Genomic DNA, 144179 nt, shown 5'->3' with positions numbered 1-144179 from the left:
TGAGAGGTACAAGTCAAGCACTCAACTTTCCTGCAAGGGACTAAAGAAATTCTCATTCCTAGTGACCCTGTTCACAAAGATGAAAGATGGAGGTGCAGAGGTGTGAGGACGAGGCAGCCTTCCTGGAAGCAGAGGTGGGAAAGGTGGGGAGTCTGAGGGAGAGTCAGCCTGTCTCCCCATGGGACACATGGAAAATTTTCAAGACTCCAGCCCACTGGGTGAAACTTCAAAGGCTTAAGCCACAATCTTCCCTCTCAAACTTCTAAAATGCCTCATAAAATACCTCCTTTATAGAGTTTTAAATACCTGCTTTATAGGGTTCTTTTTACAAACATGAAGCCGCTTATTCTCAAAACCCAACGATGAGATAGACTCCACAGATAGGAATTCTTCGCCTTTTCACGAAGACACTGAAGCCCTGGGAGGTTGCATGACTCGTCTCAGGCCCCTGGGGCATTTTGCGGGGAGGACTAGAGTCACCACCCGCCCATCTGTCCATCCGGATTGCTGCCCAGAGGTAGTGCCCACTGATTCCACAGAGTGAAATTGTTGGTTCTTCAGTCTATCTTCTAAATCTGTCGCTTCTAAAAGTGATTAAAAGGTACAAAAAGTCCAAGTTATTCCCTAGGCTACCAGGCAGGTGCCTAGTTTTGTTCTGGGGTGGTCGGACCCCTCTCACCTTTTTATTTTCCACTGAGAGACTGAATGTACAAACAGACAAACCATATATGACAGTAGAACTCTGACTCACAGCTCCTGCCGCAACCAGCTGGGGAAGCCAGACCACTCGGCTTCCAACTCAGGAGCCCCTTTCCAGCCAGGACCAACCTGAGAAAGCCAAATATGCCCCCCACACCAATCACAGAGGACGCCCCGATTCTTGGTAGCCCGCCTCCACCTTTCCCATGCCAACGACCCCCGACCCGGGCACACCCCAAGCCTTCCCTTCTTTTCATTATGAAGCTTCCTCACGCCCCTCTCGGGGCTGAGTCTCTGCCCGATGCAAGTGACGGTGGCTGATGCCCTCACTGCAGCAAGCTTCGAATAAATAGCCTCCGTGCTCGTTTGACTCCTCTGCGTTTGTTTCTACACCACCGAATGAATAATGAAGAATGTTACAAAGCCCCGTTATGAAAAAAGCATCAGTTATTAAACATTTGTAAAGTGCTTGACAATCCTGTTAGTGTGCCTTGGAAACCCCTTGTGAAGCCCTGCTATCCCCATTTTAGAGCTGAGAAAATTGAGAAGGAACCAGGAGATTAAGCCATTTGCCTGATCTGCCCCAAGCTGGGATGAGAACAGAAACCCCCATGTTGTTTGAGGTCTGTTGTTTATCCACGGAGCTCGGCCTTCACTTTGGAATCATTACCATTTTAAAGCATTTTACTCTGGGTTGAGTGAATATTAAGAAGTAGATCACATTTCAGCCTGGCAGGCGCTAAAGTATTGTTTTTAGTTTGTTTTTCTAAGTTTTAGTAGACGCCATATGGGCTCCATTAACTTTACTATGTAGCACAATTTTGAAGATCGTTTCTTTTCCAAAATATTTTTCACCGTCATTTAGCGTTTTAAAGTTCAGCACACACATCAACCCTTGATACTTGTTTTTCTCAAAACTGTGGCCTTTTTCTCTCCCCGGCAAGGGGGGAGGGAGGGAGGTCATAAATCCAGCCAGGGGTATGTTGTGTTACTGTGGCTGGGTGGGGTGACATGGTGGGGACAGTGTAACCTGCCCACGCTGGACAAAGTCCTCCTAAGGCAAGGGCTTTCCTTTTTTTTAAAGAGAGCAGATTTTGGTCTCCACCCTGCTTCAAGTCTGAAGATTGCTGATGATGCCGACTGAAGGGGATGAGAAGAAAGCCAAGATGCGCAGAACCTGACTTGAGTTACAAGAAGCCCTGTCTGGAAGGCAGAGGCAGGAGGGACTGGATGATTCTCTGTCGCTCCTCGCTGGCTGCAAAAACGCAGCTGCCCCTGTTGCTCTCCATCCCAGGGCATTCAAAAAGCAGGCTGTGTGGCAGCAGGGTTTGGCCCGTGTGCCACTGGACCTGGTCCGCCCAGCGAGGAACACCCTAGTGATCTGTTAGGGACACTGGCTGAGGGTGCACCAACACACCCTCACTCCCTCCCCCTCACTTCTAACCTTAATATGCTGGCTCCAAATTCGATTTCTTTTACATTATCCTTTCAGATTTCTTCAGTTTGGGTTTTTTTTTTTCCCCCCAGGTATTATGTATAAACATGCATAAAGGGACTTCCCTGGAGGTCCAGTGGCTAAGACTCTGCGCTTCCACTGCAGGGGGCAGGGGTTCCATCTCTGGTCGGGGAACTGAGATCCCACGTGCTGCGAGGTGTAGCCAAAAATAATAAACAAACAAACAAACAAACATGCATAAAAGGTCTGCACATGTGTGTGATCAGGTATGTCTTGTGATGTCCGGTAAGGGTTTTCCTTTTCCTCTGATGATGGGAGTGAGCTTTCAGTGATGTGAGAACAGGCCGAGTCTCTGAGGAGACAGGCAGCTTATCAGAGGCTGCCCGTTCTGTGTTTCTCCCCATTTCTCACTGGAGCCAAGGCTCCGAAGGCAGAGGGGAGGCTAGAGGGGAATGCAGGTGTCAGGGCCTGAGGGGCTGAGGGTGGTGTTGGAAAGAGAGGGGAGAGGAAGAACCGGAGGGATGCAGCATGGGCTGCACCCACACGAGGGCCCACCACTCCTATAGCTTTTATAATTCTTTCTTTCTTTTTTTTTTTTTTTTGCGGTACGCGGGCCTCTCACTGTTGTGGCCTCTCCCGTCGTGGAGCACAGGCTCCGGGTGCGCAGGCTCAGCGGCCATGACTCACGGGCCCAGCCGCTCTGGGGCATGTGGGATCTTCCCGGACTGGGGCAGGAACCTGTGTGCCCTGCATCGGCAGGCGGACTCTCAACCACTGCGCCACCAGGGAAGCCCTAGCTTTTATAATTCTTGCCTGGCTCGTTTGGTCTTCCTTTCATCCCATGAAACAATGGCCCCGAACCTTAGAGTTTAGAAGTCTAGAAAATGTTCCAACTAACATGCTTACTGATAACCTATTCAATGCAGGGCCAGCAGGAGTTGTCAGAGACACAAAGCAAGGATGGAGAGGCAGAGGTCGAGGCTGAGCCAGACCTTCCACGCTCTGAGCTGTACCTTTCACATCCTTCCTGCACTGTAATTAGGACTAGGTGAGAAAAAAATTAGGCATGAGTGCCAGCCACAGGTGGCAAACAATAAAAGGTGCTAGGGCTTCCCTGGTGGCGCAGCGGTTGAGAGTCCGCCTGCCGATTCAGGGAACACGGATTCGTGTTAAACACCTCCCACCCCATGTCTGGGTGTGTATGTTATTAGATGCGTTATTTACATAGAGACACAGCCCTGCTCACAGTAGGATGGCTTGGTGGAAAGAATATTGAATCCGAAGGTTTCAGTTTTGACGCTTTTGCTAACAAACATCGTAATTTTGGGACAGATAACTTAGATTCTGGGCCTGTTTTTGGCAATAAAAGTGCTCTAAAAGTTGCCTTAAAATTAACCAAGGGCTTCCCTGGTGGCGTAGTCGTTGAGGGTCCGCCTGCCGATGCAGGGGACACGGATTCGTGCCCCGGTCCGGGAAGATCCCACATGCCGCGGAGCGGCTGGGCCCGTGAGCCATGGCCGCTGAGCCTGCGCGTCCGGAGCCTGTGCTCCGTGACGGGAGAGGCCATAACAGTGAGAGGCCCGTGTATGGCAAAAAAAAAACCAAAAACAATTAACCAACAATGCAGTCACTATGGAAAACAGTATGGAGGTTGCTTAAAAAGCCAAAAATAGAGCTGCCATATGATCCAACAATCCCACCCCTGGGCATATATCTAGAGAAAACTATAATTCAAAAATATACATACACCCTTATGTTCAGAGCAGCATTAATCACAATAGCCAAGACATGGAAGCATCCTAAATGTCCATCAACAGATGAATGGATAAAGAAGATGTGGTACATGTACATATACTACTCAGCCATAAAAAAGAATGAAATGATGCCATTTGCAGCAACATGGATGGACCTGGAGATTACCATACTAAGTGAAGTAAGTCAGAGAGAGAAAGACAAATACCGTATGATATCACTTACATGTGAAATCTAAAACAGGACACAAATGAACTTATCTATGAGACAGAAACAGACTCACAGACACAGAGAACAGACTCGTGGTTTCCACAACATTGTAAATCAACTATACTGGAATAATTTTTAAAAATTAACCGAAAATATAAGAGCACCACCAAAAACCCATTCTGTCAGCTCATCTTCCCATAGGCTAAGTAAACTGTACTACTTTAACTCTAAGAAGAGAAATAAAAAAATCAAATTGCTTATCTACTGATTCCTCAGCGCATGGTCTTCATTAAAATAAGAGTATACACTTCATCATTGTGCACCTGGATTATATTCCATTTTCCTAAAAAAAAGTATGTAAGTGGGGTCTTGCCTGGATTTTCTCTTCATGATATAGAAGCTGTTACATATCCAGCTGATCACATTACTGCCTGTTGCTGAAAGGCATGAACTTCAACAAACAGGTTTTAAAATTCACTCGTGATCATTTATCGAGTGTACTGTGTGCCAGGCACACACTGAGTATGGGAGAATCAGAGGAGCATTGCTCTCAAACACAGTGGTGTGATATATAAACTGATACATGCAAAGAGACCATGGAAATGTCCTGCTGATGGTATAAATCAAGAGCCGTGCCAGAAGTCCAGGAGGAAGAATACCTCTCCTGGGAGACCCTGGGAAGACTGCAGTGGAGGTGATGTTTGAGCTGAGTCTTGAAAGATGAGTGGCAATTTGCCAGGTGAAGGAGGGCAATTTACAAGCAGAGGGAATAGGATGGCTCATGAAAGTGCCTGGCACGTTTGAGAAAGAGTGCAAAGGTGTGTTTAGCTGCCGCCCAGGTTTTGTGGGAGGGAAGGAAGCTGGGAGGACAGTTAGGTCAGGGCTAGAACACGGGAGCCTTGTTAGCCTACACTTGGGGTGATCACCCCTGTCGGTAATGGGGGGCACAGAGGTGTATTGCATGATGTATTGTGTGTGTTGTGCTTTTAAGGGGAGCGGAGGTCATATGGAGTGAATGTGTCACTTGGGGGTAGAGTAAGGAGAAACGGGTTAGGGAGACCAAAAGGGAGGTGGCAGTGGGAAGGGTTACCTTTGAGAAGCAGGGACTTCCCTGGTGGTCCAGTGGTAAAGAATCCGCCTTCCAACACAGGGGATGCAGGTTCGATCCCTGGTCAGGGAACTGAGATCCCACATGCCACAGGCTAACTAAGCCTGCACGCCACAACTACTGAGCTCATGAGCCTCAACTAGAGAGCCCACGTGCCACAAACTACAGAGCCTACAGGCCCTGGAGCCCGCGCATCACAACTAGAGAGAGAAAACCCACACGCCGCAACTAGAGAGAAGCCCACGCACCACAATGAAGAGCCCGCATGCCTCTACGAAGAGCCTGCACGCCACAAGACCTGACGTAGCCAAAAAATAATAATAATAAATAAAACTTTGAGAAGCATTACTGAAAGAGAAGAGATAACACACCGTGAACCCTGGCTGTGGAGGTGGAAGGAAAGGTAAAGCAGAGCATGACTTTGAAGTTGCTCAGTACAGGGGAGACTGGGTGGCTGGTGACACTATTAATCCAGATGCAAGAACACGATGGGTTCTCTAATCGGGTGTGCCCCAACTAAAGGATGACCATTAACTTTGGTACAGGTGGCCAGTGACCGAACAAGAAGGCGGGATGACAGAGGCTGAGAAGCCTGCCCCAGAATGAGACCTCTGATCTCTTCATTTCCATGCCTCTGGCTCATGGTATCCATCATTCAGTTCAATACCATTTGAAAGCTGTTATCTAGAAGATATCTGATCTACTGAAAACCTCTTTTTTGGGTTACTTCTTATCTGTCCTGTTATAAGAGTGTAAGTGTGGGAAGTCTGGAGCCAGATCATTCAGGCAAGTGACCTCCAGCAAGTCAGTTAAACCTTTCTGTGCCTCAGTTTCCTCATCTGCGAAGTAAGGATAAAAATTTTTCATGAGGTTGTTACAGGAATGAAATGAGTTAGTCTACGTAAAAGGGTGCCTGGCACACAGTGTAAGTACCTTGTGAGTGTTTGCTATCATTATTAATAAGTAATGGAATACTTGACTAAAAGTGGTACAAATATTAGAGATTTATTATCAAAGAACAAGATTGGAAGTGGGCAGTTCCAGGTTGGTGCGAGGACCAGACCCTTCCCATATCCCACTCTGCCATCTTCGGCTTGTTAGTGATTTCTCCCCTCATGGTGGCAGAAAGGCTGCAGTAGTCCCAAATATCAAGTCCTCACGTGACCGGCATTTCAAGCAGGAAATAAGGGCTTTCTTCCTTGTGTAGCCCTCACTTATCAAGGAGGAGAATCTTTCCTAGAAGCCCCAGTTGGTTTCCTTTCAGCTAGAACTGGGTCACAGGCCCATCCCTAACTGCAAGAGGAGCTGGGAAAGAATGTGGCACTTCCAATCTATAAACAAATGAAGCAAAAGTGGAGCCGGGCTGGCTGTTGCATGGAGAATCTGCAGTGCCCATCACAGTCTGGGAGCCAAAGATTTCAAGACTGCCTCACTCAGGCCAGGGATAATTGAGAAACAAGGACATCGCACTATTCTTCCAGAGTAAATGAGCCATAGACCTCATCCTTTGGGGGTCGTTAGCTTTTTTAAGGATAGCTTTTAACTCAGGTGAGTAACTTGTTGGTGAAAGACAGAGAGAGGCTATTTTTGAGCCCAGGGACCTTCCTAGTCTTCTCACCTGTTCTAGGCTGTCACCTTCCCTTCCCACAAACCAAAGGAGGAAGTTCATAATTCAGTTCACCTAGTCTAGAAGGTTGGCTAGGCCAGTCACTCTTAAAGGTACTTAAAAGGAAGTGGATGCAGGCTTCACCCCCTTTTACTGCCCCCATGCAGCATCTCACCCATGGTGATGGGGTAATAAGCAGAGAGCAGTGTGAGAAGAGCTACCCTTTCCCCCTGAGAAGGATGCCGCAAATCAGCAGTTCCCCTACAATCTACATTCCCACAGTCATGGCCAGAGTTTGGGCCCATAGCATCTCTCATCTGGGCTCCCAATCAAATTTCTCCATCGCAAGAAAGACTGCAGACAGCAAGGTGGATGGAGAGCTCCGGAAGAACGCCTTTATAAACATCCACAGAAAGCCCTATTTCCAATATCCAATTCCGTTAACAAAGAGAGGAGAAATTTTAAAATTCCAAGGTACTTAGTTACTAATCTGATTCTGGCCTACATGTGGATATTCAATAAATACTTGTTAAATTAAACTGAGTCAAGGTTTTATTTATTCAACCTACTTAAAGCTTATGTAAACCCCTTGGAGATTTGTGTCAAGCTGTTAAGTTGGAAAACATATGAAAAGTAGTATTTTCAATAGACCAGCTTTCCTCTTAATGAGCTTTATGAGCTTAGTGTAAACCGGGGGGGGGGGGGGGGGGGGAGGGGGGAGTGGTTCCAGGCGAGGGGACGGGAAGGAGGAGGGAAGGAGGAAAAAGGAGAAAAGCCTGTTTCTGTCTCCTCTACATTTGCCTTCGTTGCTCTACTTATTAACCAGTTACTGCCCTCTAGCGTTCACTGTATAAATTCTCACCTGAATCCCATTTTTGTCTTTAAAAACCCTGATGACACCAGGGAGCAAACCTCTTGCTTTGCAAATAAGCAAATTGAAGTCCAGAGAGATGAGATGTCGAACTGACCCAGGCGGTCTCCTGGATTCCCGGTTACCCCACTGTAACTTGTCCGGCAAACCCCCGTTATTCAAAACATTTCTCAGACACTGTAATAACTAATCAATAAAAATTACAGCATGCTAATCATTTAATAATACAGGCAGACCTCGGAGATATGGCGGGTTCGGCTCCAGACCACTGCAGTAAAGTGAATACGACAAGAAAGCGAGTCTCACGGATCTTTTTGTTTCCCAGTACATATAAAAGTCATGTTTACACTGTACTATAGTATTAAGTGCAATAGAATTGTCTAAAAAAAGCATATACCTTAATTTTAAAATATTGCTAAAAAATGCTCACCATCATCTGTGCCTTCAGCAATTCGTAGGAGTAACATCAAAGATCATTGATTACAGATCCCCTGAATATAATAATGAAAAAGTTTGAAATATTTCAAGAATTACCAAAATGTGACACAGAGACATGAAGTGAGAAAATGCTGTAGAAAAATGGCACCAATAGACCTGCTTGAGGCAGGGCTGCCATAAACCTTAAATCTGTAAAAAATGCAGCATCTGTGAAGCATGATAAAGCGAAGCACAATGAAATGAGGTATGCCTGTAATTTTAAGTGCTATCTATTATTTCCAATGTTATTCCAAATAAAGCCAAAATTGACTATTGGTCCAGGTTAGATAAGGACTTATAAATAATATTGTTACATGTTAAATTTACTTAGGTTTGGAAAACGCCTAGTTTACTTTTTCTTTGTTTTTTGAAAAAACAGTTAACTAGAACAGACCCAAAGTAGATCTGGCCATTTATCAGAACTTATCATCATCTCCATGCAGGCTAATATTCTGCTAGAATTCTCCCAAAGGAACCTCTTTTGCTCATTGATGGGATAAGGGGGGTTTTGTCATTTTAACTTAGAACACATATTTTCATCATTTAATCATTTTGCTGGTGGGAATAAATTTAAAGTTATCCAGCTGGACGTGTCACTTACAAGAACATTACTGAGTACCAGAAGATTTATTCAGATATTTAATTGGAAGGAAATACATCTGGAGTAAGTTTTATTGGAATTCATATAAAAAGGAAAGTAAATCCATTAGAATTAATACCATAAACAGTCGACTTTATCTGGAACCAGAAATATTAATGAATTGGAGCCTAGGAGTCCTAACCCTTTTTCCTTGTAAAAAGCCAGTCATTTTCCAACTGATGTGGCAATTATTCTTTATTGCTTTAGGTAGAGCTTTGTTTTCAGCTAATATTTTAGAGACAGATCCTTCAAATCACCCAGTTTGTTTCTTCCCCCCGCTTCTTTTCGAAGAACAAGCAAAAAGAAAGCGGTAGGAGGCATCTTTGCCTGTCTTCAAAATACTTGAAAAATCCTGCAAAGATGAGCAAATCAGCAGAACCTCGCTGCATAGGAGCTATTAGTAACTACATGAATAAAGAGACATCTAGGGACCTCCGTGGCAGCCCAGTGGTTAAGGCTCCCCACTTCCACTGCAGGGGGCACGGGTTCAATCCCCGGTCCTGGTCGGGGAACTAAGATCCCACATCCCACAGCCAAAAAAAAAAAAAAAAAAAGAGGCATCTAATGTCCTCCTTAGATGTCAGCATAGATGCCATTGATCAAATAATCAAGCCTCGAGTATCGTTTCCTGCGGAGGGATTCTAAGAGCGTTCTGCCCAAGAGACCCATGCCTATGGCGAGGAACAGAACCCCAAAGAGCACGGTCCCGACCAGGAGCCACTGTTCAAATGCGAGGCCCTGCTGCCCTTCTGGAGCACTGCTCAGGGAGGGCCCGCCAGAGCTGGCCTTCCCATCTTCCTGGGAAGCTGCTGTATTTGTAGTGGGAGAATTCACATTTGACAAAGGAAACGTAGCAGGGTTCCGGGCAGCCTCTGTGTTCAAAGTCAAGCTGGAAATGTCTCTAAAGGGCACCGTGTCTGGTGGGCCTTTCGAGTCCGTCGATGCCCTAAAGATGGAAGTCGGAACCTCAGTTGTGGTCGTGTTAGTGACCGTGGCTACAGGTGGGGCAGAGGTGGCCCCCTGAGGCTGCGAAGTCACAGAAGGTATCCCTGCAGCGTTGGTGGCAGGGAGAGATGCAGGCTTTGGAGTGGCCAGGATGGTGGGCAGAGCAGCATCTGCCACTGTACTGGGGAACGCTGTCACATTTTCAGGCAGCAGGTGAGCTACTGTTTGTTCTGAGGAAGATGGTGACTTCTCAGAGTGGCCTTTTTCTTTATAAACAGTCCACTGTGGACTCACCAGATCAATCTTGAGTAGTTTCTCCAAGTGATCTGAGGATCCGGACTTCTGAGAAAATGAATCTCTCCATAAGACCGTGGGCTCTGAATCACCTGTGGGAGGAGGGGGCGTGGGAGTGATGGTGTGTGAAGACCTGCTGCGGAAGAGAGACTCTTCTTGGGTTACCTCCTGGCTTGGCAAATCAGTTCCCGCCAAAGATGGAAAATCTGAAGACGGAAAGAAAATTTTAAAAAGACCTCCATATTTCCATGCGAAGGGAAGTTAACAAGGACAAACGTTATCAGCTTGTTCAGTAAGACCTCAAACTGTTGATTCTTGATATTTCATGGTGCAAAATGGAAAAATACGAATGGCTAAATCAGATCCCGAGGACCCTGCCTCTCCCCCCAGATGCTGTGGTTTATTTCTAGAGTGTTGGCCCAGAGAAGAGAAATGTGCGGAGGAGGATGGGGCAAATGAAGGAAGAGGTGGGAGGGGAACAGCAGAGATGCTAAGAGGAGCTCAGCATGGGCAGCAAGAGGTTTAGGAAGATGGGGACCCTTCAGGGGCCAAGGCCAGGGAAGGTAGCTGGGCTGGGATGATGCGGCAGGAAGAGGACTGGCAGAGAAAATGCTGGTGTGAGGCACGAGCTGTGCCAGCTGGGACTGCAGTGACAACAGGGAAGCAAGCAATCCCTAGGGGAGATATCATGGGGGGGGTGGGGGCATAGCCCACAGGACAATGAGGAGAGGAGACAAAATCCCAGTGACTTGCCTTCCACAAGGAGGAGGAGGAGGAAGCTGGAGGGTCCCTGAAGCCAAGGCAGCAGCACAAAGCTGATGACGTTTTTCAATGAAAAAAATGGGTTTCAGGGACTTCCCTGGTGGTCCGGCAGTTAAGACTGCGTGCTCCCAATGCAGGGGGCCCAGTTTTGACCCCTGGTCAGGGAACTAGATCCTGCACGCCGCAACTAAGAGCCTGCATTTTTATATTTTTAATATTTATTTATTTATTTGGTTGCATCAAGTCTTGGTTGCGGCACACGGGATCTTCCTTGCGGCATGTGGAATCTTTCGTTGTGGCACACAGGCTTCTTTCTAGCTGTGGCGCATGGGCTCCAGAGCGCATGGGCTCAGTAGCTGTGGCACACGGGCACAGTAGTTGTGGCAGGCGGGCTCAGTAGTTGTGGCACGTGGGCTCTAGAGCACGCGGGCTTAGTTGCCCCGCAGCATATGGGATCTTAGTTCCCTGACCAAGGATCGAACCCACATCCCCTGCATTGGAAGGTGGATTCTTTTTTTTTTTTTTTTTTTTTTGCGGTACGCGGGCCTCTCACTGTTGTGGCCTCTCCCGTTGTGGAGCACAGGCTCCGGACGCGCAGGCTCAGCGGCATGGCTCACAGGCCCAGCCGCTCCGCGGCATGTGGCATCTTCCCGGACCGGGGCACGAACCCGTGTCCCCTGCAATGGGCAGGGGGACTCTCAACCACTGCGCCACCAGGGGAGCCCATGGAAGGTGGATTCTTAACCACTGGACCACCAGGGAAGTCCCAATAAATAAATATTAAAAAAGAAAAGAAAAAAACAACCAGCTTTCAGCACTGTACTCAGGGGAGGAAGGCAATCTGAGAGATTTTCTTTTGACCCTTGAAGATTAAAATTTTAGAGCCAATATGTTAGGTTCTGAGGACCATGGACCAGTATTTGAAATCATTATGGCCACGTGGCTAGCATAAAGAGCAGAAAGTCACACAGTCTCAACTCCTGCTGAGGAGGAACCAGCCTCAGATCCTCCTGCTGTGTGAGAAAGTTTAGAGTTTTGCTCTTTGTCACACATGCTGTTTATCACAGCTCGAACTGAAAAGGCTGGTTAAAGCAATCCGGGGCAGAGAAAGACCACTTGAATTGCTCTGTATCACTCTGCTACTTGGCTAATCATTTCACTTAAATTAGAACGGCAGAAACACAAGGAAGGAAGCAAAGGTGATTCTCCCCTCTTCTTTTTTCCGTCTTCTATTTCAACTCCCCTGAATAACAGTTTCTAAACTAGACCTCACTCTCCGCTCTGCTAACAAATAGATCCAGAGGCAACTTCAGATTTGTGACATCTTTGACTACTCTCTAAGCTTCACACTACTCAGAGGTCCTTTAGAACTGTCACTTATTAATCCATCTAGGACAGGGGTCAGCATATTATGGCCACTTATCTTTATATGGCTTGCGAGCTAAGAATGGTTTCCACATTCTTAAATGATTGAAAAAAATCAAGAAGGATAATATTTTGTAACATGTGAAAGTTATATGAAATTCACATTTCAGTGTCCATAAATAAAGTTTTATTGGCATACAAGCATGCCCATTTGTTTACATATTGTCTATGGCTGCTTCTACTACAAGGAGAGAAGTGAGGAGGTCCGACAGATTGCATACGGCCCACTAAGCCTAACAGACTTGCCTGAAAAGCCTAAAATACTTATTATTTGGCCCTCGACAGAAAAAATTTGTGGACACCTGCTCTAGGACACTCTAAAATAGAATTTAGATGCCTGAAATTCCTCCAATAATGCTGAAGAAAAGAGATTCTGCTGCAGGTGATATCACATTCATAGCCATAGTGTCACCACGAGGTAAACAGCCCCTGTATTTTTAGGTCGTGTCAGATATTTTTAAAGAGAGCAGGACTCATCATATTTCATTTTAAAGTTTAAAAAGAAGGCTAAATAAATGCTCTGTGATATGTGTGAACTCAAAACTTAAAATAAGGCCATTGACAAGAATGACCAAAACAGCAGTTTTCTTTCTCAAGAATACAAGGTCATAAATAAAGCAAAGCTAGGGCTATTCCCACTGCTTGATAAGATTCATCTATTGGCAAAGATCCTAGAACCACACAGGGATCCTCCACACCTGCTCCATTCACCTCACCCACTGATGTTTGCCTTTGGGGTGTGGTGTTTTCTCTCAGTCACCTAGCCATGAGCTACAGAAGGAGCTGGGAAATGTGTCCTCAACCGCTCTTTTGAGTTTCATTTTCAAGTGACTTCACTAGATAAAAAAATTTAGGGACTATTAACTTGGCAACCAGCTGAGCAAATAGACTTTCAATTTATTCTATTTCTGAATTCCCCTATTCTAGTCCTTGGAGGAATGACAGACCACCAAGCTCCAAAAACAAACAAACAAACAAACATTAAATAACACCAAGCTGCAATGGTTTTACAGAATGAACAGAGCACACTGTTATCTTTCAAACTTTCAGTCTGTAAATATTAGTCAATTACAGGAAAGAGAGTTCATCTGGAAACAAACCACCAAACTTATATCTACTGAATTTCACTCTGACCAGGAAGCAGATATTTATTTTTATGGGGCAATCTCAATCCATCAACACGGGCAGATTCATAAATAGAATTACAAACACAATTTGTAAACATCTGTAGATACAGACAGCCTGCTGCACACCAGGTCCGGGGTTGGTGCCACTTTGCCCCTAGATAGCCACCGGCTCTGGGCTGATGGTGCCCCCTGGTGGCTGACACAGGAACTGTTCGATTCTAATTCCACTTCTTTCACTACCTTCACACTTGCCCTTAAAAGGTTTAGGCACAAGCCAAGTTCCCTTTTCTCCCACTTCCACTGGAGAAAATGGAATCTTTACCACAAACTACCTCTTTATACATGCATTATAAAATCAGTAACATGACAGAAGTATTATGAAAGTTATAAAACAAATTCAACAATAATTTCTATCATGTGCCAGCAACTATTAACATTTATGCATACCTTAAAATTAAAATTTTTTTCATGTAATTTAAAAACTGGGTGTTTTTCACCTGAAATTTAGGTGACATTTTATTTCTACATCTCAAACTTATTTTTTAACATCTGCATTGTATTCCCTCAGGTGGATCCATTATACTTTATACCCAACCATTCCCTAGCATTTGGACATTTAAGCTGTAGAAACTTTTAAACTAATTTCCTTTAAACTAATTCCAAAAGTGCTGTTTTCACTTTTTAAACTAATTACGCGATAAACAGTTTCACAACAACAGGTTTTTCTTTGGTATAGATTTTTATGGAAGTCGAATGACTAGATTCAATTACCTATAATTTCTTTAATATTCTGCTTTAATTGTGAAATAGCTGATAGACATAGGGAACACACACTGACAGTGGAAGAAAGGACACAATAAGAAGAGGCAGTGAGAAGGGATCAGATAGGCAGGTGTGATGGTCCAACTTCCACCTGATGGGAGCTCTTGAAGGAGAAAAATAAACATTCCAATTAGTGTCTTGAGCCCTGACCTCACTGGAAACTCAGCCTGTGATGTCCATTTTCTGCTGGATACCATCCCCGGGTGTCCAACAGGCTCTGTCACGTTCCAGGTGATGAAAAAAAAAAGAGGACAGGCTTCCCTGATGGCGCAGTGGTTGAGAGTCCGCCTGCCGATGCAGGGGACACGGGTTCGTGCCCCAGTCCGGGAAGATCCCACGTGCCGCGGAGCGGCTAGGCCCGTGAGCCATGGCCGCTGAGCCTGCACGTCCGGAGCCTGTGCTCCGCAACGGGAGAGGCCACAACAGTGAGAGGCCCGCGTACCGCAAAAAAAAAAAAAAAAAAAGGAGGCCAAGCAAGAAGCCATATCCGCACAACCCTGTAGGTCCCGGTGTTTTTAGCCAAGATTATATATAGATGTAAAGGAGGCGAACAGTCAGGGGCAACTGCCCTGGCCAGTGTGAAGCCCAGAAGGGGCAGGGAGACGACAAGATACTTTCCACCCAAGGAAAGATCCTGGCTGCTCTGAGAGGCCTAATTTGTTCTGTGCCGTAGTCTTTTTAAAAAATTATTCTTTTTAACAACTGTGGTAAAATATACTACATACAATGTACCACTTTAACCCGTTTTTATTTTGCAGTACGCGGGCCTCTCACTGTTGTGGCCTCTTCCATTGCGGAGCACAGGCTCCGGACACGCAGGCTCAGCAGCCATGGCTCACGGGCCCAGCCGCTCCGTGGCATGTGGGATCTTCCCGGACCGGGGCACGAACCCCTGTCCCCTGCATCAGCAGGCGGACTCTCAACCACTGCGCCACCAGGGAAGCCCCTTTAACCTGTTTTTAAGAGTATAGTTCCGTGGCATTGAGTTTGTGCAACCCTTACCATCAACCATCTCCAGAATTTTTCATCAGGCAAAAGTGAAACTTTGTACCTTATCTGCCAATCTTTTTAGACTTGGGCTTCTACCACTGTGTAGGAAGAATTTACACAAGCAATCTGTGCTTTACGCTCCTGTTTAAGGGAATGTTTGACACATCAGGTGTTCCTGCTTCATGAACGAAACTCAGACACAGCCTCACTCAGGGGACAAAGCAGAGTCAGTGTCCGGATGCCCCGGGCAGCATCATTCCCCAGAGAACCCTGATTGCACTCTCCCTCCCAACCGCAAATCCACTTCCCCGGCTCAGTAGACGGCACTGCCATCCATCCAGATGCTCAAGCCCAGGACTAGGACTCAGCTTCACTCTTCTCTTTTCCTCATTCCCCACATCCACACCACCAGCAAGCCCTGTCAACGCTATCACTGAAATGGCTCGTGTGTTTATTTCCCTCCATCTCTTCCACCGTCTCCCTGGTCCCCAAGGCCACAGCCTTTCACTCGGATCTCATCCCAGCCTCCTACCCAGTCTTCCCACATGCCCTCTTGCTGCTGCGTCATTGTCCATTCCCAATAGAGCAGTCACAGTGACCTTTGAGAAATCACCTTTAGAACAGCTCGTTATACATGCCTGCTGAAAACCTTCCAATGTCTTTCCATCATGCACCGAAAATAAAAACTCCCTACCCCTACAGAGCTTGATGGGATGGCCCCACTTTCCTTCCTTCTTGCATAGCACTCCTTTCATGGTTCACCTGTGAGTCAGCTGCTGAGATTGGAGTGTTTGAACAAACACTCCCAAACCATTCTGCCTTAGGATATTAGAATAGGCTGTTTCCTCTGCCTGGAAGGTCTTTCTACAATCTTCTCACATCCGGCTCCTCCGTCTTCAGATCTCAGCTTAGGGGTTACATCTTCACAGACACTTCCCCTGATCACCTAATACAGCCGGTCCACTCAGTGACTATCTTTTTTTTTTTTTTTTTTTTGGCTGTGCTGTGTGGCATGCGGGATTTTAGTTCCCCGAACAGGGATCGAACCTGCACCCCCTGCAATGGGAGCGAGGAGTCTTAACCACTGGACTGCCAGAGAAGTCCCTCTGTGATTATCTATTACGTTGTCTTAGCTCAATTATCTGCATAGCTCTTATGACTATTTTTTTAAATGGGAATTTTATGTTTTAATTTTCTCTGCTTTGAAAATATATTATTATATAAAGGCCATGTTTCATTTTATTATGATCACTGTTATTTATTTATTTAAAATTTTTTATTGAAGTATAGTTGATTTACAATGCTGTGTTAATTTCTGCTGTACAGCAAAGTGATTCAGTTTATATATATACTTTTTTTTTAAGGGTAACCACCTTTTTTAAAAAATAACTTTATTTTATTTATTTATTTATTTTTGGCTGTGTTGGGTCTTTGTTGCTGCCCACGGGCTTTCCCTAGTTGCGGTGGGGGGGGGGCTACTCTTCGCTGTGGTGCGCAGGCTTCTCCTTGCGGTGGCTTCTTGTTGCGGAGCACGGGCTCTATGCGCACGGGCTTCAGTAGCTGTGGCACGGAGGTTCAGTAGTTGTGGCTCACAGGATCTAGAGCGCAGGCTCAGCAGTTGTGGCGCACGGGCTTAGTTGCTCCGCGGCATGTGGGATCCTGCCCGACCAGGTCTCGAACCCGTGTCCCCTGCATTGGCAGGCGGATTCTTAACCCCTGCGCCACCAGGGAAGTCCTACATTCTTTCTTTTATATTCTTTTCCATTACGGTTTTTCATAGGATTTTGTTTTTTTTTGGCTGCAGTGGGTCTTCGTTGCTGCATGCCGACTTCCTCTAGTTGCGGTGAGTCGGGGCTACTCTCCGTTGCGGTGCGCGGGCTCCTCATTGCAGTGGCTTCTCTTGTTACGGAGCATGGGCGCTAGGCGTGTGGGCTCAGTAGTTGTGGCGCATGGGCTTAGTTGCTCTGCGGCATGTGGGATCTTCCCGGACCAGGGCTCGAATCCGTGTCCCCTGCATTGGCAGGCAGATTCTTAACCACTGTGCCACCAGGGAAGCCCTTTCATAGGATACTGAATATAGTTTCCTGTGCTATACACTAGGACCTTGCTGTTTATCCATTCTATATATAAAAGCTTACATCTGCTAACCCCAGCCTCCCACACTCCATTCCTCCTCAACCTCTTACCCCTGGGCAACCACAAGTCCGTTCTCTATGTCTGTTCTCTATGTCCATGGTGACTATTTTTCTTGATTATTTATTTATTAAGGTTATTGTCTCTCTCTCCTAAAATATTAGTTCTATAAATGAGAACCTTGTTTTTCATGTTTAGTGTCGTATCTTTCTATCCTTAAGGCATAAAAAGTGCTTGACACATAGGAGATGCTAAATAAAATTTGTTTCTTATTTAATAAATGCAGGGAATATTATTAATACCTAAGCGTGTAAGGACAAAAACTTTATAAAACTGAAATAAAAGTAAACTTCATACTTGAAAGCATTTCATCCTGAAAAATTAGCTAGCCAAAATCTCACCAAGGCATATCCAAATAATTATATTATTTTTACTTGTTTATTTTCTGTATTCTGAGCAAATATGTAATTTCCGAATGTGGAGACTCTATTTCCAATGCCTTGCACAGAATTTGGCATGTAGCTTTTTCTCAAAAACTTCTTAAATGAGCTTCCTTCCAGGTCTGGATAATAAAATCCAGTGAGTTTGATTTCAGAGAATGTGATTACAAAATAATTGGAACCTAATGACAAATGTACCGGAATTTTATATACTGTATTTACATCATCTTAACCCTTTCAAAGCAGTCACCCCTGGAGACCTGCAGACTTATTCCAGTGTTGCTGACATGGTTCTAAAGACGTGTTTCAAAATGTTTACATGAAAGATCTGTGTGCCTTTTACCTTAAGAAGGTAAAAACAAAAACAAAACAAAATACTATCATTCATATGTATAAAATACTTTAACTGGAAAAAAGAAAGATGTTTGGTTGAATCAACTGAATTTTAAATCATGAGATTTTTTCTGATGTGCCTCTACATTTGTGATCCCTTTTGGCAGTTCTTCTTAAACTCTTGCAGAAAACCTTTCTACATGAATCCTATCCTTAAAAGACAAAGAACAATGTTTTTCTTACCTCTAATTATCCTGTAACTCATAAGTCCCTTTGCTGGTTTCAGGGGACAGGCTTCCTCACTGGGACAGAAAAACAGGTAGCAGTTGGGTAGTTTAGTTGTTTTTCGAGTGTCGAAGATCATCAAGTTACATGCTTTGTTCCCTGCAATGAAAGGTTTCATAAGCATTATTCTGAAATAGGATCTTCCAAAGAATACCGCGAGCAGGAAAACATTTATTCTGGTGGCCAACACAAAAGCCTTTGTTCATTGCCCGCTGGCCGCTGAGTCATTTCCTTTTCCTTAGTTTAGGCACTGAAAGCAATTTTTAAAGACCTTGGGTTTAAAAATCAGAATGAAGGTAATTTTGGTGAAACATTTTTAATAGTACATTTCATTCTTTAGAAAGAAGCCTTCCATTTGCTAAAATATTTATCAAAACATACATAGAAATACTGAGTCTACAACTCACTACTGAGTCTGACCTCAGGAAATGGATCTAACCCTAATGACTGTACGTACCTCTTGCATCCTGAAGGCATCTTAGATGCCTACGAAGCCATTAGTCTGGTTTTCTTGGTGTGGGGCGAGGGGAGGGTGGTGGGCACGGAGGGTCAATAAATTCAGCCTTATACATATCATGCCTCCTTCCACAGTGGAGCTGCATAGCATATGGAATGCCAAGTCTATTTTTTACTTTTATCAGTACCATTCTTCTTTTGGTTCTTCAAATTTCTGCTCTTATCATTTTTGTTTGTCTCCCAATCAGGCAGTGGTCAGGGATCACCCTTGACTCTCCCAGTGGGAAATAAGACTGAGTTCGTTTCTGCAGGGGTTTTAACCTATCATGTCTTCATTATCCAGGTAACAAGAAAGGTACTCTGGTTACTTTGGCTTTTCCTTTTCCCACGATGTGATAATTCTACAAACCATTTTTGGGAGCACTTAGGTAGAGGGGAGGATCCATAGGGTCCAAGTTGTACACAAAATTTTGTGTCCTTTGTATTTGTGGGCATTTTTCTAGAGTCTGTGGCTATAGGCAAATTATCAAAGTGCTTTTTTGGAACCCTAAACGGTCAAAAACCAACGCTCAGTAAAAGAGGGAAAAGTCTGAGATCCATTAACTGAGACCCACGGGTACCTCTGCTTACAGTAAAGCAGTAACAGTACTTTTGCTTGTAGAATAAAGCCACAAACCCTCATTTCTTACTAAACACCTATCACGGAACTGAAGAGAAATGCAAGGTTTCCTATGTTGCCAGGATACGCCCACATGGCATTCAGTCCTATTTGCAGGTGATGTTTCTATTCCACATGTATGTTGATATCAACATTTAAAGAAAAACTAGAAATTTAAATGAGATCTCTATGACTTCCATAAATTACCTCTCTATGAAGTGTCCAAAAGCACACAGCTCAATTTGAGAAGATCATTGAAGTATTTGTTTCCTCCTGACAGCAAATACCTGGTGTCATTTCTACCCAAATTCTCTAGTTCTCTGATTCTCTAACACCAACGGGGTGTCTTACAATTCAATTTGATTCTAATACTAACTGCCTGGAGTGAGTGTCAGACCCCACCGGTCTAGGGCTCAGTCCCATCAGATTATCCCCACTCAAACGCCAGTCACAGTATCAGGTCCCCAGGTCACTCACACATACGGCAAACTTGGCTATCACCCCCCCACCCCAGGTTCAATAACTTGCTCGAACTACTCGCAGAACTCAGGAAAATGCAATACTTACCGTTATAATTTATTACAAAGGATGCAAATGAACAGCCACATGAAGAGGTACATAGGGTGAGGTCTGGAAGGGTCCCAAGTGCAAGAGTCTCTGTCCCTGTGGAGTTGGGGTGCCTCCTGGCACATGGATGTGTTCACCAACTTGGAAGCTCCCTGAACCCATTGTTTAGGGGTTTTCATGGAAGTTTTATTACGTAGGCATAATTGATTAAGTCATTGGCCATTGGCGACTGAATTCAATCTCCACCCCCTTTCCCCCTACCTGGAGGTGGGTGGAGGAGACTGAAAGTTCCAAGCTTCTAAGCAAAGCTTGGTCTTTCTGGCAACTAGCAGCTATCCTGGCGCGATCGAGGGTCCTACCGTAAGCTCAGGTATGACTGAATGGGGCTCATTATGAATAACAGAAGAAGCTCCTATGCTCAGAAAATTCCCAGGGTTTTAGGACCTCTGTGCCAGGAATCAGGGACAAAGACTATAAATAAATATAAATATGCAAAAGTCTGTGTCCTTCAATTTCATGTCCATGTGCATTTATCTTATTATACCACAATCATTATAGGATGAAACGGAAATAAAGATCTAAGAGAAAACATATGATTTAGTCAGCTGATAAATCAAGTAAGGATCACAAGTCCAGTGTTCACTTAGCTCTTCTAGGGTCCTTGATGACAAGGTCTTTTCCATCTTATTCATTGTTTTATCTCCAGCACCTACCGAGGCATTAGGTGCTCAATAAACTTATGTGTATTTTTTGTTTGTTTATTAGATATATACTTCTGTTTTCAGGTCATAGGTTTGGAGCCTGAAATATGCAAGGGCATGGTTCAAACCTGTGGAGCTCGGTTTCCTTCTGTGTCATGGAATGGGTCATCCTAAACCCCTTCCCATGCCTCTTAGATTCTTAGAAGCTGGAATTAGTGGCCAGTGGCTTCCTGACTCACCTGTGCCACCAGCTCCAGGGAAAGGAGATAAAATGGAAATTTTGTGCTTCTACTTAAAACTCAAATGATGATTCTCCTATGGGATGACTTTAGAATTTTACTTTTTGTCTCAACTCCCTTTCTGTTTAAACGTTCTTTCTAATATCACACTGTATTCCAATATTCCATGATGATGGAAGCCAAGCATTTAAATAGGACTTTTGTTTTCAACATCTCAGATGCCTGTTAGAACACAACACCAGTGGTTTTCAACCCTTTTTCTACACACATATCTGAGTGATATATATACACTCATGAGTAACTTTGGCTCAGCTTAGGGGAGGGGAGAGCACACCATGGAACATTCCCTAGTGATTTTGCCACCCACTTTTCTACCCCATTGAGAATCACTAGTACAAACCATTCAGTCTCATCAACCAGCTACTTACATCACAAAACACATAGAATAAAGAGTTGCCAAGGCATTATTACTTACCTGATATGTTTTTTGTTGAGCAGCAAGAATTAACGCAGTCTTCTTGAGTTAATGTGTGTATGGGCTCATTGCCTCTGATTCCCTTGGAAAGGGATGACTGGATGTCAATGACCATATCTTCTAGATTCTTGGTGGAGCAGTTCTGACTGGTGGACAGCCTTAGTGTCAGGAAACAAATTATTACACGAGTGTAAGTCAAGCTCCATCCCTCCCGGAAGAACATTTTAAATTTCAGTTTAGTCTTGGTCTCCAAAGGTCAGATAACTCTCCCTCTGGCCTGAGTTTGCTTCAAGAAGATTGGACAGATGATGGAATTTCTCTCTAGCACAAAAATAGAAAATCATCAATGAGTTTTGTTTCTTTGAACAAACCTAGAGAAGATACCTTTCATTACCTTCAAGTCAATGTAAACAACTCACAATTCATAGAAGGACAGGAATAAACAAGTATTTTTTATTTATTTCACTTTTAATAGATTTGAGACCTTTCATTAAAAACTTGGCAAAAAGCTAGTAAGCACACACACATACACTCTCCCATCAATGCTTAAAATCTGACAAGTATCTATGAAAGAAGAGGCAGTCTGCTTTACAGTTCTAGAATCCTTCCTCTTCTTGCCTCTCCTAAGCAGGAGGGGAAAGGACACAAAATCTGTGGTCATTGATGAAGCAGTGATCATCGCTTTGGACATATTTTCTTTCTCAGTAATAACAATTAGCATTTTTAAATCACCTACTGAGTGGTAGGCAATGCGCTAAGAAAATTACATACACTGTCCTTCTAGGAATTAGCCCATCAACAGGGGGAATATTCTGGCTCAGCTGAAGGAAACTGTAGGGGCAAGTGTTCTTTTTGACATCCCTAAAAACACAAAAGTCATAATACATATAATGCCATTGGTGAGCTGGTTCTTCCAGAAAAAAAAATGTGGAACTGGCGAGGCTATACCAGAAAATATCCTCATTTCCAGAATACAAATTGTTCACTAAATGACAGCCTAGATCAGAATTACCGCTTCTTTAATTTTTTTTTTTTTTTTTTTTTGGTTATGAACCCTTTGGTACTCTCGTGATGCTTAGGCTCTCTTCTGACATGTTTTAAAATACATAAAAGACATGTTGTTAAATGTATAAAATGAAATATATAGGATTACAAAGGAAGATAGTTATATTGAAATATAATTACTGAAATGTTTTTAAAATGTGCCTATAAGACTCTGATGAAAGATATCAAAGAGGATCTAAATAAATGGAGAGATATTCCATGTTCCTCAATAGGACTACTCAATATTGCTAAGATGTCAGTTCTTCCCAACTTGATCTACAGATTCAGTGCAATTCCAATCAAAATCTCAGCAAGTTCTTTTATAGACCTCAACAAACCAATTTTAAAGTTTACATGGAAATGCAACAAGGCCCAGAATAGTCAACACAATACTGAAGAAGAACAAAGCTGGAGGACTGACACTACCTGACTTCAATACTTACCAGAAAGCACTGCTAATCAAGACAATGTAGTACTGGCAAAAGAACAGACAAAGAGATCAATGGAACAGAATAAGGAGCCCAGAAGTAGACCCACACAAATACAGCCAACTTATCTTTGACAAAGGAGCAATGGCAATTCAATGGAGAAAGGATGTTCTTCTCAAAAATGGTGCTGGACAATTGGATATCCACATGCAAAAAAAAATCTAGACACTGACCTTACATCTTTCACAAAACCTAACTCATAATGGATCATAGACCTAAATGTAAAATGCAAAACTATAAAACTCCTATGTAACATAGAATAAAGTCTCTGTGACCTTAGATTAGGTGAGTTTCTAGATCACACCACCAAAAGCACAATCCATGAAAGAAAAGATTGATAGGTTGGATTCCATGAAAATTAAAACCTTCTGCTCTGTGCAAGACCCTGTTAAGAGAATGAAAAACTAAGCCACAGACTGGGAGAAGGTATTTGCAAAACACACATGTGATAAATAACTGGTAGCTAAAATATACAAAGAACTTTTAAAACTTACCAAAAAGAAAACAAACAACCCAATTTAAAGTGAGCAAAAGACCTGAACAGATACCTCACCAAAGAAACATATGAAAAGGTGCTCAATATCATTGTCATTAGGAAATTGCAAATCAAAACAACGAGATGCCACTACACACCTATCAGAATGGCTAAAATCCAAAAAACTGACAATGCTAAATCCTGACAAAAACCTGCATACAACTATTTATAGCAGTTTATTCATAATTGCCAAAAAACTGGAAGCAACTAAGATGTCCCTCAATAGGTGAAGGGATAAACAAACTGGTATACCCACACAATCGAATATTTTTCAGCAGTAAAAAGAAATGAGCTGGGCTTCCCTGGTGGCACAGTGGTTGAGAATCTGCCTGCCGATGCAGGGAACACGGGTTCGAGCCCTGGTCTGGGAAGATCCCACATGCCGCGGAGCAACTAGGCCCGTGAGCCACAATTACTGAGCCTGCGCGTCTGGAGCCTGTGCTCCGCAACAAGAGAGGCCATGACAGTGAGAGGCCTGCGCACCGCGATGAAGAGTGGCCCCCGCTTGCCACAACTAGAGAAAGCCCTCACACAGAAACGAAGACCCGACACAGCCAAAAATAAATAAATAAATAAATAAATTTATTAAGGAAAAAAAAAAAAAGAAATGAGCTATCAAGCCACAAAAAGAGTAACCTTAATTGCATATCGCTAAGTGAAAGAAGCCAGTGTGAAAGGTATGATTCCAACTCTATGACATTCTGGAAAAGGCAAAACCACATCGACAGTAAAACATCAGTGGTTGTCTGCAGGAAAGGGAAGGGCTGAATAGGTGGAGCACAGGGGATTTTTAGGACAGTGAAACTATTCTATATGATGCTGTAATGATGTATATGTCATTACATTTGTCAAAACCTATAGGGCTGTAGACATAAGAGTGCATCCTAATATAAATAGGTAGACTTTGGTCAGTAAAAAAAAAAAAAATCAAAACAGTTTTTTAAAAAAACAGTACATGGTAATACAGCACAAGTCTAATACCTTCCTTGCTATCTGTTATGTCCAACTTTCTAAAACAGTAAAATGAAAATAACATTTATGGTTCTCTATGCTAAGCACTTTACATATATTATGTCATTTAATCCTTACAAGAATCCTATAAGCGAGATCCCATTACCTCCATTTTCAGCTAAAATAAAAACAACTGTGTGATAAATAACAGATGGTAGGTCTAATCATTGCCATAATTTTGAAGTAGTGTTGAATGTAATGATTTTGAGATATATACAGTAAGTAACATGACATGGAAATATCTATGATTTCTACCGGTGGCAAATCAGAGCTACCCTACCACTAATACTACTGCGGCTTTTGCCTACATGCCTCTTAAAGGAAATACTACACTGCATTTAGAGGTTAGCAAAATAAACTTTTCCACCCAAGTTCACAGACTTTCTGAATACTGTCCATGGACTCCCCTGGTTAAGAATCCTGGCACAAGTTACTTTTTATGCTCCCACACTTTCCAAGTCACTGGAGAAAACAAAACAGGAACAAAAAAAGAAAAACCAGGCCAACACTTCACTTTGAATGGATTCTAAGAATCTCTCCTCAAGCCGCTGCAAAGAAACCTGAACTGTGCCAGGGGATGCACGGGAGGAGCTGTGCTTTCAGTACCAGCATCTTGATTGCTCCTGGATCACAAGCAATACTGAAGAGCTTATCTCATGAATGATACCAAACAATGATTAGGTAAATTAATTCTTCTAATACATTATTATTTAGGCCTTAAAGGTCCAAAGATGAATAGATTTTTAAAACGTGGCAAATATATTAAATGGAATATTATTCAGCTACAAAAAGGAATGAAATTCTCATACATGCTACAATCTTGAAATCATTATGCTAAGTGAAATAAACTGGATACAAGAGAACAAATATCGTATGATTGCACTTATCTAAAGTATCTAGAATAGGCAAATTCACAGAGATAAAAAGTAGAGTCGAAGTTACTAGAGGTTGGTGGAGAAGGGAATGGGGAGTTACTGTTGAATGGGTACAGAGTTTTCCTATCGGGGATGCCACAAATGTCCTGAAAATGGACAGTAGTGATGGTTACCCAATCATGTGAACGTACTTAATGCCACTAAATTGTACACTTAAAATGATCAAAGTAATACATTTTGTTACAGTATATCTATTTTACCACAATAAAGAGATCAAAACAAGCTTACAATTTAAAAAAAAAAGGTTCACAGTGAAGTTGAATCCTGTTGAGATAGAGTGGGAAAAGGATACAGGTGGGAAGGAGACGATGCACCTGAGCTTTCATGCCTGCTGACTAGAGTTACCGGCTCGTACCTGCAATCAGTCAAATAGTAGAAATCATTTTTCTCACAGCATAATCTAACTTAATTTATCGAGGGGTTTATAACTGTGTATAAACACACACTCTACCGAGTATTAGACAGTTAGCGGGTTCGATAAATACAGGATACAAATCATACAAGAAAAAATGGGAAATCTGCCCTTTCTTTGAGGAAAGGTACATGGCTCACTAAACCATGCTTCTGACCCTGCTGCTGGCTTGCCTAAAGACCCTCTCCGGGATACGGGGGCCACCAGCATCCGGCTCAGCCAGTTCTCCGAGCTCCCGGAGGGGCGGAGGACGCTCACCCCGGGAAAGGGCGGCGGGCGCCGCTGCCCCCGCAGGTGGCGATACTGCCCGCGGGGGCTGGAGGGGAGGATGGAGAGCCTTTACCTGGAGACCGGAGGACCGGGCCCTGCTGCCCTCCCGGTGCAGGGCAGCCCCGCGCTCTCGGGGAAGCAGCGGCGGATCCGCGAGGGGCTCGGCGAGGACGCCTGGGAGGCTCCGCAGCTCCCGCCCAGCCCTGGGTTTGTGCTTCACGAGTTCCTGCTTCCGTTGCGACGGCCGAAAGTTTGCCGGAGGTGGAAGGGCACGTTCCCGCCCTGCAACCCGGAGCTGCTTCCCAGCAACCTGGAGCAGGCCCCCTGGGCACCGGGGAGCCGGGTCCCCCGGCTCCCCACTCACCCACCCCCGCCCCCGCCCCGCGTAGCCACTGTGCGCGCTGCCAGGGCGGGGGCGCCACCCTCGTGGGTGCCTGAGGGTCTGCAGCTGCGCCTTCTCGCTTCCTGGAGACCAGAGAACAGGCAAATACCCACGATGAAAGTCAAACAGTACACAAATGTACACTGTACAGGCATACCTCCGTTTGCACTTAGCAGAGACTGCTTTTTCTTTCTTTCTTTTTAACAAATTTAAGGTTTGTGGCAATCCTGCCTGCAGCAAGTCTATTGGTACTCACTTGAGAGGCAGAAGTGAGTGGTGGCATGAAGCGAGATCTTAATTCCCTGCCCAGGAATTGAACCTGGGCAGCTTGGATGAAAACTAGGAAGCCTAGCCACCACACCCCCTGGCTCTTGCCCCCAGTAAAAAATGCATTTCTCATGGAGGCAAAAACTGTAAAAACAGGTACAAAGTTTATTATTGGAGACACAGCACAAGTGGGAGAGCAGACAGAAACATTTGTTTAGTTGAGGGAGAGGCAAGGCAGAGATGCACACCCGGAGAGGAAGGGTGGGGGCGCCCTCCCTAGTGAGGAGGAGCACGATAAAGAGGCCGTTAGGTCATTTATACAGGGCAGTTCTTCCAGGTCTTTGTTTACCTTTGGCCAATTATCTGGTTTCTTTTTCCACCTGCCCTGCCCTAAGACCCTCCCCAACACGCATGCGCAACTTTTCCCAAGCTAGATTACAGCCCAGAGGTCTATGGGACGGCCTTAGCATCACATATTATGGGGTGGCTCCCCCTCCTTTTTCACCCCCAAGGAGCCTTTCTGTGCACGTGCAATGTCTCCCTTGCCCCAAGGATGGGAGATGTACGACCTCTTGATCTTTTCACAGGGTTTAGTCCCCCTCTGTCCCTGCCATAGAAATGTCCAATGTCCGGTTATTTACTCTATTTCTGTTGCTGGTTTTTACATTGAGGTGCAGATCTCGAAATATAGACAGGAGTCCGGTCATAAATATGTAGTCCTGGAGCCCGTTTGTCTCTTGCTTCAGGAAACGTAAACAGGGGGTTGGTAATGAATGTCCGGCCTGGAGCCCATCTCCTTCTCACCCCAGGAAGTGTGAACAGGAGGCCAGTTGTAAATGTCTAGCCTAGAGCCCATCTACCTCCTACCTCGGTGCCATGTCTCCAACAGCATTTGCTCGTTTTTTCATTATTATTATATTTATTATGATGGTGATTTGTGATCAATGATCTTTGATGTTACTACTATGATTTGCTAAAGGTTAGGATGATAGCTAGCATTTTTTAGCAATATTTTAACGTTAAGGTATGTACTTCGTTTTTTAGACATAATGCTATTGCACACTTAATAGACTACAGAACAGTGTAAACATAACTTTTATATGCACTGGAAAACCAAAAAAATTGTGTGACTTTATTGCAATATTTGCTTTATCTGGAACTGAACTGTGGTATCTCCCAGATATGCCTGTACAATGAAAACCCTGCCTCTCACCCCTGTGTCCCAATCTAGTTCTCCTCCCCAGAGGCAACCACTGATCACAGTTTCTTCACGTTCAAGAGTTTATAGTGTCTGGGCTTCCCTGGTGGCGCAGTGGTTAAGAATCCACCTGCCAATGCAGGGGACATGGGTTTGAGCCCTGGTCCGGGAAGACCCCACATGCCTCGGAGCAACTAAGCCCATGAGCCACAACTACTGAGCCTGAGCTCTACAGCCCGCAAGCCACAACTATTGAAGCCTGCGCGCCTAGAACCTGTGCTCCACAACAGGAGAAGCCACTGCAATGAGCAGCCAGCGCACTGCAACAAAGAGTAGCCCCGGCTCGCCGCAACTAGAGAAAGCCTGCGTGCAGCAACAAAGACCCAACACAGCCAAAAATAAATTTAAAAAAAAGAGTTTACAGTGCCTTCTATCAGGGGCATAGTTAAGAGAATCCTATTTCAATCGTTCAAGGCATGGTGGGTCCTTAATTGGGTTGGCAATTCTTGAATTAAATGTGCAAGTCAAGACTCCAGGAAGGCATTGGGATTCTGCATGATTTATTTTTAATAGGTATGGGTAATAATGATGAAAACAATGGTGTCTATTATTAAAATTTTGTCCCTGATATTTAGCATAGTACCTGGTATGTAATCGGTATATAGTAAATATTTAACAAAAATATATTTGTTGATTGCGTGGGTTTTACAAGTGTGTTTCTAAATTAGTGCTTGCTCCCCCCAGCCTCGTATACAGGTGAACAAGTGCAACGTTACTAAACCACTGACACAGCTTGCCAAGTGTTCTAACCTTTCACCATATCTCTACCTTGGTCGGTGTGAAAGAGCTTTCAAAACTAAGGCACCATGCAGCTGTAGATTATTATTCTAGGCCTGAGAACCAACAGCTGTAGTTTTAGCCAGTAGCTACTGGAGGCATATGTTGCCAGAGATGCCTGTAAACAATGGTCCATTGTGTGAAACTAACTCTACTAGTTGTATCCAGAGGATGACCCGCTCTTGAATTACAATAATGTTGCGAATATTTGTTTTGAAGAGTGACCAAAGTAAACTCCACTGTGAATTCCCATGGGAGTAATTTTCCTGAGGCAACCAGAGACTGAGGTGCTCAGTACATTTTATCTGTAGATGATATACATGAAGGTCCAGGGTACAGAGAGGTCACAATCTTTGAATCTCCTTTCATAGGTGGTCCATGCTAGGAGCTAAGTAGACCTTTCTCCACTTAGGAACTTCAGATTCAAGGTTTTGTTTTTTGGGGTTGTTTTTTGTTTCTCTGTTTGTTTTTTACATTTCACTGAAAACTTTTTATTGGCCTTTTGGATTGAAACGGGAATTTATTTGCCAGGAAGGATGATCCCATCATACTTCTGCTGAAACCAGCACATGGCCGCCCCTTTGCTGATTAGGTGTTTGGCCCCAATGTAGCCTGTCCTGCGCTTCTTGTCTGTGATGCTGAAACCTGGCCTACCCAGCACCACGTAGAAGTTTAGGCCATAGATGCCAATGCTTGGGTCATATTTGATCCCCAGATCGATGTGTTCTCGGATCCCAAAACCAAAGTGCCCAGTACCTGAGAAGTTATTTTTTCTTAATTCGCACTCTCGCACCTTCAGACCTTCCTCCAGGATTTCTTCTGCGTTGGTCTCACGGACGGACTGTGCAGTGGACGGCAATCTTTTCATTTCTCCTGATGCCAAAGGATCTGACAGTGTATCTAGCTTTGGAGAACACAGGGGTCTGGCCTGTGAGCTGCTCCAGCACCTTGGCTGCCCCGTCAGTCTGTCTCCACTCTCCCCCCACACAGATGTTGAGGCAAAGCTTGCAGATGTGAAGTTCCTGCATGGGCTTCTCCTTTTCACCTTGATCCTGAACCATGATGGGAAACAGGAAGAGAGCCAGATGCAAGGGTTTGATACAATGAACCTGGTTATGGTTGAAGTAATACATTTTTCAGTTATGACAGTGAACAGAGGACACTGATGAAAATAATGATTAAAGAAAAATGTTCTATTTATATGAACTAGGAGTTTAAATTAGAAATTATATCCACTGTCACCTTGTTGCCAAAGAGATTCTAAATCCTCTTCTCCTAGTACTTAGAAGTACCATTTAGGTGGAGGCAGATTGTTTAAAGTATGTTATTCAGAAAATATGCATGAAGCATCTGCATGGGAAATTAAAGACCGCTAAGACACGAATCTGTTATTGAACCCAAGTTCATGTGCCCTACGCACAGTGAAGCCAAACTAAAATGTCAAGAGTTTGGAGTTTGGAGCAGAGAAAGGTTTATTGCAGGGCCACGCTAGGAGAACGGGTGGCTAGTGCCCAAAAAACTCCGGAACTCCCCAAAGCGTTTCAGCAAAGTCTTTTTAAAGGCCAGGTGATGGAGCGTCCCAGAATATGTGATCAGCTCATGTACGGTTCTCTGATTGGTTGATGGTGGGGTAACAAGGCAGGTAACATGATCAATCCTTAGGCACCAGAAGGTCTGGGGGCTACTTGCTCATTATCATCAAATAGTTAATTTCTTCCATGTGGTGGTGGTTTTTAGCCTCTGAAAAACTCATGAAAAATGCGTGAGATACTGAGACCAGCTGGGAGCAGGGAACCTTTGCGGCAGTGCTTGCACCTGGACAAACCTCTCCTCAAGCAACAAAATACAAAGAAACTATATGGGACTAAAAATAACTGCGTGCATGAGTTGGGGCAAATTACGGACAAAAAGATACAAAAGACCAAAAACTCAAAAGCCAGTTCTGAAGAGTCTGCCGCCAAAAGGAGAGTGTTGGGAGAAAAGCAGGGTACTGCGCATGCCCCCTGCACTCAACACCACCTAAGGGGTGGGCAAAACACCTAAGCCACCCCTCCGACCCTGTATAAGGAAACAGCTTGTTCTCGCTCCCTCCTGCTGCAGCAGGGGCCCCAGTAAAGCCTTGCCTGAATTTCTTGTCTGGCCTCTAGTCAATTTCTATTGATTGGGGAAGGCCAAGAACCCTGGTCAGTATCAATACTCTATCTGGGTACTCCAGAGAAGAGGACACAGCAGAGGATATGGGGGAGGGTCTGTCCTGGGAAGACCCCATAGGGTCCTGCTTGGTTATAAATCTATCTTCAAGATGCTTATTGTTCAGTGGGAAAGACACACAGGTAAATCAATGATTGTGCAAAGACTACATGTTATACTAGAAGATGCTAACTAAGGAAGCTCACAAAGGGGACATCTAATCTGCACTTCTGGGAGGAAGTGCATAAGTTCAAAATTTTTTTAAGACTTTATTTTTTTAGAGCACCTTTAGGTTCACAGCAAAATTGAGGAGGTACAGAGATTTCCCATATGTCCCTGCTCCCACTCATACACAGCTTCCTCATTATCAACGTCCCACATAAGAGAGGTATATTTGTTACAACTGATGAACCTATATTGACCCATCAAAGTCACCCAAAGTCCATAGTTGACCTTACACTCATTCTTAGTGTTGTACATTCCGTGGGCTTGGGCAAATGCATAACGATATGTATCCACCATTTTGGTATCATACAGAGTATTCTCACTGCCCTCCAAATCCTCTGTGTTCAGCCTATTCATCCCTCTCCCTTACCCCAAACCCTGGCAAACATGGGTGTTTTTACTATCTCCATAGTTTTGTCTTTTCCAGAATGTCATGTACTTGGAATCATACAGTATGCAGCCTTTTCAGATGGGCTTCTTTCACTTTGTAATATGGATTTGAGGTTCCTCCATGTCTTTTCATTTTCCATTGTCTGGTCCAGAGTTTGTTTATACATCCACCGAAGGATACTTTGGTGGCTTCCAAGTTTTGGCAGTTATGAATAAAGCTGCTATAAACACCTGTGTGCAGGGTTTTGCGTGGACATGTTTCCAACCATAAGATAAATCTTGAAGGATGAAGTTCAGTTAACTAGATGGAGAGAGAAAAGCTGAATATTCCGGACAGAGAAAACAGGACTTTTCAGGGAATTTCATCCTGACTGGCATGAACTTTGCCTGTATAAAAAGGGATAGGGGGGCTTCCCTGGTGGCGCAGTGCTTAAGAGTCCACCTGCCGACGCAGGGGACACGGGTTCGTGCCCCGGTCCAGGAAGATCCCACATACCGCGGAGCGGCTGGGCCCGTGAGCCATGGCCGCTGAGCCTGCGCGTCCGGAGCCTGTGCTCCGCAACGGGAGAGGCCACAACAGTGAGGGGCCCGCGTACCGCAAAGAAAAAAAAAAAAAAAAAAAGGGATAGGGACTTCCCTGGCAGTCAGTGATTAAGAACCCTGCTTCCACTGCAGGCTTGCGGGTTTAATCCTTGGTCTGGGAACTAAGATCCCGAATGCCATGCAGTGCAGCCAAAAAAAAAAGGGGTAGAGAGAGGCTGGGGTCAGAGCAAGAATGTTCTCATATGCTAAATTTTAAACTTTATCTTGAAGCCATGGGGAATTATTGAAGGTTTTTAGCAGGGCAGTGAAAGGTTCAGAGACCTGATTAATATTCTAGAAAATTCTCCGTGCCAGCCACATGAAGGATGCATTGAAGGAGGTGAGGCCAGAGGCTTCTGTTCTCCAAGGAATGAGAGAAGTGAGGAGGCCCTGAACTGTGCACGGAGACAAGAGAGAAATTAAGGCGAGAGGCTCTCCAGACGTGGTGGTGGGTTGGATACGGTTGGTGAGGCTAACCACGTTTCTGGCTTGGGAGACCAGGTGGATGGGGTGCCCGGTAAAATAAAGACACAGGAGGAGGAGCTAGTCCGGAGTAGACAGAGGCATAACGAGTTTTAGAAAACTTGAATCCTGGTTTTATCACTAACTAGCTGTGTGATCAGGAGTCAACCCCTTAACCTCTGTGTAAAATTAGGAAAGTGTTATCTACTTTGTAGGCAGGTCATACAGGGGCAGTGTATATGAAAGTGCTTTATAAACATGAAAAGGCTATTTAATTCTTACTTATTGTGTGTATATAAGCCACATAGGTTGCTATTCATGTGGAAGTGACTTTAGGGGTGCTACAGGCATCAATCTCAAATGTATCCTACCTCTAAAGCCCCTCCAGCGGTGCCCTGAAAGGCTGGGGAAGCTGGGTCCTCACCCCACTCCTTCTTTCTAGCAAGGGGAACGCTTTCTTTTTTTTTTTCTTTTTAATTAACTTTTATTGGAGTATAGTTGATTTACAATGTTGTGTTAGTTTCTGCTGTACAGCAAAGTGAATCAGTTATACATATTCATATATCCACTCTTTTTTAGATTCTTTTCCCCTATAGGCCATTAAAGAGTATTGAGTAGAGTTCCCTGTGCTATACAGTAGGTCCTTATTAGCTATCTTTTTTGTTTTTTTGTTTTTTTTTCTTTGCGGTACATGGGCCTCTCACTGTTGTGGCCTCTCCCGTTGCGGAGCACAGGCTGCAGACGTGCAGGCTCAGCGGCCATGGCTCAAGGGCCCAGCCGCTCCGCGGCATGTGGGATCTTCCTGGACTGGGAAGCATCCCCTGCATCGGCAGGCGGACTCTCAACCACTGCGCCACCAGGGAAGCCCTCTATTTTATATATAGTAGTGTGTATATGTCAATCCCAATCTCCCAATCTATCCCTCCCCCCTGTTTCCCCTTGGTAACCATAAGTTTGATTTCTACATCTGTAACTCTATTTCTGTTTTGTAAAGCAGTTCACTTGTACCATTGCAAGGGGAATTCTTTCTTGATGGCAAGTTCCCTCTTTGTGCTGAGTAGGGCTGGCTGGGGGTGGTGGGACAGTGCGGACAAAATGAAGCTACCTTCCTTCTCCAGAAGAATCCTTGTGTTATAAACGCCCATTTAGGGACTTCCCGGGCAGTCCAGTGGTTAAGGCTCTGAGCTTCCACTGCAGGGGGCACAGGTTTGATCCCTGGCTGGGGAACTAAGATCCCGCAATCTGCGGCCAGAAAAAAAAAATGTCCATTTAATTTTCTTGCCACCAGACTGTAAGCTTCCTCAGGATAGGGAGACTGAGTCTTGCTGGATCTTTCTTCCCTAGTGTCTAGCAAGTGCCTGGCAAATTATAGGCTCCCAATAAACTCTGAGTCAATGAATGAAGACATTTTATCTTCCAATATCCTTTTTCTGAGTAACAGCTTTATTGAGATATAGTTCACATACTATACAATTCGCCTAAAGTGTGCAATTCAGTGATTCTTAATATATTCACAGAGTTGTGCAACCATGATCACAATACATTTTAGCTTTCTTTTCTTTTCTTTTTCCTTTGGCTGCACCACGGGTCATGTGGGATCTTAGTTCCCCGACCAGGGATCGAACCCGTGCCTCCTTCAGTGGAAGAACGGAGTCCTAACTACTGGGCCACCAGGGAATTCCCACCACGATAAAGTTTAGAACATTTTCAACACTCCCAGAAAGAAATCCCCACACCCATTAACAGTCACTCCCCATATCCCCTCCGCACCCACCCCCCTTTTCAGCCTTAGACAACCACTTACTTATTTTTGTCTCTATAGTGCCCCTTGTGGACATTTCATGTAAATGGAATCTACAATCCGTGGTCTTTTGTGATGGGCTTGTTTCATATAACATAATGTTTTCAAGGTTTATCCATGTTGCAGCATGTATTAGGACTTCATTCCCCTTTTTATTCCCTGCCAACTAGTACCCTACGATACAGATATACCAAGTTTTATTTATCCATTCATTGAAAACAAATGGCAACATAGGAGGCCCCAGCCTCTGTCCCCCCACAAAGATGAACAGTTAGACAGCTATCTGCAAACAAAAACAGGTCTGGGAGAGCTCTGGAGTCCACTTCAGAAACTACAGCAACCCAGCAGAACAAAAAACTTGAGAATAACTACACAAGGAAAGAAGGTAGCTTCATTTTGCCCACATCATCCCATCCCCCTAGCCAGCACTGCTCAGCACCAAGAGGGAATTTGCCAGCAAGAAAGAGTTCCCCTTGCTAGAAAGAAGGAGCAGGGTGAGGACCCAGCTTCCCCAGCCTTTCAGGGCACCGCACGATTGTCCACGTTTGGTTTCACCCCACCCAGACCTGCAAAGCTAAGACGTATAGAGATGGCTAGGAACAAGGAAGAAAAGCAGGAACTTCTAACAGCAGTTATGCAGCAGAAGAGATCACGGTTCCAGTGACCTGCTCTGCAAACAAACCCAGCAGCTTTCACCACTGAAGAAACCAATGACCAGCACAGCTACCTCAGACCCCGCCCCCCATAGATTTCACCCTACAAGTATTCACACCCACTGATGACAGCCGCCTGTGTCCCTCTCTGCTCCCTCCCCTGCCCCTATCCTCCCCTGGAGTCTGGAACAACACTGGCAGCCAGCCCAGGCCTCTGTGGTTGCATGAATGCAAGATGCCAGTCTGGACCCTCTGCTTGAACTCCACCATCATGTGCACAGTCTGGGCTAGCCCTTCCAGCTGCAACCTTGCATGCCAACCACCTGATGCCCGTCACTGGCCTCCACGTGCCTGGGGCAAACTGTGCAGCCACAGAAGGCCGTGCCAACAGCCAGGGCCCCCGCAGCTGCCTGTGGGCCCAGATCAGGCCCTTCTCTCACTGGCCTGTACCATGGCGCTCACCTGTAGCCAGTCCCTCCAGATGTGCACCTGCATGCCCCTGGCCAGACCCCTGTCACTGGCTTCCACTGCCATGCACCCACGGTGAGACCTGGCAGCTAAAGGAGTGATAGCCAACAGCCAGGACCCCTGCAGGTGCCAATGAGCATTTGGTTGGCACTGACCCTTTCTGCCTGCCCAGTCCCCCACTGCTATGTGTGTGCTGGCAACCAGCTCCTGCTTCTCTATAGGCACCTGCAGCTGCACCCCTGCAGCTGAGTGTGTGCATCACTACTGCATCAGCAACCACTACTACCTGTCTGGTCTCTAGCCACTGGATCTGGAGGGGCTGCTGAGGACCCCAACAGCCCTTAGAGACCCTATAAACACAATGAAGTGCTTGCCAAGGGCCACAGTTGTTGACACTGTGGATTCCGGTGGCCTGAGTTAAAAGATATCATGTAACCCTGAACCCTGTGCCACCACATACCCCTGCACTTGGCGCCCTGCACCACTAGACTTGGAGTCACAGCATGCTCCAGCACGTCCCCACCTGCAAGTGAAAATCTTCCTTTACCAAAGTCAGCTCCTAAAGCCTGGAGGAGGTGACTGCTTCTTCAAATGAGCAGACCCTTAGGCAAGGTTACAGAAATCATGAAGAATCAGGGAACCATGAGCCCACCAAAGGAATATAGTAAGCCTCCAGAAACTGGCCCCAAAGAAATGGAGATCCAAGAATTGCCCAATAAAGAATTCAAAATAATTGTTCTAAAGATGTTCAGAGAGCTAGAAAAGAACACAGACCATCTAGCACTGTCAGGAAAACAACGCAAGAGCAAAATGAGTTCAACGAAGAGACAGAACACATATAAAAAGAACCAAACGATAATTGTGAAGCAGAAGAATATGACTGAACTGAAGAATTCAACAGGGAGCTTCAACGGCAGGTTTGACCAAGCAGAAGGAATCAGTGATCTAGAAGGCCACTAGATCAATTAAAATTACCCAGAGGAGCAAAAAAGAAAAAGAATAAAAAGGAATGAAGAGGACTTCCCTGGTAGTGCAGTGGTTAAGAATCCGCCTGCCAATGCAGGGGACACGGGTTCGAGCCCTGGTCCAGGAAGATCCCACATGCTGGGGAGCAACGAAGCCTGTGAGCCACAACTACTGAGCCTGCGCTCTAGAGCCTGAAAGCCGCAACTACTGAAGCCTGCGTGCCTAGAGCCCGTGCTCCACAACAAGAGAAGCTACTGCAATGAGAAGCCCGCGCACCACAACGAAGAGTAGCCCCCGCTCGCTGCAACTGGAGAAAGCCTGTGCCCAGCAACAAAGATCCAATACAGCCAAAAATAAATTAATTAATTAATTTAAAGAAAAGAAAAGAAAAGGAATGAAGAAAACCTATGGGACTTATAGGACACCACAAGAGAGACGATGTACGTATCACTGGAGTCTCAGAAGGAGGAGAGCAAGAGATAGGGTAAAAAGCTTATTTAAAGAAATTATAGCCGAGAACTTTCCAAACCTGGGGAGAGACTTGGACATACAACTTCATGAAGCTAATAGCTCACCCCCAAATCTCAATCCAAAACGTTCTTTTCCAAGACAAATGATAAAATTGTCTAGAATCAGAAACAAAGAGTGAATTTTAAAAGCATCAAGAGGGCCTCCCTGGTGGCGCTAGTGGTTGAGAGTCCGCCTGCCGATGCAGGGGATACGGGTTCGTGCCCCGGTCTGGGAGGATCCCATATGCCGCGGAGCGGCTGGGCCCGTGAGCCATGGCCGCTGAGCCTGTGCGTCCGGAGCCTGTGCTCCGCAGGGGGAGAGGCCACAACAGTGAGAGGCCCGCGTACAGCAAAAAAAAAAAAAAAAAAAAAGCATCAAGAAAAACAAAATCTCTCATACATAGAATCGTCAGCAGATTTCTCAGCAGAGACCTTGCTGGCCAGTAGAGAATGGGAATGATATATTTATCTATTCATCAGTTGAATGACAGAATAATCCTTTTAGAATGAAACGTTTATCCTAAGGGAAGCATAAAAACCACCATCACATCAGTACAGATTAGGGTATGGAACACAAGATAAAAATACTTTGGTGTGGAAGAGAGGGAACAAGAGTCAGAATATGACTTACTCTCCCCACTTTTACTTCTTCTCTCACCCATCCCCAAAGAGGGAATGTCTTGAGAGAGAGCCCCAAGAGGGAATAGGCACATTGCTTAGTAAGGCCTTCCCAGTCCCATCAGCCTGGTGGTTTATGTAAACCTCAAGACTATAGTCTTTTAGGAGACTCTTTTGATCTCTCAGGCAGTTTTTAGTTCTATCTTCACATTCCCACAAAATACTGAATTTACATTCATTTGCACTTTTCTCAAGGTACAGTGGGCCCTCCATACCCAAGTGTTCCTACCCTTCGAAATCGGAGAGGCCAACTGTAAGGGATTTGAGGATCCATGGATTTTGGTATCTGCTGGAGGTCCTGGAACCAATCCCCCGTGGATACCCAGAGACGACTGTATTGTAATGGTGAGCAGAGGAAAGAGCATGAGATTTGTAACCAGAGAGTCCTAAATACTAGTTTCACCACTTACCGAACCATGAGGAAGTTACCTGTTTATAGGCGTCAGGGTTGTTGTGAAAATCAAATGAGTGAAAAGAGGAAAAATGTCTGTGATATGGTAGAGTAGAAGGGACTTGAAAATCATTTCATCAATTTGACACTCTCAGGGCATTTGCTAGAAAGTTCGTGAAACAAACAATATAAAATGAGTTGCAAAGTTCTGAGAACCCCAGAGACACCCAACTCCTTGGTAGGAATGCATTGCTAGGTGTAAGTCCTTGACCTGCCAAAGTTGGAAGTTTCTGTATTGCGTTACCTGTAGTACCTTCTTTCTTGCCTTTGCTCGTTTCAGAATGCCTCGCGGATAATTGTCAAGGTGGCCAGAAAGTGACTAGACTTGGGGCATCCACTTTCCTTTGAAGACGCACAAACGCCCTAACACATGAGTCAGCATTTTCTACTCATTTTTCTCTCATTTCCAGCTCCTTCTTTCACCATCTAGTATTTTTTGTACGGTCTTCCACTGCCAAACTTCCAGCTTTGGGAACTGAAACAGGAGCTTGGCATCCAGGCAGTTGTGGATTCCAATCCTAAATCTATCTAGCACCTCTCTTTCCCCATCTGTAAAACGGTTAAATTTTTTGCAGTATATTACAAATATCGTATCATTATGTTGTACACCTGAAACGCATACAATATTAGGTCAATTTAAAAAACCCAAAAATAAATACCAAAATACCACACACAAAAACAAAACAAACTCCCCAAAAACCTATTAATAAAGTTTTAACGATGGGGATAAAGTGCCTAGTGTGTGGATGATACTTAAAGGTGACGCGCAACATTACAACAGGAAACGGGTAACCCTTTGGGGCGGTTCTGGCGTTGAGGTGATCGGGCCCTTTAAGGCTGCGCCCCCGGAGTCGCCAGCGCGAGTTTCCCCGCCCTCCCTCGGGCCCGGGGCGTTGGCGGGGGTGGGGGTGGGCCTTCTAACCCGGAACTGACGGCTGCGCGCTGCCGGCACTGCCAATCCGCGTCCGAGAAGGAACGAGCGTGTGGCGCCTGAGCGAGCGAGTGAGTGAAAGCGGTGCCGCCCGCCGGCCGCAGGCGCGGCGGGTGCCCGGCGTTTCCCCGCCTCCTTGCCTTGGGTTTCCCTAAATAAGGCAGGCGAGCAGGGTGTAGCTCCGCCGCACCTCCTTGCACGTCCTTCTCTGAATCGGGCTTCCCCGTCCCCCGCCGCTCGCGCCCCCGCCTGGGCTGGGCGCGCCATCCCCACAGCGCATCCTGTGTAGCCTCCTCATCCCGGTCCCCGGCCCCTTCCCTGTCGCACCGCCGCCCGGGCGGTCGCTGCCCGTTCCGCCGTTCCTCCGCTGCCAGCACCATGGGCAGTGAGCAGAGCTCCGAGGCCGAGAGCCGACCCAACGATCTGAACTCCTCAGGTCGGTGCCCTGATCTCCACCCTTCTCCAGCCAGCCCTGTTTGCTTGCGGGGCGGGCTGCCTTCCAGCCTGCTGGGGACTGGGACCGGCGGACAGGAACGCACAGAAAGCCCTCACCATGCTTTTTTCTTAAAAAAGAAAAAAAAAAAAAATTACCATCTGCCCTAGCCTTGATTCCCCTGATGGAAGCCGGTACCTGTGATTGCAAGCTAAGCCAGCGTGGGCGCCCGAGCCCATTATTTGTTTTCAGAACAGCTGTGCCTCTCAGCTGCAGCCTACTCTTTGAAGGAGGACCTAATTAATATTTGGCTTTAGTATTCATGACTGACAGGGAGATTTGGGTCGCGCAGTGGATGGGTCATAGGACCTGAAAGAACAGATTCCTTCTTAAAAATGGGTTCTAGAGATTCTTTTCCAGAAGGGATGTGTGGCAGGTGAACAATCGCTGTGAACCCTTGGGTGAGAGCGAGTCCAGAAACTGCATCTTCCCATCGGAAGGTGTCTCGGCTCCCTTTCTAATATAGAAGTTGGCTAGGAAGGCAAGATGTGGTGTTTTTCCCTGTTTTTACCCCGCCCATGTTGTTTAGATTTCTCTCGCGAGTTTGATGTAGGAATGGGAGGATTATTGTTCCTCTAGTATAATGAGTACTCAAAGCAGCTGATGCTTAATTGAGGATCATTTGCTCCTTGTTTTGTTGTTACCCAGCAAACTCTAGGACCGCTGGGACTGTCCCAGATAAGCTCTGGAATTGCTAATCCAAATTGGCTTATATCTGGGGCCTAAAAAGAGCCCTGGTCATGGACTGCTCTGATCTTGGTAGGATATGTAGTTCAGAAATGTAGAAGCTAGCAGATCTATGGGTATTCCACACTGAAATGTAACCTTCAAGGCTAGTTCAGTCTACCATTCTGGGGGCTAGATTGAGACAGCTTTTAACGGTGAGCAGCATCTACTGCTACGTTCATTCTTATTTCTTTGAAAGATCCAGAATGTAGTATCTGTTATAACAAATACAGTAATAATTGTTACCCCTTACCTTCTTGCCTCTGTGTCAGGCCAGAAGCATATTTTGTGAGAAGCGTGTCATCTTTTTAATAGGCTTGCTCACCTACTAACCAACAGCATGGGCTCTAACCAGTACTAGAGCATACTAACCAATACTACCGAATAGCATAGGTTAGAATTTACTTGGTTCCCTGTGCTAAGTGCTTCACATGTGTTCATGTTTAATCCTCACAATAGCCCCATTTTACAGACAAGTAGTAGAGACTAGCTAGAATCTAGTAAACTCTGTTTTCCTCTGGTATCTGAGGAAGGAGGAACCACTGAATTTGTACTAGGAAAGATTTCTGGCTTGGGATTTGTAAAACATTAGGTAAATTACCGAAAGAGGCGAAGAGAGACTTCTTGAAGAGCAATGAAAGTAGCTGAGATTCTAAAAGAGTGAATGCCAAGCCTTAAGAGACATTAGCCTCCAGTAGGCAGGGCGGTTCTATGGCATACCTGGATCAACCTTTGAGACATGATTATGATGAGCCTGCAAATACTGCCTTCTAGAGTGTAAAACAATAAAGATTCACTCTTGCCCCAACCAGAAGGTGTTTGAGAGCAGAGGATGTCTTGGTCTGGGGAGTCCTTGATAGTTGATAGTTGATAGTCCTGGAATCACTTCCCTCTAAATGGATTACATTCTCCTAGGTACCTGAAATTGACCTGCCTCTTTAGTAGTCCTTCAAGTTTCTTTATTTTGCCTCAGCCTACAGTGGACCTGCCGGTTATTTCTGCCCTGTGACTTTAAGGGTGAGGGGGCTGGTGCCATCATCTAGTGTTAAGAACCAGGATTTTTTTCCCTGTGACTAGGATCTGTTCATCATGCTGGGCTTGCTGTGATAGGGTGGCTACACAGCTTTGCAACCCCAGCATCACTGGGATGGGTCATGTACACCAACAATCCATTTACCTCCAATTCCCTCTTAACTCTGTTTCTAGCACTGGTGACTTTGGGCAAGTCACAGCTAAATTTTGTATGCTTATTTCCTCATTGGGAAATAGGGACAAACGTCAGGAGGATCAAAGAAGTAAAAATTAAAAACAATCTGGTTATTATTTTGTGTTTTGAATAATAAACTTTTAATTATAAAAGCAGTCTCATAGATGGTATATGGTCCTATAAAGTTTGAAGGTTTTTTTTAATACCATGGGAAATAGAGGTCCTCTGTAATTCATCTCCCCTACCCAGCCCCCACTGCAGGATAACTGCGGTTAGCATCTTTTGTGTAAAAAATATCCTTTTTTAATGAGTACAATGAAAACAGCTTTGGTGAGATGGAGGTCGCTAAATAAGATGCAATTCCTGAGCGGTGTAACTTTATTTTCAGTGGCCCCTTCTCCAGCTAAGCATAGAGCCAAGATGGATGATATTGTGGTTGTAGCTCAGGGCTCCCAGGCCTCACGGAATGTCAGTAATGATCCCGATGTCATCAAGTTGCAAGAGATTCCAACCTTCCAGCCACTTTTGAAAGGTAAGGGCTTGCATTTCTTAAAAAAAATTTATTGAAGTATAGTTGATTTACAATACTGTGTTAGTTTCAGGTGTACAGCAGAATGATTTGGTTTTATATATATATGTGTGTACACACACACACATATAGTTTTTCAGATTCTTTTCCATTAGAGGTTATTATAAGACATTGGCTATAGTAGCATCTATACTGCCTATACTGACATCTATAGGCAGATCTTCCAGACAGAAAATCATTAAGGCAACAGAGATCCTAAATGACACAATAGAACAGTTGGACTTAATTGATACATACAGGACACTACATCCAAAAAAAACAGAATACACATTCTTTTCAAGTGCACACAGAACATTCTCTAGGATAGACCACATACGAGGACCCAAGGCAAGCCTCAATACATTTAAGAGGATAGAAATTATTTCCAGGGATTACATTTTATCTTATCTGGACTTGCTGGAAAGATGTGCGTAGCCCCACCATTCTCCCCTGATATCTCTGTGCCTTATGCATCTCCTTTAGGTCTTTGCTTAAATGGCATTTTCTTGGTGAAGCCTTCCTTGACTGCTGTATTTAGAATTGCAGCCCTTTTCCCTGCCTGTTTTTCTCTGGAGTACATAATCACCCTTGACTTACTGCATAGTTTACTTATTTGTTTATTGTCTGTATTTCCCTGCTAGAATGTAAAGCTCCATGATGGTAGGAACTTTCCATGTTTTGTTCACTGTTGAATCCTCAGCACTTGGAATAGAGCCTGGTGTAAAGTAGGGCCTGAGTAAATGAATGAATGAATGATGATGAAGTTGGCTTACCTGTCATATTTCCACATAAAGATTTTCATTCTTATTTGTGATCTGGACTATGGGTTGACTGGTTTACCTCCATAGAGAAAATCTTCATGATCACTGATACACTTATAATTAATCCTGGCAACGGTTTTGTTTGACAGGGAGTTCGTGTTTGAAAGGAGAGAATGTGTACAAACCGTCATCCCTCTTAATATATGGTTAGAATATATTGAGGTACTTACCTTTTAATATGAATTTTATTATTCATTTGATTATTTTATATTTTTATTAACTTGTTATTAATACATGCATTACTTTATTATTTTCCTATCTTTATTAAGTAGTGGCAATGATTTTTTATTAACTGAATGGGGTTTCTGCTGTAAGAATCACTGTCTCCCTGTCACCACAAAAGATTAGGAAATGTAAATGATTTAGTTGACCTACCCTGGTTTACTTAACCTGGTACAATATAATATGTAACATCTTACATTTATAGAGCTATTTGTATTAAAAGGTCCCCTCCCCTACACACACATATACATTATCCCTTTAGTTCTTACATCATTAAATATGTTTGAATGATTTGTGCCAGATTAGACAGCTGGCAGCTAGAGGTTGAACTTGAACCTTTATCACTGATGTCAAACCCTGTACTAGTTAAACTATTCCACACTGTACTTAAAAAACAAAAATAAAACCAAATGGTGCTTTATAGATGATCCATATACTTCTCTTTCTTCCCAGTACTTCATCTGCTTTACAGATGAGGAAATACAAGCTTTCAATATTCCCCCAGAGGCCTCAGTGTTAGACACTGGTAAACTCTTCTGATTCTTATGCAAAACAACACATTACATCCCGTTACCCATCTTCTCATTAGTTTCTGTTATTTTGAGGAACAATGTGATTCTCCAAAGAAGCCAACATTAATGAAATTTCCATTTTCATATATCCATGTGCCATCAGATTTAAAACACACACCTTTATCTTTAGAAACTCAGAGGCGGACACTTGTGTCCTGTCCTCCATCCCTTCTGGAGTTGCATGTGTTGCTCACAGTCACAGTGTTCATGCCTCCACTTCCTGTTAACCATGTCCTCTCTCCTCCCAAAGTCGTCTAGTCCTGGGTGAGGCCTGTGAGATCTAGTTTTGTCCCCACTTCTGGGAAATGCTAAAAACAAACGAAAACTAAAAACTAAAAAAACAACCCCAGAACTTTAAGATGTATTTAATAATTTTCTGGAATTAGTGTTTCTTCTTTAAGCATTTGAAATAATTCATATTTTATGATAAGTTGACTAGTAAGGGAAACATCTGGGAGAAGGTTTGGTGTTAAGGGAAGCTAACCTCAGATTTAAAATCGTCACTGGGAACCCCAAGAGTGAATTATGAGTGTGGTGCAGTTAACGCGACACAGCTGGACTTGGCTTGCATTGCTACCTGGATTTTATTTATTTATTTTTCATTGAAGCATATTTGATTTACAATATTGTGTAGTTTCAGGTGTATAGCATAGCGATTCAGTATTTTGCAGATTATATTCCATTGTAGGTTATTCCGAGATAATGGGTTTAATTCCCTCTGCTATGCAGCATATTCTTGTTGCATATCTATTTTATTGATATATTTAGTAGTTTGTATCCATTACTTCCATACCTCTGATTGTTCCTACCCCTTTTCTCTCCCCTTTGGTGACCTCAGATTTGTTTTCTATATCTGTGACTCTGTTTCTCTTTTGCATATACCTTCATTTGTATTATTTTTTAGATTCTGCATATACATGATATCATATAGTATTTGTCTTTTTCTCTGTCTGACTTATATCACTAAGCATAATATTCTCCAGGTCCATCCACATTGCTGCAGATGGCAGTATTTCATTCTTTTCTAAGGCTGAGTAATATTCCATTGTATATATATTACCACATCTTAATCCAGTCATCTGTTGATGGGCACTTGGTTTGCATCCATATCTTGGCTATTGTAAATAGTGCTATTCTGAACATTGGGGTGCATGTATCTTTTTGAATTAGTGTTTTTGTGTTTTCTGGATGTATGCACAGGAGTGGAATTGCTGGATCATATGGTAGTACTATTTTTAGTTTTTTAAGGAACCTCTGTACTGTTTTTCACAGTGGCTGCACCAATTTATACTCCCACCAACAGTTTACAAGGGTTCTACTACCTGGATTTTAATTGTGACTTGGCTACCAACTGGCTGTGTTGCCCTGACTTTGTTTTTCACCTCTTTGAACCTTGGTTGTTGAGTATATTGAGAATAGGTGCAGGAGAGAGGAAAGCTCGTGAGAAGCAGCGTGTAGTTAAGAGGAGTCCTAGGATTTGGCTAAAGAGGGTAGAGGAATCACCTGAGGAGAGTGATGTGAAAATAGAAATAGTAACAAGGGGCAGTGGCCAGACTGCAGAGAACGAAATAAGCCAGTGAGCATTTAAGTTGATGCTCGCATTTTACTTGTGAAGAAGAAACATCTTGCACAGTGATTAGAAAAGGTAGGCAAAGGGGACAACTGGGTGGAAGTGATAAGTATAATCATGATGGTAATAGTAGCTAATCCTCACCTCCCGTGCTCTGCATACCTATTATTCTTTCCATTTTCTACATTAAAACATTGAGGCTCAGAGAGCTTCAATTCATTGCCTAGAGTCACATGGCTATAAGTGCTACCCCATCTCAAGATGACATCAGGACATCGAGTTTTAACTATTTTGTACATAGAATAAGACTCAGTTTCAGACTCATAGATACAGAGAACAAACTGGTGGTTGCCAGTGGAGAGGGGAGTTGCAGATGAGGGAAATAGGCAAAGGAGATTAAGAGGTATAAACTTCCGGTTTCAAAATAGATAAATCATAGGGATGTAAGGTACAGCATCAGGAGTATAATCGGTAATATTGTAAAAACTTTCTATGGTGACAGCTGGTAGCTAGATTTATCATGGTGATCTTTTTGTGATGTATAAAAATATCGAATCACTATGTTGTACACCTGAATCGAATATCATATTGTAAGTCAATTATACTTTGATTTAAAAAAGAAAGACTCAGTTTCCACTTCTAGCGAAGCCCATGGTAAAAATCATGAGGCTGTAATGGGAAACTGGGTGATGGGCGTGAGCTGGCTTGGATTTTCAGGTGCCGCGTTTGTTACAGAGCCTCCTGCTTTGACATTGTTCTGCCTGGTAATTTAAAGCCCTGCATCTGCTTGCTGGCCTGGGCAGGGATCACTCATCTCTGTTGCCTTTATACTCTAATCTCTTTCCCCCTTTACTGCTTTCAGGATGAGGCTGTTTCTCAAAGAAGTAAAAGGGCCACACAGTGAGGGCTACCCCCTAGGTTTGATTTCAGAAAGCTTTTATTCCAGTTAATGACAGTGTATTCCTTCAAAACAATACATTCAAGTACTACACAGAGTTCACGATTGTTCCATAATGTCATATGATGTAATGCTAATGCTGGTGGGTGATCTGCAGAGGCAGTGGCTGGGCGAGTTTGGGGCTATTCCTATGACTGAGGTAATGTGTGCATTTTTAATAAGCAAGCAGATTCTTTCTTTGGTCTTAACCCTTTTGGGTAACTATCCCAGGGTATAGTTTATGCTCCATACGAATGCCAAATAACATTACATTAGTAAAGTTCCTCTTTTATTTTTAAGCCAAAAGAATGTCTTTTTTTCATAGCAGTCTCTGAAGTACCAACTTACTTTGAAATGAAACACACTTAAGAGAAAATGACAAATTAAAATATTAGAAGGTAGCAATAAATGGCCATGACAGAGCACAAAAGCAAAATGTAGATTTGATGCAAATTAGATTCCCAGAGGTTAAACAAACCCTATAGATTTCTTACTTAAAATTCAACCATTCATATTTTTTAATTAATCCCACTCTCTTATGTCATTCTATAGAAATGAAATACTCACAAGTGAAATGCAATATTGATGTTTTATATATAAAAGTTATAAAATAATTATTCTATTCACTCCTGGCAATGAGTATATGTGCACGCATGAGAGGACATGGTGGTGCGTACATATATGACTTTCTTTGCAACTGACTGATCATTTTTGTTACTGACCCTGGATACAACAAGACATAAGATTATAAGACTTCCCTGGTGGCGCAGTGGTTAAGAATCCGCCTGCCAATGCAGGCGACACAGGTTCGAGCCCTGGTCCGGGAAGATCCCACATGGCAAGGAGCAACTAAGCTCATGCTCCACAACTACTGAGCCTGTGCTCTAGAGCCCGTGAACCACAACTACTGAGCCCACGAGCCACAACTACTGAAGCCCGGTCCGCAATAAGAGAAGCCACCGTGATGAGAAGCCGGCGTACTTCAGTGAAGAGTAACCCTGGCTCGCTGCAACTAGAAAAAGCCCCCGTGCAGCAACGAAGACCCAACGCAGCCAAAAATAAATAAATAATTTAAATAATTAAAAAAAAAAAAGATTGTCTTGCTGCCTAAGGAGGGGACTGTCTTTGTTACCAAGGGAGATCAGACATATAGTGTAAAAGCCTCAGTGGTACTAAGCAGCTCTGTTGGGAGTTCTGTGCTTGGTTGTTAAGAATGTGATGCATATGTCCAAGTATATTCTTTTATTTACTTGTAGTTTGCTGTTGACAGTTCTGACAGTTCCCAGAGGTAACGTTTGTGCAGATGCCAGTGGGATGGGTGCAGAGACAGGCAAGCCAGTCCCCATGCACTGCCCTCAGAGAGCAGGAGCCCCTCCTCTCTGCTGGGTCACAGCCACTGCTGCCCTGGCTGCTGCTTCTGCAGATCTGTATCCAGGTCCTGACTGGGTTTTACTCACAGAGTCCCAAGAATCCTGGACTGCCCCACACGTGCTAGTTATTGCCACATATATTTTCTTTGCTTATAGACCGGCTCCATTGTTCCATAGGACTTCATTTAGAGACACAGATCCTAAGATAAAATTATTAAGAATTTCAGAAGGCAGCACAAGAGCATTGAACCAAATGTGGAAAACGGGACCCTGTGGGACTGCACAGTTGCACAGCTGTGAAGCAGTTGTAATCCCACAGGTAGTTCAGGTTTAGGTGCTGTTTGATCCAGAGGTGTATAACGTTAGGGTCTCATTTTACTTTTCTGTAATTTTCTCTGTCTTTTCACTCTGTCATCCTTCATGTGTTGGTTCCATCCTTTGGCTAGTTTTCTACATGAAAGCAAAATGGCTACAGGAGTTCCAGGTCTTTTTTCCATATAATGCACACTCAATAGCAAAAGAGATTCTTCTTAGTCAGGCGTGGGTCACATGGTCATATGCCTAGGTGACAGGCTACCTGATTGGCTTAGTCTAGCTCACATGCTTCACCACTAAATTATAGTAAAGTTTTCTGGAACCATATGGCTCCTAGCATGGAAGCTGAGGACTCTAAGGCAGGAATTGCTACTGTGGGAGAAATCACAAATGTCCACTACAGACTGTTTCTTGAATTAATGACTGACGGACAGATTGGAGTACTTCATCCTGGGAAAGGATTTGTAAATATACCTCTTGTTTCCAAAATCTTAACTGAAATTGTAACTAATATTGTATAAACTGATATCTAGATAATTATAATATGGTAATTGTTAAAAGAATTGTAAGAAGAAAAATTCTATTGCCTATTTAGAGATATTGAAAAAGAAGCACTTAGTACCAAAAATGTTGCCAGTGTTTTTCCAGCACTGCTGGAGGAAGATGCCTCAAGGCATCCAATGACAAATACTGATTATATTCTAGCTATATGTGTCTCTGAAGATATAAAGGATAAAACACTAACGTCACGGGACTACCTTTCAAGCAATAGCAAAATTTCTTCTTCTGTGATTAACGGGCAGCTTCTATTATATACAGTAATTTGGTTTTTGTGATGAACCTACACACCAGGAGGAAATGTTGTATACAAATGTATAGTAGCTATTAATAAATTATCAATGTAGTTTAAAAAAACTGATGCATGTGAAGGAGATTTTGATAATTAAAAAGAGCCTGGGGCTTTCCTTGGTGGAGCAAAATCTCACAAAACGGCAGTGAAGCCTCTCAAATCACATGGAACATTGAGAATTAGTGCTGGAGGTTGAAGCCGGGAAAGAATGAATCAATGGAAAAGGTGGATGTGAAGAACATGAGGGAGCTGGATTTCAAATGACCAGTTTATTCACATCTTTCTCACCAGCCCACGTATCAGCCAGACAAATAATATAAAGGAAGAAGGTCCTGGCATTTATCAGCCATCTGCCTGTGCCAGCTGTCAGGCCTTACCTCTGCATTGCAAAGTGGAGTGACAAAGGAGGGGATAAGGGGGTGGCTCTTAATCAGAGCCACAGTCTTCTCTGAACCGCTGAGCGGTGACCTCCAGACCCACGGTTGATCCTCAGGGTGTATTTTCCCCCAGATACCATCTTTGAAAAGTTGATAATTCATTCCCGATGACCTTGTAGGTTTATTTGTATGTGTAATAGCGCTTCAGTTAACCTTTTAAACGTGGCCGTTAACTGGCAAAGTGTGAGTCTTACTCAGAAGAGGGGGATGCACTAGGAGAACGGTCACTCGAAACCAATGGAGAACGTTTGTGAGAGCAGCCTCACTTTGTTCTGCGCTCCAGCATATCTCTGTGCCTGCATCCGTTCTTGTTTCTTTCCAGGAAATCTCAGAGGAGATGTGTCTGTGTCTTTTATTAAAGAATCATATATCTTCTAAAGAAATTAAGGGAAGAAAAAACTATATGTTGAATGTTTACTCCCATGTTTATCATTTCTGGAATTCTTAATCTCTTCCTATGGATTCACGTTTCCATTTGATGTCATTTATTCTTAGTCTGAAGAACTTCTGGTAACATTTCTCGTAGTGCAGGTCAGCTGGAAACAAATTCTTTGTTTTTATTTATATAAAAATGTCAGTTTTGCCCAGTTTTCTTATAAAGTTTTTTCTTTTTTTTTGGTAACTACTATATTTTTGAGGAGATATTGTGAGACTTTATGTAATCTTGTTTTTCAGCACACTTTCTTTCACCAGTCATAATATCCATTGATATTTCTTGCTTGAATTAATTATACAGTGATGGTTGCCAAACAGTGATTTTTCTAACTTTATCATTCCTTCTACATTTATTAGTTTGCATTTTACTGTAAGGAAGACCTTTCTCTTATCCCCAGTTTTTTTTTTTTTTTTTGCGGTACACGGGCCTCTCACTGCTGTGGCCTCTCCCGTTGCGGAGCACAGGCTCCGGACGCGCAGGCTCAGCGGCCACAGCTCACGGGCCCAGCCACTCCGCGGCATGTGGAATCCTCCCAGACTGGGGCACGAACCCGTGTCCCCTGCATCGGCAGGTGGACTCTCAGCCACTGCGCCACCAGGGAAGCCCCCCAGTTTTTATTCATTTATTTGTTTAAGTCAGTGTGGAACAGCGACTTCCTGTGTTATTCAATGAGTTGTGATCTGTTAAAGTCATTACATTTGGCCCTCCATATCAGTGGGTTCTGCATCCACAGATTCACCCAAGGGTGATTGAAAATACGAAAAAAAGTCCAGAAAGTTCCAGAAAACAAAACGTGAATTTGCTGAGCGCTAGCAACTGCTTACATAGCATTTACATCAATTTACGTAGTATTTGCATCGTATTAGATATTATAAGTCATCTAGAGATGATTTAAAATATACGGGAGGATGTGCGTAGGTTATATGCAAATACATTTTATATAAAGGACTTGAGCATCCAGGGACTTTGGTATCCACGGGGGTCCTGGAATCATTCCCCTCATGGGCACCAAGGAGCGACTGTTTATTTTTAATTGCAAAATGCTCCAAATTTGGCTAGTTGGAATACCATCAGTTTAGCTTCCTGTGTCCTTTTGACGTATTCTCATTATTCTTTGAACATATTTTTATTTTGTGGCACAATATGACGTTCCAGCCTTACCTTGTTCTTCCTTGGCCTCAGCCCTAGAAACAAGCATTTCTCCAGGAGCCCTGGTTCTTTTAGTGGAGGGTGGTGTTTAGAAACCACTCCCAGACCCTCTTGGTGTGTTCAGCAAGGAAATATATATATATGTGTGTATATTTATATATACAAACTCACACATTTATACCTGTATTTATTTTTATATTTAACCTATATATATTGAAAAGGATGAGTTCACACTAATGTGCACCATATGTTCTTTGATCTATAGGGTTATAGTTATTATCAAATACTTCGGCCATTATTTCTTCCAGTATTTTTCTGCCCCTCCCTTCCCGGTTTCTGTGTTTGACCACGTGGTGTTTTCTCACAGGTCATTGATGCACCTTTTGGATTTTTTTTCCTTTCTGTCTTTTTCCTTTCTGTCCTACTTTGGGTAATTTTTAATGCTATGTTTCCAGGTTGAGTGGTCTTTTTTTTTTTCTGTCATGTCTATGCTGCCATTAATTCCATCCAATGCATTTTTTTAAACTTCTTATTTTATATTGGAATATAGTTGATTAACAATGTTGCGATAGTCTCAGGTGTACAGCAAAGTGATTCAGTTATACCTATAGGTGTATCTATTGTTTTTCAAATTCTTTTCCCAATTAGATTGTTACATAATATTGAGCAGAGTTCCCTGTGTTATACGGTAGGTCCTTGCTGGTTATCCATTTAAAATATAGCAGTGTACCTGTCAATCCAAAACTCTCTAGATAGCTCTTCCCCCAACCCTTGTATTTTTAATTTCAAGTAACTGTGTTTTTCAGCTTTAGATATCCATTCCCCTCTTTAAAAAAAAAAGTCATTTCTTTGTTTTGTCATGCTTATGTTCTCCTCTACTTTTTGAACATATAGAATATATTTATAATAACTCTTTTAACTCTTGTCTGCTAGTCCATCATTTCTGGATCTGTTTTTTTTAATTGAATGAGCTTTCTCAAGTCACATTTTCCTGCTTTTTTCATGCCTGGAAGAGTTTTGTTGTTGTTGTTATTGGGGGTAGGAGTTTATTAATTAATTTATTTATTTTGGCTGTGTTGGGTCTTCACTCCTGTGCGAGGGCTTTCTCTAGTTGTGGCAAGCGGGGGCCACTCTTCATCGCGGTGCGCGGGCCTCTCACTATCGTGGCTCCTCTTGTTGCGGAGCACAGGCTCCAGACCTGTAGGCTCAGTAGTTGTGGCTCACGGGCCTCGTTGCTCCGCAGCATGTGGGATCTTTCCAGACCAGAGCTTGAACCCGTGTCCCCTGCATTAGCAGGCAGATTCTCAACCACTGCGCCACCAGGGAAGCCCCGATGCCTGGAAGATTTTTACTGTATGCCAAACATTGTATATTTTATGTTTTTGGGTGCTGGATTTTGTTTGATTCCTTTAAAGGAGATTGGACTTGGTTCTGGCAGAAGGTTAAGTTACTTGTAATCAGTTCTCGGCTTGCTTTTGAGTTTGGTTAGGGCTCATCCAGAGCAGCCTTAAGTCTGGTTTAATTAAACCTCCCTACAAAGGCAATACCCTTCTGAGCACGCTATCCATTGCCCCACATACTATGAGGTCTTTCCACTCTGGCTGGTGGGAATGTGAACTGCCCTTAGCCCTATGTGAGTTTCAGAAATTGTTTGGCTTACTGCTTTCCTGGTTCCTTCTCCAGCCTTGTGGAATTTCGGCTCATAAATTCACAAGTTACTGTGCAGGGGTTCAAGAGTGCCCTGTGTGATTTCCAGAGTGTGCTTGTGGAATGCCCTTCCCTCCCATCCTCTGTCGTGTAAGTTCTAGACACCTTAGTCTCTGCAAACTCCACTCTCTCTTCAACTCTGAGGCCACTGTGCCTCCCTGGTCTGCATCCTGAGACCTGCCTTTCAGCAGTAAGCTGGGGAAATGATAGAACTCACTTGTTTTCCTTCTTGTGGGGCTCAAAGTCCTGAACTGCCTGTTATACAATATCTGAAAAGAGTGTTTCATATATTTTGTCTGGTTTTCTAGCTGTTTATGACTGTCAGGCATAACAGCAGATAATCTTTCATGGGCAGAAGTGGAAATCCTCCCCCAAAGATGCTTTTTTTTTTTTTTTTTTTTTTTTCTTTTTTTTTGCGGTATGCGGGCCTCTCACTGCTGTGGCCTCCCCCGTTGCGGAGCACAGGCTCCGGATGCGCAGGCCCAGCGGCCATGGCTCACGGGCCCAGCCGCTCCGCGGCATATGGGATCCTCCCAGACCGGGGCACGAACCCGTATCCCCTGCATCGGCAGGCGGACTCTCAACCACTGCGCCACCAGGGAGGCCCCAAAGATGCTTTTTAATCCATATTCTTCTCTCAGTTACCACTTCTTCATTTTACTTTCGTGCCTCATGCCAACAGCTTTTGATAACTACATTGGGCATTCATTTCTGCAAAATATTGGTAAACTCCTGCCCAGGTCCTGGTGGTGCTCCAGATAGCAGAGATACAAAGAATATAAGACACCGTTTCTTCCCTTTGGGAGCTTATAGTTTTGTGAGTGATTTAGACAGGTAAATAACCTGTAGTAATATAGTATGTGTAATACTGGCCAGTTGCCCAAAAGACTAGATAGGCATGGAGGAGAGAATCATTAATTTGACCTGGGAATTTGAGGTAGGCTTCACAGTGGAAGAAATATTTGAGCTGGGTTTTTAGGGATGAATGGAAGGTAGCCACATTGAGAAGACAGGGTCGGGGGAGTGTTCATAGTTTAAAATCTTCCATATAAATAAAAAGATAAAAGTTGCCAAGAGAATTCTTGACCAGAATTACATCTGGGATGTACTGCATTAATTTTCTGTTCTTAGTCAACGTATGCAGGTTACCCAAATGTATGCACGTTAAATTATAGTTTTTATAATAAATAAAATATAGATTTTAGTTTCAAGCCATATTAAATATCAACTTACTGGAATAATTATCAGATAGTTTATGTACTGATTATTCATTCTTTTCTGTTTCTCTGAACTTTCAATTTGTGTTATATTATGACTTTAAATAAAATATACATGGTTTTCTTTAGCTAGAACCCAAGGATATATCTTTCTAAACAATATCATTTCCTGCATGAGCTAGCCTTTTACCCCTGGAATATAACAGTTAAAGATGGATGTACAGTATATATTTCCTTTTAAGGTTCTGGTTTGTCAGCAGTTTCTGCTAAGTGATAGCCTAGAAACAGCCTAAGGCTGAATAGTATAAAATTTTGTTAGTCATTTTCAATTTTTCTACTTTTCCAAAATTCGCATATAAAAATTCTTCTATTTTAAAACACACTAGCGACCCACCACCAGTCCCTCGCATCAGGAAACTTGCACAAGCCTCTTAGATAGCCTCATTCACCAGAGGGCAGACAGCAGAAGGAAGAACTACAATCCTGCAGCCTGTAGAACAAACACCACACTCACAGAAAGGTAGACAAGATGAAAAGGCAGAGGGCTATGTACCAGATGAAGGAACAAGATAAAACCCCAGAAAAACAACTAAATGAAGTGGAGATAGGCAATCTTCCAGAAAAAGAATTCAGAATAATAGTGAAGATTTTCCAGGACCTCAGGAAAAGAATGGAGGCAAAGATCTAGAAGATGCAAGAAATGTTTAACAAAGACCTAGAAGAATTAAAGAACAAACAAACAGAGATGAACAATACAATAACTGAAATGAAAACTACACTAGAAGGAATCAATAGCAGAATAACTGAGGCAGAAGAACGGATAAGTGACCTGGAAGACAGAATGGTGGAATTCACTGCTGTGGAATGGAATAAAGAAAAAAGAATGAAAAGAAATGAAGACAGCCTAAGAGACCTCTGGGACAACATTAAATGCAACAACATTCGCGTTATAGGGGTCCCAGAAGGAGAGGAGAGAGAGAAAGGACCCAAGAAAACATTTGAAGAGATTATAGTCAAAAACTTCCCTAACATGGGAAAGGAAATAGCCACCCAAGTCCAGGAAGCACAGAGAGCCCCATACAGGAAAAACCCAAGGAGAAACACACCGAGACACATAGTAATCAAATTGGTGAAAATTAAAGACAAAGAAAAATTATTGAAAGCAGCAAGGGAAAAATGACAAATTACATACAAGGGAACTCCCATAAGGTTAACAGCTGATTTCTCAGCAGAAACTCTACAAGCCAGAAGGGAGTGGCATGATATACTTAAAGTGATGAAAGGGAAGAACCTACAACCAGGATTACTCTACCCAGCAAGGATCTCATTCAGATTTGATGGAGAAATAAAAAGCATTACAGACAAGCAAAAGCTAAGAGAATTCAGCACCACCAAACCAGCTCTACAACAAATGCTAAAGGAACTTCTCTAAGTGGGAAACACAAGAGAAGAAAAGGACCTACAAAAACAAACCCAAAACAATTAAGAAAATGGTCATAGGAACATACATATCGATAATTACCTTAAATGTGAATGGATTAAATGCTCCAACCAAAAGACACAGGCTTGCCGAATGGATACAAAAACAAGACCCATATATGTGCTGTCTACAAGAGACCCACTTCAGACCTAGGGACACATACAGACTGAAAGTGAGGGGATGGAAAAAGATATTCCATGCAAATGGAAATCAAAAGAAAGGTGGAGTAGCAATACTCATATCAGATAAAATAGACTTTAAAATAAAGAATGTTACAAGAAACAAGGAAGGACACTGCATAATGATCAAGGGATCAATCCAAGAAGAAGATATAACAATTATAAATATGTATGCACCCAACATGGGAGCACCTCAATACATAAGGCAAATGCTAACAACCATGAAAGGAGAAATCAACAGTAACACAATAACAGTACGGGACTTTAACACCCCACTTACACCAATGGACAGATGATCCAAACAGAAAATAATAAGGAAACACAAGCTTTAAATGACACAATAGACCAGATAGATCTAAGTGATATTTACAGAACATTCCACCCAAAAGTGGCAGAATACATTCTTCTCAAGTGCACATGGAACATTCTCCAGGACAGATCACATCTTGGGTCAAAAATCAAGCCTCGGAAAATTTAAGAAAATTGAAATCATATCAAGCATCTTTTCTGACCACAACATTATGAGGTTGGAAATCAATTACAGGAAAAAAACCTAAAAAACACAAATACATGGAGGCTAAACAGTGTGCTACTAAATAACCAAGAGATCACTGAAGAAATCAAAGAAGAAATTTAAAAATACAGAGAAACAAATGACAATGAAAACACAACGACCCAAAACCTATGGGATGCAGCAAAAGCAGTTCTAAGAGGGAAGTTTAGAGCAATACAATCTCACCTCAAGAAACAAGAAAAATCTCAAATAAACAATCTAACCCTACACTTAAAACAACTAGAGAAAGAAGAACAAAGAAAGCCCAAAGTCAGTAGAAGGAAAGAAATAATAAATAACAAAGCAGAAATAAATGAAACAGAAATGAAAACAATAGCAAAGATCAATGAAACTAAAACCTGGTTCTTTGAGAAAATAAACAAAATTGATAAACCCTTAGCCAGACTCATCAAGAAAAAAATGGGAGAGGATGCAAATCAATAAATTTAGAAATGAAAAAGGAGAAATCACAACTGACACGCAGAAATACAAAGGATTATAAGAGACTACTACAAACAACTGTATGCCAATAAAATGGACAACCATGAAGAAATGGACAAATTCTTAGAAAGGTATAACCTTCCAAGACTGAACCAGGAAGAAATAGAAAATATGAACAGACCAATCACAAGGAATGAAATTGAAACTGTGATTAAAAATCTTCCAACAAACAAAAGTCCAGGACCAGATGGCTTCACAGGTGAATTCTATCAAACATTTAGAGGAGAGCCAACAGCCATCCTTCTCAAACTCTTCCAAAAAATTGTGGAGGAAGGAACACTCCCAAACTCATTCTATGAGGCCACCATTACCCTGATACCAAAACCAGACAAAGATACTACAAAACAAGAAAATTACAGACCAATATCACTGATGAATATAGATGCAAAAATCCCCAACAAAATACTAGCAAACAGAATCCAACAACACATTAAAAGGATCATGCACCATGATCAAGTGGGATTTATCCCAGGGATGCAGATTCTTCAATATACATAAATCAATGTGATACGCCATATTAACAAATTGAAGAATAAAAACCGTATGATCATCTCAATAGATGCAGAAAAAGCTTTTGACAAAATTCAACACCCATTTATGTTAAAAAGTCTCCAGAAAGTGGGCATAGAGGGAACCTACCTCAACATAATAAAGGCCATATATGACAAACCCACAGCAAACATCATTCTCAGTGGTGAAAAACTGAAAGCATTTCCTCTAAGATCAGGAACAAGACAAGGATGTCCACTTTCACCACTATTATTCAACATAGTTTTGGAAGTCCTAGCCATGGCAATCAGAGAAGAAAAAGAAATAAAAAATACAAATTGGAAAAGAAGAAGTAAAACTGTCACTGTTTGCAGATGACATGATACTCTACATAAAGAATCTTAAAGATACTACCAGAAAACTACTAGAGCTAATCAATGAATTTGGTAAAGTTGAAGGATACAAAATTAATGCACAGAAATAATGAAAAATCTGAAAGAGAAATTAAGGAAACACTCCCGTTTATCACTTCAACGAAAAGAATAAAATACCTAGGAATAAACCTACCTAGGGAGACAAAAGACCTGTATGCAGAAAACTATAAGACACTGATGAAAGAAATTAACGATGATACCAACAGATGGAGAGCTATACCATGTTCTTGGATTGGAAGAATCAATATTGTGAAAATGACTATACTACCCAAAGCAATCTACAGATTCAGTGCAATCCCTATCAAATTACCAATGACATTTTTTGCAGAACTAGAAAAAAAAATTCTTAAAGTTTGTATGGAGATACAAAAGACCCCGAATAGCCAAAGCAGTCTTGAGGGAAAAAAATGGAGCTGGAGCAATCAGACTCCCAGACTTCAGACTATACTACAAAGCTACAGTAATCAAGACAATACGGTACTGGCACAAAAACAGAAACATAGATCAATAAAACAAGATAGAAAGCCCAGAGATAAACCCACGCACCTATGGTCAACTACTGTATGACAAAGGAGGCAAGGATATACAATGGAGAAAAGACATTCTCTTCAGTAAGTGGTGCTGGGAAAACTGGACAGCTACATGTAAAAGAATGAAATTAGAACACTCCCTAACACCATACATAAAAATAAACTCAAAATGGATTAGAGACCTAAATGTAAGACCGGACACTATAAAACTCTTAGAGGAAAACATAGGAAGAACAGTCTTTGACATAAATCACAGTAGGATCTTTTTTGATCCACCTCCTAGAGTCATGAAAATAAAAACAAAAATAAACAAATGGGATCTAATGAAACTTCACTGCTTTTGCACAGCAAAGGAAACCATAAACAAGACCAAAAGACAACCCTTAGAATGGGAGAAAATATTTGCAAACGAATCAACAGACAAATGATTAATCTCCAAAATATATAAACAGCTCATACAGCTCAATATTAAGAAAACAACCCAATCTAAAAATGGGCAGAAGACCTAAATAGACATTTCTCCAAAGAAGACATACAGATGGCCAAGAAGCACATGAAAAGCTGCTCAACATCACTAATTATTAGAGAAATGCAAATCAAAACTACAATGAGGTATCACCTCACACCAGTTAGAATGGGCATCATCAGAAAATCTACAAACAACAAATGATGGAGAGGGTGTGGAGAAAAGGGAACCCTGTTGCATTGTTGGTGGGAATGTAAATTGATGCAGCCACTTTGAAGAACAGTATGGAGGTTCCTTAAAAATTCAAAAATAGAATTCCCATATGATCCAGCAATCCCACTACTGGGCATGTACCCAGAGAAAACCATAATTCAAAAAGACACGTGGACCCCAATGTTCATTGCAGCACTATTTACAATAGCCAGGTCATGGAAGCAACCTAAATGCCCATCGACAGACGAATGGATGAAGAAGATGTGGTACATATATATAATGGAATATTACTCAGCCATAAAAAGGAACAAAATTGGGTCATTTGTTGAGACGTGGATGGATCTAGAGACTGTCATACAGAGTGAAGTAAGTCAGAAAGAGAAAAACACATATCGTATACTAGCACATATATGTGGAACCTAGAAAACTGGTACAGATGAACCAGTTTGCAGGGCAGAAATTGAGACACAGATGTAGAGAACAAACGTATGAACACCAAGGGGGGAAAACCATGGTGGGATGGGGATGGTGGTGTGCTGAATTGGGCAATTGGGATTGACATTTTATACACTGATGTGTATAAAATTGATGACTAATAAGGACCTGCTGTATAAAAACATATATAAAATTCAAAAAAAATTTTTTTAAAAACAACAAAAAAACATACTAGCATTTGAGACTGAAATGTTTATTTAGGAAAGCCAGTGTTTTAAAGGTATTCTCAGAACTTAAAAAATTCCCTTTCCCCCAGCCCCCAAAACTGAACTGATTATTAGACATTAATTTGATGCTAATTTAATCATTTTTGGAACTGGTACCACATAATATCCCTCACTGTGAGCACAAGTGGAAGCCACATGCTTTTTTTAGAACTGTGATATTTCATATATTTATTTATTCATTTAACCAAATTCATTAAGCTCTTGCTATTCATCTGATATTGTTAGGCTAGAGACACAAAAGCAAAACACATTACTCCTTCCCATGAAGAGAGCTCACATTCTAGTGAGGGAAACTATATTGTTAACAGGTAAATTGTGACCCAATATGGTAAGTGCTGTCAATAAAGTGTAACCCATCAGAGAACCTAAAGGGTGGAACAGCTTATTCTGTCTGAAAGAGGCAGGAAAAGTTGACTAGAATTAGAACAACTTAGAAGAATTTATATTTGTGGTTTTGATAGTAATTATTTCCAAAACTTTATTATGCGTAATAAAGCTGATTATAGGGCCCCAAACTCAGAGAGTCTGATTCAATAGGCTCATTTGTAAGGTATCATCTGTATGTTGAACTAGCATTCCAGGTGATTCTGAAATGGGTTCACGGACCACACTTTGGAAAATATCGAGTCAGAAGTTTATGAACTTGAAATCTTACCTGAAATTACAGAACTGTTAGATCATTCAACTAAATGAGTCTAGAAAATTTTTTTAAAGAGATACGGTTATCAAAAGTGTATCTTGGAATATGTTATTAGGTTTCTACTATTTTTGGATGAACTCAGTTATTAAAACTTTGATTCACAGTTAATGCCTGTACATTAAATATTAGACTCATTGGGAATTCATTATTTGTAGAAGAATGTTAAAAGTCACAGGTTTTTGATAACGTTTAAGTGTGTTTCCCACCAAAATCCAGTTTCACAAAAAGCCAATGAAATGCAAAGTGATATTTTAAAGAATGTTTCGATAGATAATTATTTGCATTATATGAGCAGATGAAAATCATTAACAAAAGTTTACTGACATATGGAAATGTCAGTAAACAAATATATGGAAACAGAAATGCAGTTTCGATTTGCCAGAATTTTGGATCAGACGTACCACCATTGGGGGTTACTTGGTTCTTCATTCAGTCTTTTTAATTGAGGCCTTTTGTCTCACTTATAATTAAACTATTAGTACGTTTTATTTCAGTAAATCTTATATCAAGATTAATATTTACCAGCTACAAGAGAAGGAAAAATGATAAATCCCAGTGAGAGGGGTTAACAGTTATATAGGCTAAAGAGACAGTAAAACATTTTCTAATGCTGGTAAATACCATAGTTCTTTCTCATATTTTGCCACTTGTTTTCTTAAGATGGCCTCCCTTTAATGTAGTTTAATTTATAGCAGTGCGTTTTTTAACCTTTTTGCCACTAGATGTCACTAGACTAAAACAGTTGGTAAGCTAGTTGAAACTTGCTACAACTTGTGGCAATATTTGCAAAAGCCTTTGGTTAATTAAGTTTACTCTGTACCATCTGGATTTCTCATAAAACCAGGTCACAGCTTGCTTCAAGCACAAGCTGGCTGGAAAATATACATGTTCTGTGACACATTAGCAATCTATAATTAGTTATTTTAGTGTTTATCAGGACAGAAAAAGAAAAAATTTACTACCACAGGAAACTTGCAGTGACCTTAATTTTTTGAAGAGAAACTCTGTTTTCAGTGTATCACTGTACTCAAATGTTTATCACATAAAATATTTCTGAAGAATTGGGATTGTGTTTTAATTATCTCTAATTTCCCAGGGGCTACCACAAAGCTTGGCACTTGTAGGTATTCAGTAAATGTTATTAAGCATTAGGGTAGTATAGGAGATGTCAGAGGGAAAAAAGGCCACAAGTCCTCCTCTCAAAAAAGTCTCATTTGGGAGACAATCTACAAAAACATATGCCCACAGCTCAGGGTAGTGTGTATGTACCAAATGAGTACTGCAGTTGTTAAATTCTATGGGATTCCAGAGGGTCAGTAGCTCTTGGGAGCTAGGGGCAGTGATTAAAGGTGTCTTCAAGAAAGGGTATTTAGAGATGGAAAGGGAGGGCAGGTACAAATGAAGAAAGCAATGGCCAAGGTTCAAGGGTAGGAAAATGTGGGCAGTAAAGATTCAGAAGGATTAACAACTCAAGGGCTCTGAATTTAAGGCTTAATATTGGACTTAGTATTTTTTAGGGGGGACATTAAAGGATATTGGAGTGGGGGAATAATCATCTGTTTGGTAATGCTTTATAATTTACAAAATACTAGCACTTGAAGAAAGGTGCGTTAGAGATGATTACTCTTTGATTTTAAAATGCTTCTGTTCTAAAGTCTATTAAAAACATTTCTATTTTAAAAGATAATCTAGATAGAGGGCTCAGCATTGTGCCTGGTACTTAGTAAACCCTCAATAAATGACCCTTGTTAATAATAGTATTATTAAATCAGAAAAAAATGTTAGGGTCATTCTACAAAGTAACTGACTACTGTTCTTCATAAGAGTCAAAGTCACGAAGGACAAGGAGTGACTGAAGAATTGTCATAGGTCGGAGGAGACTAAGGAGACCTGTAATGTGGAGTCCTGAAATGGATCCTGGAACAGAAAAGGACAATAGCAAAAAAAAAAAAAAAAAAAAAGGGAATTTGACTAAGGTGTATAGTTTAGTTGATTGCATTGTACCAATGTTAATTTCCTGGTTTTGATCATTGTACTGTGGTTGTATACTATGGTAATATTAGGGGAAGCTGGTGAAGGGCATATAGGAATCCTATACTTCATGTAGTTTCTCTTAAAGTTATTTTAAAAATTAAAAGTTTAAAAATATAGTAATGGCTTAGAAAAGGTTGCAGTTCCATATTTGAACTGGATGTTCTACTGAGGTCAGATGTTAGAAGAAAAGTTTTACAATCTCCTACCTTGTAGAATCTTTAGGATGGACAACTACTAGGATGGCTTAAGGCAAGAGTGAGTTCCCTTGAAGACAAGGGAGTAGAACTTCTGAAGACCCTCAGTCCATTTGAACACCTCTAGACATATTGTAGCTAATACATAAAATTTTCCAGTGTCCTGGCCTTTAAGGCCACTTGAATTTTGGCTCTTCAAACTGTAATTTAATACCCTCAGCCCCCTTTTCAGGATGTTCACAATAATCTAATGAGGCTCTCCAGGGCTTTGCCATCAACCCATACACTGTATTTTAATAAGAAAGGATTTCTTACAGCATTCTACCTATGAGCCTTTCTATATATTTCATCATCTTTATTCAGATTACCTGTGGGCCAGAACAACAGAGGAGGAGCATCTCGTGTTTGTAGAGGTGTTGGGTATAATTAAGTTCTAAAATCAGTGCAAGAATTTTATACTTACTTATAACCTTGGAAAAATGTTTAAATTATCAATAAAGCATACTTTAAAATATTTATGCTCCTGTACTTTAAATGTTTAGGATAAAAGGAAAGTCTGCATGCATATATCTGGACATCAGACCTTTATGACCTATCATAAATAAGGGATTAGTTTGTAGTTTTTTTTTTTTTTTCTTTTTTTTCCCTCTTGTGATTTCTTTGGTATGAGGGCATACTGGATTCATGAAATCAGTTGGGAAGTATTTTCTCCTTTCTTTTCTGTAAGAGTTTGTGAAGGATTGGTATTGTTTTATCTTTAAATACTTGGTATAATTCACAGTGAAGCCACTGGGCCTAAGATTTTCTTTCCTTGGTATAGGTCTATTCAGATTTCTATTTCTTCTTGAGTAAGTTTTAGTAATTCTTGTCTTTCTAGGAATTTATTTCACTTATCTAATTTATTGGCATAAAGTTTTTCTTAATCCCTTTTTTTTTTTTTTTTTTGTTACGCGGGCCTCTCACTGTTGTGGCCTCTCCCCTTGCGGAGCACAGGCTCTGGACGCACAGGCTCAGCGGCCATGGCTCACGGGCCCAGCCGCTCCGCGGCATGTGGGATCTTCCCGGACCGGGGCACGAACTCGTGTCCCCTGCATCGGCAGGCGGACTCTCAACCACTGCGCCACCAGGGAAGCCCCTTAATCCCTTTTAATCCTCTAAATTTCTGTAAGGTCAGTAGTGATGTTCCTCTTCCATTCCTGATTTTGATCATTTGAGCCTTTTTTCCTTTTTCCTTGGCCATTCTGGCTACAGATTTGTCAGTTTTGTTGATCTCTTCAGTGAACTAATTCTTGTGTTATTGATTTTCTCTATTGTTTTCCTGTTTTTAATTGCTTTCTGCTCTAATCTTTATTATTTTCTTTTCTTCTGCTTGGTTTGGATTTCATTTTCACTTCTCCTTCTAGTTTGTTGAGGTACAAGTTTAGTTTATTGATTTGCCATCTTTCTTTTTTTCTGAAATAGGCATTTAAAAGCCATAAAGTTTTCTCTGAGCACTGCTTTAGTCATCACTAAACACAACAAAACCTAGAATTTCTCTTGTTATTGTCTAGGAGTTTTATAGTTTTGTGTTTTACGTTTAGGTCTTTGATCCATTTTGAGTTAATTTTTGTGAAAGGTGTAAACCATGTGCACTTCTAAAGAGTGTGCCCTCTGCAGTCATTGACTGAAGTTATGTCAAGTTGGTTGATTGTGTTCAAGTCTTCTATAAACTTACTTATTTTTCTGTTTAGTTTTATCCATTATTGAGAGTAAGGTACTAAATTAAACATGTTATTGTTGAATTGTCTATTGCTCCTTCGAATTCTGTCAGTTTCTCCTTCATTTGTTTTGAGGCTACACTGTTAGGTGTGAATACATTTATAATTATACCTTATTGATGGAGTCACTCTATCATTATGAAATGTCCTTTTTATCCAATAATACTTTTTGTCTTAAAGCCTATTTTTTTTTTTGGTTGCGTTGGGTCTTTGTTGCTGCACGTGGGCTTTCTATAGTTGCGGCGAGTGGGGGCTACCCTTCATCGCGGTGTGCGGGCTTCTCATTGCAGTGGCTTCTCTCATTGTGGAGCATGGGCTCTAGGTGCTCAGGCTTCAATAGTTGTGGTGTCCGGGCTCAGTGACTTGTGGGCTCTAGAGCGCAGGCTCAGAAGTTGTGGCGCACGTGCTTAGTTGCTCCATGGGATGTGGAATCTTCCCAGACCAGGGCTTGAACCCGTGTCCCCTGCATTAACAGGTGGATTCTTAACCACTGTGCTACCAGGGAAGCCCTTAAAACCTATTTTATCTAGTATTAATATAGCCACATTCTCTTATAGTATACTCTCTCTGTAGTATATATCTTCTTTCATCCTCTTACTTTCAACTCATTTGTGTCTTTGAATCTAAGGTGTGTCTCTTATAGAAAGCGTGTAGTTGGATCTTGCTGTTTTATCTAGTCTGACACTCTTTGCCTTTTGAACTTTGATTTGCCTTTTTGCCATTTCTTTTCCATACATTCTATTCTTGTCTATTTTGTCCCTTTGTTTCCTCCTTGACTGCCTTCTTTTCTATTAAATAAGTGTTTTTAGTGTACTAGTATTTTAACTGTTCTGTTGATGTTTTTTAAACTGTATATTTCTTGGAGTTGTTTTCTTAGTGGTTGCTCTAGGGATTACAATATGTATCTTAATTAATCGGACTCTACTTCAGATTAATACTAAATTAATTCTGGTAAAATATATAAGCTTTGCTCCAGTATAACTCCATTCTTTATTTATCCTTTCTGCTATTATATATAATATCTATCTATGATATAACATATTAAAAACATAAATATATCTTTATGTATATTATGAACCCCAAAATGCACTGTCATATTTATTACTTTAAAAATGTTTACATCTTTCAAGGAAGTTAGGAGAATAAATGAGTAAAAACATATTTATAGAATCTTTTATATTAACCCACACATTTACTATTTTTGGTGTTCCTCATTTCTTGTGGCTTCAAGTCACCAACTGTTGTCATTTTTTTTTCACCCTGAAGAGAGTTCCTTGGGTATTTCTTGTAATATAGGTCTACTAGCAATGGATTTTCTGTTTTTGTTTATCTGGGAATATCTTTATTTTATTTTCATTTTTGAAAGATAAATTTGCTGGTTGACAAAAATTCTACCTCATTAAATTTGGGGGTTTTGTTTTTTTTGTATAATAGCTCCAAATTCATCTGTATTTGCCCCTCATCCACATTTGCTCTTCAGGTAGCACAGAGGATTCACTGTTGAATAATTTAGCATGGGTAGGTATGGCTCATTTTTAATGGTTCTTGGCCATTTTAATCCAAGAATTGATCCAAGTAAGTCAATCACAGTAGCATCTTTTGCAAGCCTTAAATTTAAATTTCTTATAATTAAAAAAAAATTTGACAGAAATTTATTTCCACAGTACTTTGTGTATGTCATTCAACTCTCTTCTAGCCTCCGTTGTTTCAGATAAGTCACTTTCTCTTGCTCTTTGACTCTGGCTTACAACAGTTTGTTATGTAACTATGTGTTGATCTCTTTGTATTTATCCTACATTGAGTTTATTAAGCTTCTTGAATGTGTGGATTAATATTTTTATCAAATTTGGTAATCTCCTCTCTCCTCTCCTTCTGGGATTTCCATTGTGTATGTGTTCGTATGCTTGACGTTGCTGCACATATCTCTGAAGCTCTGTTCATCTTTCTTCAATCTTCTTTCTCTGTTACTAAGATTGGATAATTTCTCTTTTCAGGTTCACTGATTCTTTCTCCTGCCATGTCAAAACAGTTGTTGAACTGCTCTAGGGAATTTTTTATTTCAGCTATCGTACTTTTCAACTCCAGGATTTCTGTCTCCTTATGGGCAATTTCTGTTTGCATATTCATTGTTGCCTACTTTTTTTTCTTTAATTTCCTTTAGTTTTGTGAACTTATATATAGTAACTTCTTTGAAATATTTGTCTGCTATATCCAGTATCTGGGATACTCAGAGACAGTTTTTATTGGCTGCTTCTTTTCTTGAGTATGAGTCACACTTCCCTGTTTCTTCTGTCTTGTAATTTTTTGTGAGAACTGGACATTTTTTTTTTTTTTTTTTTTTGTGGTACGCGGGCCTCCCACTGTTTTGGCCTCTCCCATTGCGGAGCACAGGCTCCGGACGCACAGGCTCAGCGGCCATGGCTCACGGGCCCAGCCGCTCCGCGGCACGTGGGATCTTCCTGGACCGGGGCACGAACCCGTGTCCTCTGCATCGGCAGGCGGACTCTCAACCACTGCGCCACCAGGGAAGCCCAGAACTGGACATTTTTGATAAACTATTACAGTAGCTCTGGATTCTGATCTCAAGATTTTTGGAGTATTTGACAATTAAATATTGTATATGTACAAAGTGTACAATTTGATTTGATATACATATTCACTGTGAAATAATCACCACATTCAAGCTAATTAGCATATCCTGTTGTTACTTTTTGTTTGTTCGTTGTTTCTTTGCTTAGTAACATGCTTGCTAAACCTGTAAAATCTCTCTTCCCTGTGATTTGTGGCCATTGATGTCTCTGCTCTTTTTTAAACTTGTTTTATTTTTAAGTCTGCTTTCCCAGGGGTTGTCCTTATGTTTCCATGGCTTATCAGTCAGCCAGTGATTGAACAGGGATTATATTCAACCACCCTGATCCAGTAAGGTTTTTGTCATCTCTCAGTGGATCTGTGTGTGGGTAAGTAGCACATTCAAAGTTCAAGCCATTTTCCAGTCTCTCCCATCTTTTGAATTCCACTGGGTCCTTTCACCTCTCCTCTTGGCATGCGCACAGCCTCACTTTCAGCCAGGAGTGTGTGACTGGCTGGACCCTCTTGGGTCTTTGCTGTAACTGCATGCAGCCTCAGGCAGGAATAAACTTTCCCCAGCCATGACCACAGCCTTGTGCCAGTAGAGCTTTTAGCCCTTCCCACCTGCCATCTCTGAGACAGTCATCCCACCGACACTATCGCTGGGCATGGATGTTACCCACTGCTCAAAATCATGTGAACCTCTTTCTACTGCAACAGAAACGTTGCTTATTCTCACAGCCTGCCCCATTCTGGCACAACATCTGCTTCAACTGAGGCAGGAGAGGTAGGAGAAGCCCCAGATTGCCCCTGTTCTTATCCAAGTTCATCTGTTTTTTAGGCATAAATGCTTTTTAGATTACTGTATGCCTTTGGTTGATTTCTCAAGCTTCAGAATGCTTGTTTTTTAAAATTTGTCCAGCTTTATAGTTGCTTTTTATGGAGAGGATTTGTTGATCACCTCATTTAGCTATAGTAACAAGTCATACCTGGTTCATTCATTTGCTGTTAATCTAACTCTGTGTTTATATTTAAAGTGGATTTCTTGTAACCAGAATACAGTTGAATCTTGCTTTTTTATTCACGTTGAAAAATCTCTGTCTTTTAAACAGTATCTTTAGCCTTCTTACATTCGATGTAATTTCAGCATCGGATTGGATTGGATTAAACTCTTCCACCTTGCCATTTTCTGTTTACTCCATCTGTTCTTCAATCTTGTCTCCCTCTTTTTCTGTCTACGTTAGCATTAATCACATCTTGTTATGATCCAATTTTTATCTCCCCTGTTGGCATACCATTTAAATGTTAAAAACTTCTTGTGTGGTTGCTCTAGGGTTTATACTGCACGTCTTTACTTAATCACCACTTCACGTATAGTATAGAGTTTGTATCACAGGAAGGTATTTATACGTCAGTTTCCTCTTCATATTTTGTGCTCTTGTTGTTATCTATTTTTCTTTTACATATGCTGTAAACCCACAATACATTGCTATTTTTGTTGTAGATCAGGGTGGCAAACGTTTTCTGTAAAGGGCCTGATAGTAAGTATGTTAGACGTTGTAGGCCATCTGGTCTTTGTCTCAACTACTCAACTCTGTCATGAAAGCAGCCATAGACAATACATAAAAGAATGGGTGTTACTGTGTTCCAATATAACTTTACTTACAAAAACAGGAAGTGGGTGCGATTTAGCCCTTGCGCCATACTTTATTGACCCCCTGCTTTAGACAATCATTATTGAGAGCTCTTAAAATTAAGAAAAAAGGTAGTTCATATTTACCTTCATTTCAGCCATTTCTGGAGATCTTCATTTCTTCATATTGATCCAGGTTTCTGTTTGATATCATGTTCCTTTTGCCTGAAGAACTTCCTTTAGCATTTCTTGTAGTATGGATCTGTTGGAAATGTATTCTTTCAGTTTTTGTTTGGTCTGAAAAAGTCTTTATGCTTAATTTTTAAAAGATAATTCTTATCATTCCTCTGTATGTAATGTATTTCTTTTCTCTGGCTGCCTTCAAGATTTTCTTTTTTTCTCTTTTTCTTTTTCTTAAAAATTAAGATGTGATTTAATTTCAGTAAACGTTACCCATCTTAATATACAGTTCTGTGAGTGTTGATATATCTGTACAGTTGTGTAACCACCCTAACAATCAAGAGATAAAAAGCTTTATCATTCTCCCAAACTACTCCTGTGTCACTTTGCAGTCAGTTTCACCCTTCACCACAACCTCTGACTACCATTGATCTGTTCCTGTAGTTTCGCCTTTTCCAGAATATTGTTTAAATGGAATCATATGGTATGTAGCCTTTTGAGTCTGGCTTCTTTCACTTAATAATAATGCTTCTGAGATTCATCCATCTGGTTATATCAGTAGTTTGTTCCTTTTTGTTGTTGATCAATATTCCATTTTATGAATCTACCATAGTTTGCCTATAAAGCCACTAAAATAGCAGTTTCACAGCTGTCACAATGTATGGCAGGATTGTTTTCCAAGAGATTTAATAAACCAATTTAGAGTAGAACCAGCAGTGTCTGAACATGTTAGTTTCATAGTATCCTCTTTAACACCGGGCATTATTTACCTAATTTTTTATCCAAAATGGAAATGTCTTTTAATCTGATCATAAAAGTCATGTGTGCTCATTTAAAAATTGTGGAACAGGCTCTTCTGTAGACAAAACAATTTCAGTTCCTTGTATAAAATGATTTTGCCCCTCTCAGCCCTCTGAACTGAAACCCAAACATACTCTGTTTTGGCCCTTTTAAAGTGTGACCCCTAGCACTGAACAGAGTATTCCACGTGTGAGCTGGATCTTCTGACCCGCTCTTCATGCTCTATTTCTTTTAAGACGGCCCAAGTTTGAAGTTGCTTTTTTGGCAGCCACATGCATTTGAGTCATATTGAATCATCTAAAACCTAAAGTCCTTTTCACATGTGCTGATGTTAAGCCACACCTCCCTCATTCTGTATTTCTCCAGAGAGTTTTTTGGACCTTCAGTGCAAGACTTCACAATCATCTATAGTTCGGTGTCATGTGGCCTGTGTCTCTAAGTTCTTGAGGCTCTTTTTGGGCCCCCATGATTAACATACTTTGAGTGTCCTCATTCCAGTCATTGAAAAATGCTTGATAGGACCCAGATCAGAGAGCCAGAGAAGAGCTCAGGCCATATTACCGTCAACAGACACAGAACTGTTGCCATCTGTTTAGGATATTTTTTTTAATTTTCTAATTTCTGTTTGGTGTTCTTTGGGACAAGGAGATTGCCACCTTATATGTAATTAACGAGAGGTAATGTTCAATATTGTTAACATTTATTGAGACTCATTTTGGTATCTTTTTATTAGCACCATGTTTTATTATATGTCATTGATGGAGTATTTATTATGATATCCTATGTATAACCCTGTGTATATTATTATTATTACAGTACTTATTTAAAATGTTGAGGTGCTTTTCCTGAGACTTGAAACCACATTGTGGACCACACTTTCCAAACATATAGTGGGAGTCACCAGAGATGTAGGTACACATCACACCATTGATGGGAGAAGAAAAATCCTATTTTAAGACCTGCCCCAAACCTAAATAGGCTAGTAGTGTCATGGCTGATGCTGATTTAGTTTGCATGAAATCCACAAAGAGGAACTGCTAGCCAGGGATAGTTAATATTCAAAAGCAAAAGAAATATATCTGTAACTAAAGAAGTTAAAATAAATTTCATCATGACATCCACTGTTTTCTTTGGATGTGGTTATTGAGCAGTAGTAGATAAGCCTATTAGTAAAACCACTGTAACAGGCAGTGTTCCATAGTAATGCAGTAAGGAAAAATAGGACAAGGCATGAGTAATTATGGAAAGGAAACCAGACTCATAGGGGGCGCATATAAGAAAAGGTAAGGGTCATCTGGAATTCTGGTCGGAGGACCAGGGGAAGGCTGACATTAACACTGTGGCCAGATGGGCTTTATCTCTCCGCTGTACGTTCCATTTCCTGCCAATATACTAGAAGAGTTGGGAACACAATATCAAGGCAGCCCCACACATTGAAAGTGTGAGATGGAAATGAAAAAAATGTTCCCAGATATGAGCATAAAATAACTCCCTTTGGTTAGACAATTAAGCCATTCTTCTAGCAAGTTGAAACCAGCCCTCCTCCGACTTGCAGTAAATCCTGGCAAGAAGCTGCAGTTCTGGGGCCTCTTTATTTTGGCCTTGTTTTATGCCTACTTTTGCTTTGGAGACATTCATTGACTCTTACTGCTTCCAACATGGGGACAGGACACAGGTTGCTGAGACGAATGTTATGGGTTCAAAGAGAAAGTATGCAGAAAGATACTAACTATCCCTAGCCAGGTTTTTTGCCTAGGCCCATATAAATACATTTTATTTTATTATTTTTTTGTGTGTGTGGTACGCGGGCCTCTCACTGCTGTGGCCTCTCCCATTGTGGAGTACAGGCTCCGGACGTGCAGGCTCAGCGGCCATGGCTCACGGGCCCAGCCGCTCCGCGGCATGTGGGATCTTCCTGGACCAGGGCACGAACCCGTGTCCCCTGCATCGGCAGGCGGACTCTCAACCACTGCGCCACCAGGGAAGCCCATAAATACATTTTAAATAAACATTTTTAATTCTTTCTAATTAATTATGCACACTTCTGCCAGAATCTTTCTTAAGGCTAACTCAAGTTGTGTGATTCCTGTTTAGAGTGTTGGGTTGCCCCATACTGCCTGTCAGATTCAGGTCTGAGCTCCTAAGCTGGACGTGATGATCTCAAGAAGTCATTATATCCCATCAACTGCTGCTTGCATCTGTCTTGAGCTCTAGGCCAAATTGGACTGCTTCCTTTGCTTTACCACCTCCAAGCCTTTGCTCGTGCTGTTCTGTCTGAAGGCTGTCTTCTCCATCGTGGCCTGCTCAAATCTGACCATCCTTTGAGATTCTTTTTTAATTATTTATTTATTTTTGGCCGCATGGGGTCTTCATTGCTGCACGCAGGCTTTCTCTAGTTGCTGTGAGCGGGGGCTACTCTTCGTTGTGGTGCACGGGCTTCTCATTGCGTTGGCTTCTCTTGTTGCGGAGCACGGGCTCTAGGTGCATGGGCTTCGGTAGTTGTGGCACGTGGGCTCTGTAGTCGTGGCTCACGGGCTCTAGAGCACAGGCTCAGTAGTTGTGGCGCACGGGCTTAGTTGCTCCGCAACATGTGGGATCTTCCTGGACCAGGGCTTGAACCTGTGTCCCCTGCATTGGCAGGCGGATTCTTAACCACTGCGGCACCAGGGAGATCCCATCCTTTGAGATTTTGATTGTTCATTTGTTCAGCAAATGTTGGAGAGGCTACTCTGAACTCTAGGCCCTGTTCTAGTAGGTGAGCCTCCAGCAAAATATAAATTCTTCACTCTTGTAGAACTTACTTTCTTGTAGATCACACCACTAGAATGTCAGTTTGCCTCAAACCACCTCCATCATCTTTTTTTTTACTTTCTGTAAATTGATATGATACATCTTTACACAAATCGTGATGACGAGAAAGAAAAAGGTAAGATGTTTGAAGTGATCGCTGTGGCTGGGCAGAGAACATTCCAAAATGCTCTAATTTTTAAAGCTTGTGTCCTAAATGTAGAAAGAAGCAAATGTGACCAAAGACATATACAGGAGTGATAGGAACTAGGATGAATAGGGTGAGGATATACAAAAGTTAGGATAAACAGAGGCTTCTGAGGTGAGGGACATGAAGGATTAACCAGAAGTACAGAAAGGTATGTTCCGAGCAAAAGCAGCCATGAGTAGATAGAGTCAGCTTCTTGTGCCAGCTGAGGTCATGTTAATGTATGACACAGCAGAGCTATTTATTACCTCTTTTGCTTCCATATTTTCCGTTGAGAAGAAAGATAATAAACTGGAAATGATAGAACAAAGGAGTAGCTAAAACCCCGGATGGAAGGAAGACATTGTAGGTACCATTAGCTGATGACAATGCATTGTTTTCTGGTGCTTGTCTCGTCACCCCTGCTCTATCCCTCCACTGCCTCCACACCCCTCCAGTCCAGGGAACTGAAAGAACTTGTAGATGAAATTACTGAACCTGCCGTCTTTAGTGAATTGTGGAGAACAGAAGAGGTGCCAGAAGCTTAGACATAGAAAAAAGCATTTTCGTTAAAATGGGAAGGGATGAGGGAAGATAATTCCAAAATGTGCATCACTGTAACATTCCATCCATTGATGCCAACTCTTTGTACCTGCAGAGCTTGCTGCCTTTTAAAACATAGACTATTGTGCCTTCATCAGCCTTGTCTTTTGCAAACTAAATATTTCAAAGGTAAGCACAAAAGAAGGTCACAAGTAAGATGCCACAGGGTTATGACCTTGACTTCTTATTCAACATTGTATCAATTACTTAGCTCCAACCAAAGGATCCTGGATATACTTTATAACTCATTAAAAACTTGTTGATTGACTTTAAATAAAGAGGTAGAGGCATATTAATCAAATTTGCAGATGATAAAATGTTAGGAGGAGTGTCTAACATGATGCATGACAGATCCAGGGTTCAAAATGATCTCAACAGACTTGAAAGATGGGCTGAAAACACAGTGACATTTAAAAGCAATAAATGTCAAGTCCTGCATTTAGATTCAAAACAGTTACATAAGGACAGGGTGTGGGAAAACTGGCTCAGCAGCAGTTCACTGGGGGTTTTTAGTGACAGCAAGATCGGAACTGGAAGCAGTAGTCTCAGGCACTGGTCCCTCTGTACCTGCAAGAGTGTTCTGGGTGTCATGTTGAAGAAGGTATTTATAAACTAGGGTATATCCTGAATAAACGACCAGAAGGTCGTTGTTTGGAAACCGTGTCATGTAAAGAAGTCTTGAAGCAGATAAGAGTTTTTAGGCTGGAGAAGAGATGACTTAGGGGAACACATCTCTCCTAATATTTTTTTAAATTAAATTTAATTTTTTTAATGACTTAAAAATCTTTTCTTGAAGTATAGTTGCTGTACTCCTTCTTCTAATATTAAAGGGCTGCTGAATAGATATAACATTAGATCTACTTTTGCGACATCCCAGTGATAAGAACTGAGGTCAATGGGGAGAAGTTATTGGGAGGTAGAGTTTGGTTTGATATAAAGAACTTTCTATAGTAATCACTTTAATGGTAATATTTATTGAGCAGTTGCAATATGTCAGGCAGTGAGCTAAGCACTTTTCATGCAACCTCTCACATTTAATCCTCACAGCAACCTTGTCATATGGGTACGTTTTAGTCCCATTTTATAGGTAAGGAAACTGTTGTTCAGAGAAGTAGATTTGTTGAATGTCGTGCAGCTAGAAAGTAGCAAAACGGCTGTTCATAACCTAGATTTGGCTGGTCTCAAAAGCCTGTGCTCATAACCACAAAGCTGTCTTGCAAAGTAATGAACTGTTCCATTTCTAGATATGTTTAAGCAGAACTGAAAGGATCCTCTTTCATAACTTAGAATCAGTTCTTGCAATTCACAAGAGTGTGCAGGGACAGTGTGGCACGATGGGAAAAGAACTCAGACTTTGGAGTTAGTTCAGGAATGGAAAATGTCACACATAGGCCATATGATCTTGGGCAAGTCACTTAACCTCTCTGAGCCCCGTTTAATATCTACCTTAGGGTAGGGGGCTAGTAGGTGGATTAATTTATTTGAGCAGCATGGCTTATGTGTAATATGTATTTGGTATATAGTGGGGATTCAAAAAATAATTGCTTTAATCATGCAAAACGTTTTTCTTACTTTAACAATTATGATCATTAGACTTAGACCACCATTATTTTAACTTTGTATGTTCCTCTCTGTATTTTTTTTTTTTCTTTTGCAGTACGTGGGCCTCTCACTGCTGTGGCCTCTCCCGTTGCGGAGCACAGGCTCCGGATGCGCAGGCTCAGCGGCCATGGCTCACGGGCCCAGCTGCTCCGTGGCATGTGGGATCCTCCTAGACCAGGGCACGAACCCGTGTCCCCTGCATCAGCAGGCGGACTCTCAACCACTGCGCCACCAGGGAAGCCCCCTCTCTGTGTTTTTTACCATTAGGGCTACTTTATCTCTGAAACAATACATGCTAAATACCCCAATTAGAACAGAAGCTTTGGTTGCTAGACTTGATTTTGTTTACAGTTTTGTACAGGTCAGGTGTGTATGTTTACTTTTTATAGTTTTTCTTTTGTCACCCTTGCTGATAACAAATAGCAGCCACCTCCTAATTGCTATTGTCGGCTTGGAGACGAAAATAAAAATCAGTAGGCCTTTAGGGGCCGTCTGAAGGGCTTTCTGTTAATAAAATACAAGGCATTCGTATATGGAATTTATAATAACTATTTGGGTGACCTGGAAGACATTTTATTTGTTTTTCATTGTTTCTTGGCTTTTTAGGGAGTTGAAATTATTAAATAAGTGAGATGCAATGGGATGTGACATGATTTTTGCTCCTGGGTAGCTTTACAACCTAGTAGACAAAACAAAACATCATGATTGACTTCAAGCCTAGATTCTTAGGAGCACAGCGCTCACATAATATCACATGATATTATAATACCTACCATTTGTTGAGTGCCTGTTACCATGTACCCAGCTACACTACTTGCTCTCCATGAGGAATCTTTGTTGTTTCGTCTGCAAAACAGTCTTATAAGGAGGCATTAGCATCATCCTCATGTTGTAGGTAAGAAGGCTGAGCTATGAGAAAGAGAAATTAGACAACTTGTTCAGTTTCCACAGAGATTTGAACTCGGGTGTGTCATATTCCAAAGGCCCAGTTCTTCTGATCACCCTGGGCGAGGTGGACCATAGTCATAGGAAACAGCCATGCAGAGGAGTTATTAATTGAGCTGCACCTGAAAGAACAGGCAGGATTTTGGTGGGATGTCTTGGCTTGGGCTGGGGGGGTGTGGAGGGAGGAATTCCTGGGTGGGAGGATAGTATGAGCACAGTGGGCCTGCATCTGTTGCTCTTAGGGGGCTGGGGTGGAGACCATGAGAGAACCGCTTGACCAAAGAGAAAGGTGCACGAATCTTGAGGAGCAGTAAGGAGTAAGGTCAGAAAGTTAAACAGTGGCCAGATCATGGATGCCCTTGAAAGCCAGGGGAAGGTATTTCGAGGTGATGCTGTAAGAAGCAACTGGAGTTTTATGTTTGTTTGTTTGTTTTAAAGATTTTTTTTTGATGTGGACCACTTTTAAAGTCTCTATTGAATTTTGTTACAATATCGCTTCTGTTTTACATTTTGGTTTTTTGGCCGCAAGCCATGTGGGATCTAAGCTCCCTGACCAGGGATCAAACCTGCATCCCCTGCCTTGGAAGGCGAAGGCTTAACCACTGGACCTCCACGGAAATCCCAGAGTTTTATGTGTGTTACAATAGGGAGCAGGGTGTTGACAGGTTGAGAGCTGTGTGTTTTGAAAGGTTGGTACGACAGTAGCCAGAGATGAACACGCCAGTTAGGAGACTGTTGTAGTTTTCTAGTTTTGATGAGCTGATGAAAGTCTGGACTGGGGTGGGAACCGTACAAGGAAGAACAAATTTGAGAGACACTTCCAAGGAAGGAATGACAGGACTTGACAGACTAGGTGTAGGAAATAAAGGGAAAACAGTCGCCTGCTTGGGAGAGCGGAATGGCGGCAGGATTGGGGAGGGAAATCAGATTTTTAAATTGGCCCTGCAGAACCGCAGCTAGTAGGAGTCATGTCGGTGCTGCACACAGAATGTTCCCTGGCTGAGAACCATCATAACACCCCCTCTGATCCCGGAGGAGAAGACTTAAGAAGGTGGTGCTGGGATGGGGTGGGCTGAGGAGTGCAGGAGGGAACGAGAGGGGCAGGTGTCTTTCAGAGTTTGCTCTGTTTTCCTGACTTGATTTGCTGTGGGTCCATTGAATGCAGTATTACAGTCGTGGCAAATGCCTCCGTGCTGATGTGTGTAAACACAGATGGGATGTTTTATAAAGAGCAAGCTAAAAATCTTGGGTGGGAGTTGGGGGGATTATGACTCTTTGTGTTATTATTTTACTCTTCGTGCCAGGGACCAGTTCACCCTTTTGGGTCTGTATCTTCAAACAGAGTGAATGCTAACATGAATTTACAGTACTCAGGTTGGAAATTGCTACCCTTATTTAGAAGCCATTAACCTTTATGTTGATAAAATAATGTTCTTCACTGAGCATTGAAATCTGTGCTGAACAGCTGCAGCCTTTCCGGAGCACTAACTTAAAAAGCACTCGTCATACTTTTTGAAAATCAAAAGCATGTGGGTGGGATGAAGTCACCTGAGCAATTTTCTATAATTACAACTTTCAAGGCCTTTTCCTTTGTTGTTTTTTTTTCAGGCTGACTTCACACGCGCGCACACACACAGCACAAACCTACGATTTTCTTTTTCTTTATAGACTTCTTGCACTTGTTTTTGTTAGATAGTTGCAGTTCTCTGGGAAGGTAAATGCTTCCCTGTTCCTCTCCTGTTTTATTTTCAACCTGGTATCTCTGAGGGCTTTGGAACCGCCCCAAACAGAGTCTAGTCTATCTACCTAGACTTCGGAGCTATGAGTGACTCCTCTGAAAGTATGCGTGAGTGCTTTGGAACTAATGCCTTGATATCCTGGACAGTGAACCAGGAAAATGTGAGCATCATCACACGTTTTGTGTGTGGATTAGGTTCCTCAGCACCATCCTAGTCAGCAAGTCCTGGAATGTGACAGAATTGGCACTTGTGCCGGGACCAGTCCGCACTGGGAATTCACTTCTACGTTCTGATAATTAAGTGAGGTTAGCTGCTAATATTCCCTGAAGGAAGGAGAAGGAGGGAATCATATTGTTTCCAGTTGTGCCTTTTAATTAACCGAGGGATGGAATGGAAAGGGTTTCAAGGAAGGTTTCCTGAGGGCGGATTAGTACCTGACATAGCTCAGTCGCTCCATCATAGTTGGACACATAGTAAGAAGACCAGCACCAATGTTTCCAGCAACCTAACTGAAAATAATTCTGAATTGTAGCGTATTTTATGTGTAGAATAAAATCGTTGCTTTTCAAAATTCTGCATGAAGTAGTGCTTTGCCAGAGCGACGTTGAGCAGGAAGCAGTGTAGTACATCTGTCTTAGTATTTTAAAGATCACCCATTTTTCTTCTTCTCTTCTTCCCCTAAGTAACAGAACTTCTTTACCTAGAATAGACTTCTGGGGCTTACATTTTCTTTAATATTGATAGTTCTTTCTCGTTACTGAAAGCAGAGGTATCGTTTTCAGGGAGATTAAAATGATCAGGTTACCTTATGTTATCTTTTGCCTTCTTAGTAACGGAGGCGATACTTTGTCTTCCTGAAGCCATTTGAAAAGACCTCTGTGTACAGGTATAGTGCCTCAGGTCACAGAAATGAGGTGTTATGTCATTTGTTTCAGAAGATACCTAATGCATCAAAAACAAATGACAGGGAAAACAAAATGCAGTTGGTAATCTTGTTGCTTCAAAACGAGCAAACGTTTTGTGAGAGCGAGTTCTTGCCGGACATCACTAAATAAGAATGAGTTGATGTCACACTTGGCAAGAAGCAACTCCGAAATTTTTTTTTTTCCATACAAATAGTACAACATGGTGGGGAGGGAGGGGGGATTTCGGGCAAAGGGTAAAGGATTACAGGGGAAAAGTAAGCTGGAGAAGGAACAGGAGAATGAGTTGCTTGTTACAAAAGCATTACTATGATATAAAAGCCATGTTTGTTTTGTCAGAAGGTATCTGAGTTGGAACTCGAACTGATGAAGGAGAGAGATGTTGACCGGGCTCCTCCCACGTTCCCTCCGAGCCCTGTGTGCTCGGATCCCTGTGGAGGGTTGTGTAACTGCCTGGACTCATTTTCAGGGAAGAATGGCCCCTGTAGCTGTTTTGGCTCGATAGAGGGCTGCAGCAAGTATGAGTCAAGAAGTCCCTAAAACCCAGTAATAGCAAACTCAGAACAAAATCATTTTCGTTAGGCCTTCCAAGCACCAGTGGGTAATACTGCAGACTGTGTGGGGTATGTGACACCACCTGCCTCCCTCTTCCCAAAATTCTGTGCAGCCTTGGGAATGGGGGGCAACCTGATGGCCAACTTCACATATTCCTAAAAGCCCCTATTGGGTACTGCTAACCAACCTTTGTGCTGCCTTGAATTCACGTGACACATCTTCAAGAAAGCACCAGACCTTGACTGGACCTTGCCTTTGCAGCAAGGTTGAAGAGAGTCTTTCTGGAGGTATCTTTGCCAGTAGACAAGATCTCCAGGTTACAAGGTGTGATGCTTATAGTCTTCATGCTTCACAGAGCATGCTGTGAAAAGATTGCTCCACCAGAGATGGTTATTTTTAATAGAAGCAGTTAAACCTTTGCAGTATTGAAGGATATCTCCTTCTGTCAGACCCAGATCAAAAGAGGCAGGGGCCAGGTGCCTTGGATGTCCTGTGATTGTCTCACACGGTGAGAGCTTAGGAGTTCTACAGGTGTGGACCTGAAATTTGGAAGGACCAGTAGCAATGCTTTTGGCCAAGGTAGTTGGCGTGTCTCTACAGATTTTGCCAGTTGAGTCTTAATAGTGCTATTTGAGCACATGACTAACCCTGGAACCAAATGTAGTCCTTGTTCTGAGGTCCCGTGACTTAACTATTGAAACTGAGTTTGAGCAAACTGTAATTTTTCTTTGGAGACTTTATGTCCCCTCAAGGCCAAAAGTTTTAACAGGTGGATGCTGTCTTCTTGTGAAGAGGTTTGAGAAGGGGAGCGGAGAAGCAAATAATCTACATATTGTAACAAAGTTGAGCCTGCAGAAAACTTTGTATCATCCAAATCAGCTTTCAAGATTTGTGAAAAGTAAGAGGGACTTTCTTTGAAACCCTGGGGCATAACCAGGTGTATTGCCTTTCTTCCCAAGTGAAAGCAAAAAGGTATTGGCTAGCCTTATCAACTGTTTTTTTTTGTTTTGTTTTGTTTTTTGCGGTACGCGGGCCTCTCACTGTTGTGGCCTCTCCCGTTGCGGAGCACAGGCTCCGGACGCGCAGGCTCAGCGGCCATGGCTCACGGGCCCAGCCGTTCCACGGCACGTGGGATCTTCCCGGACCGGGGCACGAACCCGTGTCCCTTGCATCGGCAGGCGGACTCTCAACCACTGCGCCACCAGGGAAGCCCTAGCCTTATCAACTGGAATACTAAAGAATGCACTGTGTAAATCGATTACAGTGAAAAATTTGCTTTCAGTGGGAATGAATGTCAGTAGTGTGTTCAGGATAAGAGCAACAGGTGTGTCAGGGGATAACCATGTTGTTTATTGCTCGTAAGTTCTGGACAAACCTCCATCCTTGGCCATTGGGTTTTCTCACAGGTAAAATAGGAGCGTTACAGGGACTAGTACTGTTGTGGCCCTGGGCCTTGTCATCCTCTATTATGGGCTTGACACATTGAAGAGCTTCTTTATTTATAGGGCATTGATTAATACTTGGGCAAGGTTTTGAGGGATCTCTTTGAAACTTGATAGGAGGTGAACTGTGAATTCTGCCAATATCAGTTGAAGATTTTGCCCACAAGAAGGATAGTAGCCGATCCAGTAGGGACAGTTGATCAGTGTCCCCAGATTCAGCTGTAGTGCCATCAGAAACGGAGCAAATAAAAGATGTCAGAGGGTCACTTAATTCACTTGGTTGGCTGTTTTGACTGCTACTGTTACATTCTAGAATTATTTCCCCCTTTTGGGCGAAAGTAATTTCAGCATGGTACTTTTCTAAGAGGTCTCAGTAATAAATGAATGGGTACGGGTAGAGAAACTAAGGAGAAAAGGGTAGGTATCTCTTAAAGGGAATAGGTTCAGAGACAGGAACCTGTTGAGGTTTTTTAGACACCCCTCCTATTTGAGCTGTTTTAGTACTCCAAGGCAGGGGCTGCTTTACAGCAGTGGGATTGAGCACCAAGGGTGTAGCTCTGGTGTCATTAGGGACAGAGAGAGATTCATTCCCAATCTAGAGAGTGGTTTCTCTGAGTCGATTAAGAGGGAGGATTAGATAGAGCCCATGTAGTTCCTTGGAACCCCATCGCTGGGAATTAGGAGAACACTGGAAAGACTGGCTAGAGGGATGGAAGCCTGGAACACTTAAGTTTGCAACAATCTTTTTTCCAATGTCCTGGCTCTTTGCAATAATAGCAGAAACCGGGGCGGGTGTGTGGGGGGGGGGGTGGGGGGGAAAGGGGTTGGCTTGGTTCAAGGGCTCTCATTTGCCCGAGTTGAAAATTAAGATTTTTTTTTTTTCTTTCACACCTCGAGGCTTGTGGGATCTTAGTTCCCTGACCAGGGATTGAACACAGGCCCTTAGGCAGTGAGAGCGCAGAGTCCTAACCACTGGACCGCCAGGGAAGTCCCCCAAATTAAGAATTGTAGTGATATTTCTTTTAGGTGGTTCACGTAGCACGCGAGCAAGCTGGTTTGCCAGATTAACTAAATCTAGCGTGGACATAGTTTTCCATTCCCCCCTGGTGCTTTTAAGTAAATGAGAAAGATCCCAGTTCAGCTCATTAATAACCATAGAGTTAAAGGCTACCTGAGTGGATTCAACATCAGAAGGAAGACCGGAATTTTCTTTGAAAACAGTCTGAAGTTGGTTATAATAGTCATGAACAGGTTCATCAGATTTTTGTGTGCAAGCCTGAATTTTGTGCCAGTCAGTAGGCTTAGGAAAAGCTGCTGTTACTGCTTGGTGGAGGTTTTCAGCATTTTGTCAAGTTAGGGGTTTGTTTTTCTTAATTCTGTTCAGAATGTTCCCATCAGGCAAGTTTCATCCAGTGTTTGACCCTCATCAACAAGCATGTGGACTAACTAATATAAATCTGAGAAACCAGGTTGGGACTTTGAATAACTATGTTAAATTCTTCAGCAAACCTGTGGGGTCCTTGGTTACTTTAGGAAACTCTTTTAACTGTGACTCGCAATTTGGCCTTACTCAGGAAACATAAGAAATTTGGGGTTTATTTGGGTCCTCAGAAGAGTTACCTTTAAAGGGGCAGGTTCTGATAGGTTCAGAGGGGAAGGGACTGGGGAGAGGTTCGGGGAAAGGGGGAAGTATAGTGAGAGCATTAGAATGGGAAGCTGAGGGTGCGGAGGAGGTGGCAGTGGTGTGGAAGGGGGTGGATGATGGCACTGGAGGTGGGAGTCAAAGAAAACGGGGCAGGAGAAAGACCTCAGAAGCCTTTTTTCCTTTTTTAGTTGTTTGTTTGCCTCAGTTAATTTATAAATTGTATTTTGCAAAGAGGCAATCTTAGACTCTTGATAGCATTTGGAAGCCTCAAAATACCAGTCAAAATAGGCATCTCATTCAGTTTTAACAATTTTAGAGCCATGGCTGTCCAATTCTGTTTTAAGAAAAGTAATTTTGGGGCCTCCCTGGTGGCGCAGTGGTTGAGAGTCCGCCTGCTGATGCAGGGGATACGGGTTCGTGCCCCAGTCTGGGAGGATCCCATATGCCGCGGAGCGGCTGGGCCCGTGAGCCATGGCCGCTGGGCCTGCGCATCCGGAGCCTGTGCTCCGCAACGGGAGAGGCCACAACAGTGAGAGGCCCGCATACAGCAAAAAGAAAAAAAAAAAAAAAAAAAAAAAAAAGAAAAGTAATTTTGGGGAGTACGAAAGTCCCCTATAATGGCCATCGTCATTCTCAATTACTTTTGGGTTAAGTTGTTCCATTTGGTTAGAAATGGGCATGAGGAGGGACCTCAGTTTTTAATTTTTATTTATTTATTTATTTATTTTTGTGGTATGCGGGCCTCTCACTGTTGTGGCCTCTCCCGTTGCGGAGCATAGGCTCCGGACGCGCAGGCTCAGCGGCCATGGCTCACGGGCCCAGCCGCTCCGCGGCATGTGGGATCGTCCCGGACCGGGGCACGAACCCGTGTCCCCTGCATCGGCAGGCGGACTCTCAACCACTGCGCCACCAGGGAAGCCCGGGACCTCAGTTTTTAAACATAAAACTGGCTGGGGCCCCAGAAGAGGAGGCACCCTCAAAGCATTTTGATGACTGGGATCCCATTTCTTAGAGGTTTTTCTCTGGAGCAAAAAGAAAAATTCCTAAACACCTGTTTCAATAGGAACAGTCTGGTTCCCAGAGGAATTGGATCAAAGGCCAGGGCAGTTCTAATAGGAACCACCTGGTTCCAAAAGGAATCAGACCAAAATCCAGCACGGTTCCAATAGGAACAGCCCGGTTCCAAAAGGAACTGAGCCAAAAGCCAAGCAAGTAGTCTCAGAAAGGACAAAGCCTTTAAACAGGTCCCTAATAAAGCCCAGAGAACTCAAAATGCAAAGAGCAGAGCTCAAAATCCAGGAGAGACTTGCCCTGAAACTCCAGGGTTGGTAAGAAAGCAGTGGGCCCATTTGGCTCAGTGGTTACCAACACCTGTTTGCTCACCAGCCTCAGAGAGTTGTTGGGGTGCGGAGGGTTCGTCTCTGGATCCCACTTCTGACACCAAATAATGTTGGCCTTAAAAATAAAAGTCGGACTTCCCTGGTGGCGCAGTGGTTAAGAATCTGCTTGCCAATGCATGCGACATGGGTTCGAGCCCTGGTCCGGGAAGATCCCACATGCCGTGGAGCAACTAAGCCCATGCGCCACAACTACTGAGCCTGCGAGCCACAACTACTGAAGCCCGCGCACCTAGAGCCCATGCTCCACAACAAGAGAAGCCACCGTAGTGAGAAGCCTGTACACAGCAACGAAGACTCAACACAGCCAAAAATAAATAAATAAATAAACAAATAAATTTATTTATTAAAAAATAAAAGTCAGTTATTTTACCAGCAAAAAATGGGTTTATTCAGGAATAGTAGAGAATTGCAATTCAGGATAAGCAAGCCACTGCAAAAACCATAAGCAAGTCCAATAAAGGTGTGGAATGTTATTATATAGAGAAAAAGGAGGAAGTTGGGAGGGGTTCTTCTTAACAGAAGTCCAGTGGAGAAAAGTGAAAGTACAGGGTGATGATGATTTCTCACTGGCTGCCTTGCTGGGGTAGTCAATTTCTTGTAGGAGATGCGATGTACACCTTTTCCTGTTGGGTCCTGTAATAGGTGATTCTTTTCTGTTGGTGATTCTTCTGTTGGGATCTGAAATTGACAGTTCTTCCTGTAATTGACATCAAGTGGTACTGAATGGGAACTCCCTCTTCTGGCCTCCCAACTCCATTTTAGTGAGGCTTCCCTTTATTAGTTTTCACACCCAAAAGAGTTTAAGAGTTATTGCTGTGGATAGAGAACCTTGCCCTCAATAGAGATTGCCAGCTGCTACCTAAAATTTCTTTTTTCATTTGAAATATCTTAGCATGTAGCAAAAAATAGCAAACACCTGAGTCTTCATTTACCAACTTTGTCTGACTTTAGTATTTTGCCGTATTTGCTTCCGATCTTTTTTTTTTTTGCCCCCAGAAGAAAAATATTTCAAATAAAGTTAAGTCCCCCCCCCACCAACAACCTTCCCTAATATTCCTCCTCCCTTCTTCTCTGCAGAGAATCATTGATATGACTGGTGTTCATCATGCCCATGCATTTTTTTTACGGCTTTACTTTTTTTTCTTTTAAAATATTTATTTATTTATTTGGCTGCGCAGGGTCTTAGTTGTGGTACGCGGGATCTTTGTCGATGAGTGTGGGATCTTTTAGTTGCGGCGTGTGGGAACTTTAGTTGTGGCATGTGGGATCTAGTTCCCTGACCAGGGATTGAACCCGGGCCCCCTGCATTGGGAGCGTGGAGCCTTAGCCACTGGACCAGCAGGGAAGTCCCTCATGGCTTTACTTTTTCCTACATGTTTGTGTCTCTAAACAATATCTAATATATTCTTTTATGTGTTTTGTCTTTATATGAATTACATTCTACTAGATGTTTACTTCATATACTTTTATAACTTGCTTTTCTTTTTTTTTAGTTTATATTTTTGAGATTTATCCATGTTGATATATGCCTCATTTTTCACTGCTGTGCAGCATTCCATTGTATGAATATTTCACAGTTTGTTTATCCATTGTCCTGTTAATGTTGGAGTTGTTTCATACTTTTTCACTATTAAACAGTTTTGCAGTGGGCACCTTGTACATGTCTCCTTGTGCACACGTGTGAGACTTCTCTTGAGGGTATGCAGCTAGGAGTAAATTGCTCTCTAGTAGGGCACATGTATTTTCAGCTTTACTAGATTTAGTCAAATGACTCTTCAAAGTGATTGTGCTGATTTATATCCTTACTAGCTATGTATGAGAGTTCCTGTTCCACATCCTCAGTCACACTAGATATTGTCCCAGCTGTTTCTTGTTTACTGATTAGTTTAAAGACAACACTGTGCTTAGCAACCACCTCAAACATAGGGTCAGATGCATACTTATTTTTTTATATCAGGCTTCCTCCTTTTAAAGGAATTATTTTCACTTTCAGAGTTATAGAACCAAGTTAACTATTAGATAGGCTTTTTTGGCTCATATTTATTTTTAGAAATTAATGTTTCTTTTTTATGATCACAAAGTGAATATGTGATTATTTTGGATAATTTGGAAAAGAGTTACAAAAAAGAAAATTAAAAATTCCACCACCTATCCATAGCCATTGTTAATATTTTACTATGTATTTACTTCTAGTGTAAACATATATATGATATACATTTACTCTCCAATTAGAATCATGCTAAATTTGTCATTTTATATCACAATCTCACTTAAGATTATATTGTGGCATTTTCTGTCATTGACTATTTGTTTATTTATTTATTTATTTATTTATTATTTTTTTGCGGTACACGGGCCTCTCACTGTTGTGGCCTCTCCCGTTGCGGAGCACAGGCTCTGGACGTGCAGGCTCAGCGGCCATGGTTCACGGGCCTAGCCGCTCCGCGGCATGTGGGATCTTCCCGGACTGGGGCGTGAACCCATGTCCCCTGCATTAGCAGGTGGACTCTCAACCACTGCGCCACCAGGGAAGCCCTTGACTGTTATTTTAAAACTCTAATAGCTGCATAACATTTCTTCGTATAAACATTATAATCTAATCATTCTCCCCTTAGAGGACAGCTTTGATATTATTTTAGTACTGCAATAAACAATCTTGGTATATAAATCTTCTTTTGAGTTTCAGTTTGTTTCTTTGGGATAGATTTCTAGAAAAGGTCAGTAAATATGAGTGGAATTTGAAGAGATTGTAAGGAAGGCATCCAGGGAGAAGAAAAAAGCAGTCAAGAGAGGGAAATAGAACATGGTTCAGGGGTCATGAGATCCATTAATTTAGCTTCTTTCATATTTGAGGGGAGTGGCGAATCTGTCCTTTCACTGAATTTGGACACCCTTCTCTTATTAGGGATGATATTAGAGGTGAACTTCACTGTACCATGGACACCAGAGAATTGCTTGTATATTGTAGTGTTCAAAGATTATAGAATTTTAGGGCTTCCCTGGTGGCGCAGTGGTTGAGAGTCCGCCTGCCGATTCACGGGACACGGGTTCGTGCCCCGGTCCAGGAGGATCTCACATCGGGCCCGTGAGCCATGGCCGCTGAGCCTGCACGTCCGGAGCCTGTGCTCTGCAACGGGAGAAGCCACAACAGTGAGAGGCCCGCGTACCGCAAAAAAAAAAAAAAAAAAAAAAATGGATTATAGAACTTTAGAATTGGAAGGGACTTTTAAAATTTTATCATCCCATCTTCTACTTCGTGCAGAGTCCCTGAACTGAGTGTATTTTATAGACTGTCTCACTGATGTAGACTTATAGGCTTGACTTGCTAAGCATCGCATCCCAAACAGGTTATTGTGATAAAAGGCAGTCTTCTCCTTTATTGGACAGCTTTGATTAGTTGAGTGTGGTTCTGTTCCTTAAGCCCAAATTTTATTTTTTATAACTTTCACTTACATTTCATTTTTTTTATTGAAAAGCTCCCTAAAAATAATGCCTGAAATACTTCACCTTTATGTATTTGTCTGTTAGCTTCTACTATAATTAACATGAAAACAAACATATGTTTGACCTGCTTTTTGTCTTTGTTTCCTTCCAAGGTATGATTTAGTTTTATCTTGTCTTTGTAGTGAAAATTATATATGTGAACACAGGTAGGCTAGAAAAACCTTCCACATATTTTTATACTTGATAGACAGAAAAGTTCCAAAGTGCCTATAGGTACTACTCGTTTTATCATTATTTCTTTCTGTGTGTCTCTCTTTTTTTTTTTTTTGCCCATAGGTGTTATATATATTACCTTCTTTAAATCCTGAATAACCTCTTAGGGTAGGCATTTCCCTCATTTGGCAGGCGAGGATGCTGAGGCTCAGAGAAGTTTAAAGACTTTTCCTGTCACACAGCTATTAAAGGTAGAGCCAGGTTTAAACACAGGTCTAATTCTAAAACCTATATATTTAACCAGTTTGCCAGTCTGTTCTCCTCACTTATTTATATTAATTTCATAATATAAAATCATAAAATCAGATGTACTTCTGTTAAAAAATGTTCATATGTTTGGGTTACTCAGTTAATATATCCTATGGGTAGTGTGGTAAGATTGTTGGCGGTATATTGCTTCTGCTTGCTTCTCTCTGGTAATCCCAGCCCCTCTCTGCTTGGTTTGGACACACCAAGGATTTCCTTCCCATCTCTCCCTGGCACCCTATGGGGCTGCTTCCTGTCTCTGGGGAAACTGAAGCACAGGGTGAGAAAAGAGTAACAAATACTTACATAATTTTTTCTTTCTGAATATTATCAACCGATATGTCCCATAAAGAAGGATGTTTTCGCAGCTGTGTGCTTTAGGGATAGTGGGGAAAGGTTGAATTTTTATAACTTGGGTATCTTCCACAACAAAGGCAGTGGCACACGTGCTCCATGGGCTTGGAATGTGGAAACCCGTTCTCTCAGCCCTGTGAATCTTGCGTTTATGTCACATTGGGATCCAGATACGTTATCTCAGTGAACTTGAGACCAAGGGTCAGAGGACCGAGGAGGGGACTTGTTGAGTATATGATTTAATTACACTAGAGCAATCAAGCTTTGACTTAGTGATGACGGGATATACTGTGTGTGTGTTTAGGTAGTTGCTAGAGGAAAAGAACAAAGTTTAATCCTTGGTTTTCTTGACCTTCGGTATCACTTTTAGCAGTAGTTCCATAGCACTGCCTTTACCGCATTTTCAAAAGACTGCAGTCAAGTGATTTATAGATTAAGGCCTCATTTACTACTTGCACAAGAAGAGCCTATATCTTTCAATACGGGTGACGTAAGTTTACTTTAGAGACGGGAATGAGTTCATTTCTTTGGAGAGATATGAACAGAATGTATGTTTCTTGCTCTGGTGAGAAATAAATTTAAATCGGAGCTTTGCTTGAAGGAAATGGAATGAAGTGGCTGAGCCCTCGAGCCTTCAGGATTAGGGAGCTTTAGCCAAGGCCCAAGGGGGCACTAATTGTGTGTTTGCAGAACTCATCCAAATATGAGCATTCAGTATATGAAACAGCAGACATATATGGAGAACTACTTTGTATACGTCTATAAGGCACTTATGTGCCTTGGGTCTGAATTTCAGAGACAAAAATACATGATTCCTTCCTCAAGGACCTTACCAGGTAACTGGGAGAAAGCAAGATGGTCAATAATAATACACAAAAAGGATGCTATGGTAACTGCCAAAAATGAACCTTCCACCAAGCGTATTCCAGAGATCCAGCCCCTGAAGAGTAAGATGGTCATAAATGAGCTATGTTGCTGCTGAAAACATTTTGATTCCAAAGTATAATCAAGTCTCAACTAAGCAGAACTGTCTTAAGCATAAATTAAGAGGAAAATGGTATTTTAAATAAGTAAGTTGCCAAATTTTAGACACTAGAATTTCAAGAATTGGCAACTCCAATTCTTGGTTTGGCTACTGTATTATCTCCCTTAAATTACAATAATATTTCTGTCACCAAAAATCATTAATTTACAATATTTCTTCATTAATTCCATCACTGTGATTTGTTGTCATGATGATTATTACTATTTACTTACTTAGTACAGGGGATACTAAAATCTGCCTCCTAAGGTTATCCTGACAAGTAAGGTAAAACGTATAACATGTCCAGCACAGTGCTTGGCTAAGAGAGTGCCATCATTAATGTTAGCTGTAGTTTTTCTCAAAATTTAATGCTTTATAAAGTACCTGACATATAGTTAAATGTTAGTAAATTATAATAATATATGGCTTATTGTTTACAAACGGCTTTAACATATCTTGTTTAATCCTCTCAGCTACCTTCAAGGTAACAGAGTTTTACCCCTGATAGAGAAATCGAGGTTAAGTGTATCAGTCAGATATTCTGGCTGATTTAAGCCAAGAAAGAATTTATTGAAAGGACAATGGCTAGTTTACAGGATCTCCAGAAGAGCTCTAGAATCAGGTTATGGACAACCTACCCAAGCATAATGGCCAAAATCAGGCCACGGAACTGACCCACTGAGGTCACCACTTGCTGTCACGACCACGCACTTGACATGCCTTGTGCCACAAAAACGGTGCTAGCTGGCCATAGAGACTGAACTTCGCTACTGGTTCTGCTTCTGTTGCTTCCTCAGAAACACTGGTTCTCCAGAAACTTCTGTCACCAGAGAATGGACCTCTTGGAAGGCCCCTATTTTGCAACATTTGCTCCCTATTCAGAGGCTGGGGCATGTGTGTAGATTGGTGGAACTTCTGTTACGACCTTGTGTTCTGGCTGCAGAGCAGGTGGGAAAAAAGAGGCTCTTGGTTCTTCAGCTTTGGTATAATAGGTGACTAGGTTCTTGTATGTGACACTTTGCTTTATTGCCAGCTCCCTGGGTCTTAACTCTCTCTGTTTATAGAAAAAATACTCTTTATTTCCTGTTAATTGTATATAAGCTGAGTAGAAATCAAGATCGTTTTCCGGGCTTCCCTGGTGGCGCAGTGGTTGAGAGTCCACCTGCTGATGCAGGGGACACGGGTTCGTGCCCCGGTCCGGGAAGATCCCACATGCCGCGGAGCGGCTGGGCCCGTGAGCCATGGCCGCTGAGCCTGCGCGTCCGGAGCCTGTGCTCCGCAATGGAAGAGGCCACAACAGTGAGAGGCCCGCGTACCGCAAAAAAAAAAAAAAAAAAAAAAAAAAAGACCGTTTTCCTTATTAGTAGACTCCATGTGTAGAAATCAGTTTTTTTTCTGAAATCCATCTTGTGCTTAGAAATTAGCTGTTATAAATTAACAGTATTGCCTCAGCATTTTAAGCTACTAAGAAATGAGAACTTTCCATATGATCAGGGTGTTTTTCTTCAGTGTAAACAATCCTGTGTGTCTCATTATCCACGGGACAGGGTATGTAATCCTTCAGGGAAGCCATGAGTTAGCACCTACAAGAAGGGCAACCCCTCTGAGCAAGGAAGTCCTGGTGTGAATAGTTCAGACAGCTTTTTTGTTGCATCCTTTTCTTAGTACTTCATTTGTTTTTGTGGAAAGTGAATCTGTGATTCATCTTTCTGAAAACCTAAAAAAAAAAAAAAAAAAAATTCAGGTTTCCAGTGTGCTTGCTGTTGGCTCTAAAAAGATAGCCTCTCCTCTTTTAGAGTCGGTCTTAGTGTGCCTTGCAGAGCCTGTATTTCTAAGAAGCTGTGTACACAGACTTCAAACTACTGTAAGTAGAATCATATGTTAAATGCCAATTTTTAAAAGAGCACTTCGTTCCTTAAAGCAAACTCTTTTAGCAGCGGAAGAAGCCTTTGGTGCTGCAAACAACCATCCTCACTTTGTCTGGAAAGCTGCAGTTTTGGGGTATTGATGTTTCAGCAAGTGGAGGACACCTGGGCGTGGTGAATGCTAGCTGCCAAGTTGCAGCGAGGACCCAGGTGCCTCATTTTTACAGGCTGGCAGTCATTCTTTCAGACAAGTGAGACAGACTGGGCTTTCTGCGTTCATTCAGTGAGACGTGCTGAAAGCTTGTGGCATCCAAACTACGGATGTTTGTAGTAGACTGCTTTTTTTTGGGGGGGGGACACCATGTGGCATGCGGGGTCTTAGTCCCCCAACCAGGGATTGAACCCGTGCCCCCTGCAGTGGAAGTGCAAATTCTTAACCACTGGACTGCCAGGGAAGTCCCTAGACTGCATTTCTTTTATTTGCATACTCAGAGTAAGGATCTTCTGAATTTGAATATGTTCCTTTCTGCAAATAATTCTAAATCAGTCTTTGTAAAAAAAAAAAAAAAAAAAGAAAGAAAGAAGGAAAAAGAAGCATGCGTGGTATAGCAGTCTAGAATATTACTTTGTCTCTCTCCTCATAGAAACATGAAATTTTCAAAGTGTAGACTTGGAAGAAAACATGGTTCAACTCAGTTTTCAGAGAAGGAAATGAGACTTATTTTTTTCCCCTTGGTTTATCCTTTTTTATATTGGTATATATAAATTGGTATATATAAATATAAATATTGGTATATACATATTGGTATATCCTTTTTTATATCCTTGGTTTATATTTTTTCTTTTGTTCCCTATTGGCCACACATTTTTTGACCACTTTATTAGAGGGGTATTGTGAACTATTTTTGTTTAGCAAAAATTAAACTCAATCTACTTGACTTTTTTTGTTGTGTAAAACATACATAACATAAAATTTACCATCTTAACCCTTTTTGAGCCTGAAATTCAGTGGCATTAAGTCCATTCACATTTTTGTGCAACATCACCACTGTCCATCTCTAGAACTTTTCCATCATCCGAAATTGAAATTCTGTACCCATTAAATAGTAACTTCTTATTTTCTCCTCCCCTCAGCCCCTGGCAACTGTTATTCTACTTTCTTTCTCTATGAATTTGACTGTTCTATGTACCTCATGTAAGTGGAATCATACAATATTTTCCCTTTTGCGTCTGGCTTATTTCACTTAGCATAATGTTCTCAGGGTTCGTCCATGTTGTAGCGTATGTCAGAATTTCCTTCCTTTTTAGGCTGAATAATGTAACATTGTATGTATATACCACATTCTGCTTATCCATTCATCCATTGGTGGATGCTTGGTTTGCTTCCACTTCTTAACTCTCATGAACAGTGCTGCCATGAACATGAGTGTACAAATATCACTTCGAGACCCTGCTTTCACTTCTTTTGGGTATAAACCTGGAAGTGGAATTGCTGGTAATCGTATGGTAATTCTATGTTTATTTTTTTGAGGAACTACCATGCTGTTTTCCACAGTGACTGTACCATTTTACATTCCCATCAGCAGTGCACATGGGTTCCAGTTTCTCCGCATTCTCACCAACACTTGTTGTTTTCTGCTTTTTTGGTAGTACCCGTCCTAATGAGTGTGAGGTAGTATCTTACTGCAGTTTTGATTTGCATTTCCCGTATGATTTTGAGCATCGTTTCATGTGTTTATTGGCTATTTGTATATCTTCTTTGGAGAGATATCTATTCAAGTCTTTTGACCATTTTTGAATCAAGTTGTTTGGTTTTTATGTTGAGTTTTAGGAGTTTTTAAAATGTATTCTGAATATTAACCCTTTGGGCTGTCTTTTTACTCTGTTGATAGTGCCTTTTGATGCATAACATTTTTTAATTATCATGAAGTCCAGTTTGTCTATTTTTTTTCTCTTGTTGCTTGTATCTTTGGTGTCATATACAAGAAATCATTGTCAAATCAAACGTCGTGAAGCCTCTGCCATTTATTTTCCTCAAAGAGTTCTATAGTTTAGGTCTAACCCATTTTGAGTTAATTTTTGTATGTGATGTTAGAAAAGAGTTCAACTTCATTCTTTTGCATGTGGATATCCAATTTTCTCAGCACCATTTCTTGAAAAGACTGTTCTTTCCCCCACTGAATGGTCTTGACACCCTTGTAGGAAATCATTTGACCATATATGTGAGGGTTTGTTTCTGGGCTCTCTCTTCTGTTCCGTTGATCTATATGTCTGTGTTTATGCCAGTAGCACATTGTTTTGATTACTGTAGCTTTGTAGTAAGTTTTGAAATGACAAAGTATGAGTTTTCCAGCTTTGCTCTTCTTTTTCAGGATTGACTACTGAGGTTTCTTTGAGATTCCATATGAATTTTAGGATGTGGTTTTCTATTTCTGCAAAAAATGTTGGAATTTTGGTAGGCATTGCATTGAATCTTTAGATCACTTTGGGTAGTATTGATATCTTAATAATATGTCTTTCAGTTCATGAAAGATGAGTTGTCTTTCCATTTATTTATGTCTTCAACTTCTTTCAGCAGTGTTTTGGAGTGTTCATTGTACAAGTCTTTCATCTTGGTTAATTCCTAAGTATTTTATTCTTTTTGATACTTCTGTAAATGTAATTATTTCTTAATATCGTTTTGGATTGTTCATTGTTGGTGTATAGAAAAGCAACTGATTTTTGTGTGTTGACTTTTTTTTTTTTAACATTTTGGGTTTTTAAATTTTATTTTATTTATTTTTGGCTCTGTTGGGTCTTTGTTGCTGCGCACTGGCTTTCTCTAGTTGCAGTGAGCAGGGCTGCTCTTCGTTGTGGTGCACACGCTTCTCACTGAGGTGGCTTCTCTTGTTGAGGAGCACAGGCTCTAGGTGCATGGACTTAAGTAGTTGTGGCACACAGGCTCAGTAATTGTGGCTCAAGGGCTCTAGAACAAAAGCTCAGTAGCTGTGGCACACGGGCTTAGTTGCTCTGCAGCATTTGGGTCTTCCTGGACCAGGGCTCAAACCTGTGTCCCCTGAATTGGCAGGCGGATTCCTAACCACTGCACCACCAGGGAAGCCCTTGTGTGTTGACTTTGTATCCTTCTACCTTACTAAATTCAGATATTAGTTCTAAAATTTTTTTTTTAATCTTTAAGGTTTTCTATATTAGTTCTTATTATTCTAGTTCCTTAAGTTGTAATGTTAGGTTGTTGACTTGATATCTTTTTTCCTTTTTTTTTTTTTTTTTTTTTTGCGGTACGCAGGCCTCTCACTGCTGTGGCCTCTCCCGCTGCGGAGCACAGGCTCCGGACGTGCCAGCTTAGCGGCCATGGCTCACGGGCCTAGCCGCTCCGCGGCAGGTGGGATTTTCCCGGACCGGGACACAAACCCATGTCCCCTGCATCGGCAGGCAGACGCTCAACCAGTGCACCACCAGGGAAGCCCTCTTTTTTCCTTTTTAATGTAAGCTTTTGTAGCTATAAATGTCCCCCTTAACACTGCTTTGCTGCGTCCCTTAAGTTTTGGTATACTATGTTTTTGGTTTCTTCGTCTCTAAGTATTTTAACATTTCCCTTGTGATTTCTTCTTCGATCCATTGGTTGTTTAAGAGCGTGTTGTTTAATTTCCACAAGTTTGAATTTTTCAGTTTTCCTTCTGTTATTGATTTCTAATTTCATCCTGCTGTGATTAGAGAAAATACTTGGTATGATATCTGTAACTTTTAAGTCTGTCCTGGGATAGGTCCCACGTGCACTTGAAAAGAATGTGTGTTCTATTGTTGTTGGGTAGAGTGTTCTGTTTATATTAGATGTAAGTAACTTACTGTGTTGTTCAGGTCCTCTGTTTTCTTACTTATCTTTTGTCTGATTGTTCTATCCATTATTGAGAATGGGGTATTGATATATCCAACTATTATTACAGAACTGTCTATTTTTCACTTTAATTCTGTCAATTTTTGCTTAATGTATTTCGATGGTCTGTTATTAGGTCCATAAATGTTTACAATTGTTATGTATTTTGCTGTATTGAATCTTTTATTAATATATAATATCCTTCTTTGTCTCATAAACTTTTTTGATTTAAAGTATATTTTGTCTGAATTAGTATGACTACCCTTGCTCTCTTTTTGTTACTATATGCCTGGAATGTCTTTTATCATCCTTTCTCTTTCAACCTATTTGTGTCTTTGGATGTAAAGTGAGTCTTTTGTAGATAGCATATGGTTGGATTATCCTTTCTTTTTTAAATCCATAATGCCAATCTCTGTCTCTTGATTTGAGAGTTTATTCCATTTACATTTAAAGTAATTAGTGATGAGGGGGGACTTCTGTCATTTTGCTTTGTTTTCTTTTATGCCTAATAGCTTTTTGTCCCTCATTTCCTGCATTACTGTCTTATTTTGTGTTTAGTTGATTTTTTTGTAGTGAAATTTTAAAATTCCTTTCTTACTTTCTTTTGTATATTCTGTAACTATTGTATTTGTTGTTACTATGGGGATTATATTTATCATACTAAAATAATAACACTCTATATTGAATTTATATCAGATTAACTTCAGTACCATAAAAACTCTGCGCCTTTACAACTCCATCTTCACTCCTTTCAGTTGTAGATGTCACAAAATTACATCTTTATACATTTCCCAAAAACATAAACTAATATTTTTTTAAAATATATGTCTCTTAAATCATGTAGCAAACAAAGTGGAGTTTCATACCATTGTTATAATAATGCTAGCTTTTATAATTGTCTGTGTATTTACCTTTACTGAGATATTTCTTTATTCATATAGTTCCAAGTTACTGTCAAGTATCCTTTCATTTCAACCTGCAGGACTTCTTTTAGCATTTCTTGCAGGGCAGCTCTAGTGGTAATGAATTCCCTCAGCTTTTGTTTATCTGGGAATATCTTAATTTCTCCCTCACTTTTGAAAGATATCTTTGCTGCAAATAGGATTCTTGGTTGACAGTTTTGAATATTAAAAGCACTTTAAATATATCAGCCCACTGCCTTCTAGCCTGTGAAGTTTCTGTTCAGAAATCTGCTGATAATCTTATAGAGGATTCCTTGAATGGAATGAGTTGCTTTTCTCTTGCTGCTTTCAAAATTCTCTCTTTGTCTTTGACTTTCGACAGTTTGATTATACAGATCTTACTCAGTTTACAATGGGGTTATTTTCCTATAAACCCAGCATAAGTTGAAAATATCACAAATTCATTTAATACACCCAACCTACCAAATACCATAGCTTAGCCTAGCATACCTTAAACATGCTCAGAACACTTACATTAGCCGGCAGTTGGGCAAAGTCATCTAACCCAAAGCCTATTTTATAATAAAGTGTTGAATATTTCATGTAATTTATTGAATACTTTTCTGAAAATGAAAAACAGAATGGCTGTATGGATACAGAATGGATGTAAGTATACCATTTTGATCACATGGCTGACTTGGAGCTGTGGCTCACTGCTGGTGCCCAGCATCTTGAGAGAGTATCATACTGAATATCACTAGCCTGAGAAAAGATCGAAGTTCAAAATATGGTTTCTACTGAATGTGTATTGCTTCTGCACCACCGTAAAGTCAAAAAATCAAGTTGAACCGTCATAAGTTGTGGGCCATCTGTAATGTGTCCTAGTATGGATCTCTTTAAGTTCATCCTACTTAGCGTTTGTTGGGCTTCTTGGATATATATATTCATGCCTTTCATCAAATTTGGGAAGTTTTCAAATCTGGGAATATTTGGGAATTTGGGAATATTTCTTCAAATATTTTCTCTGCCTTTTTCAAGAGAAGAGTCCTTTTGGGACTCCTGCAGTATGTTTGTTGTTCTGCTTGACGGTGTCCCACAGGTCCCTTAGGCTCTTTTTACTTTTCTTCTATCTTATTTCTTTCTGTTCCTCAGACTTGGCAATTTCCATTGTCCTACTTCTAGTTCACTGATTCTTTTGCCTGCTCAAATCTGCCTTTGAATCCCTCTAGTGAAATTTTCATTTCAGTTATAGTTTTCAGCTCCAAAATTTTTTGTTTCTTTCTTTTTAGGTTTTCTATCTCTTGAGATATCTCCATTTTGTTTATACCTTATTATTCTTGACTTTAATTCTTTGAGCATCTTTAAGACAGTTTAAAAATCTTTGTGTAGTAGATCTTCCATCAGATCCTTTTCTGTTTCTGTTTGTTTGGGACAGTTTCTGTTGTTTGTACCTTGGAATGCTTTTCTGTTTCTTGTGGGGTTTGTGATTTTTTGTTGAAAACTGGACATTGAATTTAACAGTGAGGTAACTCCAGAAATCAGCTTCTTCTTCTCCAGGGTTTACTGGCTTTTGTTTGTTTTTTTCCTGCTTTTGTTTGATTGTTGTAGGCTATCTCTCTGCTGAGGATTAGGGCTTCCCAGATCTTTTCTGAGCCTGTACCTTTCCTGGGCATGCACAGTGACTTTCTGATTTCCCCCAAATATGTGGTTGCTTTTGAATGTTCTCATGTTCAGTGTCTAGCTCCAAGAGGGGAAAAAGAGAAAAATGAAAGGGAAGAAAAAAAGTACCAGTCCTTTAAGTCCCCTGGAAGTCACTTCAGCTGGAGAGTGGGGGGCCTGCAGTAATGGAGGATGTGCAGCAACAGTGGCCACTGCTTCCTTGTCTGTACCATTGTGGTCAGAAGAACCAATCAGTGGTCAGAATACAGACCCCTGATGTTTGAAGGATAGGGTCCTTTTTGCCCACCCTGGCTCCTGCAAGCTGTGTGTAAGTTGCTCACAGCTGCCTGCCACAGGGGTTGGGGGATGGATAGGTGCTGCTGTGCTAAGAGCTGAAAGTGACTGAAATTAACCACAGTTTACCATCCAGGTCTTCCCCTGGAAGTTGAAGCCTTCTATAGACTACAGAGCTCCAAAGTATAATAGTTACATCAGACAGATTCTGCCTGTGCCATTGTTGTTTAGGTGGGGAGACAGATTGCTGGTGCTTCCCATTCTACCATTTTCCCTGAATGCTCTCTGTGTTTAGTTTTTAAAGGACCTACCATATTGCCTTCCACAGTGGGTATGCCATTTTACATTCCCACCAGCAATGCATAAAGGTTTCAATTTCGCCACATCTTCACCAGTACTTACTATTTTCTATTTGGGTAATAGCCACTCTATTGGTTAAAAGTGGTGTCTCATTGTGGTGTGTGTTTCTTTTGTTTGTTGTGGTTTTTTTTTTTTTTTTGCATTCCCCTAAGGATTAGTGATGTTGAGCATCTTTAAGGTGTTTGTTGACTTCTTGGCATTTTTGGAAAAACGTCTACTTAAGTCCTTTGCCTATTTTTGAATTGGGCTTTTGTTGTTCTATTTCATTTTAGTCCCTACTTATATCTGCGTTCTTTGTATTTAACTCCTGCTTCTTCTAGTCATCTGCTTGAGGTGTAGGATCACTTCTTTATTGTTTTCTACAGTGCTGGTGTATAGAAGGAGGTGCTAGCAAATACCCATATCTGGTAGGGTTGGCCAGTCGTACAGCCAGATTTGAAACCCTGCTTATTTGATCGTGACAAGAGTTGGTAGTTGGGGACCTGGGGACATTGAGAAAATTAACATGAATTGAGTACCTACTCTGTGCCAGATACTCTGCCAGGCATAACTTGATATAATTCTCACAGTACTCCTTTAATGTGCATAATATTTAATTTATTGATGAAGGGTTTGAGTTCAGGGAAGTTAAGTGACTGCGCTCACATGACACACGTGGTAAATGGCAATCCCTGGATTCAAATTCCCAGGTCTGTTTGACTCCAGAGCTTGTACTTTTTTTCATTATGTCATGCTGCCTCTCTTGCCTGGCCTGAAAGTTCAACAGGAAAGCAAGGCTTTGGGAACTGGGAACTGTTGAAGGAGGATGATGAGTTGAACCTTTTGCCTAACTCTTTGGGAGGAGATTTTAAAAAGCTAAGTTCATAACGGTGGGTAGGATTCCTTGAGGATAGTGAGGTGTCTCATTTGTGGTTACTGATCATTTTTGTAAAAGCTGTATCTACTTTTGGTTGTTGACATCCACTGTTCTTGTTTCTTTGGTACCATAAACCAGGGCCGTTGACCATGGACAAATGGGTGCCTGAACCTAGAGGGATGAAATGCTTTCTGTAACCTACCATAGATTCCCTCCAAGCCTGAGTGCCCCTTTACCTCCTGAGTCTTAAGAAAGGCAAGATTAAAGGGAACAGATATTTATCAGGATCCTGTATGCTAGGCAAACCCTAAAAGGGAGGTGATTATTATCCCAGTTTTACATGAGAAAACCGAGGCTCAGAGGTATAAGGTAAATTGTCCAAATTCACACAGCTCAAATAATAATGGGGCTCAAATCACATTTTCCCATGTTCCCTGTCTTAGTCCATTTGGGCTTCTATAACAAAATACCACAGATTGAATGTCTTCAAACAACGGAAATTTATTTCTCACAGTCGTGGAGGCTGGGAAGTCCAAGATCAGGGTGCTGGCAGATAGATTCAGTGTCTGGTGAGGGACCACTTCCTGATTCACAGACAGCAGTCTTTTTGCTGTGTCCTACGTGGTGGACAGGCCAGTGGAACCCTCTGGGGTTTCCTTTATAAGGACACTAATCCCATTCATGATGGCTCCACCCTCATGACCTAATCACCTCCCAAAGGCTCTGCCTCCTTATACTATCCCATTAGGGTTCAGCATATGAATTTGGGGGGGGACACAGACATCCAGTCTTTAGCACTACCTCAGTGAGAAAATTCTTCTTTCTTGGCCCTCTGGTAGGTATTGGAAACCGTTAGGAGGGAGATCCTGGGAGCATTGTTTCTCTCCACACCAAACGTTGTGATAGGTTGGCTGTTATTCTAGGGCTGTCTACACTTGCAGTCTCTTCTGCCACATAGATTAACCAAAACAATGATGGTAGCCATTCTGGGTGGCTGCTTCTCCTGGGTGAGATTGGTGTGCCTCTGAGGTGAGTGAATGGAGATAAAAGTTCCTAAGGGAACCAGTCATGGAGGGCACCCTTTTTCTGAATACCCCAAAGGAATTGATCACTAACACACATCATAAGGTCCTGTCCAAGTGGGTCAGGTGTTTTTCGACTTTTCCCTTTCTTTAAGGGAAGGTGAGAGAGTGCCTTTGAGAACTAGAGTTCATATTAGGTAAATAATACACATGGTTTATGTGCTTTTGACTTAGAAATATACTGTGACCAGCAGAGTCAAAAATCCCTTATTAGTTTGGGGGGAGATTTCTTTTTTAATTATCTGTTGCTTAATTGTACCTTCACAATAACTTTTGTCAAAGTTACATACATTCTGCTTTCTGGATTCTGTAGGAGGAAATGGAGCTCGTTATACTGTTATCCAGATGTGAGCCCATTACTCACAATACTCATTTCCAGTCCTGGAAGCAGCTAAGCGTCTAAAAGTTAAGGAATTCAGTTTGATAATAGCAGAGGTTAATACCCATATGGCTCTGTACTATAGAAAAACTTTTTTTTTTCCTACCTGACATTTCAGAAAGAAAAAGATTGCTCAGCAAAGTATTTTCCAAATTTCTAACCTGATGATTTTTCCACTCAACACTTTACACAAAGAGCTAGGTACAGATGGCAATTTGCTGGGTCTGTGTAATATTCAGGCTTGGTCCTCACCCATTCCCTAGAGCCCACTCTCCATTCCTCTATAAACAAAGTGGTTTCAACAAGGTCTTAGGAAATGTCTCCAGTATTTACCATTTGCAAATATGGAATCTATTAAATCATGTTTTTAACTCAATAAACATCTACTTTGTATGCATCACTGTTTTAAGCTAAAGAAGAATTAGAAAACGGAGGGTAATGGCCCTGTTCCCTAGCACAATAAAGAAGACATAATTTAGAAACTTTTATTTAACATGAAAAACTAACCATAGATATGTAGAAAAACAGAGTATTAGGGTTGAAGTGTCATGATCTCTAATTTTTTTCATATTGCTCAGGAAAAGAAAAAAACAAAGATGAAGTAGATATAAAATATAAGCTGCTGATTCTAGATGGTATCTGGGTATATATATTTTTCTTACTTTTCTGTATGTTTGAAAATGTATGTAATAAAATGTAAAAAAAGAAAAAAAACTTAACCATAAAGACCATTTATAAAACTATACAAAAGATAATTTCAAGGGGATATAGGGTTCATTCTCTGTTACCTAAGCTAAGGGTTTAGGTTCTTATTAGAGTTGGTAAGTAAGAATTGAAACCGAGGTGTAAGCCTAGAGGCCCTCAGAGGCCGGGCCGGTAATGTGAGTGAGTGAAGCTGGCTGTCCATGTTCAGGTAGGGGTTGAGAGAGCAGGCGCGCACACACCTCATTTAAAGCATCTACAATTAAAAAAAAAATTTAATGTGCATTCAGAATAAAAACAATTCGGAGGCCTGGCAGTATGCGGTCTTCTGAAAATGAAAATGTTTACCATCTCTAAGTTTACCCAGCTTTCTGTCCTTCCTCTTCCTTTTATCAGAAGATATAGGAGTGGGTCAGTCATCACAATGGGGGAGGCGGCTTCCTGACACTTGAGAGTGACGGGAAAACTTTGTACTCGGTTGCCTGTAGGACCGGCCTGGCTTGCCATAGCTCTGTAGCCTCAGGAGTAGAAAAAGTGGCCCATCTTTTTCTCTCTGTCTTGCTCCTTCTGTGTTCTAGAGCAGGATTTGTGGCAGATTTTCAGAGATTCCTGTGAGTCTAAGGAGCACATTCTGATAATAGACCCACGTACCTGGGCTTTGTTTTTAGGTGATTTGGGGGAGGGTACAATTGTGCTTTAAAAGGGTGATCGGAAGTGTAACTTCTTTGACTTTGGAGTTGGCTGGGCAGCTTGATTTGAACACCTTAGTGTGCCTGCTAGACTTGGCAACTTTCCCCCCACTTCCCTCACCTTTTTTTTTTTTTAAGAGGAAGAGTCAGGGTTTTGGTTTGAGAGCTAACGCGGGGTTTGGGGCCCTCTGCTTCCGGCCTCTGGTGACCTGGGCTGGCCCTGGAGCTTTCCGCCTTGCCGCTCTTCAGTGCAGCCTCTGGAAATCTTCCTCACTCACCTGGGAGGAGCAGACACGGACTGAGACCACGCCTCACTCCGAAGTATAGGTGGAGAAGACAGAGTAGGGACCCCGAGAAGCCTTTTTTCCTCCTGAAGTCTCCCTCAGCTCACTCTTCCCTTGGAATTCCAGCAACAGCGCTGCATCCTCTTAGCCTAGTTGGAGAACCTTTTATGTACCAGGTGCTATAATGCACGAGATAAAAAGTAAAACATGGTCCGTGTTCCCCAGCAGCTCACAGTTTGTTAGGAGGCTTTTCATCACCTTGGAGAAGATAGTGTTTGAAGGTACATCCAGCCGTATAGGCCCTGGTGAGCATGAAAGACGGGGAACTGGTTTTGACGGACAGAGTTGGGGATACGTGGGGTGGGGAAGGGGAGAGAACACCCAAGAGGACATCACTGATAGATGAGAAGGACCTTGGCTGCTTTTTGTTAAAATGACTTTATTTATGTAAACATTTTGGAAAGGGAAATACATTCATATGGTTTAAAAAATGTTAAAAGTATACTCTGAAATTCTCCTTCCCTACCCTGTTCTCCATCTGTCTAGTTCTTGGAGTCATTCCAGAGTTTCTTTATGACAATACAAGTAAATATGAATATATGTTTTTATTTACTTGTACCCCTCCCCTATTTTTACACAGTGGTAGCACACTCCATACACTATTCTATATACCTTTCTTTTATTTTTAATAAATTTATTTATTTATTTATTTTTGGCTGCGTTGGGTCTTCGTTGCTGTGCGCAGGCTTTCTCTACTTGCGGCGAGCAGGGGCTACTCTTCATTGCGGTGCGCGGGCTTCTCATTGCAGTGGCTTCTCCTGTTGTGGAGCACGGGCTCTAGGCGTGCGGACTTCAGTAGTTGTGGCGTGAGGGCTCAGAAGTTGTGGCTCGTGGGCTCTAGAGCACAGGCTCAGTAGTTGTGGCGCACGGGCTTAGTTGCTCCGCGGCATGTAGGATCTTCCCGGACCAGGGCTCGAATCTGTGTCCCCTGCATTGGCAGGCAGATTCTTAACCACTGCGCCACCAGGGAAGTCCACACCTTCCTTTTATTACTTAATATCTTAGGGAGATTTTTCCATGTGAGTATGTACCTTCCTCATTCTTTTCTGTGGTCACATAATTCCATTTATGGATGTTCCTTGATTAATTAGCAAGCTCCCTACTGATGGATACTGAGGTGTTTGCTTATCTTTTACTATTACAGTCACTGCTACAGTGAATACTCTTTTTTTTTTTTTTTTTGCCTTATAACAAATTTAATCAGTTATACATATACATATGTTTCCATATCCCCTCCCTTTTGCGTCTCCCTCCCACCCTCCCTATCCCACCCCTCCAGGCGGTCACAAAGCACCGAGCTGATCTCCCTGTGCTATGCGGCTGCTTCCCACTAGCTATCTACCTTACGTTTGGTAGTGTATATATGTCCATGCCGCTCTTTCACTTTGTCACAGCTTACCCTTCCCCCTCCCCATATCCTCAAGTCCATTCTCTAGTAGGTCTGTGTCTTTATTCCTACAGTGAATACTCTTATACGTAATTATATGTCATTTAGCATGTGTGCTAATGTATATATAAATTCCTAGTAGAGAAATTGCTGCATTAGAGGCTTTATGCATTTGTAATTTTGATATCTTTGCCAAATCACCCTCCATGGCAGTAACAACTTACATAAAAATCAGCAATGCCTGTTTCCTTATAGTTCCACCTAGAGAGTTTTTATCACACTCTTGGATTTTTACCTATTTGATAGGTGTAATATCGGCTTGAGGCGAAGTTTTAATTTCTATTTTTCTTATTATGAGTGAGGTTCTGCATCTTAGAGTTGAGGCATTGGTATTTACTTTTCTGTGAAATGCCATTCATATCCTCTGTCCATCTTTCTTTTGCTGATTTTTTACTTGCCAATTTCTAGGAGCTCTTTATCCAATAGGAAGCTTACCCTTTGTGATATGAGTAGCAGTGGGTTTTTTTGTTTGTTTGTTTGTTTGTTTTTTTTTTTTGCAGTACGTGGGCCTCTCACTGTTGTGGCCTCTCCCGTTGCAGAGCACAGGCTCCGGACGCACAGGCTCAGCGGCCATGGCTCACGGGCCCAGCTGCTCCGTGGCATGTGGGATCCTCCTGGACCGGGGCACGAACCCATGTCCCCTGCATTGGCAGGTGGACTCTCAACCACTGCGCCACCAGGGAAGCCCCTGTTGTTGTTTTTAACTTACATTGTTTTTTCCATGAGGAATCCTGTTTTTTATCTTGTTGGATATATCAGTGTTTCCTTTATGGCCTTTGCATTATCCTGGCCCACTTTTGATGGCACAGAATCATTCATTCCTCTTCCCACATTGCCTCCTCACTCTTTTTTTTTTTTGTCTGTGCTGCACAGCTTGCAGGATCTCAGTTCCTGGACCAGGGATTGAACCCGGGCCACAGCAGTGAAAGCGCCAAATCCTAAACACTATAGACTACCAGAGAACTCCCCGTTCTCACTCTTTTTCTACTTCAATCCTTGATTGACAACAAAAAGCTGTTCCTTTCTTCCAAAGTCTGCATTCCTGGAACTATATTCTTTGTCAGTAGTAGGGTAGCCCTTGATAATTTTGTTAGGAGATTTTAGTGGTCTGAAAAATTCCCCATTTACTAGGTTATGGGCACTCTAGATAACAGTTTGGCAGTTTCTCATAAAACTAAACATGCAGTTGTCATGCAATCCAGCAGTTGCACTGTTGGGCATTTATCCCAGAGAAAGGAAAACTTACGTTTACGCAAAAACCTGTATGATGGCTGTATAGCATCTTCGTTTGTCATGTCCCCAAACTGGAAACAACCCAAATGGCCTTCAGTGGGTGAATGGTTAACCAAACTCTGGGATGTACATACTGTGGGATACTACTCAGAAATAGAAGGAACAAACTACTGATACATGCAACAACTTAGATGAATCTCTAAGGTATTGGGTAACATCTTATGAAAAAACCCAATGAACTTTTTGGCCAACCCAATATTACGTTGGGTGAAAAAAACCCCAAAAGGTTTACATGTTAGATTATTCCATTTTTGAACATTTTTGAAATGACAAAATTTTATTTATTTATTTATTTAACTCTCCTTTATTCTTTTTTGTTTTTAATTAAATTTATTTATTTTATTTTTGGCTGCGTTGGGTCTTCATTGCTGCCCACGGGCTTTCTCTAGTTGCGGCGAGCAGGGGCTACTCATCATTGCGGTGCGCGGGCTTCTCATTGCGGTGGCTTCTCTTGTCATGGAGCACGGGCTCTAGGCGCGTGGGCTTCAGTAGCTGTGGCTCGTGGGCTCGAGAGCACAGGCTCAGTAGTTGTGGTGCACGGGCTTAGTTGCTCCACGGCATGTGGGATCTTCCTGGACCAGGGCTTGAGCCCGTGTCCCCTGCACTGGCAGGCGGATTCTTAACTAATGCGCCACCAGGGAAGCCCCTGAAATGACAAAATTTTAGAAATGGTGAACAGGTTAGTGGAGGATTGGGGAAGGCTGCCCAAGACAGACTTGGATGTGGGTGAGTTCATCCTGATGGTGCCCAGCGCATGCGCTGTCGTGTTTATTTCGGAGGACCTGTGTTGTGCCATTGGCTGTGGTGTGAGGGTACTGCTCTCAGTGGGGTGGGGAGTGCCTGAGAGCCCCAGGGCCCTGCTAGGGATTCTCTGAAGTCAGAACTATTTTCACAGTAATACTTAGACATTTGCTAATTACTCTCACTCTCTTACAAGTGTAAAGTGGAGTTTTTCAGAGGCTACATGATGTGAAATAGCAAGAGATTAAATGCAGAAGCAAGTCTGAGAATCCAGCTGTTTTCTGTGAAGCCAAGACATTTAAAAGACTTACAAAAGTGTAAACGAGTGCCACTCTTCTCACTTTTTTGTTTTGTTTTGAGTAGAGTTAGTTTCTTAAAATATGTTATTTATGTTAACATGTAATGGGATTATTATTTTTTTAATGATTTAATAAATATTCAAGAATTTTCTGTTATAATTTATAACAGATGAATATTGATTTAAAACTACATACACAAGTGCTCTTTGGGGGTCCTCAGTAATTTCTGAGAGGGTAAAGGGGTCCTGACACCAAAAAGTTTGTGAATCTTCAGGGTGACAGTAAGCACTTGACCAGAAGTCAGGAGGCTTGAGTTCTAGTCAGGACTTTGCTGTGTGACCCTGAGCACGTCATTTAGCCTCTTTCATTGGTATTTCATCTTTTGTAAATGCTAATAATATCTGGTTCTACACACCTTAAAGAAAGGGAAGAAATTCTGTGTGAAAGGCTTTGAAAATATAACGTCCTGTTCAAATTTAAGGGAATTTAATAGTTAACACAACTAAACTGACGTTGAAAGAAAATGTAAAGGTTGAGACGTATGGTGTGTTAGTGGACCTCCTGTTCACCTTTTAAATGTTTTCCTTTTTGCACCTCCTCCTAACAGTTTCCATATATATATACATTCTTTCTGTTTCTCAGGCAACCATTTTAATTAGTTAAAGGAATTAAGTAGGTACACCTTCCAGGTGTTTCGGTCAAGAAGGGGTTTATACTCCTGATGCTTTAAAGTAGTACCGTAAGGTCAGGTGCTCTGTCCTGGAGAAATCACTTATTTGTGACTCTAGGAAAGTTTACTTAACCTTGCGGCATCTTGGGTTTCTCACCTATAAAATGGGGCTAATAATGATTTACTTTCCTGAGCGGTTATATGAAAAGTAATGCGCAGGAGGCACTTTGCCAAGTGCTTGGCACATAAGATGCTCCATACATGGTAGTTGCTGTGATCGTCACAGGTATATGACAGGAGGTGCAAGATTAAACTTAAGCCTTTTACCCTGCCTTCAGTGAACTTGTTATTAAGCTACCTTATTCACAAGCTTCTTAGTAATTTCCAATTGATTTGGTTTTATTCTTTTTTTGCTTCCAAGGGCTGTTGAGCGGCCAGACCTCTCCAACGAACACCAGGCTGGAGAAGTTGGATTCTCAGCAAGTGCTGCAGCTGTGCCTCCGTTATCAGGACCACCTCCGTCAGTGTGCAGAGGCTGTGGCTTTTGATCAGAACGCTTTGGTCAAGCGAATCAAAGAGGTAACTTATTGTGAGAAAATATCATGGCCGACTCAATCTTGTGCTTCCCTGTGACTCCTGAGTCCTTTTCTCCTGGGGTGTAGAGCCAGTGATCCCAACTTTCTGGGAAATAGTCATTTTCTGTCTAAATGTCTTGACATCTGTCCCCATTGCTCTGCGAAGATTGTCTTTCCCAGCAGTGGAATGTGATGGTGGAAAAGAGTGGTCCATGGAGTAGACTAATCTGGAGTTTGAATCCTGGTTCACCACTTATTTGCTTGGGAAAGTTACTTCACTTCTCTTGGTCTCAGTTTTCCTCATCTGAAAAATGGGTCTAACCGTAGCGATCTACCCGCAGGGTTGAGTGAATGTTAAATTGCTTAGTAAATGTTAACTGTTGTTAGTATGTGTGAAGTCCTGCCATACTGATTTGCTTTGGCTAACGTTAATTGATTTCAGCCCTTTCCTGCATGTAATTTATATTTTGTTTTCCAGTCGGGTATCAGTTCTTTGAGAGCAGGAGCCCTGACATCTCCCTCAATTATATTTTTCACTGTGTTAGCAGGAAAAGCTCAGTGATTCTTATTGGTTGGATAGAAACAATTATGCCTACTTAACCCACAGGGTTTTTGTGAGGAAAGACACAAGATAATTCATGTGAAAGTATTTAGTGAATGAAAGAGTGTGGTACACATGTTGAGTAATTATGAGTAACAGAAAGTAGGTACTCTTTTAAGCATTTAAATATATCACTGATTGGGCCTCTGCATGGCACAGCTCTGGGATCAGCAAGGTATAAGTAAATACGTTTTCCAAAGTTTTCAATCAAGAAGGGATTTCTGTTCTGTTACCTTGAAGTAATGTCATAAAAAGAAAAGGTCAGGAGCTGTATCGTGGAGAAACCACTTATGTGAATGGCACTGCCTGGAGTTTAACAAAATACTCCTGATCATTGACTCTGGCAAGAGAAGGTGGACATGAGGAAATACACAAGGAAAGGGTGGAGAATCACTGCAATTAATGATCAGTTTGTAATCTCAAGGATGCCGTATGTCTATAACTAAGTAGTCATTAGTTATACTGATAGATTTAAATTTGTCAGCACCTCCAGTATTTTACTACTTACCTTTCATAAAATGTTGTATTGCATGTATGCTTCTCTCATGGACTAAATACTTCTATATGGAAAACTATTAAATATGACCTTTTATTTTGGTTGGCATCTATGTGGCCTTTCAGATACTATATTTATTTTACTACATTATGATCTAAAGAGCTTAAGTCCCAAACATGACTATGCATTGGATTATATGAATTATTATTAGTGGATTTTGTTTCTTTTAATACTGAATTCTCCTCTCCCCGAGTAGGTCTAGGACATGGTCTGCGAATCATTATTTTAATAAACTTACCAAATGATACTAATGCCATTCTCCGTTGCCTGGGATTTGGGAACCACTGGTCTAGAGCATTGTTTTCCAAAATAAGTTCCATAAAACTAGTTCCATGTAAAGAAGGTCAGACTTTTTGCATATTTCATAGCCACCCTTGGAAAGTCACAATGCATGTTATCTTATTAAAAAGTTCTTAGGAATCTTACAGTAAAGAAAATCAGCACTTTTCAAACTTACTTGATTTTGGAACCCTTATCTTAAGTAACATCTATTAACATCTTCTAGAAACAGTGTTTTTGAGAGCATTCTTTGGGAAAATGCTTTTGTGGATGTAAGACCTTATTTTTGACTGTGCTAGAAATTAATTATGATATTAACTTTCATAAGATTTTAGAATAAATCAGCTTTTTAATGCTTCCTGTCTTCTTTTTGAAAGGTCCTGTACTCCATTCCATAGTTAGTTAGGAAAGTGTGGTACAGAAAGATTAAGTGACTCATTCATTGCCAAGGAACTGGGTAAAGTATTTTGTAGCTGACAGTACCAGACAGAGCTCATTATACCACATTTTCAGGACTCCAGAGCAGTGTTTTTTGGCCCTGAATGAGTGTTAGAATCACCTGGGAATTTTTTTCCTCCAATATATATGACAGAAAATTTTACACACACACTGAAGTAGACAGATACCCTTCCTGTCCTCATTGTCCAGCTACTACAAATATCAGCTTGTGAAGACTCCGGTTTCATCCACACTCCGACTCCCTCCCTGCCACCTTCCTAACTGGTTTGTGTTGCAGAAGATCTCAGGCGTATCGTTTCATTCATCAGTATTTAAGTATGCATCTTCAAAAATAAAGGACTCCTTTAAAACCTTTTTAATTGGAATTACGTTTAGACTTAGAGAAAAGTCACAAACATAATTCGGAGAGTTCCTGTATGCTTCTCACACAGCTTCCTCTAAAGTGAGCATCTTACAAAACCTTAGCCCAAAGACAAAACCAGGAAATTAACGTTGGTACAATACCATTAACTAAACAGAGACCTTATTTGAATTTCACCAGTTTTTCCACTAACAAAAGACTCCTTCTCAAAAACACAGCCAGAGTGCCCTTATCATACCTAAAAGATTACCTTAATTCATTCAGTATAGCTGAGATGCTTTGAAGAAAACACTGATGTGTAGATCTCACTCCATAGCAATTAAATGGAAATCTTGGAAGGCGAAGGCTGGGTTGGTGGGAAGGAAGCTGGGCACTGATTGGTGTTCATGCACGTGCTCTAGATCAGGGGTCCCCGACCCCCGGGCCCCTGTTGGGAATGGGGCCTCACAGCAGGAGGTGAGCGGCAGGAAAGCGAGCGAAGCTTCCTCTGCCACTCTGCATCGCTCCTCATAGCTCGCATTACGGCCTGAAACATACCCACCCCCCGCCCCGGGTCCATGGAAAAATTGTCTTCCACGAAACCGGTCCCTGGTGCCAAAAAGCCGGGGGACCGCTGCTCTCGAGGATTCTCACATGTGACCAGGGTTGAGCACCAGTGCTGTGGAGCATTCATTGAAAACAAAACTTCAAACTGAGTTTAAAATTCTGCTTGAGGAGGCTTGGGATCCACTTTGAGCTGTCAGTAGTGACCCAGGATTGTTACCAAGCAGAGAACAGCACTCCCGGTATGAGCAGTACCTCGGTAGTTCTCTTGGGGCCGAGGAGGTGAACGGTGCTTTAGATTCTTCACTGAAGACCTGTCTTCTCTGTTGGTGCAAACTCCTGAAACATACACAGCCATGTGTGCTCAACTTCAAACCTAAGGGTTGAAATTAGTCACTTCCAAATGAATAAAGCAGAGGATGTAGTTTTGATCAAACACCAACTCTCTGATATTATTCCAGATGTTTCCTGGAAGTTGAGTTGCAAGTGTGAGGAAGTAACATAATGCTGTATGTGTTGAAAAGTCAGGGAACTTAATAACCGTGGAGAATGTGTGTTAGTGGAAGTAGAAGCCGGGTCAAACAGAGGCCCAGAAAGCTGCAGCACTTGTGATCACTTACATTTGGATCAAAGGGAAACATGGCTGTAACAGTTTCTGATTCAGAGAGAAGAAAATCAAGGAGTTAGCTAAGCTTTCCTATTGCTAAATTTGGATGATGCTTTTGAATAAAAAGTTGATGTTTTACAAATTTCTGTGTAAGAGAGGCGTGGAAGCTAGGGGTGGTCTTCCTTCACACCGGAGTCTTGTACACTGACCACCAGTTTCCTCAGTGGCTTCAGGATGACCCTCAGCCAACCAGCCAGCATGGCTGAGCAACTACTGCTGGCCACCTTAGTGTGAGGTCCTTTAAAAGTTACAGAGAAACGTGACTGGGCCCTGCTCGCTGAGAGCTTAGCCTGGGCGAGGGCATGACGGTCCACAGAACAGTAAGGTGAAAGATACAGTGCCATCAATGGAGAGTGCTCAGTTGTGGTTCACAACTGAAGTCCTAGGAGAGTTAAAGATCAGGATATCCTGGGATATAGCGGGTGAGGCTGAAGCCACGTCGTAAAGGAAAACCGGGACTTGGGAAACAAATGGAGAGAAAGCGGAGAGCGCTGCTGGCTGCAGGAACAGCTGGGAGTCTCGGAAGAAAATTAAGTTTGGGGCTTCCGGGGACAGTGGAGAAACTAAGTTTGTTCCAAGAAATTTCTCCATTAAGAACCACAGATGTCAGAGCTGGAAGGACCTCAGAGACCTTCTGGTCCAGGACCCTCATGACACACAGATGGAGAAATCGAAGCCTGTTAGAGAAAGTAAGCAATTAATCCATGGTCATAGAGGAAGATAAAGACTGAAATTATAGAATTAAAAGTGGATGAAGGGCTTCCCTGGTGGCGCAGTGGTTGGGAGTCCGCCTGCCGATGCAGGGGATGTGGGTTCGTGCCCTGGTCCGGGAAGATCCCACACGCCGTGGAGCGGCTGGGCCTGTGAGCCATGACCGCTGAGCCTGCACGTCCGGAGCCTGTGCTCCGCAACGGGAGAGGCCACAACAGTGAGAGGCCCACCTACTGCAAAAAAAAAAAAAAAAAGTGGATGAAGATTGGGACTTCCCTGGTGGCACAGTGGTTAAGAATCTGCCTGCCGGTGCAGAGGAGACGGGTTTGGGCCCTGGTCCGGGAAGATCCCACATGCCACGGAGGAACTAAGCCCGTGCACCACAACTACTGAGCCTGCGCTCTAGAGCCCGTGAGCCACAACTACTGAGCCTGTGAGCCACAACTACTGAGCCTGCGAGCCACAACTACTGAAGTCCACGTGCCAAGAGCCTGTGCTCCACAACAAGAGAAGCCACCGCAATGAGAAGCCTGCGCAGTGCAACGAAGAGTAGCCCCCACTCTCTGCACCTAGAGAAAGTCTGTGTGCAGCAACAAAGACCCAAGGCAGCCCAAAATAAAAATTAATTAATTGATTAATTAATTATTTAAAAAGTGGGTGAAGATCAAAGGAGGTTTGGGGTGTTTTTTGCAGGTGGTATGTTTGAATGTGCTTCCAGCTTGAGGGGAAGAGATGGAAGAGAAGAGATGGAGGGTGAAGGATAGAAAGGGGATTCTGAGAGTGGGGTCTCTCAGGCAGCAGGAGACGGGGGACTTAGAGCCCCGAGGGCATTTGTTTTGAGAGAACAGGGAAGATCTAGGCAGGTTTTTAAGAGGATGCCCGGCCCAGACCAGCCATGCCTGAGGAGCCTGTGTATTCTCTCTGAAGGAGAGGGAAGGTCATTTGTTGAGAGTGACCGTTGGGTGGTACAGTTGTGAGCACCAGAGCCACTGAAGGCTCAGCTGAGGTGGGAACACTTGGACCTTGATTTTGTGGGCGGTTCTGCATAGTGGTTCTGAGTATGAACGCCAGAGCCTCACTGCCCGAGTTCAAACCCTGGCACTGCCTCTCGCTGTGTGACCTTGAGCAAGTTACTTGATTCTTCTAAGCTTCAGTTTCCTCTTCTGTTACATGGGGATAAGAATACTTAGCAGTCTACTGCAGAAAGGTTCTCGTGAGGGTTAAATGAGTTACTCTAGGTGAAGTATGGGACCATGTCTGCCATGTAGTAAACACTATGGTGTTAGCGTTCATTACTGTTTTAAATAAAAATGACGACTAATAGAAAAAAATAACAACAACAAAAAATAATGACTGATAGGGAGAAGCCTAACCTTATTGCTGTGAATTGGCCCATGTGAAGTTTCCTGATACCAGTAGCAGCCTAAATATTGGCTCATTTTAAGCTCTACCCTCAACAACCCGAGTATCACAGAGAACTAAATGGAGGCAAGACCGGTCATTTACAGCCCAGGTTGCAAGCCCTGCGTGATTTCTTTCATGCCACAGGTATGTGCCTTCTGGCATTTTTGTAGTTAATTTAACTGTTTATTCTGCTATGTGAAGAGCAAAGTGGTGGATGGTGAGAAATGTGAAACTGGACGGCAGCACCTGATGAGTCCTCGGCTTCCGGGCTGTGGATGCCTCGCCTCTTATCATTCCTGAGATTTCTGTGATATCTCGTCATTTCTAGTTAAGGATTCAAGTTGGCAGGCAGACACTTTCAGTTTTAGGTCACATCTGCCATTGAAATCTGGGTTACTGAAAGGTAAAGGAGAAAAGAACATGCATCTTTCAAATGTGCGGGCTTTTCACCAGCGCGGGGGCAGGAGGCAGGTGGCGAATACACAGCCCGAGGAAGACATCATTGATACGTCTGGACTGGCTCTGGTTGCTGACCTGGGTCTTGTTTCTTCCTCAGTCTGGTTGCTATCAATGGGTAAATGTAGTCATGGTTTAGAATACCTTCCTAACTAAGATGAAGCCGTTAGGTTAACTTTATTACAGTTGCTGTGTGCTTGCTTAAAGGCCTTGAGGCTAAATTCTTGAGTGATTCTGGTAGCCTCTGTGTGTTTCATTGCTAGGTGTGTTGAGAGCATGCTGTCTTAGCATTAACCAATGTGAAACATTGAATTGGAGGCTCAGATGGACACATAAGAGTTGCAGTCCTTAGGAAGCCACGTGATTTCCTGGGATTATAAAGACACCCTCAAGTTTCTCTAATTCAGCCCTTTCATGGCACAAATGAGGAAAACAAGGGTTCCTGAGTTTATTTGGAATTTGTCCAAGGTTTTTCTCCTAGTTAATTACTAAGATGATAGAAGACGAATCTTCCTGATTGCTGTCCTCTTATCTACTTATGTTCTACTTTCGTGGGATCTTATCATTGCGTTTTTCTTCCTTTTTCATGCATTAGGCTCTCAACTAGTGTTGGAAGGAGTGAGCTACCATTCCTGGGCCTGCACACAGAGCCGGGCAGGGATTTCTTTCAGTCGACAAAACTGTAATGTTTAAGACCCAGCTGGAGCCATTTTCCAAGTATTTGACCTGACTTCCTGTACCGTGTTTCCTCCCATGGGGCTGGGGGAGAGGCTGACCAAGGTTAAATGAGTTTCTCACAGTTTGCACAGAGAATCAGTGTTTGAGCTGACGTTAGCATTCACTGAGCCCCTTCAATGAAAAGCCAGGTTCCTGAGCCGTTGGCCAGGTGAGGCTGTTACCCTGCCTGCCACCTTGAACCGAATCTCCTTTAAATGACAATGTCGTTTGATTCCTGTTGCTGCTGTTAAACATACCCTGGCATTGGTCGCTGCTTGCTTGACTTCAAATTGTAAAATGGGTCGGGAGTGTCTAAAGCTACAAAGTTTGAACAAGAACATTGAGATGTTGGGCTTCTTTTTGCCGAAATACTGAGGGCAAGGCATTTCAGGAACATTCGGGGTTTCCTTTCTATCTTACAAATTACTCTGGTGTGAATTTCAAGTTGAGCCCTTAGAACACAGAGTTGTCCCTGCTTCTAGTCCTTTGGGCAGCCTTTCTTTTTGGTAAGAGGTACAGCTGGTCCCTTGAGTGGCAGGAAATCCAGATGGGGGGTTGGACTTATTCTGGTTGGCCTGGCTGTAAGCTATGTTGTACAGCACTTCCTCGGGCCTGGGCCCACACTTTCACCAGCGCTGTCCTGCCACAAGGCAGAAATCCTGGAGGAGGGCCCAATCGAGTTTATTACTTGCCTGTTGGAAATGTAGGCTTGTATTTTTTGGCGAGGCATAAGCAAAACCCAGTTATTCGACTGCCCTGAGATTCACCTCCATTCAGGTTCTGGATACGGACATGAAACGTGTGAACAGCAGCCCCATTTCCCACCTGCCCTAGACATGCCCCTGGACAGCTGGCTCTGCCAGCTTTCCCAGGACTGGCTGCATGTGCCAGGTACTCGAGCCCCTGTCCCACTCCCTCCCCCGGCTCCTTTCCAGCCTGTGGGGGTAGGCCATGTTAGAGGCCCCTTCAGCTGAACTGCAGTCTGTAAGCCAGCAGGTGAGCAGTATTAAGGGCACATGGTTATAGAACTGGAAGTAGGGCCGGGAAAAGATATTCCCTGTCCTGTGTCTCTTTCAGTGAAGAAAAACAAGGAATTTTAGCACATTTGAATGTTGCTGTAATGCTTAGAACAGTGCCTGGCACATAGTAGACATATAATAGATGTTTGTTAAATGAACAACTTAATACATTCTTCAGTTCTGTCAATATCTCTGTCAGAGTGACTGATAAGCTTTCTCATTCTATTAGAGAAAATGTAGGTTATGAGAGTTTTTTTTAGGTACGAGTAGGCTAGACTGCAGCTATAAATAGACTCAAAAATGTGTAATAGCTCAAATGCAAGCAAAGTTCATTTCTTGCTCATGTTCAGGGTAGATGTTTCTGGTTAGCAGGTGATTCCTCCATTGAGTTCAGGGATTCAAGGCTTCTCCCATTTTGTGGCTCTGTCATATCCAGAGACCACATTGCTGATAGCATCCAGTTGGCAGAAGGGGAAAGAGAATGGAGTAGCACAGATGGGAGGTTCTCCGGGACCAGACCTATAAATGTCACACATCACTTCGGCTAGAACTCAGTCCCATGGCCACAGCTAACTCCAGAGGAGGTTGGGAAATGTAGTCTATATGTGTGCCCAGGGTTGTACTAAATTTTGAGCTACATTTTGAACATCTGTGTCATCTTTGAACTTATGTTCCTAAAATGCATCTTTAGCTCAACTTTGAGATTCACAAGGGCTGGTGCAAGGTCCCAAGGTCCCATGGTAGATTTCACTTGATTTAGGTCCTTCTGTCAGTAAAACCCAAGTGATATAAAGCAAACACTTATGCCATTAACACTAAGTGAAAAAGCTAGTCCACAACATTATATAGTTAACATGATTTCAAATATGTTAAGTATCTTTTTTAAAAGATTAGAAGGAAATATGACAGTTAGCTGTGGTTGCCCTTGAGTGATGAGACGACCAGTGGTATTTGTTTTTAGACTAGTTCATCCTGTTTTCCTGTATTTTACAAACCTCTATCTTGGACGTGGGTTTTTTTCCAACTTGGAATAACTCTGTTCTCTTTTTCTCACAATATACGAGCCTTATTAGGGTTCTGTCTCCTTGGCTGCAGCTTTTTGACTCACTGAGATAAGACTATGCCTTTCAGAACATTACATGCATGTGCCTCTACATGTCCACTTCATTTGTGAACTCATTCAGCTCTGGGCCAGGCTCTGCTCTAGGTGCTAAGGATATATCACTGAACAAAACAGACAGAATCCCTTCCTCATAGGCCTTACATTCCACTGGGGAAACAGACAGATAATAAACAAGTACAGAGCAAGCCAGGAGAGTCTTCCTCAAAACTCTGTCGATACCTAAAATTTATCAAAAATCTTTTGACGACTGACAATCACAGTGCCCAAGATTCTATCCATTATTAACAGTCTGTTCCTTGTCACACTTACCTGGATGTTCTGAAGTAGAGGCTCATTTGCTCTCTCTGTTGTTACTTGGGAGGACACTTACAGAGCCACCATACTCCTTTTAAAAACATCTCTCATTCTTTCAGGTCTCAAGGATTCCCAAAGGATTTCTCTAGGAAGTGTCCTTAGAGCTTGAGGCAACAGTTAACTCTTTTCCGCCTGTGTTGACAGACCGTACTTTGGTATCATGAGATTTTATTTTATTTATTTATTTATTTAAATATTTATTTATTTATTTAGGCTGCACTGGGTCTTAGTTGTGGCATGCGGGATCTTCGTTGAGGCGTGAGGGATCTTTAGTTGCGGCACGCGGACCTCTTAGTTGTGGCATGCAGACGTCTTAGTTGTGGCACGCGGACTCTTAGTTGCAGCATGCATGTAGGATCTAGTTCCCCGACCAGCTAGCAAACCCGGGCCCTCTGCACTGGGAGCACAGAGTCTTACCCACTGGACCACCAGGAAGTCCTGGTATCGTGAGATTTTAGATGCCGTCCTGGCCTCACTCCCCAGGGCTCGTTCTGCACATGAGTGGGGAGCATGTCGTTTGTCTTAGGTCATGTGAAACAATGACTAGAGCTGCTCCTGCGGAAAGTTAAGGCGGCAGCCAACCTGCAGCCCAGAGCAAATGGGACAGTGAAGGTGTGAGTCCTTTGCAGGACTCTGAGGGGCTGTGTAAATTAAAGGGTTCTTTTAGGGGGTAGAAGTCATTTCTTTCAAATGCAGCAAGACCAACAATGGGGTGACTGCAAGATGTTATTGTAGAAGCATGAGCATTCATGGCACAATGACAATATAGTTTAGAAGTGATTTCTTCCTGCGTTCTAGCGCGCCTCAGCCATTTTCTTTTTATTAAAGTATAGTTGATTTACAGTGTTTTGTTAGTTTTAGTACAGCAGAGTGATTCAGGTATATATACATACACACACATACACACACACACACACACTTTTTCAGATTCTTTTCCCTTATAGGTTATTGCAAAATATTCAGTATAGTTCCCTGTGCTTTACAGTAGGTCCTTGTTGGTTATCTATTTTATATGTAGTAGTGTGTGTATGTTAATTGCAATCTCCTAATTTATCCCTCCCCCCTTTCCCCTTTGGTAACCATAAGTTTGTTTTCTATGTCTCTTGAGTCTGTTTCTGATTTGTAAGTCAGTTCATTTGTATCTTTTTTTAGATTCCACATATAAGTGATAGCATATGATATTTGTCTTTCTCTGTCTGACTTACTGCACTTAGTATGATAATCTCCAGGTCCATTCATGTTGCTGCAAATGGCTTTATTTCACTCTCTTTTATCAGCCATTTTCTCTTTCACCCTTGCTGATACCAAGACTCTCTGTCAGCACGTACCTGCCTTGCCGTCTTGTAATCGTCATAGTTGTGTTCCGCAGAATCCACCCACTTTAGGCGTCTCTCGGGTCCCCACTCCCGCCCCCCGACCCCCGCCCGCTCCCTCCTGCTGGACTCTGCCCACCCTCCATCTCCGCCTGGTGCACCTCCATTCCCATCTGGGTATGCCAACAGCCTGTCCAAATGCACTCCTGCTCTCACCTGGTCAGAGGGGTCTCCTGCCTCATGCCTTTCCTCGTGCCCAGGACGTGTTCGCCGGGTAAATCTGGGTGGGGAAGTGGAGTTGTCACTTCAGCTGTCTGCACGGGTTAGTGACACAGGCCTCTGGACTCTAGGCCAGGTGCACACATGTCAGGAGAGGTCACCCGGCACAGTGTTGAAGAGCATGGCCTCTGGCGTACCCTGAGATCTACCAGATAATTGTGTTAGTCTTATCTCCGTCATCAGCGTCATTGTCATCTCTTCCTGGGTATCTCTGGTTCTTTCCTCAGGCATAGGGTACAGGATTTTAGCTGTAAAATACCTACCTCCACACCACCTCCGAAGTCTGTTCTCTACTCTGAGTCAAAAAAGGGGTTATATTCATGGCCAGTTTGGGTGCGTAAAGGAGGGAATTACAGGACGCCTCGTTAACCCAGTTTTACATTGTTTAGTTGTCACTTTAGCTCAGGTTTTAAAATCTTGAATGTGTCGCTTAGGTCATACAAACTTACATTTATTTCCCTTTAATCCTGGACATTGGGAAGGGGAATCCAGGTTGCTGATGGGGCTCCGGGATTTTATGCACATCCACCCACTCCGTCTGTCACCATGGTTCCTGCCGCTCCTCTCCTCATGTAGAAGTAGGAGTGGTAACGGTAAGGCTGCTGTCGGTTTTGTACACGTTTGCCATGTGCCCCGTCTAGAATAGGCATGTCATCTACCTTATCATCTACTTCTGACCGTTACAGAAACCAAGGTTCAGAGACCTGAAAGGAAAACCGTTTAAGGTCACATGGTTATTAAATGGTAGAGCCTGAGACTCCAATCCAGAGCTGAAACCCACATGTAAGACTCCAGAGCCCACGCTTTTTCTACTGTCCTTTTCCTTTACTTCTTTATCCAAAGGCTTTTTACTTCCCAGCCCCTCTCCTTGTTTGTACCCACTGTCCTCTTTCCCTAACCCCATATTCCTTTACAATATTCCCTCCGTGGTTTCACAGCCTACTTTTATATTTCAAAGGCAGTCCTTAATGGGAAGCAGCCACACTTAAGGAAATAACCCTGATCACCCCACATTTACATCTTGAAGGTGCCAGCTCTGCCTATTGGAGGCTAACTTTCCCACACTCCCACTCGGTCACTTTTTTGAGAAAGGGATTCTTACCAATATCTCGGAGGACCATGGTAGAAATGAAGGTGGACCGAGGGACACCAGCAGGGAAGCCGGACAGTGGTCTCGGGGCAGCACTTTCCACTCGGGAGGGCTGCAGAGAGGGGGCTTTAATGAGAGAGAGAGCAGAACAGGGACTTCTCAGGGAAGCAGATCTTTTAGGGTGTCTGTGGCCCCCGAAGTAGCGTCAGTATCTTTCGTAGAGTGCAGTGGAAGTCTCCCGGGGAGGGAGGAGTGGAATTCCTGCCCTTGAGTTTTGATTTTTACCCTGATCTTTTTCTCTTCTTGTTTTGCTGCCTTTCAGTGTCACTCTAGCCCTTTTCCAGGGGGGGAGGGGGGATGGGCGGGTTGTGTGCGTGTGATCTGCCTGACTTTTATGATTTGAGCTTTGGGACCCGCTTAAAGGTTTTGAGATTTCTTTCCTCCCTTCCTGCCTGGACATAATGCCTCTGAGGGTAAGGCGGCACATGGGGAAGTTGGACATGTCATAAAATAATTATTGGGGCACAGTGATGCAATTCAAACTCCTGAGATCCCAGTATCTCTTCATTCTCTTGAAAGCCCAAATAGAAGGTGTTCCTTTACTGAGACATTTAGATACATTGTTTGAACAAAGGAAACAGGGTCACTGCAGAATGTCCATTATGTGGTAATCAATGCCATTCAGTCTGCGGTGTAATTAATGAAAACACTGGCGACAGTCCGCCCATTGTTTGTCCCTTGCGCAACAGGAAATGGCACACTAATAAGGAGCTGGAGGAGGCTTACGTAATGCCAGAAGGACACAGAAACTGGGCACAATTGTGACTGATAGCCTTCTAACTGCAGGTCTAGGCCCACCTGAGAGGTTCCTGTTCCGGATGGACATGGGGACATTTGATTTGACCCTGTCACTTGATTTTTAAAAATTTTTTATTATTATTATTTTTAAAATTTATTTTTAATTTTATGTATTTTTTGGCTGCATTGGGTCTTTGTTGCTGCGCATGGGCTTTTTCTAGTTGCAGCAAGCTGGGGCTGCTCTTCATTGCAGTGCGCAGGCTTCTCTTGTTGCGGAGCACAGGCTCTAGGCGCGCGGGCTTCAGTAGATCTGGCTCACGGGCTCTAGAGCACAGGCTCAGTAGTTGTGGCTCGCGGGCTATAGAGCACAGTCTCAGTAGTTGTGGCACAGGGGCTTAGTTGCCCTGTGGCATGTGGGATCTTCCCAGACCAGGGATAGAACCCATGTCCCCTGCATTGGCAGGCAGATTCTTAACCACTGTACCACCAGGGAAGTCCCTGTCATTTGATTTTGACATCAATTCACAATAGATTTTTGTGTTCCTTATGGCCAGAAATGGTGTCTTGAGAAACTTTGTTTTATTCATTTATTTCTTTTTTTATTGAAGTTTAGTTGGTTTACAGTGTTAATTTCTGCTGTACAACAAAGTGATTCATATATATACATTTATATATATATATATATATTGGCTGCATTGGGTCTTCATTGCTGTGCACGGGCTTTCTCTAGTTGTGGCGAGCAGGGGCTCCTCTTTGTTGTGGTGCGCGGGCTTCTCATTGTGGTGGCTTCTCTTTGTTGTGGAGCACGGGCTCTAGGCGCTTCAGTAGTTGTGGCACGTGGGCTCCGCAGTTGTGGCTCATGGCTCTAGAGCACAGGCTCAGTAGTTGTGGCGCACGGGCTTAGTTGCTCCATGGCATGTGGGATCTTCCCCGACCAGGGCTCGAACCCGTGTCCCTGCCTTGGCAGGCGGATTCTTAACCACTGCACCACCAGGGAAGTCCCTACATTCGTTTTCACGTTCTTTTCCATTATGGTTTATCACAGGACATTGAATATAGTTCCCTGTGCTGTACAGTTGGACCTTGTTGTTTATCCATTCTCTGTATACTAGTTTGCATCTGCTAACCCCAGGCTCCCAGTCCATCCCTCCCCCACCCCTTTGGCAACAGAAGTCTGTTCTCTACGTCTGCAAGTCTGGAGAAATTTTGTTTTGGATCAGAGTTGTTTGACAAGGCAGAGCTAGCTATGGGAAAGCTGGCAGTAGTGTTCTGTCATTCAGCAGATCTGGAGTCCAGCTCTGGCTCTGGCAGTACCTGCTGTGTGGACTGACCCACTCTGGGGTGGCCTCCCTCTGTAAAGTGAGGGGGGTGGGATTGAATGATCTCTAAAGACCCCTGCAGCGCTAAAATTCCATGTTCTGAGCCCCCTCTGTGAAGTCAAGGATTGTGAAATGCTTATACAAGTGAAAAATCAGAGTACAAAGTGTACAAACAGACTTTGCCAGTGAAAATGGCAAATGGTCATTCAGGTTTATCTGCTAACAAATAGTTTATTCCCTTTGGTTTCCTCTTAGTTTTTGTTTTGTGAATGTTCATATTTTGTCTGGAAACTTGTTCTTTTTGTTATTAAAAAAAGAAATGGTGGTTAAATTAGAAACAAAAGTGTTCTTTCATTCTACTGGAAAACTGTAAAACTTGCCATTTAAATTCATCTGTCAAGAATTTCAAACAGGTCCTGAACACATTGCCCCACATGGTGTATATTTAATTGAAATGAATTGATATTTGAGTTACTGAGCTCTGTAGAAAAGACAGGCGAATATTAGGCTAGAAAGCATGGGTTTGAACTCTGGCTTCACTGCTACTACAAGCTGTGTCACCCTGGACACATTTCTGTGATCTCTGACTCCCTGATTCTGCGGCTCTAGCAGGAGAAGGGAATTTTCCCTGTAGGCCTATTGCGAGGAATAAAGATAATGTATGTGTAGTACATAGTACAATGCCTGACATTTACTTGATACTCAATGAATAGTAGTTGTAACTGTTATACATTATTTTATTACATTAAAGTATCTAGGGAATTACTAAATATTATATACTGTGTTCCATCTTCCTGGTTCTCCTAGTATGATATACATAGATTGCTAAAAGAAACAGTCCCACTCGTATGGATTTCAGTTTTTGTTTTTGGTAGACCGTGTAGACTGAGGTGTGCCAGAGAAGGATTTCTCTGCTTGTCTGACTTACAGATCAAGGGTGTGATATGAGAATAAATGGCACGAGTTTACTCTTATAAGCTGTCATTGTAAACTGTTACCTTCAGAAACAGAGTCACTTCAAAATGTCCAGTATGTGGTAGTTGGTGTCATTTAGCCTATGGCATAATTTTTGAAAACGTCTGCCTATTGTTTGTCCATTGTGCAAGAGAGAGGCACCCCGGAGAAGGTTGCCACAGAGAGCTCCTAATCCTCTGCGGGGATGGTCATCTGGAGGAAGGTCAGAAAGCCAGAAAACACAGATTTTCCTTGCGGCATGCAGGATCTAGTCCCCTGACCAGGGATCGAACCCGGGCCGCCTGCATTGGGAGCGTGGAGTCCCACCCGCTGGACCACCAGGGAAGTCTCTGCTTACAAGTTTTTGTGTGAACATATGTTTCAGTTCTCTTGAGTATATATCTAAGAGTGAAATCGCTGGGTCATATGGTAACTCTGTTTAATTTTTGGCAAAACTAAACTCTTTTCCCAAGTGCTGCACCATTTATGTTCCCAATAGCAGTGCACAAGGCTTCCAGTTTCTCCACATCTTCAGCAACACTTGTTATTGCCTGGTTTTTTATTTCAGCCATACTAGTGAGTGTAAAGTAGTAGCTCTTTGTGGTTTAGGTTTTCATTTTCCTAATGACTAAAGACGTTGAATCCCTTTTCATGTGTCCAGTGGCCATTTTTACATCTTCTTTGGAGAATTTCAAGCTGTATTTGCAACACCAGATTTTGCCCTTGGGACAGTACTAATTTATAGAGTACTAACTGCTAATGGCTCCGTAATCAGGAGAATCGGTAGTTCTGAGATTCAGAACACATGAAAGGGTGAAGCTTTTTATAAAACATTGAAGCAGCTTCTTTTGAATGTGATCATATAATTGGAGAATTTCTTAGTTTTATTTCAGTACTATGAAAAACAAATCTCCAAGCATATTTGGCCATTCAGTGGAATTTTTTATAATCACATAACATTACATTTTTATACCTCTGATCTGGTTTTAGATCACTCTTATATGTATCATCTCATTTGTAATCTTTATAACATTACTGTAAAATTGGATGAATGGACAGACGGACGGGAATTATTATTCCCATTTTTAAAAAGTAGAAGCTCAGACTCAGTTTGTGATGTGTCCAAGGTCACATAACTAGTAGGATTTAAATTCAAGCCTTCTGACTTCTATCTTTTTATGTTAGTGAATTATTAGCCATGTCAAGGGTGGGGGGGGTGAGCCTACATTGCTAAAAATCAGTGATATACCCATCTCCAAAAAGACATTAGAGGCATGGCCACGTCCCCATAGATTGTTACTGACCTGAAAATTCATTTTTTGGATAGCTGTAAAACAATGAATTCTCAATTTTCCATTTAGCCCCTCTAGCTAGAAAAAAATTACAATAAAAGCAGAATTGTGCATCACTGTGTATTCATTACAATTGGGGGCACAGAAGGATATCCATCGAAAGTACAAAGCTGGGGCTGGGTTTGGAGGGGGTTTTTTTTGTTCTGTTTTGTTTTGGCTGCCTTGGGTCTTCGTTGCTGCGTTCGGTCTTTCTCTAGTTGTGGCGAGCGGGGGCTATTCTTTGTTGTGATGTGTGGGCTTCTTATTGCGGTGGCTTCTCTTGTTGCGGAGCACGGGCTCTAGGTGTGCGGGCTTCAATAGTTGGGGCTCACTGACTCTAGAGCGCAGGCTCAGTAGTTGTGGCACACGGGCTTAGTTACTCCGTGGCATGTGGGATCTTCCCGGACCAGGGCTTGAACCCGTGTCCCCTGCATTGGCAGGTGGATTCTTAACCACTGCGCCACCAGGGAAGCCCTGGGTTTGGAGTTTGAGAAGATAGCAGCCCTTGGTTTGCTGGCCTCAGCCCATCGTGGCCTCCACCTCCCAACCCCCATGTTCCTAAATTGACCTCCTTGGGAAACTGTCATTTAAATGTAGAATGAGTGCAGAGAAAGTGAACTATTTGAGACCAAATAAAAATTGACCTTGAGCCTTAAGTTAACATTAAGAGCTGAACATTTAAAGGGTGGGAAAGATGAGTGACTTTTTAAAATGTAGTCTCAATGAAGTCCTTAAGCAATTTTTTTTTGTTTTTAACATTTTTAAAAACCTTAAGTTACTGAGGGAGAGGAAAAGCAATAGTCTGTTGATTGTATAGACTTGAATTTTGTTAACTGTGAAACACAATTTACCTATTCATTTTCTTTTGATCTATGAAAAAGTTAAATTTTCTTTTTCCACCTTGAACCTATCTACAACTTAAGGTTTTAGAATTTAGAAGATGTACAGTCTTCTTTCTGAAGCTCTTACTGTTATTCACACATCTTTTTTCTAACTTAGAACTATAGGCCCTTGTATGTATCCCTACTTTGACAGGGTTACCTTTACTTTGAAAAGGAAGTTACATCAAGCATTTAGACATCTTCCATAGCACGACCCACCTGTCCCAAACCAGGATCAAAGCTTATTCTATCAGGAATTTTGTATTTTTAATATTTATTTATTTGGTTGCACTGGGTCTTAGTTGCGGCAGGCGGGCTCCTTAGTTGTGGCATGCGAACTCTTAGTTGCAGCATGCATGTGGGATCTAGTTCCCTGCCCACGGATAGAACCCGGGCCCGCTGCATTGGGAGCGTGGAGTCTTATCTACTGCGCCACCAGGAACGTCCCCAGGAAATTTTTAAAAATAATTTTTGAAACAGGGTACTCTTGTTGGAGAAGATATCATTATTAAAGCTCTTCTGCTTGTTTTCAAAGTATTTTTGAAAAAAATATATATATCTGCAAGTACATGGGTATTTTTAAATTTTACTATGGGGCTTCCCTGGTGGCGCAGTGGTTGAGAGTCCGCCTGCCGATGCAGGGGACACGGGTTCGTGCCCCGATCCCGGAAGATCCCACATGCCGCGGAGCGGCTGGGCCCGCGAGCCATGGCCGCGGAGCCTGTGTGTCCGGAGCCTGTGCTCCGCAACGGGAGAGGCCACAGCAGTGAGAGGCCCGCGTACAGCAAAAAAAAAAAAAAAAAAAAAAAAAAAAAAATTTTACTATGTTGGGTAGCAGCGAACAGTGGTAATAGTAACTCATTCTCATGGCTGAACATATAAATCAAAAACACATGGAAGGACTTGTAGGTGAATAATGATTTCAGTTATTAAGTAGTGTGAAATGTTTCTGTAAGGGAACTTTGGGGTGAGTAATGTGACTCTTTTGTAAGATTTTCAGTAGCACAAGTTCAGAATAAAAATAAAACATGTCAGCAAAAAACACAATGGTAGATTGTCCTCTGAGTGATTGCATAAGCCTTGAAGATAGTGTAACAGGGATGAGGCATAACAATAGCTCCCTGCCTTTACAACAGAGATACCTGTGCCTGTTTGGATATCTTCAAATGTCATTTTTTCTGCCCTTATTTACTTAATCTTGCTGTTCCATTTTTCACGTAAAAGACGTTTCTAGACATAGTTTCTCTTTCAGTTCACATATATTTTATAATTTATGGAGCTCTGGGGGTTTTTTTGGTTTTGTTTTTTGGTGGTTTTATTTTTTGGCCATGCTGCGCGGCTTGCAGGATCTTAGTTCCTCAACCAGGGATGGAACCTGTGTCTCCTGCAATGGAAGGGCGGAGTCCTAACCACTGGACTTCCCTGGAGCTTTGTTTATCTGGGGCTGTTCTTTATCTCATTTATTCCTCACATTTAATCCCGTGAGATAAGTCTGATCATTATCCCCAGTTTAAGGGTGAAGAAACTGAAGCTCAATGTGGTTAAGTAATTGGTTCAAGGTTACAAAGATAATCATATGCACAACCAAGACTTTGACCCAGTTCTGTCTGACACTATTGTCTGCACCTGCAAGCTACATATAGTTGTCCGTAAAGCTTGGTGACTCAAGCCTCACAGTAATTCTTTGTTTATTTCATTGTTTCTGTCAAAGCCCCCTCCCCTTCTGAGAGAAGCCCACCCCTCTCAGAGCGATTCTGAGTCACTCACCTCCAGCTCAGGATGCCTCCGATGTGTAAACAGATTATTCCCAGGCTCTGGATGGTCATTTCACACCTGAGGTGAAAGCTCTGGTGAAACCTTGGGAGGTGAACTATTGAGAATTTAAGCCATTGGGTCTGAAAACCACTGAGTCCTTTTCTGCCACCGCAGCTCAGCCAGGACGGGAGCGTCCGCGAAACAGGTCCCTCCCGAGGTGAAGCGCGCACCCTCATGGACGTTGGTGTCATGAATAGCCACTTCTCGTCTGGTAGCAGTAACTATCCAGAGACAGGGATGGCATCCAGGATAATCTTGGTCATGGACCTGAAGCCTCCAGAGTCCTCAAAGTGATGTGAAGATTGACCAGAATGTTTTCCCTTCCACACCGCATCGGGCCTTCCCCAAATGAGTTCTGGGGAGACTATTGTCTGGTTAACATCTAGCTACTCCCTTTTTTCCTGGTCTGTAGTCCAACTTAACAGTGCCCATGGGTTCAATCTTCAAGCAAGTTTTACTCTTTTACTTCCTTGGACCTTTTGTCCCAAGAGGACCAGATCCCACTTCAAGCTCATCTCTGGCAGGACTTTTCTGGAGGCTCCCAGCCCGTTTGCAGTGGCTCTTCACTGGCCTCCTCTCCCCTCCTTTTTTCTTTAATAAATTTATTTGATATTCAGCTCATCAGTTGGAGGCTCACTTTCCTGGAAGGGATCTAAATTCTCCTTTTAAGGATCTCAAAAGCAGATTTTTAAAAGAAATTCAATGAATGTTTTGAGACAGAGGCCCAGGTCAGTTCTCCTGAAAAGATCCCAAATTTGGATTTTTTTTCTTAATATTGAGTTGTAAGAGGTCTTTATATATTCTGGATATGTCTATTATCAGATGTTGATCAATAGATAATATTTCTTCTCTTAGTCTGTGGCTTGCCTTATTGTTCTTAATGGTATCTTTCAAGGAGAAGTTTTACATTTTGATGAAGATCAATTTAACCATTTTTTGTTTTATGGTTAATGTTTTTTGGACCTGTTTAAGAAATCTTTGCCTACTGCAAGGTAGCAAAGGTTTTTCTTCTAAAAGTTGTATAGTTTTAGCTTCTATGCTTAGGTCTGTGATCCATTTCATGCTAATTTTTGTGTATGGGGTGAGGTGTAGGGGTTCAGGTTTTATTGTGTTCTTCCAAAAATTGTTGAAAAAATTTCTTTTCCCCATTAAATTACCTTAAAAACTTTGTAAAAAAAAAATCAATTGACCCAAGTATGTTTAGATCTATTTCTACACTCTCTTCAGTTTCATTGATCTATATATGTCTCCATGCCAATCCTGATTACTATAGCTTTTTTTTTTTTTAACCTTTATTGGAGTATAATTGCTTCACAATACTGTGTTAGTTTCTGTTGCACAACAAAGCGAATCAGCCATATGCATACACATGTCTCCATATCCCCTCCCTCTCGAGCCTCCCTCCCATCTTCTCTATCCCACCCTACTAGGTCAGCGCAAAGGACCAAGCCAATCTCCCTGTGCTACGCTGCTGCTTCCCACCAGCCAAGTATTTTACATTCGGTAGTGTATATATGTCGATGCTGCTCTCACTTCGCCCTCCCACCCCATGTCATCAAGTCCATTCTCTATATCTACCTCTTTATTCCTGCCCTGCAACTAGGTTCATCAGTACCATTTTTTTTTTTTTAGATTCCATATATATGCGTTAGCATATGGTATTTGTTTTTTTTTACTTACTTCACTCTGTATGACAGACTCTAGGTCCATCCACCTCACTACAAATAACTCAATTTCGTTTCTTTTTATGGCTGAGTAATATTCCATTGTATATATGTGCCACATCTTCTTTATCCATTCATCCGATGATGGACACTTAGGTTGTTTCCATCTCCGGGCTATTGTAAATAGAGCTGCAGTGAACATTTTGGTACATGTCTCTTTTTGAATTATGGTTTTCTCAGGGTATATGCCCAGTGGTGGGATTGCTGGGTCGTATGGTAGTTCTATTTTTAGTTTTTTAAGGAACCTCCATACTGTTTTCCATAGTGGTTGTATCAATTTACATTCCCACCAACAGTGCAGGAGGGTTCCCTTTCACCACACCCTTTCCAACATTTATTGTTTCTAGCTTTTTTGATAATGGCCATTCTGACCAGCGTGAGGTGATACCTCATTGTAGTTTTGATTTGCATTTCTCTAATAATTAGTGATGTTAAGCATCTTTCCATGTGCCTCTTGGCCACCTGTATGTCTTCATTGGTGAAATGTCTATTTAGGTCTTCCGCCCATTTTTTACCTGGATTGTTTGTTTTTTTGATATTGAGCTCCATGAGCTCTTTGTATATTTTGGAGATTAATCCTTTGTCTGTTGTTTCATTTGCAAATATTTTCTCCCATTCTGAGGGTTGTCTTTCTGTCTTGTTTATGGTTTCCTTTGCTATGCAAAAGATTTTAAGATTAATTAAGTCCCATTTGTTTATTTTTGTTTTTATTTCCATTACTCTAGGAGGTGGGTCAAAAAAGATCTTGCTGTGGTTTATGTCAGAGAACATTTTTCCTATGTTTTCCTCTAAGATTTTTATAGTGTCTGGTCTTACATTTAAGTCTTTAATCCATTTGGAGTTCATTTTTGTGTATGGTGTTAGGGAGTGTTCTAATTTCATTCTTTTACATGTAGCTGTCCAGTTTCCCAGCACCACTTATGGAAGAGGCTGTCTTTTCTCCATTATATGTTCTTGCCTCCTTTGTCGTAAATTAGGTGCCCATATGTGTGTGGGTTTATCTCTGGGCTTTCTATCCTGTACCATTGATCTATATTCCTGTTTTTGTGCCAGTACCATACTGTTCTTGATTACTGTAGCTTTGTGGTATAGTTTGAAGTTGGGGAGCCTGATTCCTCCAACTCCACTTTTCTTTCTCAAGATTGCTTTGGCTATTTGGGGTCTTTTGTGTTTCCATACGAATTGTAAAATTTATTGTTCTAATTCTGTGAAGAATGCCGTTGGTAGTTTATTAGGGATTGCATTGAATCTGTAGATTGCTTTGGGTAGTATACTCATTTTCACGATACTGATTCTCCCAATCCAAGAACATGGTATATTTCTCCATCTGTTTATGTCATCTTTGATTTCTTTCATCAGTGTTTTATAGTTTTCTGAGTTCAAGTCTTTCACCTTTTTAGGCAGGTTTATTCCTAGGTATTTCATTCTTTTTGTTGCAATGGTAAATGGGAGTGTTTCCTTAATTTCTCTTTCTGATTTTTCGTTGTTGGTGTATAGGAATGCCAGAGATTTCTGGGCATTAATTTTGTATCCTGCAAACTTACCAAATTCATTGATTAGTTCTAGTAGTTTTCTGGTGGCATCTTTAGGATTTTCCATATATAGAATCATGTCATCAGCAAACAGTGACAGTTTTACGTCTTCTTTTCCAATTTGTATTCCTTTTTCTTCTCTGATTGCTGTGGCTAGGACTTCCAAAACTATGTTGAATAAGAGCAGTGAGAGTGGACATCCTTGTCTTGTTCCCGATCTTAGTGGAAATGCTTTCAGTTTTTCACCATTGAGTATGATGCTTGCTATGGCTTTGTCACATATGGCCTTTATTATGTTGAGGTAGGTTCCCTCTATGCCCACTTTCTGGAGAGTTTTATCATAAATGAGTGTTGAATTTTGTCAAAAGCTTTTTCTGCATCTATTGAGATGATCATATGGTTTTTATTCCTTAATTTGTTAATGTGGTATATCACATTGATTGATTTGCATATATTGAAGAATCCTTGCATCCCTGGGATAAATCCCACTTGATCATGGTGTATGATCCTTTTAATGTGTTGTTGGATTCTGTTTGCTAGTATTTGGTTCAGGATTTTTGCATCTATGTTCATCAGTGATATTGGTCTATAATTTTCTTTTTTTGTGATATCTTTTTCTGGTTTTGGTATCAGGGTGATGCTGGCTTCATAGAATGAATTTGGGAATGTTTCTCCTTCTGCAATTTTTTGGAAGTGTTGGAGAAGAATTGGTGTTAGCTCTTCTGTAAATGTTGGATAGAATTCGCCTGTGAAGCCATCTGGTCCTGGGCTTTTGTTTGTTGGAAGATTTTTAATTACGGTTTCAATTTCATTACTTGTGATAGGTCTGTTTATGTTTTCTAATTCTTCCTGGTTCACTCTTGGAAAATTGTACCTTTCCAATAATTTGTCCATTTCTTCATGGTTGTCCATTTTATTGGCATATAGTTGTTTGTAGTAGTCTCTTATAATCCTTTGTATTTCTGCGTGTCAGTTGTGATTTCTCCTTTTTCATTTCTAAATTTATTGATTTGCGTCCTCTCCCATTTTTTTCTTGCTGAGTCTGGCTAAGGGTTTATCAATTTTGTTTATTTTCTCAAAGAACCAGGTTTTAGTTTCATTGATCTTTGCTATTGTTTTCATTTCTGTTTCATTTATTTCTGCTTTGTTATTTATTATTTCTTTCCTTCTACTGACTTTGGGCTTTCTTTGTTCTTCTTTCTCTAGTTGTTTTAAGTGTAGGGTTAGATTGTTTATTTGAGATTTTTCTTGTTTCTTGAGGTGAGATTGTATTGCTCTAAACTTCCCTCTCAGAACTGCTTTTGCTGCATCCCATAGGTTTTGGGTCGTTGTGTTTTCATTGTCATTTGTTTCTCTGTATTTTTAAATTTCTTCTTTGATTTCTTCAGTGATCTCTTGGTTATTTAGTAACACACTGTTTAGCCTCCATGTATTTGTGTTTTTTAGGTTTTTTTCCTGTAATTGATTTCCAACCTCATAATGTTGTGGTCAGAAAAGATGCTTGATATGATTTCAATTTTCTTAAATTTTCCGAGGCTTGATTTTTGACCCAAGATGTGATCTGTCCTGGAGAATGTTCCATGTGCACTTGAGAAGAATGTATTCTGCCACTTTTGGGTGGAATGTTCTGTAAATATCACTTAGATCTATCTGGTCTATTGTGTCATTTAAAGCTTGTGTTTCCTTATTATTTTCTGTTTGGATCATCTGTCCATTGGTGTAAGTGGGGTGTTAAAGTCCCGTGATGTTATTGTGTTACTGTTGATTTCTCCTTTCATGGCTGTTAGCATTTGCCTTATATATTGAGGTGCTCCTATATTGGGTGCCTACACATTTATAATTTTTATATCTTCCTCTTGGATTGATCCTTTGATCATTATGTAGTGTCCCTCCTTATCTCTTGTAACAGTCTTTATTTTAAAGTCTATTTTATCTGATACGAGTATTGCTACTTCAGCTTTCTGTTGATTTCCATTTGCATGGAATATCTTTTTCCATTCCTTCACTTTTAGTCTGTGTGTGTCCCTACGTCTGAAGTGAGTCTCTTGTAGACAGCATATATATGGGTCTTGTTTTTGTATCCATTCAGCCAGTCTGTGTCTTTTGGTTGGGGCATTTAATCCATTTACATTCAAGGTTATTATCGATATGTATGTTCCTATTACCATTTACTTAATTGTTTTGGATTTGTTTTTGTGGGTCTTCTTCTCTTGTGTTTCCTGCTTAGAGAAGTTTCTTTAGCATTTGTTGTAAAGCAGGTTTGGTGGTGCTGAATTCTCTTAGCTTTTGCTTGTCTGAAAAGCTTTTGACTTCTCCACCGAATCTGAATGAGATCCTTGCTGGGTAGAGTAATCTTGGTTATAGGTTTTTCTCTTTCATCACTTTAAGTATATCCTGCCACTCCCTTCTGGCCTGCAGAGTTTCCACTGAAAAATCAGCTGATAACCTTATGGAGATTCCTTTGTATGTTATTTTTTGTTTTTCCCTTACTGCTTTTAATATTTTTTCTTTGAATTTAATTTTTTTTTGTTGGATTAATTTGTGTCTTGGTGTGTTTTTCCTAGGGTTTATCCTGTATGGGACTCTCTGTGCTTCCTGGACTTGGGTGACTATTTCCTTTCCCATGTTAGGGGAGTTGTCAACTATAATTTCTTCAAATATTTTCTCAGACCCTTTCTTTTTCTCTTCTTCTTCTGGAACCCCTGTAATTCGAATGTTGGTGCATTAAGTGTTATCCCAGAGGTCTCTGAGATTGTCATCAATTCTTTTCATTCCTTGGCAGTTATTTCTACCATTTTGTCTTCCAGCTCACTTATTCATTCTTCTGCCTCAGTTATTCTGTTATTGATTCCTTCTAGTGTATTTTTCATTTCAACTGTCTTGTTGTTCATTTCTGTTTGTTCTTTAGTTCTTCTAGATCTTTGTTAATCATTTCTTGTATTTTCTCAGTTTGTGCCTCCATTCTATTTCCAAAATTCTGGATCACCTTTACTATCATTACTCTGAATTCTTTTTCAGGTAGATTGCCTATTTCCTCTTCATTTATTTGGTCTTGTAGGTTTTTTACCTTGCTCCTTCATCTGTGAAAAATTTTTTTGCCATCTGTGTTTTTTTTTTTTTTTTTATGAGTGGGATTGTGTTCCTGTCTTATTGGTTGTTTGGCCTGAGGCTTCCAACACTGGAGTTTATCGGCTATTGGGTACAGCTGGGTCTTGGTGCTGAGATGAGGAACTCCGTGAGACCTCACTCTGATGAATATTCCCTGGGGTCTGAGGTTCTCTGTTAGTCCAGTGGTCTGGATTCAGAGCTCCCACTGCAGGAGCTTCGGCTTGACCCCGGGCTCATGAACCAAGATCCTGCAAGATGCCTGGGGTGGCAAAAAAAAAAAAAAAAAAAAAAGAAAGAAAGAAAAATAACAAAGTGAAAAATAAAATTAGACTAGGAAACTAACAGATATATTAGGAAGAATATAAAAATAAAAATATAGAGGAAACAACAACCAGAAGGTACATCATCAGTACCACAATAGTAAAAAAAGAGGAGGAGGGGAATAAAAAAGGGAGGGGGGAAGAACTTGGCTCTGGAGGGTGGGGCCTAAGCAAGGGTGAGGTTTGGGTGGTGGGTGGGGCCAGTGCTCAGGACCCACAGGGCTGGAAAAGGCCCTGGGGGCTGTGGGGCATGGGGCTTAGGCTCAAGGAACAAAAGAGGCCCAGGCATGCCCCCCACCCCTGGTCTCAGAGGGCAGGACACCTCACCTGGGAGCCTAGCAGGCTTTCTGGGCTTGAGTGAGTGGGGCAAATGCTCCCTTCTCCTGCTCCTCCAGTCTAGGAGGGCCTCTCCTGCCTGCCTCTCCCAATCCCCCCGGCCTCCCTCCTATGCCCCGAGGACCCATGTGGCCTGGATGGGGCTTTGTGGCAGGGGTACTGCCTTGGGAGCTCAGCAGGCTCCCCGGCCTGAGTGGGCCAGGCAATCGCCCTCCGCTCCTCTCCTGCTCTTCCTGGAGAGTCCCTCCCACCTGCCTCTCCTGATCTCCCTGGCCTCAGGGGCACTGATCCTGTCTGGCCTCCACTTCTCCTCCCTCCTCAGTCCCTCTATGTCCTACTGGTTCATTTTGGGGTTCCTCCCATCCCCTGGGCCTCAGAGTCCCTCACCAGCAGCTGACAGGTGTCCTAGTTGTGGGGAGACGCTAACTCCGCATCTTCCCACACCACCATCTTGACTCCGCCCTGTAGCTTTAAATTAAGTTTTGAAAGAATTACTATAAGTTTTCAGACTTCGTTTTTTTTCAGAATTCTTTTGACCATTCTGTTTACTTAGAATCAGCTTATCAAATCCCTACCAAAAAAAGCCATCTAGAATTTTGATTCAGATTGCAAATGAATCTATAAATCGATTTGGCAAGAACTGACATCTTAATGATGTTGAATCTTCCAATCCATGAACATGGTACACCTCTCCATTTTCGAGATCTCCTTTAATTTTTCATTGCAGGGTTTTGTAACATCAGTGTGTAGGTCTTATATATATTTTGTGAAATTTTCTCTAAGCTTTTTATGTTGATGCAATTGTAAATTTTGTATTTTTTATTCCATTGTCCAGTTGTTCATTGCAAATATATAGAAATACAATTGATTTTTGTATGTTGTCCGTGTATCTTGAAACCCTGCTAAATTCACTTGATGGTTTTATTAGTTTTTGGTTCTAAGCTTCCTTAAAATTTTCTAGGTACACCATGTCATCTGAAGATTAAGACCCTTTTATTTATTCCTCTCCAGTTCCTGTGCCTTTTATTTCCTTTGGTTGACTTATTGCAGTGGCTAGGACCTCTAGTACAACTTTGAATAGAAGTGGTGAGAATGGGCATCCTTGCCTTATTCCTGATCTTAGGGAGAAAATTGTCTTTCACCACTAACTGTGATGTTAGCTGTTGGGTTTTCACAGATACCCTTTATCAGACTGAAGAAGTTTCCTTCTGTTCCTAATTTGCTGAAATTTTTCATAATTTGTTGAATGATTTTTCTGTGTCTGTTGAAATGATTATATGATTTTTAACCTCTATTATATTGAAATTGCAAATTACTTTGATTTTCTGATGCTGAAAAAGCTTACATCCTTGAGATAAACCCCACTTGGTAATGATATACTATCTTTTTTGTATGTTTCTGGATTTGATTTGCTAATATTTTGGATCCACTGCTGGCAGTGGACCGACCAGGTGGGCAAATAGAATGCCCCATCCACATAAGGTATTTGGAACGACTTTGAGCCCCTTCTGTAGATGTCTAATGTCATAGTAAAGCCTGCACTTACACCCACAAATAATCTCACCTCCTTTTTCACCTGCCCTTTGAAAGGTACTGCCACCAGAGACAGTATATGAGTATGTGGGGCAAGGTTTGAAGTATGAGTTTAAGAGTAAACAGTGAGTTCCTTAGGGCAGGGACTTTATCACATTCATTCTATCAGTGTAAGATTAAATCGAACTGGTGTTACAGAGACCCAGAATTATGGTGGCTTATACAGAATGGAATTTTTTTTTTACCTTTTTTTTTTTTTTTTTAATATTTATTTATTTAGTTAGTTAGTTGGTTGCACCGGGTCTTAGTTGTGGCAGGCAGGCTTCTTAATTGCGGCTCATGGGCTCCTTAGTTGAGGCATGCAAACTCTTAGTTGCGGTATGAATGTGGGATCTAGTTCCCTGACCAGGGATTGAACCCAGGCCCCCTGCATTGGGAGTGCGGAGTCTTAACCACTGCACCACCAGGGGAAGTCCCGACCTTGTTTGTTTCTTTTAAATTAATTTTTATTGGAGTCTGGTTGATTTACAGTGTTGTGTTTCTGCTGTACAGCAAAGTGAATCAGTTATACATATATTCACTCTTTTTTAGATACTTTTTCCATATAGGTCATTACAGACTATTGAACAGAGTTTCCTGGGCTATACAGTCAAAATGGAAATTTGTTGTTCTCTCCCACACCTGGTTCGACTCTCGTGGGGGGAAAAATCCTCATGGACCCAGACTTCTTCTAGTTCACTGCTCTGCCGACCCACCGATTATGAGCTTAGTTATTCTCGTGGTCCATGGGGGCTGCATCTGCATTTCAGCAGCAGCAGAGGGAGGGAAGGGACAAGGAAGGAGAGGAGCATGCCAGCTAACTTCTAGGAAGGCGCCCGGAAGCTCCAGGAGAGACTTCCTCATATACATGCCGCTGACTGGCACTTAGTCATGTGGTCACAGCAAGGCCAGGGTTTTGAGGCAGCTCGAGTCATGGGGAATAAATAGTCATTCTCTGTCTATTGGAAAATCTAATAGTTTTTTCATTTAAATGGCTCCTCTGGAAGTTCCTGAAACAAAGTTATTTGCAACATTCCCCCTTCTGGGCCTGAGTTTCCTGGAATAGTAAAGTCATGTTAACAAAGAGAGTGGAAAAGAAAAGTCATGTTAATGTACACAGTAAGCCGTGTGGGTGTAAATAGTTTTGGTTCTTAATACCTGTATCGCTAGGACTTTGCATGGTGCATGGCACACGGTAGTACTCGATAAATGTCTGTTGACTCTGTATGTTGTATTTATGCTTCCTTGTTAGAGACTACATGCCAAAATAGAAACAGGAAAGGTGAATATGTTCCCGATTGTCCAAATGGTAAGATTCAGCATTGCATTAGATGCTGACATTGCCTAAAGCCATGTCAGAAATGCTGGAGTAAGTGTGTGTACCTGGGGTTCATGGGCACATCCTTAGGTAGGGGTAGGGGTCAGGAGCAGTATCGTCTGAGCAAAGGGCGGGGCATGAGAAGCAGGCATTGCCCATTTTATTACACTCTTCCAGGTATTCAAGTCTTAGCTGCACCAAACTGAGACTTTACTTGCAGCAATCAGAAAGAATGGGAAAAGATCTAAAAGGCAATAACTTTTCCATCACGTGATTTGATGCTCCTTAATGCCATGCCGTGTACCAGCTAAAATCTCGTGTGCCCATAATGGTACACTCTCTCAATTAAATACAGCAAAAGGAAGATGCTGGACTGAGGAAATCTGGGTTTTAGTCTTGGTTCTGTCACTGTGAGACCTTGGAGGTCGCTCAGCCCTAAGTTTCCTCTTCTGTGGTTTTTTCCCTCTGGGACCGTCATGGAATCGACTCTTGGAAGACATTCTCTAAACATGTTTGAGCAGCGTGCTTGAATTCAGTGTGCTCACCTAAGCCTTCAGCATGACATGGCTTTGGACAGAAGCTCTGGACACATTAAACGTGGCCTCAGCTGGATGTGGAAGTGTGTAAGGAAGTGTATGCCATTGAACAAGAACTTTGCTAAGATGGTTGTAAAAGCTGTCTGATCAGGTGTCAGTCAGGCCGGAGGGGAGGGGAGGGGTTGATTGCCAAGGGCCTCAGGCACGATCAGGTAGAGCCTTGGAGGCCATTGCAGATCAACTCTGACTCAGGAGTCTGTCTAGTCTGGTAGAGTCGGGGGCTGGGGGCCGGGAATGCCCCCGCCAAGCGAAACGTGATGACCCGAGAAGGTTCTGAATTCTGGTGCAGGCTGTTCCATGGGCTGTGCTGGCCCACGCGTGGGTCCCAGCTGGCTCCCGCAGTCTCGCAGAAGGCGGAGTGTTCCTAGGTGCCGAACTGAATTGCCATCCTGAGAAGGCTGGCGCCGACTGTGAGGAAGACGACCGTCTCCTGCCTCACCACCTCCGAAGTGCTGAGTGCCTGAACAGGCTCGCAGAGGGCCCTCTGAAGGTGGAAACCGCTTCCGCCTTGTCTGGCGTTTCCCGTTCAGACGGATTATTTTCCTCCCTGCCCACCCCAGCCCTTCACCAGCTGCCTTTCGTTGTCCCCTCGGCATTTCCAAACAAGTGACGGGAGATCCAACGGACACAATCAGCCCTGAGTCCTTGTAACAGGCCCCCTGCTCCTCAGCACCGTCCCTCTCTCCCCACACGCACAACGTCAAAATAGAATTGGTTATTTTGTTTTCGGGCGGTGCCCTGGCGTGGGTCTCTTATATGTTAGAGTGTTTGTTTTGTTTTTGTCTTTATCACACCGTGTTCGGAGGCTCTGCGGTAACTCGCGTTGCGGGCCAGCGCTTGGCTGGGTGCGGGGGTTGGGAGGGCCCGTGCTCCTGGGAGGACAAGAAGGAAGGGTTGAGGTGCCGTTTGCGCTTTGGGACAGGAGCATGAGTCTCGGGGGTGTGACTGTTTCCTCCCTGGTTGGGGAAGGAAACAAGTGGGGAGGGAGTGGATGCGGGTCCATGCAGAGGAGGGGTGCGGGCATCCGACACGCTGGCGGTTCCCTCCTCCTCCTGTTTCTATCCAGATGATAGGTACCAAAGAACCTCGCCAGGGGAGGAAAAGAGGTCACAAAAGGGGAGCCCAGAGCCTCAAGTTTGCTTGATGGGGGGAGGGTGCCCAAAGCAGGCCTCCGTTTGCCCCGCATGGTATATAGACTTGACTTGGTTGGCATCTGTGGTCCTGGCGGGGAGTGCCCCCCCCTCCAGGCAGCTCTCCCGGAGTGACTGCGGTCTGCAGCTTCCAGGGAGGAGGGAGGACAAAGCCGAGTCCTGAGCACGTCGTTGTCTCATTTCGTCCTCACAGCAACCCTGCAAGTCTGCCGTCAGTCCCCTGATTTTTGCAGATGAAAGACCTGAGACAGAAAGCATACATATTAGCAACTCCACGGGCAGAGCTGGAGTCAAACCTTGGTCTGCCTGATTTCTGAGCCCAGGATTCTTCCCTGTAGAGAGAAAGAGCTAGAAATCCCAGGGTCTCAACAAGGACTAGATGGCTCACGCTCCCAGAAGGCAGAGCTGGAGGCCGTCAGCCCAGTCTCCCTCTGCAGAGGGTTCTGGGGCAGCAGCCGGTCAGGCCGTGTCCTGGAAGGTTTTTATGCCCAGCGATTCCGCTTCCTGCAAAGCTGGTCGCCCCCCACGTGGCCTGTGGGCTCCGCACCTCGTGCTCATCCCCCAGCCTCGTGACGGGACTTGTTGCCTCTGGATTGAATGTGTCTCACTTCTCTCCCTCCTGCAGATGGATCTGTCTGTAGAAACCCTCTTTAGCTTCATGCAGGAGCGCCAGAAAAGATATGCCAAATACGCCGAGCAGATCCAGAAGGTCAACGAGATGTCGGCCATCCTGCGCCGTATCCAGATGGGCGTCGACCAGACAGTGCCGCTGCTGGAGCGGCTCAACAGCCTGCTGCCCGAGGCCGAGCGCCTGGAGCCCTTCAGCATGAAGCCCGACCGCGAGCTCAGGCTGTAGCCGCCTCCCCCCACTGGCTGTGGTCGGGGACCGCCAGGGCCCCAGGACGCTTGGAACCAAAGGCGTCGGAGGTGACCGAAGGCCTCCCTGAGGGCACGGGAAGCAGTCCAGCCGCCCTGGAGACTGCGATGCCCCAGCTATTCCCCTGACGCGCTCTCCCTCTGCAAAGCCAGCAAACCTACTCTCAGTGGTCACCGAAGTTGGAACGTTTGAACTGTTAAGGATTCTTTACAGAACTCTGCCTTGGGACTTATTTTTATTTTGTGTCTTTTTTTTTTTAATTGACAGTGTATATTATCTAGTCTAGCTTGCAGACTGAAAATATGAAGACAAGGGGAGAAATATTTTAAGAAGCTCTGTGTCCTTGACGCCTTCGTGAAATTTTTCTCAGTAGGCTGTCTTGTGGGTTGTAAACATAAAGAACTTATTTAATCCAGGTGTGTGTGTTGTGTTTCCATCGTAGCAAGTCTTTATCTGGCCTGGCATTGCTCCTGTGTCAGCTTAGGGTGCCCCTCCTGTGTCATCATCGGAAACTGAAGACTCCCTTTCCACAGCCTGGTCGGGTCCATCTCCCACTGATAACTGGTTTCCTTGATGCAGATACAGTTTAGGTTTCCTCTTATTACATCAGCGCTGGCAGGACTCCAATTTTTGAGGCAGGTTTTAGCCCGCATTTGCTTTACTAGCTTTGCAGACTCGTGGAGCGGGGCGGAGCGCGCTCACCCGGCAGGCGTCCACGGAGCCCGCTGGACGGGCCAGGCATTGTGCCGGGGATACAAAAAAGGCTGAAGAGGAAAAACTCCAAGTGCTGCTGAATTTCTATGGGAGATTAGGAAATGAAGCAATTTGAGTAACCACAAAAGTCCTCAGTGCAGTACTTTGCACATCATAAACGTTCTAATGGAAGAAAAGATTGCAGAAGCGAAGAAGTGGAACGTACGAACAGATCCAGGCAGGCGAACGGAGACCAGGAGCCGGGGATATAGGGAGGTCACGGGGGCCCACGGGGCTCCCTAGATTCCTCCAGACCTCAGAGGGTGTTTTTTGTGTCCAAACAGCCTTAGGTATATTTGTAAGGTTAAAATTGATCCCACTTAGTTTAGCATCTCTCAGTTAAACTTTATCTGATTCTAACCTCGAATTTTGATTGAACACTATCTTGTAAGGTTCTTAGAACCCGGGATAAAATGTAGGGCATAAAACAACTGGATGACAGCAGAAATATGAACATTCCAAGCTAAATGGAAAAAATAATTTTAAAAAATTTAGACACAGGAAAAAAATCAATAGCTTCTAGCATTTTCTAAGGACCAAAAAAATATCAAGATTGCTCATTCCCTCTGAACTGGAAAGACAACTTGGAAACCAGAGCCAAGGGAAGAGGCCAAGGCAGCATCTGCCTTCTTCAGAGGGCAACCTTCTGGGAACTGCTTCTTTACCCATCAGGAAGGAAGGCGGGTAGAGACATCCAGCCAGAGGAGATCAAGGGGTCTGAGGGAGCCAGGGAGGGATTGGAAGCCCTGAGCTGGGAGTGGGGAGCTAGACCTTTAGAGTTTGTTGGGCCACTCTGGTGAAGGAAGCTCGTCTTTGTAATGCCTTCGGTGGTCAGGATTTTAGTGGGGCTTTAAACCATTCCTAGAGCAATTCATTAGAGTACAATCAAGAAAGATGTTCTGTAATTTTAGAAACCTGTTAAATAGCTAAGGTTATTCTAGGAAATGTCACGGAGGGGAAGGCAGCCAGATTTATTGAATAATGCATTCCCCCCCACCCACCCCCCTGTGTTCAGTGCTCCTTTCATGTATTAAATTTCCATGTAATTGAGGATCTGGTTCTGGACTGTATTCAGATCCATTGATCTTTCTCTCCATACTGTTTCATGCTGGTTTTTGTTCGTTTTTTCACAGTTTTAATATTATAATTTCACAGTACATTTTAATATCTGATGTGGCTAGACTAGGTACCCATCTACTCTAATTACTATTTTTTCCTAACTTCACTTTTTTTTTTTTAACTTCAAACCGGCAGAAAAGTTGAAAAACTAATAAAAGGCATTCTCATAGTCCCTTCCCCTAGACTGACAGAAAGTGGCATTTTTCAGCCCTCAACCATCACTGTATTTTTTTTGAGTTCCTGGAGTATACAGAACCTGGCTCTGAACACAGAGACATGCTTGTAGCTTTCAAAGAAGGAAAGGCTGGTTGTCTACAGAGCTGTCAGAATAGCTCAGGGATCACGTTGCATTACCCTCACTGCACTTAATACAATTTACAAATAAAAGCACATAACAAAGTGACGTGCAGACTGAGCCTGCGAGGACAGAGCTTTCTCAACTGTGTTGCAGTAGCTGATGGTCTGGACGTGGCAGAAAGGTGACCTTGCACAGCGTGCAGAACTTCTCTGCCAGCCAGCACTCCATCCAGTTCTTTTCCTTCTTATAAAGACACTAGACAAAACATGGTATATTAACTTAGATTTGGGTCCAAAGTAGATGGATTATTCCTGGGTAGAAGCAGAGAAGAACAATAGGCAAATCTGATGTGTTTTGAAATAATTCTAGTTAATTTAATATTTATGGTATGTGGTGGTTTTGCAACGTTATCAACTTTGGCTAAGTCGAGTTATGTTTCCTGGAATTCCCTTCCCTGTTCCTTTTTGGTTAGGGTTGGCCACAAGAGAACTTTGCATGAGATTTGTCAGTGGAAGTGAAGCAACGTCCATGTGTATTTGATGAAGTCGCTGTCAGTCAGGCCCTGTTGCACTCTTGGTGCGGGCAGCAGCTCCTCCGTCCGGCTCCACAGAACTCTGCCTTCAGCTTTTCCAAATCCTGGGCCAGGTATGAGTACTAACTTCGCCTTAGGTCTTCTGCAGCAGGGAGGATGAGGGCTTAGAGAAGGGAAGAGCCACCGTGGGTTCTGGTGGGAGACAGATGTGGTTTCAGCTTGTTGCTTGCAGGCTTCAGGTGTCTTGGCTCTCCGCCACTGCCCATCCATCCCCCACTGCCCATCCATCCCTCCACTGCCCATCCCCCACTGCCCATCCATCCCCCACTGCCCATCCATCCCCCCCACTGCCCATCCCCCACTGCCCATCCATCCCCCACTGCCCATCCATCCTCTACTGCACATCCATCCCCCACTGCCCATCCATCCCCCCCACTGCCCATCCATCCCCCACTGCACATCCATCCCCCCCACTTCACATCCATCCCCCCCCACTGCACATCCAGCTGTTTCATGGACCACCTGCCCAGCGACTCCTGGTGAAGAAGAAACAGCACAACGGGGACTCTTATCAGCTCCTTTAATTAATTGTTTAAGGTGAGTCTCTTGAACAACCTCCTTATTCTACATCATTCCTGGTGGTTCTTCTCCGATTGAACCCTGATTGGTAACATTTTACTTTTCCCTCCTCAATATTTTACTTTTTCCAGTGGATTCTGGGAATCTAAGAGGTTTACTGTTTCAAGAGACAGTAATGCTGGATCTCTGTTGGTTAATGACCAGTGGCCTAGCTGGACGCTCTCGGATGTTTCAGGGATGGGGAGGCTGCCTGGGGTTGTCAGAGGGCCCTGGCTGGAAGTTTCCACCCCCGCTAGAGCACGAGGTGGTCTGGGTAGGGTCTCACGCCCCTTCCAGCTCTTAGATCCCACGTCTGCGGTTCTGATACATCACCCTCGAGAAGCAGTGAGGAGCGTCTTTGCCTGTTGTGTCTGAGCAGTGGCCCTGGGTCTTGTAGTGACTTTAATTTCTGAGTTGCCAAGGGAGAGCTTCTTTCCTTCTTTTTCTTCACTATGAGTTAGACAGGTGTCAAGTGGCTCGCTTCCTTCAAGGACCTGTTTTGCTTGTCAGTCTATTCACCTCTAGTTATGAACCCCATCCAACAGGCCGCTATACTGCACCCTCCTTGTTTCACTAGTTGAAGTGGAAGATCAGTAGAAAGGCCTTCACCCCTTGTATTATGTGCATATAAGTTTACAATAAATGAATTGTGGGGTTAAGAGCAAGTGATAGATTTCATGGGCAGCTTTATAATGATGTTATAGATTTCACATCTTTCTTTCCCTCGAAGTTTTATCATTCTTAGTAACTTATGTTCTCTGCCAGAGTGAATATTCGATGAAATGAGTTTTTAAGGACTCCATATTCTAAGTGCACTCAAGAAATTGGTTTGGTTTGTTTGTCTTTGGTAAAGTATTCTCTAGCTTCTTTCTTTGCTTTCTCCTCTGACGTGTGAAAAAGGTACATTATAGGTATTATAAACATGCTGTTTCCAAGGCTACGTAAACTGATGGCCCTGGGGAACTACACGTGCCATTTACTCTTTCGGGTTGATCTGTAGAACTTATTTAGCTTTGGCATTTCCCCTAGCAAATCCCAAGGAAAACAAGGAATCTTCAGTAATGAGAGCTGTGAACACACACGTGTTAAAATCCTAGAGTAATTGAAGATTTTGTCTTCCTGTTTTGTTTACACCTCAGCTAAACCCAGATAGGTAGTATTCAGTCGGAAATTACTTGACACGTTGATACTAAAGATTGAAGGTCAGCGTGGAGAGAAGGGAAATGTTTTCTTCTCGTGGAATTTGTAGGTGTGTGTTTTTCCTTAACTGTGAGAGAAGTAATTTTGCTTTTCTTTCCCCTACCCTGACTTTCATTCCTTTGTTAAGAGCTACATAGTGCCTCAGAGATGTCATTGTTGTTTATTGGTTTATAATAAGTAACACTGAATTTCTTGCCCACACACAAGGCATGTACCTTCCATTCAGATGTTGTGACTACAGAAGGAAAGGGTAACCAGATAATTATTCACGTGCTTCAAACCACAACATTAAAACTTTTTTGGCAACTAAATCTAGTTGCTTGTTAGTATGAGCAGTGTCTCATGTGGTGAGCTGCGTGTATGTGTGTGTCCATTGCTCTTAGGAATTTGTTCAGGGTCATCAGTGTCAACATAGGACATGATAGAATTCACTGACGATTTGATTCATTTTCTTCACCAATCAAGGCATATTCCTACTGCTACCTTTTCTATATAGTGAAGCATGATTTATGCTAAAAGCTTCTGGGAACCAAGTATTTTTAATTCAGTCTTTGAAACTGTCATACTTCCCCTGACCAGAGAAGCCAGGCCACAGCTGAGCTCACCCTCTCTCAGTTATTCTGTTTGCCTACGACACCCTCCTACGAGGTAACATTCTGCATGTCCTATGGGAAAGCATTTCCAACTGACTCTGGGTGTGTTAGCCAGAACCAAAGGAATGAAATTTGTTTTTACATAAACCCAGTTTGATATCTATATGCACATAAACTGCAACAATATGATTGACTTGTTAACATCTTGCAAGAGGGTGGTGTAATTCTCCAGTTGATTTTGCAACATTGTAAAGATATAACCAAGTATAATTTTGATGTACAAGGATGAATGGGCCCCACAGAATGCAAGAAATACCTTGCTTCCCTCTTTCATTGATAGAGGCAGAAGAGTTATATTCAGAGAAAAGCACCTAGACCTAAATTTTGTTTACTAGGCCTAAAACATATCTGCTTAGTGTCAGAAAGCAAAAACCACCAGACAGGAGTATGTAAGACAGAATGACGGTGAAGGTTCTGAGGATAACAAGGTCTTGTTCACTTGTCCCAGTAGCTATACCTTCCGTGTTTCCCCTTAGCCTGAGCCCTGGTCTGATGATGTCAGACCCAAACTAGTCCTTTGACACCAGCCTGCTGCGGCTAGTGGTCCCCAAGAGGCCCTCAGATCTGTCTGCGTTTAAGTAGTAACCGGCTTGACTTTCGGGCCTTCCAACATCGACAGCTTCCCATCCAAAGCCTCTCACTGAGACACCTGCTCCCTCCTGCCACCTCCCATCTCGAGGCAGATTTGTGCCACCTGCCCTCTCTTCCTCTGCCCCACGCCCACCTCCAGTTTTGGTAAGGTCCTAGTCAAGACAGCGCTTCTGGTCTTCACTCACCCAGGCCAATCCTTCTTGTTTTTAAATTTCCTTACGTCTGACTTCAACTCAGAAGCCTTTCACAACCAACTTAGATGTCGTCACCTGTGATTCTTCTCATCGCCACTATCCCGTCTGCTTGCACTGAAGGTAAACGCTTTATTCCTTTAATGCCTAATTCTTTACTAACAACCTGATGAGGCTGAGTTTCTAGTCTCATAAGTCATCATGCCCAGTGTCACTTATAAGCATTATGTGACACTGGCCATGATGTACACAGCAGGGATGGAAAACAGATCA

The 144179-nt window shown here is 42.3% G+C and overlaps 2 protein-coding genes and 1 pseudogene across 4 annotated transcripts; 1 reads left to right on the top strand and 2 right to left on the bottom strand.

Moving 5' to 3' along the window:
• Nucleotides 1-8996: 8996 nt before the first annotated feature.
• Nucleotides 8997-26478, bottom strand: MANSC1 (MANSC domain containing 1). The gene is made up of 4 exons (XM_082634586.1): nt 26240-26478; nt 21472-21792; nt 18334-18474; nt 8997-10264 (listed from the first exon to the last, which is right to left on the bottom strand). Exons 2-4 carry the CDS (start codon nt 21692-21694, stop codon nt 9393-9395), a joined length of 1236 nt encoding a protein of 411 aa, XP_082490712.1. The 5' UTR covers nt 21695-21792; nt 26240-26478; the 3' UTR covers nt 8997-9392.
• A 2834-nt stretch (nt 26479-29312) lies between these two features.
• LOC309811796 (large ribosomal subunit protein uL5-like) lies at nt 29313-29911 on the bottom strand (annotated as a pseudogene). The gene has a single exon. The product of its transcript is annotated as a large ribosomal subunit protein uL5-like (transcript).
• A 9230-nt stretch (nt 29912-39141) lies between these two features.
• Nucleotides 39142-138366, top strand: BORCS5 (BLOC-1 related complex subunit 5). 2 transcript variants are annotated; one of them, XM_082636002.1, is made up of 4 exons: nt 39142-39227; nt 41971-42114; nt 106234-106391; nt 137700-138366. In XM_082636002.1, coding segments are annotated over exons 1-4 (534 nt in total). In that variant the 5' UTR covers nt 39142-39226; the 3' UTR covers nt 137931-138366. The 2 variants fall into 2 exon arrangements, with proteins under 2 accessions (XP_082492128.1, XP_082492127.1); XM_082636001.1 differs by lacking the exon at nt 39142-39227 and adding an exon at nt 39322-39592.
• The last annotated feature ends 5813 nt before the right edge of the window (nt 138367-144179 follow it).

Source organism: Mesoplodon mirus, assembly GCF_964341445.2.
Source record: "Mesoplodon mirus genome assembly, chromosome: 11".
NCBI classification, from domain to species: Eukaryota; Metazoa; Chordata; class Mammalia; order Artiodactyla; family Ziphiidae; genus Mesoplodon; species Mesoplodon mirus.
The sequence above is the reverse complement of the archived record's forward strand: the minus strand, read 5'-3'. Positions and strand labels throughout refer to the sequence as shown.

What these genes read in the sequence shown, in the direction of transcription:
- BORCS5 (XM_082636001.1), top strand. Translation starts at nt 39,535, where the DNA reads ATGGGCAGTGAGCAGAGCTCCGAGGCCGAGAGCCGACCCAACGATCTG. An exon ending in CAACGATCTGAACTCCTCAG is followed by an intron (nt 39,593 to 41,970) that starts GTCGGTGCCCTG and finishes CTTTATTTTCAG; the next exon opens with TGGCCCCTTCTCCAGCTAAG. An exon ending in CTTCCAGCCACTTTTGAAAG is followed by an intron (nt 42,115 to 106,233) that starts GTAAGGGCTTGC and finishes TTTGCTTCCAAG; the next exon opens with GGCTGTTGAGCGGCCAGACC.
- MANSC1 (XM_082634586.1), bottom strand. Translation starts at nt 21,694, where the DNA reads ATGTTCTTCCGGGAGGGATGGAGCTTGACTTACACTCGTGTAATAATT. An exon ending in CTCAACAAAAAACATATCAG is followed by an intron (nt 18,475 to 21,471) that starts GTAAGTAATAAT and finishes CTTTCATTGCAG; the next exon opens with GGAACAAAGCATGTAACTTG. An exon ending in GAGTTACAGGATAATTAGAG is followed by an intron (nt 10,265 to 18,333) that starts GTAAGAAAAACA and finishes TTCCGTCTTCAG; the next exon opens with ATTTTCCATCTTTGGCGGGA.